The sequence below is a fragment of the Nelumbo nucifera genome, chromosome 5, assembly GCF_055504915.1.
Source record: "Nelumbo nucifera cultivar China Antique chromosome 5, China Antique-T2T, whole genome shotgun sequence".
Taxonomy (NCBI): domain Eukaryota; kingdom Viridiplantae; phylum Streptophyta; class Magnoliopsida; order Proteales; family Nelumbonaceae; genus Nelumbo; species Nelumbo nucifera.
This window is the reverse complement of record NC_142653.1, coordinates 13,748,657-13,865,556: the sequence shown is the minus strand read 5'-3', so window position 1 is coordinate 13,865,556 and position 116,900 is coordinate 13,748,657. Positions and strand designations below refer to the sequence as shown.

General features: G+C 36.6%; 5 protein-coding genes, 1 long non-coding RNA gene and 1 pseudogene across 10 annotated transcripts; 2 read left to right on the top strand and 5 right to left on the bottom strand.

Moving 5' to 3' along the window:
* The first annotated feature begins 13,448 nt into the window (after positions 1-13,448).
* Positions 13,449-18,151, top strand: LOC104605010 (uncharacterized). 4 transcript variants are annotated; one of them, XM_010269601.2, is made up of 5 exons: positions 13,449-13,637; positions 16,269-16,553; positions 16,741-16,846; positions 17,175-17,283; positions 17,906-18,151. In XM_010269601.2, exons 1-5 carry the CDS (start codon positions 13,614-13,616, stop codon positions 17,982-17,984), a joined length of 603 nt encoding a protein of 200 aa, XP_010267903.1. In that variant the 5' UTR covers positions 13,449-13,613; the 3' UTR covers positions 17,985-18,151. The 4 variants fall into 4 exon arrangements, with proteins under 4 accessions (XP_010267903.1, XP_088743221.1, XP_010267905.1 ...); XM_088887095.1 differs by having other exon boundaries at positions 13,450-13,637; positions 16,750-16,846; positions 17,175-17,259; XM_010269603.2 differs by having other exon boundaries at positions 13,450-13,637; positions 16,750-16,846.
* A 2,263-nt stretch (positions 18,152-20,414) lies between these two features.
* On the bottom strand, positions 20,415-27,051 carry LOC148791242 (uncharacterized). Its single transcript, XM_088887304.1, has 2 exons — positions 26,516-27,051; positions 20,415-26,314 (listed from the first exon to the last, which is right to left on the bottom strand). Exon 2 carries the CDS (start codon positions 24,606-24,608, stop codon positions 23,133-23,135), a length of 1,476 nt encoding a protein of 491 aa, XP_088743430.1. The 5' UTR covers positions 24,609-26,314; positions 26,516-27,051; the 3' UTR covers positions 20,415-23,132.
* Positions 27,052-30,336: 3,285 nt separating this feature from the next.
* LOC104605024 (uncharacterized) lies at positions 30,337-32,293 on the bottom strand. The gene is made up of 3 exons (XR_736510.3): positions 32,023-32,293; positions 31,606-31,927; positions 30,337-30,742 (listed from the first exon to the last, which is right to left on the bottom strand). It is a non-coding gene; the product is annotated as an uncharacterized LOC104605024 (long non-coding RNA).
* Positions 32,294-39,361: 7,068 nt separating this feature from the next.
* Positions 39,362-66,242, top strand: LOC104605035 (carbon catabolite repressor protein 4 homolog 1-like). Of its 2 annotated transcripts, none has more exons than XM_088889147.1 (11): positions 39,362-39,962; positions 43,516-44,188; positions 44,299-44,385; positions 48,851-48,934; positions 49,094-49,177; positions 49,295-49,375; positions 49,470-49,523; positions 49,611-49,699; positions 62,743-62,859; positions 63,998-64,143; positions 65,870-66,242. In XM_088889147.1, exons 1-11 carry the CDS (start codon positions 39,835-39,837, stop codon positions 66,046-66,048), a joined length of 1,722 nt encoding a protein of 573 aa, XP_088745273.1. In that variant the 5' UTR covers positions 39,362-39,834; the 3' UTR covers positions 66,049-66,242. The 2 variants fall into 2 exon arrangements, with proteins under 2 accessions (XP_088745273.1, XP_088745271.1); XM_088889145.1 differs by having other exon boundaries at positions 39,363-39,962; positions 43,501-44,188.
* Positions 66,243-69,086: 2,844 nt separating this feature from the next.
* Positions 69,087-69,848, bottom strand: LOC104605047 (uncharacterized). Its single transcript, XM_010269651.3, has 2 exons — positions 69,687-69,848; positions 69,087-69,530 (listed from the first exon to the last, which is right to left on the bottom strand). Exons 1-2 carry the CDS (start codon positions 69,846-69,848, stop codon positions 69,087-69,089), a joined length of 606 nt encoding a protein of 201 aa, XP_010267953.2.
* Positions 69,849-89,503: 19,655 nt separating this feature from the next.
* LOC104609479 (subtilisin-like protease SBT4.4) lies at positions 89,504-93,242 on the bottom strand (annotated as a pseudogene).
* An 8,095-nt stretch (positions 93,243-101,337) lies between these two features.
* Positions 101,338-106,968, bottom strand: LOC104605056 (ras-related protein RABH1e). The gene is made up of 7 exons (XM_010269664.3): positions 106,736-106,968; positions 106,467-106,649; positions 105,812-105,882; positions 104,049-104,137; positions 102,723-102,834; positions 102,258-102,348; positions 101,338-101,776 (listed from the first exon to the last, which is right to left on the bottom strand). The coding sequence occupies exons 2-7, from the start codon at positions 106,581-106,583 to the stop codon at positions 101,633-101,635; spliced, it is 624 nt and encodes a 207-aa protein (XP_010267966.1). The 5' UTR covers positions 106,584-106,649; positions 106,736-106,968; the 3' UTR covers positions 101,338-101,632.
* Positions 106,969-116,900: the final 9,932 nt, after the last annotated feature.

The following is a 116,900-nucleotide window of genomic DNA, read 5'->3' as shown; positions in this document are numbered from 1 at the left end:
TGGTGCATTATTCGAGTTCTTACTTCTTACAGCCCAAACGATCTAACCGATCGATTAACCGATTAAACTGTCTTATTGAGATTTTCTGTTTTGTATTCGATCTGGATTCTGGAAATGCTTTGGCTGTGAAAAAACGGGGTAACGTGTCATACGGAGGAAATTCCAAACAGCCAAAGTCATGTCCAGTCATATTAGAGAGGGAAATCCGAAATCAGCGGGATCAGAGACCTCAAATCTGTCGTATTTGATTGGCAGCGGAAATTTTGATGCAAAATTTTCCTTTCGTTTGTCAGTTTCCCTCTTGTTATCTTCCTCTCTTTCATTTCTCGTGAATCGTGAATCCGTGATTCGTGACGTCGGGCGCTCATAATTGGTGATATCGACTAACTGAGGCAAAATTGCATTCGCGATGGAACAGTGCAAGAATCTTTTACCAGGTATATAGAATTGAACCATTGGATGATGTTATTTCAACAATGGACCCGGATATACAGCCTTGTGCAAACGGAGATTGATAGGGATGTTATTTCAACAATTTCATGACATGCAGGATTTGTAAAATTTGTATAAAGGCATTCGACATACAGAGTGTTAAGGTTGCATTTGGTCATGGGCGGAGCCAAGGTGGGGGTTCTTGGCCCCCACCCCCACCCCCACAAACTTTTTTGTTAGATAGTATTTATAAAGGGTAAATTTTTTAATTAAAACTTTTTAGAAACAAGATTTATTTAAAATAAATAGAAATTTATGGATAATAATATATTTAATTTAATAAATAATAAATAAATAAATATAATTTTTAGTTTTGAAGTCACTTTAATATAAATAAATCAATTTTGTTGTTAAATAAAGAATACACTTTCAATTTCCTAGTGGGGCTTTGGGCTTTATATGGAGATCAAGCTTGGGCTCAAAATCTAGGCTCGATGGTCCAATCATGTTCAAGCTTGGACTTGAATATGTTCCATTTATATAAAGGCAAAGCCTAGTGTGGCCTATGAATAGGTTTAATCCCAACCCCAGGGTAGAGACAAGGGGTCCCCAAGGAGCTATGGCCCAACAAATCCCCACTCTTCATCTGTATTTCCCTCGTCCTTCACTCCCCACCCTAATGGCCATTCATATTTACTCCCCTACCCCCACAATCCACTTAGATTTTGGCACCCCTCATAAAAAAAATTCCTTGCTTTGCTACTGTCTAACCCAAACCTAACCTATTGATAGCACTAAATTACCCCCCAATCCACTTAGATTTTAACCCCCCCCTTAAAATATTCCTAGCTCCACCCTTGCCCAATGTAGACATAACCAATTGATAGCCCTAAATTAGTAGGCTCAGGGAGAAAGAGAAATAATTTGTTAGTAAAATAAATTATTAATTAATTGAATAATTTAGTAAATTAAATAAATAGAAATCTATGGATAATAATTTACTAAATAAATAAACAATTATTTAATATAATAAAATAAATAAGAAAATATTTATTTATTATTAGGACATGATTGGTCCATGTTATCTAAAACCAAACCCAACGATAACCCTAAATATTGGGTGCGTGTTGAATTAAATAAATAAAAATTTATGGACAATAATATATTTAATTTAACAAAATAAAATAATAAATAAATAAAATTTTCAGTTCTAAAGTCAATTTAATATAAATAAATCAATTTTGTTGTTAAATAAAGAGTACAAATCTTTTTTCTCAATTTCTTGGTCAGGCTTCGGACTTTACATGGGGGTCGGACTCGGGCTCAAGATCTAGGCCCGATAGTCTGGTCATGCTTAGGCTTAAGGCTGAATATGTTCTGTTGATATAAAGGCAAAGCCTAGTGTAGCCTGTGAATATGTTAATCTCAACCCTAGGAGGAGAGCTAGGGGGACCCCAGGGAGCCATGGCCCAGCAAATCCCCACTCTTCATGTATATTTTCCCCCTCTCCCACTCCCCACCCCAATGGTCCCCCCCCCCCCCCCCGCCATCCATATTTATTCCCCCTACCCCAAATCCACTTAGATTTTGGCCCCCTCATAAAAAATTTCCTAGCTCCCCCCATATTTGGCATTCTTTATTTTAAGGACTTTTTTTTTTGCAATAAAAAATTAAGTGTTCATAAAATTATTTTAACAACAAAAAGGAGATAATAAGTCCCTAAAATAAGGAATGCCAAATGCAGCCTAAGCTTTGTGTGGTAAGTGGGCTGAGAGTTGCAGGTCTTGAACTCTTGCATCTTCACCCAAGAGTAGGGGTGATCATGGGCCGGGTCGGGCCCAGGCCAGGCTTTGCACTTATGATAAGGGCTATAGCTTAGGCTCGGGCCCAGCCCGCCTGAAACATAAGCCTTAGCTAAGTCTTTACGGGCCCGGGCTGGGCCTGATTCTGGGCCAATGTCACTCATATATAAAACATTATATATATATTAAATGACATAACATGCATATAAACTTATTTTATACATTATATAATATAAAATATTACATATAATATAAGTTATGCATGTCGTGTTATAATAGTTATATATAAAATATATAATAACATGTATACATATGTATACATTATACACAATATGTATAATTTTAAATATATGCGAGTTGGGCCAGGCCTAGGTCGGGCTTGAAATATTAAACCCAAGCTCGGCCGAAAAATTTACGGGCCTGATGTGCTCCCAGGCCCGGTCCAGGCCTGAACACAAAACTCAGGCCAAAGCCCAAAATTTCCAGGCTGAGCTTGTGTGGACTGAAATGATCACCCCTACCCGAGAGTAAGCATGAATAAAATGATGGGCCTTGGAAATCAACCTACACATACAATGGAACGACTATTTTGTCATTTGTTTTGTACAAATTGAAGGCAACTACTTTGTTATTTGTTCACTTATGTTCAATGCGTTTCTTATCCCTCCTTGGCGTGTACATATGCTTGTTTTTTTATTGTAGAAGTCTTCTCGCTCACCTTTCATCTCACATGGTTATTCACATTAGACGGGACCATCTCTCAGTTTGAATTGTTTATCTTATATTAGGATTCAAACTTGGTCATCCCCACCCCCTTTTCTATTGTTTGTATTGACTTGTGAGATGCCAGATGAAGAATGAAAGATGTTCTGTAGGTTGTGTTTGGTTGCAGTGCAATTTTATTTGCACTAGTATAAATGTATGGGAGTACAAATGAAAAAAAAAAAGCAAATTCTTGTTTAATTTTGTTTTGGGTTTTACTTTATTCTGCTTAAGGTCTTAATTTACATTATTTGTACTTCAATCAAACAAAATAAGTTAAAATTTAGGGAAAATTCCACTTTACCCTGAATTTTGGGGGTAGTGTCAAGTTAGTACCCGAACTTTTAGATGTGTCATTATAGTACTTAAACTTTCAAAAAGTATCAAGTTGGTCCCTGACATTAACCGACCATCAGTTATATGTTGAAAATGTCAAAACTATCCTTCAAAAGAAGACACTATTCATTATCTTCCATCTTGAGACTGAACTGGTTCTCTTCAAAGAAAAACAGAAAGAAAAAACATGAAATATGATAGAGGAAAACAATAACTAAAAACAAAGAATTAACTAGACAAAAATATGTTTCAGACCTAAAGGTAGAAGACAATGACTTCATTAGTCTAGAATCTCAAACACCTCAATCAGTTCAATCTCAAGGTAGAAAACAATGAACAGTGTCTTCTTTTAAAAGGTAGTTTTGACATTTCCAACAGATAACTGGCGGAGGATTAATGGTAGGGACAAACTTGACACTTTTTCAAAGTTTAGGTACTGACTGAAGTGACACGTTTGAAAGATCAGGTACTAACTTGACACCACCCCCAAAGTTCAAGGTACTAAAGTGAAATTTTTACTAAAATTTAAAATGAAAAAAGATCAGAATTTATACTCAAATCATTTGTACTATCATAACTTTGCATCAATGCAAACTTATTTGCATTGCAACCAAACACAGCCTGATTTTTCCTCAAAAATAAGGTGGGTTTTCATCAAAATTCAAAATTCGGCGGGGATTGTGATTGGTCAAAGCCTTTCAGCATGTTTTAAAAAATATTGAAATGGCATCATTTTAGTAGTTAGTAATTAACTAATCCATATCACCCGATCTTTATTTTGTTAAGATTTAGATTTGATGATAAACTTATGAATTATGATTAACAATAATGTTAAGTAGCATTGAGAGAGAGAGATTAAAGCAGACCAAACGCAAACAGATCTCTCAATCATGGTTATAAAAAGAAAAGTGTGTTAAATAAATCAAGAAGTGATCAACCATTCTAAAAATATGTGATTAATTAATAATTCGAGAGGTTTCCTCACGTGCACTACCACGTTGTATGGCTGCAATGTATGTAGAAAGGTCTAGAACCCCTGAAAGGATTTAGACGTTCAATACAAACCATTGCTCCATTAATGGTTGTTGAAACTGCTATAATTGTTGGTAGCCGAAGTAAATAAATAAGGACAATGATATCTAAAGTATCTATCTTAATATTAAACTAGAGAATGACCCCTACTAAAGTATGGGATAATAATTAAATGCGTATATAATTTAGTTTGAAGTTACTATTTAGTAATAAAAATTAATTTAAAAAAAAAAACTAATATGGGTCATGCATCTTTGTAATTGGCAATCTATTTCTAAAAATTAAATTAGGTTCCTTCTTAAAAGTTAAATCAAGTTTATAATTAATAAAGTATTTTCTTTTAGAAAAAAAAATTGTTTAAAAACAAACGAGGGTTTATGGTGATTTTTTAATGGGTCCCACCATTTGTATTTAATAGATTATAGATAAACATGTGTTAAGCTAATAAATAATTGTCTATTGAGAATGTTTAGGAGTGAAACTACTCACTTTTTGAATCTTATTTCTTGAATTAAATAAATGTCACGTGTCTGAATGGTGGTAGTGGGTTGTGGGCTTAAGCAGCAAATTCTCAAAAAATGTCACATGTCTAACTTTCAAGAAAAATGAGAAGGCCACATGTCTGAATGGTGGGGGGTTGTACCTTGGTAGTGGGTTGTGAGTTTTAGTAGGAATTTCTTAGAAAATGTCATGAGTCTAGCTTTCTAGAAAATGAGAAGGCCACGTGTCTAACTTTAATTATCAAATTCATTAATTAAATAGATAGATTTTTTTGTCATTATTTATAGTATCAACGGCATGGCACCCAACTGCCAGATTTCAGATTTTACTATTAAATCTACGGGTAAAGGTAGATGTGAATCTTATTACAAGGAAGAATGGTAAATCTGCCTCTTGTTTATCCAAGTTAAGTTGAAGTTTAGACTAAAAGGGTATAAATAATTTAGGTGGAAGTGGAGCCAACTAATAGGTTGTGACCCCAAAGATTTTTTGGCTAAGAGAATCCAATGTTAAGAAAAAAAAAAAACTAGAGTCTAAGCTAAGGTGGTGTTTGATAAATTTGAAGTTGATACCTAATAAGTAAAAACATCATGAGAATAGTTTTGCATATTCCAAATTATCAAAAATAACTTTTATGCTTTTATAAAACTAAGGTGCTGTTTGGATAGACTTTTACTTTTGTACTTTTAAAAATATCAAAGTATAAAGTACATAAAATACTTCTACCTTGATATTTTTGCTTTGAAAACTATTTGGGTAAAAAAATTGAAAAGTATACTTTCCAAAACAGAAATATCATTTTCTGTTTGGAAAAAGCATGCTCATTTATACTTCCAGTTACAATTTCCAATGGTTTCGGGGTTTGAGATTGGTGATGGCAGTCTGACTCTAGCTGCAGTGAGCAGAGGTAGGGTCAAAAGTTTTATCAAAGGGTGGTTGCATGTGACCACTCGCTTGCACGAAAAGGAAAGCACAATTTCACCAAAAGCACAAAGTATAAAAAGCTGCCTTCGTGCTTTTGGGGTTTTTCATACTTCCAAAAGTATGAAAGTACTTTATAAAAGTCTATCCAAACATGGCCAATTTGCATTAGGGAGTGCTTTGTCAATGGTCTTGTTGTGCTTTTCATATTGGAGAAGCCAAAAGTTGGTCAAGCAATTGTTTAGTGAAAAAGCTTTAAAAGTTCCTTTTACATAAAAAAAAGCATGTTAAAAATGCAAGAAAAAACTCCATTTAGCTTTTAACACTTTCAACAAAGCAAAAATTTTATGCTATCAAAAAGGGGACTAGATCTAATAGGTACAACATAATAAGCATGTTAAATGATCAATTGATAAATATTCATAAAATTGTCAAAAGTGGATATTAATCTTTTTCTAGGGCAGACTGGGGGTATTTTAAGGGTTAAGTGTCAAAAAAGTTTCTAAGTGCTCCTTTAATGTACTTACAACATTGTACCTACTTGATTCAAACTGATCAAAAAGGCATGATGTTGGAAGGGCTTTGATCAATCAACCCCTCCCCCCTCATGTGAATTTTGATGAACATCAATTGATTGGTTACCACATTTTATGATACCGGTAAATTGATTGGTTACAAGTTTATCTAGTATCAAAAAGTCTCTTTTAGGAGCCCATTAAGGCTTAAAAGCACTTCCAAACATGGCCTAAGTGTAATAAAACCATCAGGTATTCTAAACATTGGAACATATTAAAAATGTCTATATTGTATTGAATTATATCATTGCATTGAATAGATATTATATGTTCATATATATATATATATATATATGTGTGTGTGTGTGTGTGTGTGTGTGTATGTATATCAAAATATATTTAATATTATTATCTATACTACTATAAAATGAATATTTAAATGTGTCTTAGTTTTTGATATATAATTTTAACTATATCTTTACCCTTGCATATGTGGGCCTTTATGCAATAGGGGACTGGCGAGGATATTTTTATTGTTTTAATTTTTTAAATGTTTCGTTATTTTTTGGAACAAATTTTGATTATATATGAGCTTTTAGACTTTTTAATGAAAAAAATTATCTTTGAATTTCATTATTTCAATATTATTTGTTAATTGCTCTATTTTCAATTGTTATATTTATTTTTATTATGTATATACCATTGGATTAGTCACATCTTGTCATTGCAATAAAAATTATCCCACCTTAATTTCTAAGATGAATTTTATTAAAAAGTATTGGGACTTTGAATGCCGTCTTATCAGAAAATTAGATATCCACACTTTTCAAAAAGATGATAATATTCAAAAAGTGTGCAAATTGATATTTGTTGACTCTTAGGTATATTTGTATCTTCTTATGTTTACATTAGTACAATTAATATTATTCAATAAATTTATCATTTTTTATTTTTGCTGGGGGATGATATTGAAGTCAAAATGTATGGTGCAGAAATTGAATTATTTTGGAATGAGTTAAATGAGAGTGTAGTATATTGCATTTCAGGGTTGATGATTAATTATGTTGATTCTATTTATACATTGGCATGTACTGATATAAAATTGCAATTCACTAAAAATACAAAAATTATATGTACCGTTGATAATTGCATAGAAATCCCCCTATACAAGTACACTTTTGTCACATTTGATCATATTCCAGAATATGCAAGAAAAATGGTTTTTACAGTTATGTTTCAGTTTATTCCTTTCTTAAATATATTAAGAAATGTCTTTTTTCTAACATTTGTATCTAATATAGATGTCATTGGAGCAATCATTTATATTGGTGATACTTCCCCGATGTATCCAAATTAAAAAAAAAAGGAAATTCTTTTATTGGATCAACAGTACGTTTATTTAATATGCTTTTGTATAGTGTTTAAGATTTGTTTATTTAAACATTTTTTATTTGTGATGAAATGTATCGTTAATGGCAGGTTGATTCCAATGAGATTTACTTTATGGGACGAATTTGCAGATATTGTTCATTTTCGTGCTAAAGAAATAAAAGAAGAATTTACAATTGTCGTTGGAAGTTGTGTGAAAGTTACCCATTATAAAGGTAATGTTAAATTTATTTTCATTATTTAATATAAATTCTCTTCTTATATGTTAAACATTACAACAAGATACACGATTTCTACCGTGAAGAATACAAGGTTGTCTTTCAACTCCTTCACTATAGAGGAGGAATTACTTCGGTCATAGTACATAATGATTGATAATTATTATTTTAAATAAACAAATAAGTATTTTTCTCAATGAGTAAAAGTTAATGTATACAAGATTTTTACTTCAGAGGTTCGATGACAATGAAGAGGTGGTCAAGATGGTTCAACATTACTATAAACTGTGGAGAATTTAACATGCATTTTTATGTTTATTTACAATGTATTATTAAACCATATTATTTTGGTATAATATCTACATTGTTCTTCTCTTATAGATTATATATCATATAATTTAAACATTATAAACCATTGTACATTATAAGTGGTGTTTTAATATAATGCTAACTATAGAGTAGATTTTAGTAAATCCATGAAACTATAAGGGTATTTTAATAAATGACCCCTTTTATTATTTGAGCCTAGATCTCCTACCCACGAGAACCCTGCCCACATTTATTGCAGCCACACATGGAGAACATCTCATCCTCTGCATAGTATTATGCAAGGGGAGATGTTCCCAATTCACGGGTGGTGGTGTATTGTGGGTAGGCATGGGCATGGTTCTTGTGGGTAGGAGATCCAGAGTGCTATTGTTTATCTTTCGCTTAATAAATCCCATGCATCGCACGGGTCCCCGCTAGTCTTTTATATGATACAATATTATTGCATGGGACCGGAGGATGTATGGGAGTTTTGTGATGATCAGAGACAGAGTTGTCGAAGCACAACGCTGTTCAATTGTCTACTAAATCATTGTTGAATTTCTTTGAACATGAACATCTATCTATTCCCCCTTTAAAAATAAATTTCAAAACTCAAAGTTAGTTCAGTGTGATACCAAAGTTATCTCAGTCCCAACAACATGCAATTGCAGAGATGGGCGTACTCTTGACACTTGAGGTGGGTAACTGGCAAGAAAACCATCGTGGGGTTGGAGAAGCATCCAAAAAGGCAAGAAAATCCTTCAAAAATGTTTGTTTTGGAAGATTAATAGAGGAGTTGGAATAAATCCTTGGGTTGACCCTTGGGTTCCTGGCCTAGAGGGCTTTAAACCAACGAGTTCGAGGCCTGGTCCCGATAGTCCTGCAAAAGTGGCAAATCTAATTCTTCAACAAAAGAGAAGATGGGATGTCAGGAAAATCAATAGTTTATTCACCCCTTTTGAGGCACAAAAGATCCTAGAAATAGATCTGGTTAACCTTGTATGGAAGGATAAATTAATTTGGGTTCTAAATAATAAAGGCAGATTTATGATGAAATTAGCCTACTTACTAGCTAAAGAGCATTTGATGATGAGCAAAGGCTCCAACATAACTGATATAGAGGTTTGGAATATAATTTGGCATCTGCCCATGGAACCAAAAATTAAACACTTCATCTGGAGGTGTTTTCATAACGGCATTGTTGTATCTGATAACTTCTTTAAGAGAAAAATCATTAATTCTCCTTCCCGTCATAGATGCAACAGAGACCCTGAGACCACCTCCCATCCTCTCTTGCTCTGTGACAGAGATAGGTGCATCTGGTTGGGGGCTGGAGTGGGAATCAAACCTCATAGTCTATCAAATAACACCCCCTTCCATAGCTGGTTCGGCTGTACAGTCAAAGACCTAAGGAAGTCAAATCGAGAAATAGTTATAAACCTCATCATTTGTCTTTGGCACATGTGGAAAGATAGGAATGTTCTCCTTTTTTATAATGAATCCCCTAACATCTGGTCTATGGTCTCTTCTATTTGTAGATCAATAGCGGAGACATCTCAGCACTGGCAAAAGAGATCAACAAGCTGTTCACAGACTAGAACAAATGAAGTCTCTCAAGTTTCTTGGCATCCTCCGATCCAGGGATATCTAAAATTCATTGTTGATTGTGGTTTTTTATTTAGTGGAAAAGCCTCTTTTGATTTTTTGTCAAGGGATTCTTTTGGTTTTTATTGGTGTGTGAGAGGTAGCCCTTTGTTAGATTCTTCTATTTTGATAGCGGAAGCAAAGATACTGCTAGAAGTTGTTCGTTTTGCAATGAGATAGAACTTAAGTTCAATTGTGTTTGAATCTGATAGCTTGCAATTGATAAACAGTTTAAGAAATTTCAGTGTCTCTTGCAATAAGGATATCCTCTTCATCTATAAAGAGATCCTTACCTTTGGAGAAGGAAAAAACTTTAATTTTAGTTGGGCTCCCAAGATTGTGAATGAGATTGGCCTCTTTTGTGCTGAAGGATCTTTTCACCATCAAAATCCCCCCTGCAGGAGTGTTTGACTCAGTTCCCCCCTCCTCTAATCTTTAATTTAGCATTTGTTTTCTTTCTCTTCTTTCATGCTTTTGGTTTTTTTTTTTTTCCTTTTGTATTGTCTCTCCTTTAATGAATGACTGTTTTCTACCCAAAAAAAGAGGTGGCTAACTGGCTACGCTCCTTTGTATTAAAATTGACCAGAAACTGAACACCAATAATGATCTAACTCAAGGAATTAATCATTTTGGACGTAAACTCAGGTCTCTGTGGCGGTGTTAGATCGTTCCGGAAACAAAGCAAAGCAGTGGCCACTGGGTCTCACAACCCCTGAGACACCCGTGACTCGCTTACTTTTAAAGTTTTAATGACCCCTACTTCACTTTCAACCTTCACATGCACTTGTTTAGACAAGGCGACAAAGCTACGTACAAAAATCATGAATTTATGATCCCAACAAGCATTCACTTCAATACCCATTTTGCCCTTGCTCTTTTATTCCACAAAACTCTTTTCATTTTAATCTCTTCACTCTAAATTAATCCCCCATCTCTCTCTCTCTCTGTGTGGAGCCAATCACCAAAGTTCTCCGGACGGACAGCCAGTCGGCCACCATGTGACTGAGGACTGAATGACTTAGAGCCCAGTTGGGTTTGCAGGGACGATGGGGAGACAAACCATTGCTTACTTCTTTCTCTGTCAAAAATTCATTAAGCACATATGTCCCTTTTAGTACGTACGTTATGTCCACCGCTTACAGCTGCAAGTGAATCATCCATGAATTAATAGTTTAGAAGACTGAGAAAATCATATAGGTGTATCATGGTTTACAGTTAGTTATTTAGGTAAAAATAACACCACAACTATTTATGGAAAATGCAGGTTACGGTAAGAAGCCATGAAGGTTCCTCCTTTTCTAAAGCGTCTGTACATATATTGATATATAAAAGAACCGTTGTTTGTATTAAAATCCCATAATATACTCTTTGGCAACATCGTTTCCCTTCAAAACAATATACTCTTTGGCAAAATAATATACTCAAAGGCCGTGGGGTGATATCCTGGGAGCATGGCCAAATTTTGCAACATTTGTCTTGTTTTTTTCATTTTATTGCAATCCAATAATGAATTATATTATTAGCTTTCAAGCATAGAGCATGGCCAATTTGAGACATATTTTTCTTATTCTCTTTTTTTTTCTGCATAAATATAGGCTACAGTGTCATGTATGTCCCCTCTAAAACTATAAGGAGTATAATTTGAGCACAAATAAAAGTAAAAAAAAAAATGCAAATGGAATAATATCATGCCTATCGAGCCCCAAAAGAATGTTTATTCTGAGGGACAATGGATATGGCACTTTGGTGAAACGTGGCACTGTTTTTCTGAAAAATGGCATTGATGTCAAACATCCCATAATTGGGACAAAGCTTAGATGATCATGATGATGAGACGAGGAAAATAGGTTTATTCATTGAAAAATGATACAAGGATGACAGAAATTGATTAAGATGGATCGACCGATCTTAATTATAATTAGACTTTAAAAATGGGAAGATGAAGACTTCGGTGGTGTTTAATAAATCTGAAATAAGAAAACAGAAAAGTTAAGAAAATATTAAAAGTGTTTGAAATTTGAAAAGAGACATAGGTGCTTTTCGACTTTTTAGAGACACTGAATAGAGAAGGTTGTTTGTTTTGGATCAAACCTTTAGAATCTGAAATTTCCTAATTTTATTATTTTACCCCTAAAATAGACTATTTGGTAATTTTGAGTTCAATTTGTACTATTTCATACAAAATAATATTAAAAATATGAATGAATTATAAAAAATAAAAAAAAAAATAATTTATTAAAATAAGAATAAAATTGGAAATACATATAAATTTATAAATTATTAAAAGTTAAAATAATAATGAAAATAGTAATAAAGTCCATGAAGCAATAAAAAATAATAATTAGCAAATTAATATCTTAAAAGTATTAAAATATTTAATCATTAATAAAAGTTAAAATAATTAATACAAATAAAAATTATAAAAAAAATAAAGAATAATAATAATTTATTAAAATAAGAATAAATTTGGAAAGTATGTATAGGAAGACAGGGGAGAGGGTGTTAATCGCCACTACTGAGAGTTGCATCGGCGGTGGCAAGAAGACTAGGGAGAGAGACTACAAGCGGCTCATCACGGAAGAAGTACATATTGATTTCCCTCTTTCCTTTGCGTGGGATATGAACTCGACCGTAGAGGTCAAAGTTTAAGCTGCCATTGAAGGGATATTGCCATAACCAGTTTGTGGTGCCTTCGCCATCACGTTGCCGAGAGTAGCATCAACATTCCTAAACTTTCCAACCTTCACAGGTCTGTGGATCTGTGAAGCAAAGGATGTAGAGAATGTCAAGGAAGAAGAAGAAGAAGAGGAAGAGAGGGGGAAAGAGAGAGAGAAGGGTGGAGGGAGAAGCTTGTATTGCTGGTTTGTCGTCAAGTGGAGAAGAAGAAATGAGAGAGAGAAGGCCAGAGGGAGAATGAGGGGCATTATGAGTATGGACATTTTTGTCTTTCAACATGGTTTAAAACGCATTTGAGCACATTAAGTCATTGACCCACCTCTTACAAATTAAGATCTGAAAATGCATTTCAAATCCCTTTTTGAGATTCAACACAGACATAGGTAGCATCTAAAAAATCAACATTTTAAGACTTCAAAAGTCTGAAAAGTATTATCAAACACCAACTTAGGCATGATCTTAAAACTGTCACGTTGATTTTATTTCGACCCCCACATTGTTATTTAAAAAAAAAAAATCATTGAATTAATCATCAAGTCACTTGATCTGAATAACGATTTTTGGGCCATTTTTTATTTTATTTTTTATATATTTAAAAAAATAAAATATCGGGGCTGTTTTTTTTATAAGATTGGGGGAAGGAGTACAAATACAAATATGTAATATTTTATATTATTTTATATATTTGAAGTGTCATATGTACTCCTTCCGGACCGAGCATTATGGAATCCGGACAATAATTTTCCTTTTATTTCAGGAGAAAAAATGACGAGGTGGTCCGGCCATAAATGAAATTGTTGGGGGTAAATTAGTCATATTGGACTCAAAGTTGTCCTGGTCGCCGATGTCATGATCAGGAGTTTTTCTGGCTGGCGTCAGTGAAAAAGCTCCTTCCAGCGTAACGTTCGAATCCACAGGGTTGGTTTTACTCTCTGAGTTCCTGAGAACTTCTTAAACAAGAACATCTACTCCTGATTCGCCGTGGATATATACATAAGCTAGGGTGTTCTTGGATCTCACATGTCTGAAGACTAGCTAGCAAGTCTTCTCCACTGAACCTCTGTGTTTTCTTCGAAATGGCGGTTTGTCCGTGCGAGGAGGTAAATGCCTTCTGCCCTTCTCTTCTTCTCGTTTTCTCTTCTTTCTTCTAAAGCTTTCAGTTTTTTTTCACTCGATGTACACAGACCGAGCGTTTCTTGAGCTAAAAATCCTGGTTTCCGTGCTTCTTCCTGATTGATGTTTGGCTCATTTTTTGTGGTACTCTGGTTGGGTTTTTTAACCTGTAATTACTTCGTTTATTCTGCAGTCACTAGTTACATCAGCTCTGCTGGTGTTATTCCAGTTTTCTGGTTCAATTTAGCGTTTGTTTGAGTTCAACTTTGTAAATTTGTTAGAGGCTGCAATGCAGCTCTGTAGTTTTTACTACTGAGTTTTGTTCAGGATTATTTGCTACCTTAGATAATCAAAGGAACCTTTTTTTTTAATATTTCTTCAGGAAAAAAGGGAAATGTTCCCTCAAAATTTATGGTCTTCGATGGATTCATTTTAGTTCGTGAGTTTTTTTTTTTTTTTTTTTGGTGGTTTACCGTATTCTAATGTTAAAATCTTGCTAACAGCATGAGCCCTTTCAGGTAAAATTTGGTTATTTTTTCATGAACATCAGAATTTTCTCTCATTCACGCAGAACATGCAAATTCCAATTATTTTATTCCTCCTCCACTGAAATCATTGTCTGATAGTGTTTGTACCTCGGTTTTCCTTAATTTACTGGAATATTCCTCTTCCACCTCGGCTTTCTGCACTGAAATTGTTGTTTCAATTTAATATTCTCATTATTATGTTCTGACTTTTTTTATTTTTTCCTTCAAATACTAATTGCAGTTAATTTCACATTAAAGCAAGTTCTACGTTATTTGGCCTCTATGTATTTCAATATGTTCAATTAATACTGTATCATCTTCCAACGTTATCATATAACTTGGTTCTCCTAATTCATTGTATTCAATACCTAAAGAAGCTGTATTTGGAACCAATGTACATGTCTGACTGCCTGTGCCCAAGATACAAATCTCACCATCCTTGCGTTTTTCCTCCTTGAGAAATTTTCTTATGAAGCATCTCCTATGATCTCTCCACCCAATCTTTTGTTGGAATATTATAGATCTTTTCACTTACATGAAGTGCTACAAGAGGCCCAGTGCATGAGGCTCCAGCGAATGCAGGGTCTGGGGAGGGACAGACGTACGCAGCTTTACCCCCTGCACATACAGGGAGGCTGTTCCAAAAATATATAAAATGCTACAAGACTTTCTATAATTTCCGATAGTCCTAGTTAGAAGTTAATTACCCAAATCAACTTCATCCCAACAGAGGTTGGTTTCCTTAAAAATCTTAAAATGGTTTCCAACACTTCCTTTTCTGGGCTTTATGACTGATTGCTATCACATTGTATTTATATGGTAATCAATAGGGTACTTATATATAGTCTGGTGCCCATCTAATATATTAGATCATGTTTTCAATGGTTTTTAATCAGAGCTTGGCTTTGCATGAGTAAATATTACATGTAAACCAGTGGGAGGCGAAACTATTCTTATATGCTTTAGGTGGCAATTGCAGTCTTCCTTTTAGCGGTTTATGTGTTCAGTTCAGTTACTAAAGCCAAGTCCTGATCAGTTAACCAGGAGTACCCTTTAGGTGATTGCACCTCATTGAAGTTGATACCTTTAGTTTCATAAGCATGTTAAAAGGATGTTTTCATTCTTCTCGGTTTTCAGATATTTTTCCATTTCTTGTCAACAAGCCCCCTTGAGACTAGAATGCCCATTCCATAGTTAATATGTAAGTTCGGTGGTCATAGTTTTGAGGCTTAAATGTAGTTAGTTTCACATCCTTGTCATCATTAATTCCATCCTTTGGAAATGAGGTGTTGATTGTAAGAGTACCTGGAACTGACCGTTTGGTAGACCATAAGTGTGGTTTCTTCATGATGTGCATCAAGTTGTATGTATGATTGCACCTCATTGAAGTTGATACCTTTAGTTTCATAAGCATGTTAAAAGGATGTTTTCATTCTTCTCGGTTTTCAGATATTTTTCCATTTCTTGTCAACAAGCCCCCTTGAGACTAGAATGCCCATTCCATAGTTAATATGTAAGTTCGGTGGTCATAGTTTTGAGGCTTAAATGTAGTTAGTTTCACATCCTTGTCATCATTAATTCCATCCTTTGGAAATGAGGTGTTTATTGTAAGAGTACCTGGAACTGACCGTTTGGTAGACCATAAGTGTGGTTTCTTCATGATGTGCATCAAGTTGTATGTATGATTTATTCAATATTTCAATCTACAATACTCTGAAGGTGTAGTTAGGATTGTTTGTCTCCGCTTGTTAAACATGCCACATATCTGCAAATGTAACTTATATTCTGGTCTTTTTTACATTGAAAGTTTCTGGTTTCAGAAATTTACTTGCTACTGCATAATGGACTGAAAATCTGAAACCCCATATCCCTGTATCATTAGAGCAGCTGCTGAACAATTTTCATGGTGGCATAGAACTATTCTGGATAACAGTAATCTTAGCACATTCATTTTGATTTCTCGTTTTGGTCTTACCATCTGGTCCCTGGCAATTTAGCTGTTTTCCTTGACTGGAGATAGGCATTTTAAAGTAACAATGGTATTCAGATCAAATTCATCTTGAAGCTTTTCTATGATTACCTCTTTTGCAGGGTCAAGATGTCTACAGCATCTCAGTGGTTTCTGACAAAGGAAATGCCAATCCACAGTGCCCATTGGATTTATTAAGTTTTACAGAAGTCCCCTTTCTGGAAGAAGGTCAGACCCTCTTGGTTAGGCAGTGGGATTGCAAGAATTGTATCAGTCTGCAGACAGAAAGTACAGATAGATGTTCTCTATTCAGTGTGGATATAGATATTGAGAAAGACAACTTGGAAATAACAAAAACAGAGGATAACTTTGTAGGGTGCTCTGTGAAATCTAAGAATGTGTTAACTGTATGACCTCTTGTCCTTTCTGTGTTATGCCATCTAGATTTCCATGCTTCTAATAGAAGATCTAAGGTGCCATTGGGCAGACAAGGAAGGCTATCAGGAAAATTTTTTCCTTGAGTAGCATTCTAACTAATGCGCACCTTGAGTGTCCTCTACAATGCTATCAACTTATCATCTAACAGCTGGTCAGTATTTGCAGAGGTTGTTTGAGAGAAAGATTGGTATAGCAATTGGAGGAAAGATTATTCAACTTTTAATGAACAATAACCTAATGTCTCTGAGGTTCACTTCTAAAGGTAGGTAAACATATTCAAGTGCTATTTGCTTAGTCTCTTTCTAATGTAGTTGATTTCCTTTATGCCTCTATGCCCAGCCTCTTAATCAAAAGTGCTCCTTCCCTAAAACTAAACCCCAGAGTTAAACATCGGGAATCAACATTTGTTTCTTCAATTAGAGCAACATTTGATCTTGAGATCTCATATGGTATATTAGAATTTTCTTTTAAGAGGAATTGTCTGCATTCTTTTTGCTATTACAAGGCCTTTACTAGCCACAATTTGTAACACCCAACTTATTACATGATTGTTTATAACTTCTTCATTGTTCCCTCGTACTCATTGGCAGACAAGCCAACAACTGAGAGGACTCAGGACACATCCAATAATAGGTGGCGGCGATATAAGCGTGCAGCCTCCTTTGACTCAAGAAAGTTAGTTCTTCTCTTCTCAATATTGTAAGCTTTGAACCCCTCTTTCTGAACAACTTAAATACACATGTTGAGTTCCACTCTTGTTTGTCTAAAGACTAAAAGTATATTAGGCAATAAGCTTACATAAAGTTCTAATGTTGGTTTTTTTATGTTGCATGATGTTAAGATTGATTATCAAGCACATCATTCTATTACGATTTTTATTCTCAATGAAATCCTGTCCTACTATTTATGTTATTGATACATTGTAGAGCAGTTTTAAGGCTCTCCAGTCCATCTTAAATTAGTCAAATTGTCCACTTGACTGCTAACTAGGAACAATCATGGACTATGATAAATCTAAGTGATTGTAGAAGTGTTTTCTAATAGGAGTGATTGTAGAAGTTTTTGTAGTTCCCATCTTCTTTTTATATATTTGATAGACAAATTGTAGCACATAAGCCAACTTTATTTGAATACGATATTCTCTTTTGGTGGTATTCTCTGTATAATGTTTTACCATTATTCATACACCAAAATTAAAACAGAAGAATGTAGATTTTTCTATTCATTAGCTGCTAATATCATTTTACAAATACATTGTTTTATATTTTATCATATCTGCAAATTAACTCCTAAAGCTTCATTTGTATATAATCTCTTTCAGGTCAAGCATGGGTACAATGATGTTGATATATTTGACACTTAGAGTGAAGCAGGTCAATGATGGCATTGTTCATGTCTAGTGCAAGCATCCAGAGGGGGGGTGTGAGAGAGAGAGAGAGTCCTATTCTGTGGATTTTTCCCCGGTATTGCCGTTCCTTTTTCTTTTGCTTTACTTGTTGATGACCCTTGTTATGTACATAAATTACCACTAAATATAAAATGGAGCTTACTTAAAAAGTCTTTGCTAGTTGAGTCTTTTCTCATGGCTTAAAGGGTCGTTTATGGTTTGAAGTCTGAAATTCTGAAGGTTAAAAGATAGAAAATGAATGGCAAGACCTCTAAACATGCATGGCTTGAATTTGTATTGGAATGTCACAGCTTCAAACGATGAAGATTATATTTTGGGGTAATTTGAGTTCAGTCCACCTCAGAATTCATATTGCGATCGTACAGTTCGGGTCAGTGTCAAGAGGGGAAGATTCCCAATTCACGGAGGGGATGCTGTTTATAGGGGGTGGGGAATTAATGAAGGCCTTAGATTTTCCTCAAAATGTTTCTCCTCACGCTTTCACTTAGTTAATTACTTCGTGTAGGGTCTGCAGGTGACTCAGTGGAGAAGAATTAATAAATGCCTTAGATTTTCCTCAAAATGTTCTCTTCACGGTTTCACTCAGTTAATTACTTCGTGTAGGGTCTGCAGGTGACTCAGTGGAGAAGAAAATGTAGAGATAGTGAGAGTAGTGAGAGTAGTGGAAGCCAAGGTGAGGGAGAGAATGAGAGAGGATCACAGCGGAGGCTTGAGAAAGTGATGAGACTAAGAAAGAAATGAGGTCGAGAAGATTAGGATGGAGAGAGAGAGAGAGAGAGAGAGAGAGAAGGCGAGATTGCAAAGAGGGAAGACAGCATAGAGAAGGGAGAAAGACTGTTCACCCCACCTTCTTATCAAGAGACAGAGGCCAACAGATTCTACTCTTAGGGTAGAGATCCATCTAAAGCAACTAAAGTCCAGGAGAAAGCAATGATCAAAATTTCAATATGATACGCCCTATGCCCTATCAGGCATATCGTATCATATCTTTTGGGGAACCCTTTTTTAATAATATATATATATATAATCAATTTTTGAAAATAAAACTAAAAGAATATAAAAAACGCATGGTTTTTAATATATCCATACTTTGAACCATGGTGTTGCCTTCTCCTCCCCTCTGGCGAGAAGAGGCTCGGGAATGTCCTCGAGCTATAGCGAAAGCTTCACCGCTCCAGAGGCTAACTTAAGAAAACATTCAAATTATTTCATTCATGTCCTGTGATGAGGAGGTTCATTACATTTATAGGCGAGTTGGTTGTAACCACTCGGCCACGTGGCTCGAACATTCCTTCACTCGCACCTTCTATATTGATTCTAACAAGATGAAAATTACTGAAGAGGAAGAGGCTGGCTAGCGGTTATGATGTGCGAGACCTATAAAGCGTGTCTTGCATGGATCATTTGTTGGGTTCAACGTCATGCATGGGCTGGCGGTTATGATGTGCGAGACCTATAAAGCGTATCTTGCATGGATCATTTGTTGGGTTCAACGTCATGCATGGGCTGTATGCGGTTTTCCTCCGCCTCTGGGTGCTCGATGAAGATGGGCTGGGCCGTGGGCTCCTCTGGTATCTGTATCACATGGGAGAAAGAACATTGCCAAGATGAAAACTGGCATGAACTCTCCAACGCTAGAGACTGCGTCATTGGTGTTGTTGGGTTAGCTCGGCTATTTTGTTTTGAGAAGAGATAACGGCCAAGGTTCAAAGTATGATGCTCTCAATATGAAAATCACTTTTTTATTTAATAATTTGACACGTTATTTATCACATCAATTATTCATTCAAACAAGTAAAACCTCATAACTCCCACTATCGAGTATTGGTGACCCTAAAAAACAATAGTGACTATGCAATAATATATTGTAATATTTTTGGCTAAAAACTCATGTCACTTAAATTAAGGGGGTGTTCTATAGTGTGGTCAAGAAATTGTGTGGTATGTCTTAAACCATACTACACCTATGGTGTGGTTGAGATCACACCAATCCCCCTCCCAGTCAGACACGTGGCAACTTCAATTTTCTGGAAAAAAGCATCTAAGAAGTGGGCTGTTCAAATTTTTAAAGAGAAAACCAACCCCTAGACATGTGGCATTGTATAACAGGTACCCTACTTTCATTAACAGTTCTTTACAAATACGTGAGAAGTGGATAGTTTCCATTCTCAATCTATTCCTAAAAAAATGGAGAAAATAAAAAAGTGGTTATTCATACCCACTTCTGCCTACATTCTTCATCTAACCTAACTATCATTTTCCCTCTCAAGTGCATCAAACGGCAATTTTTCATCTCTCAATCTTCATCATCTACAGATTCATCAAAAAAAAAATCTTCATCATCTACAGTGCTGCAACCTTTCTGGATCAGGTTAGTTTAGTTCGTAATTGTGAAATCCAAGCTTGAAGAAAATTCCAGAAGATAGAGAAAATATTTCTCTGTATTACTTCAACTGAACTGTACAAAGTGCATGACTGCTATTTATACAAGAAATGAACCTATACAAAGCTGCCACGTAATGATTCCAGCTCAGCTAACCTAACTTGTATAACAGACTAACAGCTAACTAATAGCAGTAACAAACTTGATAATTGTTCAAGAATAAATAATATATATTCTGCACATCCCCCCTCAAGTTGGAGCTTGAGTTTGATGTAAATCAACCAAGCCCAACTTGGAAACAATAGAATGAAACTGAGGACCAGCAAGACTCTTAGTAAAAACATCTGCAAGCTGCAATTTGGTAGAAATGTGCTTAGGAAAAACAAAACCAGCCTTATACTTATCACGAACAAGATGACAATCAATCTCTAGGTGCTTTGTACGTTCGTGGAAGACTAGGTTGGCAGTAATATGTAAAGCTGCCATGTTATCGCACCAAAGAGGGATTGGCAAAGGAGGGCTGACTTGAAAATCCTGCAAAATATAACTAATCCACTGGAGCACACAAACAATAGAAGCAAGGCTTCTATATTCTACCTCAACTGAAGACCTGCTGACGGTGGATTTTTTCTTAATCTTCCAAGAAATGAGAGAAGACCCCAAATATATGCAGTAACCAGTGAGTGACTTGCGGGACTCCTTACATGCAACCTAGTCTGCATCACAAAAGGCTTCAAGGGACAGATTATTATTAGATGAGAAAAACAAACCTCTGGAAAGTGTACCCTTGAGATACTTGAGAACATGAAGTGCTGCTTGCCAATGATCTTGAGTAGGAGAGTGCACATATTGACTAAGCTGTTGGACAGCATAAGATATGTCTGGCCTGGTGAGATTGAGATACAACAATCTACCAACTAACATGCGATATTTCTCTGGTTCATCCAAGTAACTACCAGTACAAGAAAATTTTTGCCCCTTTGGCAATGGTGTAACAACAGGTTTAGCTCCAATAAGGCCTGCATCTTGCAAAATATCTAACACATATTTTTTTTGATTGACATAAGTTCCATCAGAACCCCTTGCAATTTCAAGGCCTAAAAAATATTTAGCATACCCCATGTCTTTAATAGTAAATGTGTCATGAAGAAACTGTTTGACCTTCTTAATCTCAGACTCAAGAGTCCCAATAACAAGAACATCATCTACATACACTAATAAGGTTAAAATTGAAGTAGAAGTCTTCTTGGTGAAGAGACAATGATCATGTGCACTCTGGACAAACCCATAAGCTTGAAGTTTAGCACAAAACTCAACATTCCATTGGCGAGAAACCTGCTTTAAACCATACAAAGACCTTTTTAACAAGCAAACTTCATTTAGCTTAGCTTTAGTATAGCCTGGAGGTGGTAGCATAAAAACTTCTTCATCAAGATAGTCATGTAAAAATGTATTATTTATATCTAATTGATGCAAAGCCCAATTCCTAGAAGTAGCTATAGCCAGGAAGATCCTCACTGTAACAAGTTTTTCTACTGGAGAAAAACTATCCGAGTAAACTACCCCTTCAATCTGATGATACATCTTTGCTACCAACCTTGCTTTGTACCTATCAACAGTAACATCTGGGAGATATTTCACTTTATAAACCCATTTGCATCTGATTGCCTTTCTTTCTGGTGGTAGGCTAACCAATTCCCATGTATGATTAGATTCTAGAGCCTGCAACTCCTTATTCATAGCATCAATCCATTTTTCATTTTTGCTTGCTTGATAATATGAACTAGGTTCAAGAATAGAGGACACATTGACAAGAAATGACATGTATGCATTAGTGAATATAAGTGATTTAGTGTAAGGAAAGGTTGGTGGTGTGTGGGCAGAAAAGTTAGGTGTATAGGCTGTAACAGAAGTTGTAATAGCAGTAGATAAATTTGTAAGAACTAACACATTAGATACATAATCACTCATCCATGCTGGTTTGAATCTTTGTCTAGTACTGTGTCTTATGGTAGGAATAGGAACATTTGAAGAAACATAAACAGGAGAATGATGCAATTCAGGTGAGGAATGAACTGGTGTCAAAGACTATTGAGACTGTAAATCAATGTCAACAGAAGAAGGTTCAAAAGAATAAGGAATATCTTGAACAATGTTCCGATTCAAAGTAGCTGGTGTCAAAGAATTTTGTGGGAAATTAACTGGATCATGGAAAGGAATAGGCAAAGACACTTCACTGCTGTCATCAGTAATATTTGCAAAAGGAAAAAAGTCTCATGAAAAATCACATCACTTGATGTATAAAACTGATGAGAATCTAAATCATAAACTCTATAAGCCTTTTGACCTGTCACAAATCCCACAAACACACACCTATATGCCCTTGTTTCAAATTTATCCTTATGTGGTCTAGTATTAGTAGCATAGAATAAGCACCCAAAGCACTTTAACAAGCTATAATATGGTTTTTGATTATGAAGAAGCTCATAAGGGGTTTTCTAACCTAAGATACTGGTAGACAGCCTATTGATGATGTATACAGCCATCAAAAGTGAATGACCCCAAAATTTTGTAGGCATATGTGACTGAAACATGAGAGCTCTACTTATCTGTAATAGATATTTATGCTTCCTTTCAACAATACCGTTTTGTTGAGGAGTATAAACACAACTCTTTTGATGTAAAATTCTTAACTGAGACAAAAAAATTTGGCACTCTTGACTAGTAAATTCAGATCCATTATCTGTCCTAATACATTTAACTTGTTTCTGAAATTGAGTTTGTATCATTTGAAAGAAAGTCTTTAAAGTCTGTAAGATTTGATGCTTGTGAGCAAGCAGAAAAGCCCCAAGTTGCCCTGCTATAATCATCTACCACAGTAAGCATGTAATGTGCCCCAGTGATAGATGCTTGCTGATAAGGTCCCCACAAATCAATGTGTAAAAGATCAAAAACAGAATTTGACCTAGTAGTGCTAAGTGGAAAAGGTAACATGTGTTGTTTTGATTTGTGACAAACATCACATGGTGAGAGCAGTGTTGTATCAATGCCATTTAAGAAAGAAAGATGCTGAAGAGACTGAAAAGAAGCATGACCAAGTCTGTTATGCCACAAAATTTTTGAATCTTTATTGATATTAACAGAAACATTACAAGGAAGATTGGTTGGATTATAAGCAAAATCAGATGAAGATTTATTCAAGTCAATCTGATTATTACAGGAAACAAGTAATGATGAATCATGAAATGAAGATTTGTCTAAAATGTACAAGTTCCCAACCACTTTACCAACTGCTAATACTGCTTCAGTCTGAAGGTCCTGCAATATACATTTGTCAGGATAAAACTCAAATTTAAGTTGTGCAGTTTTTGAAAGTTTATTTACTGAAAGTATGTTATATTTGAAACTAGGAACACAAAGGGCATCAGTCAAAGTTAATTTGGGTGTAAGGGATACATCACCTATATGGTGCACAAGTTTAACAGAACCATCTGGTAAGAAAACTGGAGTAATTTGAGTTACTGGTTTTGGTTTATGAATTAATTTGCTATCAATACACATGTGATTTGATGCACCGGTGTCCACTATCCATGTTCCACAGTCCAAATTATCAAATGAATGCAAAGCAAAATGAAAAGCACAAGTAGGATTGTTACCTGCAAAGTCACCAATGTGTGTGAAATTTACATGATTGCTGCCAATCATAGCCTTCCCCTTCATCATCTTTGATAACTCCTGCTGAATCATTTCTACCAAAGATAAATTCTGATATGTTACCTTGCTAACAGCTTGGTCCATGTTTGCATCCAAAGGATTATCAGCCATATTAGCCATATTTCTTCCTCCTGTCATTTTGTTCCTTTGTTCCTTAAGTTCTTTATACCACTCAGGATATCCATGCAACTTGAAGCAGGTATCCTTAGTGTGGCCTCCCATGTTACAATGATCACAGTGCAACTTTTCATACTTCTCATTCTTCTTATCATTATGATTCTTATTAGAATTAGATCTCTTATTATTTCCCCTTCCAGCCTTAGATCCTTTTCCCATAGGTGCTCTCACAAACATTGCTGAGTTCTCCGCATTCTCAGTCATGATAACTTGTACCTCTCTCTGTTTCTCCACTCGTAAAATCATAGAGTATGCCTTGTTAACTGAAGGCAAAGGTTCCATCACCAAGATCTGGTTTCTAACATTATCAAATCCATCATTGAGGCCCATTAAAAACTGCATTAACCTGTTAGAACAAGCTAGATCTGAAACAGTCTTTGCAACTCCACAAGTGCAGTTTCTACATGTGCATTGTGGTGTTGGCAACAAGCAAGCCAATTCATCCCACAACTTCTTCAGCTTCGTGTAATACTTTGCTACTGATTGATTTCCCCATTTGACTCTCCAAACCTCTCCTCTAATTCAATCCAAAGTTCCCTAGCAGTTGAAGCATAAAGAAAGGCTTCTACTATTTCTTTGGAAATAGAGTTCAGGATCCATGATCTAACCATACAGTCCACACGAATCCATTGTTCAAAATCAGGAGACTCTTCATCAGGCATAGCACACTTTCCATTGATAAATGGGAGAAGTAGGGAAACGCACGATGCAGAATTCTGAATTCCAGCCCCCCCCCCCTACAACTAGCCCTATCCCCCCTATAAACCACACCCTGCCTGTGAATTTGGCATCAATTCACGGTCAGGATGCATTCCCCCTGTACTTTGGGCCTAGTAAATTCTGAGCTGGGCTGATTTGTACTACTCCCTTGATAAATCCAAGCTTCACCTTAGTTCCTAGAACTATCTTAATCGATCTACTCCAAGACAAATAGTTATTACCTGTCAAAGGAGTCGTAACAAGTTGCATCCCTGGCTGATCTGAATTCTGCAGTAGCATTGGATCTCCATTGGTGATGCTCCCTGTTTCTTTGTGCACCGTCGCATTTCCAGCTTGAGGTGCAACTAAGATCGCAGGTTCTTCAATCTCCTCCATATTCTAGTAAGTCTAGGATCGATTTCAACAAGCAAGTCTTCAACGTGTTATCAAAACGAAAAGAAAAGCAAATCTGGATCGATTTGCTCTGATACCATGTGAAATCCAAGCTTGAAGAAAATTCCAGAAGATAGAGAAAATATTTCTGTATTACTTCAACTGAACTGTACAAAGTGCATGACTACTATTTATACAAGAAATGAACCTATACAAAGCTGCCACATAATGATTCCAGCTCAGCTAACCTACTAAGAAACTAACTTGTATAACAGACTAACAGCTAACTAATAGCAGTAACAAACTTGATAACTGCTCAAGAATAAATAATATATATTCTGCACAGTAATACATGCTCTGTTTTTTATAGATTACTGTTCTTTTTCAATTTTCTCTTCAATTCCCTGTTCAATCCGGATAAACATGCTATGCTTGCAAATTCGCAAAAGTAGAGAAAATACACTAAGGTATACTAGAATGGTATACTTTAGTACATGTTAACAAGTTTCTGTAGTACATGTAGGCATTGAAGGCCAGAATTACCTGCAATTTCTTTCCAATATCTCTTCACGACTATACTATGTGAGTTCCAAGAAGCTGTCCGATGCAAATATTTGCGATTTTGAGCGGTTAGAATTGGGCAAATAGGTTTGGTATGAATTAGGAATTCACTTACTGGAAGATGGGTTACGTTCAGTATTTCGACTACGTACAATTTACCAAACTTAGGGATCAGAGAATTGCAATCTTACGATGGGGTTATCAGGCAATCTCGAATCAGTAACTATGAAGTTCTTCGAAATACGTTCCAGCGTAGCGGCTAGATCAATACCCTTTCTCATTTCCTTCTTCCTTTCTTTGTCATTAACAGCAAGCTGTCTGGCCTTTGATCATCATCACTTTCGTTGTCATCCATTGCAACTTTTGCCTCCTAATCATCTTCCACATTTGATTGACTTTTATGTAGGAACCCGGATATACAAGAAAGAAGGCAGGTCATAGTTAAGTAGGAGCTCTATATATTAACAACAAGAACAGAAGAAGAAATTTGGAGAACTCCTAAAGTGAGTACAAAAAAATTTATAACTACACCATTAGTTTGTCCATTGACAAGAAGACCAATGCATCAAAAAATGACAATATGTAAATTCCCATACCCCATGAAAGAACGTCGCAAGTCGGTTATTGTCAGTTTCTTTTCAAGTAACTCACTAATTCGCTCCATCGACCTTCTCAATTTGCTATTGGAATTTTGTCTAAGAGAAGACATATTCTCAGAGTATCTATCTCCTTGGTGGCCCTGCTAGCTTTACCCGTTCCACTTAGGCGGGTAGTTGGATTCTAGGAAAACTCATTTATCTTCGAGTAGAGAGACAGACAGACAGACGAAAGTAGAGAGAACCCACTAAGGTATATCAGAATGGCAACGAAACTAGAGATAGAGATAGACGCACTCACAGTTGATACTCGATTGGAATTACATAGGAATTACAGTGAGAGAGAAAGAGCAATTGCCCGGCAGGAATTTCAGAAGTTCCCGGCAAGGGAGAAATGGAAGTCTTCACTTTCTTTTGCAGAAGCTCTGGCGCCGAATGAAACGCATAATAGCTTTCTGGTGACCTTGAAGCTTCAGATGCATCAACCTATGAGTTGCAGACTCTCTCGAGCGAAGTCCTGTTCAATACGGCGAAGAGTCAACGAATAGGATGGTCAAAGCTGCTGCTTGCAAAGACCTAGGGAGAGAAAATTTTATCTCATAAGTGTGCCCCTATTAAAAATTAATCAAAAATGATACCTCCACCCATTCCCTGCTTTTTCATTTCATGCCGATGACGATGACCAGAGATTCGATCCCATTTCAAGTTCATGTATATGTATTTTTTTCTTTATTTTATCAATTTATCTTTTTATGCTTTTTAAATAATAAGCTAATAATTGATTTTGCATTAAAATTATGTAAATTATCAGAATTCAGTGTAATTAATTTTGCTCCAAAAAATTACTGAAATGTTTCAACAATATTGTAAGTTCTATAGAATTAATTATTGTTAGTTATTTAAAATAACTGATAATTCCCTAAAATTTGTAATTAATTACACTAATCACTAATTATTACTTATTAGCTATTTTAAAACACTCTCTTATATGCATTAAAATTATTTCAGTAAAATAAATTAATTATTATTAGTTAGTTAAAATAACTACTAATTTCCTGATTGTTGTAATTAATTACCATGATTAATAATTACTAGATATTTAAAAACCCTTTCCTATTTGTAGTTCAGTTTTTAATTACCCTTAATAAGTTGTTATCATTATTTCCTGAAAAACTCGGTATTTGATTTCAGTTAAAAACACTGAATCTTATGTACTGTCTGAAAAAAAAAATGAAAATCTGTAACAGATAATTTCCTGGGATTTGTAACTGATAATTACAATAATTAATAATTATTAGCTATATACAAAACATTTCAGCTGTAATTAATTTCAGTTAACCATATTGAAAATTATTTCAATAATTTTTTTAAAATTAATATATTTTTTTAGATAATTAAGTTTCCAGATTATCGATAACTACTGTTACTTAAATTATTAATAAATTGTTGTAATAATTATTAATATGTTATTATCATTATAAAATATATATATATATAACTAAATTCCCCGTACTAAGTACGGGGTCATTCACTAGTTTCAAATGTGAAACAAATGCCAAATGCCAAATCGAGAAAAATCAGAGTTCGTCTCATGTAAGTGATTTGAGAGGAACTTTGGTTGAACAGAAATAAATGCCAAATGCCAACATGATTTGAGTTGCCCCAAATGCTAGTCATATGACAAGTCCCATATGCCGTGAAAAATTCCGTCGAAAATGAAAGGAGGATTTAATCGAAATGAACAGAGAATAACGTCAGACCTAAGGTGCTCTGTTTGCTCAAATTTAGATCAGTGATCAGTCTCCAACTTTGAAGAGATTATGTTGCTTTCTTATTGTTAAGTTTAATTTTCAATCTGAAATGGACCATACTTTGAGATGAAATGACTGAGATCATCTCATCGATCATTCGATACTATATATTATAACAGGGAGGTGATGAAAGCAAAAACAAAAACTGGGACGTGAGACGATTGAGATCATCTTCTCCCAATATTTTTTAACAACTTCTCAGTAAAACGAAAACGGGGAAGGTAGTCTGCTCTTGAACACGAACTGAGGAGTTAACCAAAAAAATGTAAAATTGGTTGGATGCTATCCTTTTCACTACGGCGCTATCCATTTTCTGAAAATCAACAAACGAAAGGTTGGTGATCGTATTTTGGAGTAATTTATTTTCTGAATCTATAAGATGAAGCTTTTCATACTGTACCACGATTGCATCAATGCTCCCAACTTAGAATTGTGGTGATCTTCATTCGTCTGTTAAGTTGTTTGTTGGGAGTGGGAGGGTCTGAAAAATGAACGTGATCGATTATATGGAATTTAAAAAATTAAAAAAAAAAATTATCTAAAGGGATTTTGGAGAAAAATGGAAGAGGCAATATCTATTATGCTGAAAAGGTATGATATATTGATACCTGTAAAAGGGAAAGAGTAATGAAAAATTGAAATACCAACAGAACCTTAACGCCCTCCCCATCCACGACCAATAAGCTGAGAAACAGCCCAGACCAAAGCTTTGCTACTAGTATTTGCATAAAATAGGCTGGCACTCACTCATGTGACAACAGGATATCAATATTTTACTCGATATATGTTAAGTGTTAATTAATAATTAGGAGCGATCGTAGGTTGGGCCTGATTTTGGGTGTATGTATTTTAAGTATAAATTTTAAGGAAAACTTTCTATCAGTACTCTGTATTTTGGTTCGTGAGATAATTTGGTCCCAAAAATTTTAAAATGTGATAATTTAGTATTTAAATTTTTGGAATATAACAATCTAGTACCTATCGTTAATGGACTGTCAGTTTGATATATCATGTGACCTCATATGTAATTTAAGACTTGAAAATGTCAAAATTACCCTTGAAAATAAAATATATTGTTCATCATTTTCTTCCTCAAGAAGATGAAACAGAATCAAAGTTCTCTCTCACAAACACCACAAACACGATCTTTTCTAATAAGCCCACTCATTGGATGGTTGGAATTGCTCCAGATCATTCTTGTTTTTTTTTATATTCTAATGAGAAATGTGTCAACTAAATCCCCGGTACATATGCAACATGCCCAAGGTTCCAACTCTTAGCCAGGCCTAACTCTTTTTTTTTGTCTTCACATCCTATCCAATTTCAATGTTTCGCTCGAATCCCCATCAGTAGGGGTGGCCACGAGCAATTAAAGCTTGGCTCATGAAAAGCTTGACTTGGCTCGGTTTCAACTGAGCTTTGAGCCAAAATCGAGCCCAATTTATAGGATCGTTTATTAATCGAGCCGAGCTCGACCCTAATAAAGCTCGGCTCATGAGGCTCGCGAGCCGAGCTCAAATACATACATACATACATACATACATACATACATACATACATACATACATACATACATACATACATACATACATACAAGGTTCAAAGTATCGACACGTATCGGCCCATATTGACCGATACGTATCGTTCTGGGACCCCTCCGATATGCCCATACCGACGTATCGAGTGTATTGATATTTTGAACCTTGCATACATATAACAATAATAATATTATTATTATTTTTTATATATATAATTTTTTTATTTTTATAAAACAATTTTCTCAAGTCGAGCTTAAGCCGAACCGAGCTCGAACTTACAAGTTTTTGACTTGAGCCGAGCTCGAGCTCGAGCTCGAGCTTGAGCCTCATACTGCCTTGGCAAGCTGAGCTTGAATAACACTATTCGGCTCGGATCGGCTTGAATCCACCCCTACCCATCGAATGAAGCTTCAACTGATTTGGTAAAGGAGCTCAAAAGATTAGCATGGAGATCAACCACCCTCCTGAATGTTGTTGTTAAGCTTCTGGATTAGAACCACAAGCAATTTTCTTGTACAGAATGCAAGCAAAAATTGTGCAGTTTTGAATAAAGAAAAATAATTCTCAAAAGAAAGTAAGCTGAGGGATTTTGGCCAAGGACACTGTCCGGATAAGCTGTTATTGTTCAACCTCGTACACGATTAGATACAAGGAAACAAAGAAAAGATAAGAAGAGATTAGATGCAAAGGACTAATGAGAATGAAGCATGAATTCAACAAAGACAGAGATTAATAGCTCTCTGTGTTTATTCAAAAAGCTCACGGGTATGGCAAATTGTTGAGTTGACCCAAAGACATGGGAATGTTGCCGGAGAACAGTGGGAAGGTTTTCGAGCTCCATCGGAATTTCTCCAAAAATGTTATTGTTTTGCAATAACCTGCAAATTTCAACCCAAATAAGAAAATAAAAAAGCAGAAGAAAAGCGCAAATGGATGTGTGAAAATTTCAGTTTGCTATTTGGTTGATTACCTCTTAGAGGAAAAAATTAAAATGGATGAAAATTTTGATGATTGATTCTAATTTTAGCGGATGGTTGATAAAGAAAATTAAATAACCCTTAAAGGGTATTTGTGTCTTTTTACATGTCACTTAACAGTTGATTAACGACAGGTATTAGATTGTCGCGTTTCAAATATTCGGGTAATGGATTATCGTATTTTAAAGTTCGGGAGCTAAATTGTCACTCAAGCAAGAATACATGGTACTTGATAAGGAATTTTCCCAAATTTTAAATATATAATATTTAAAATATATTATATATGCCATATTATATTTACATATCAAATATCATATAAATTTATATTATATATTTATAATATCTTTGGCTGGACCAGGCCGGGCTGAAAAAGATCAACCCATGGTGTCAATGCCACGGCATACTGGACAAAAATACATCAGATCCAGATTTGACTGTGGTATTTTATTACTGGCGTTGAGTATTATTATTGGTTCTTACAGCCCGCTGAACAGCTATTGTGTTCAGCTGATCCTTTCTCTATGATAGACATGATTAAACTCGGCCAATCCCTCCTCCACACGAGCAAACCTGATTGAACTCGGCGAGTTTACCATGTGCTGGAGGCGAGACTCATTTTCATTTTCATTCTAAAATTAAGTTTTATACATGAAGAATAACACAACCAGACAGAATATACAAAATAGTGGAAAACCGATCAGATAGATCGTCAGATCGAAGATTGAGAAAAAAAATACTGTCGATGTTTATATTGAGCCACTTACAAATTGAATTCTAGTTTACTGGCAGTCCACTGTTCAGTGTCCCTCTTCCGTAGAAAAGCTCCTAATAGGAAGGGTAGATGAAACCAAGCTGTGAGAGCAATACGAAATCGAGTTCGTTGGTCCAGACAAAAAAAAGGAGAAAGGTTGCATTTCATTCCGATCCGAATGCGAACGTCAAACAGAAACTCCAGAGCGATAACAGCACCAGGATACAAAAAAATGCCTCGACCGAGCTGAAAATCCTGATCTGCCTGTTCATCTCTCGCTCTCTGGCCAATTCTATCTTCAGATTTGTAATGGTTCTCAGCAACCGGTCTCTTTTCTGAGAGAAATAAAACGAATACTCGATAAGTAGATGCAGAGCAAAATCGAATACAGAAATGGAAACGCGAATCTCATTGAAGATCTGGCGCTTACATCTTCCTCCTCGCCGTCGTCTCTTGTGCTCGCATTGCGGTAAGCCTGGAGAGACTTCAGCGATGAAATAAGGAAATTTGCTCTCATACAGCGGATCGCAATCTGAGATTTCAAAGCTTCACCTTTCGTCCCCGTGTCTTCTCCCTCCATTCTTGCCTTGCCCCCTCTTTCCCTCGCGACGTCCTGGCTTAAAAAGGAGGGAACCTGCGCTTTGTTTTTGAAATTGGAATAGGAGTCGGGAGTATACCGCCCACCCTCACCCTGTGTCCCTGAGGGTATGTCAGATAATCAGATCGGTCGTCTTGTCTGCCAACACAAAGCTTCAAGGATCTCACGACTGGGCCTTGGATAGCCCATAAGGCCATAATATGCCTGGCCTGGGTCCAATGTGCGGGACCGGACCTGGGCTTGCACAACGCTCCATATACCTGAACCAGATGCAGAATATAGCCGATGCCCATGATCATTACTAACAAGCAACAACCCTTGCAAAAATGGACTCATTGTCATGATTTGAAGTACAACAAACTATGACTGCAAATGGATCGGATCAGATTCGGTAAAGGGCATATCGATCTGAACAAAAAGAAAAAGAAAAAGAAAATCCGTTTGATCCGAATTCGATAAGAATTCATTAGATTTTTCAAGAATATGATTCAAATTCAAATTCGAATATCTTATCGAAATTCCGATTCAATTAGAATTGTAATAAAAATAATATATTATATTATTTATTTAGTTAATATAATAATATTTAGGGAAAGTTACCAATTAGTATCCTGTACTTTGGGCCTAGTGCCATTTTGGTCACCATACCTTAAAATGTGATAATTTAGTACCCGAACTTTCAAAATGTGCCAATTCAGTACCTGTTGTTAATTAGCTCGTTAATCAGCTGTTAAGTGGCATTTGAAAATATATAAATGCCCTTTGAGTGTTATCTAATTCTCTATATCAACCATCCAAATATTGATAAAAAAATGAATAATCCCAAATCCTTGCATCTTCTACTCAAGAAAGTTGGAGTGATGTCTCAATGGACATTTTAGTGACCCCAACTTTCTTAAATAGAAGAGGCAAGTACTTGGGATTGCTCAATTTTTTATCAATGTCTGTATGGTTGATAAAGAAAATTAGATGACACTTGAAGGGCATTTGTGTCTTTTCAAATGCCACTTAACGGCTGGTTAACAACAGGTAGTGGATTGGCATGTGTTTGAAAGTTTGGGTACTGAATTGTTACAATTTAAAGTTTAAGGACCAAAATGGCACTAGCCCCAAAGTATAGGGTACCAATTGAGAATTTTCCCTAATATTTATAATATATAACATAATTATGCAAATAATATATAATGTTTCATATTTCATAAGTAACAAATCAGATCAGGTATATTTGAATTCAATCCATTAACTAAATAGATCACCTTTTCCAATCATATCTAATTTGTTAGAATCAAGGGATCTATGTGAATGCAGCTCTTATGGGATTGGATTCAAATTCCAATTGGATCTGGTCTGACTTATTTGCAGTCCTACAACAACAACAGACTAGCCCTACCTTCCTGATAAGTGATATTGTTGGGGCTGCAACACAAGAAGGCAACACATCCAAACACCAATTGGTCAAAAGTCAAAACTTGGTTCCCTTATTGAAATCAATTAAAACTTCCCTGGTTTCTTAGACTCGATTTGGAAGGAGTACAAATACAAATATATAGAGTGCAAAACCTTATATTTTGTACTATTTTGTATGTATTTGTACTAGTACAAATACAAATATATAGAGTGCAAAACCCTATATTTCATACTATTTTGTATGTATTTGCACTATACATATTTGTATTTGTACTCCTTCCAAATTGAGCTTTAGAAACAAGCTTTTCAATTTTCATCTCTTATTGTTTGGGCTCACAACCACCACCTAAGGATAAAACTACTATTTGAAATGAAATAGCAATCAAGGAAACTATAGAAATATATAATTAATGCAAAAATATATAGGTGGTCCTATACATAAATCATGTGCATATTATATTTTAATTATAGAATACAAATATTTTATTATTTTAGTTGTGTACACTTATAAAAAATCAACTTAATCTTAAACTCTTAAATAGTGTCATGGTTCAAAGTATCGATACGATGCACTCGATACAGTGTATCGTATCATATCGTATCTTTTGAAAAATATACAGTTTGAAATGCCTATTTCCAGGTGTTTCAGACCCCCAATTTTGTTAATAACAAAAAATATCTTATAAGCCTCCCAAAATACTAAACTTAAAAAAAAAACTAAAAAAAAAGGTATGTATCGGCTGTTTCTAAGTATTAATACGATACAATCGAAAATCGTATTATATCAATACTTTGAACCTTAAATAATGTGTAAATAATATTTGGTATTTATGTAAATAGAAAGTGTGTTGATATTTATTGTAAATTAAAATATTATTTAGTAATTAGTAAAAAATATAATATTGGTTTAAAAAATATATCGTATCGATTTGAATTTATAAGATGCATACAATATGGTCATAAATTTCATATTTAAAACGACCACAATTAATGGGCCGTAAAAAAACGAGTTAAGGCACAATTAATGAGAAGTTAGCTTTTTTTGAGTTGTGCTACACAAGGCAAGGGGCGCGCCCCCATACATCATAAAAGCAAATGTTTGCAAGATCCCATGGCAACCCCATCATTGAAGAGTGAAGACCATGAACCCAAACACAAGGACTCGTATCGGCCTTCCACGTAGACCGAGTTTGGACAATATTTTTTGTGGTGAATCCTGAAATCACAGGCTTTCAAATCAAATAATTCACCAATATGGTTTCTAGCAACACAAACGATGGTGCAAAATCCATAGATTTCGAAACCCTTGGACATATCTTTTGTTACTTTGCCATCAATAGTTGGGGCCCCGGGGATTTTAAGGATTTTTGACATGAGAGGGGTATATGCAATATTCCCAGAATATTCTTTGAAAATCATAGCCATAGATTTCGAAAACTTTAGGCACTAGCCTAAGGCCCTAGTGGAATCTTCGAAATGTTTCTAAGATCTTCTTCAGTTTTTACTTTTTAATAAGTTATTTATTTAGGTAAAGTACTTATCTAGGTAAGTGTTTTATAGGAAAGACTTACCCGGGTAAATGCATTTAAGATTTAACTATTTAAATAAGACTGGTCGTTTTAGCCATAAAAATTCATCATTAAAAATGGCATTTTTGTCCCATTCAATTGTTATTGACTTTCACTGAGTGGGAAAGTTATTTTCCTGATCCCACATAAATTTGAAAAAAGGACATGGGTTTCTTGGTCAATGGGAGCCAAAATCCCATTGACCAACCCCCCCCCCCCCCACCTCTCAAAATAGAAAAAAAAATGCCCCCTAATTATAAAATAGCCACCAATAGTTGTATTTGCAAAAGTTAAGCAACATTAGCAAAGTGTATGATAGTAATTGTAGGACCATTTCTAGCAATTTTATAATCAATATAGTCTCCTCCCCCACCTAAGGCTTTCCCATTCAGCATGTCTTTTTGCGCAGGTTGTCAGCTTTTAAGAAGCTTGGTAGCTCGTTTTTTAGTCTTTCTCCATTTGGTTGGGGGAAGATCTTTCTGTTGAAAGACCACACCCCGAAAAAATATGCATGAAATTTGATTCGAACTTATTTCAAAAAGTTAGACATTGAGCTTCTCGCCTTTTTTTTTTCGCCTATTCAAGTCTTGTTTTCATACGGAAAGACACACCTCCAACCAAACTAGGAATGGTAGCAGGGTGGGGTACCCTTCCCCATCCCGCCCATGTGGCTAAAATCCCTTAACCCATTATCGGTATCGGGGCAAGGATTCAACCCCTATCCTCGGCCCTATCAGGTATGGGGAATCCCTATCATATCCCCGCCCACAACTTTTTTGTATGTTATTTTCTATTCTTCTATATAATGTAAATTATATAATTCATCTAAAAAGGTTGATAGTTTCAATTATAGTGTATCAGGTTTTGATATGCTACTATTCTTTTTAATATTATTAAAATTCAGGTTCAGGTTCTGTATGTTTTCTAGTTCATATAGAAAACATAAATGAGTTGGAATCTTAATGGGTTAAGAAAAGATGAGTCCATTATTTGAATCAATGCTATGATGTGGACAATATGGACCGAGAGGAACCTAACGATTTTTTAAAATAAACTTGAAATTGGAGATGCACTGAATTTTGTTCATAGTTTTAAACAATTATGAAGAGAACCATTCTGATATCAAACAATTAAGAATAAATAATAGAATGCAACAACCAAAAATTATCATTAGTTGTCCCCATTAGAAAAGTTAATAAAATTAGTAAATCCCTTTCCACCACCCACTTTACCCCCATCTCTCACTCCCACACCTGTTATTGCTCCGAACTGTTGCCTAGTTATCAACAGAAACAAAGTTTGTGACGCACAACAATATAGTGACAAAGTTTGTGGCGCTATTGTCATATCATGGTACTGAAAAAAAAAAGAAAAATCTCAGATTAGTATCTTGTACGTTTAGTCTAGTGCCACTTTGGTTCCCCAAACTTTTAAAACGTGCCAATCTATACCTAACACTAACCAGCTCATTAACCAACCATTAAGTATCATTTGAAAAGACACAAATATCCTTCGAGTGTCATCTAATTCTATTTATCAACCATCCAAACATTGACAATAAATGAGCAGTCTCGAATTCTTGCATCTTCTATTCAATAAAGTTGGGGTCACAAGAATGCCCACTGAGACGTAGCCCCGACTTTATTGATTAGAAGAGGCAAGGATTTGAGACTGTTCATTTTTATCAACATGTGGGTGGATGATAAAGAAAATTAGATGACATTCAAAAGGCATTTGTGTATTTTCAAATGTCACTTAACGACTGGTTAACGGATTGGTCAACAACAGGTACTAGATTGAAACATTTTGAAAGTTCAAGTACTGAATTGTCACGTTTCAAAGTTCGGGGACCATAGTAGCACTAGGCTCAAAGTACAGGGTACTAATTGGGAATCCCCCCCCCCAAAAAAAAAAAAAACAATATCACTCATTAATTCACCTCTTCGACTTCGAACAACTAAGAATAAGATGGAGCTGGTCCATCACCCACCGGTGATGCACTCTTGGTGCTACTATGGAAACCATAATGTGAACAGAGGAGAGTCTTGACATTTAGATAGTTGACACTGCTGCCACTATGGAAACCATAATCACTATCGAAAAGGAAGAAAAAAGGGATGAAGGGCAGGGAGGCTGAGAGGGGTTTCGCCACTTTTTGTTTTTGGGTTTTGGCTCTTGGAGTTTAGAATTGGGGGGAATTGTCGAAGTCTCAAGTATGGAAACCAAAAGAAACTCACAAAAGTCCAAAAGCTAAGCACTTATTAGGCTATTATATATAAGGGATAATAGTGCAATTTACCATTGGGTTTGGGGATTTATATGTAGACCCCATCCCCATCCCGTCTCCAATTCAGGATAAAAAGAAAATCCCTAAACCTAACCCGTCCCTATTTAAGGTTGGGGGAAATCTGCCTTGTTCAAGGTGGATGGGATCAAGGCCTTGGTTTTGTGGGGAAAATTGCCATCCCTAAACCAAACGATATTTGGGCTGCCAAGATCGTTATATAAAAATTCACTACATCATTTGACTATTAGTTATTCTCTGGACGATCATTCAAAAAAGACTTGCTAAAAGACACCTAAATCATCGCTTTTTGGGTGAAGCTAGTTTCATTAACTTACTTGGCTCGGTCAACAATTTAATCAAAACTAAAACCTATAGAAAAAAAAAGCAAAGTTGAAACCCTCCCAAATGGTCTATTTTTCTATTTTTTAACATACAAGGACAATTTTGTCATGATCATTGATTTGATCATGTTCATATAATTTATTTTGTAAAATGGCCATACAATTATTGACATTAATAATTTTTGGCGAATGAGCCTTAAAAAACATAAAAAAGCATTGGACAATTTTTGTGATACTAGAAAGTAACATATCTTATCCTTTTACCCCTATAAAAAGGTAAGTTGTTAAACCTCCCTATTTGGCAATTGCAATGACATCCCTTAACTTGTTGATATAGTTTCATATAGATACCCTTTAGAATCTTCTTACAAGATGCATAAAAAATGTCCAAAATACCCATGCAGTTATTATTGAGGGTTTGGGATAACGACTGGTATGAAGAGAAAAATTGAAAAAATAAACATTTTGGTCATGCCTAGGGTCTACTTGCAACTATGTATTTATGTCAAAAAGTTTAGGGGAGATGGTTGCAATGATTAAACTTAAGGGATGTTTCAGCAATAGTAAGAACTTTAGGGAAAGTCCAACAATTTATCCAAAAGAAAGGAAAGGCAATATATCCATTCGAATTCGAATTCCAACATCTAGGGGTCTTCATGGTTTGGTGTGGTTTGAAAAAGAACTTAGACCAAATCTTATAAATTATGTTCTAAGAAATTCCTATACCAAATCAAACTGTTTTGGTATGGAAAGCAAATGATACCAAACCATTTTATTATGGTTTGGTGCAGTTTCTAATAAGTCTTGGGGACTTTGGGCCATTCCATGTATTTATTAGTTTTAACCCTAAAAGTTAAAAGTTAAAACTTTTATTTTATTATAAAACTAAAGAGTTTATTATATAGTTATAATTTTATATATTTGATTTAAATATTATATATAATATATATTTATACATTATATAATTATATGATTATATATTATTTATTCATAAATTTATATGTATTATATAAATATATAATATATCCATATCTATTTATCTCTCTATATATCTATGGTTTACGTTTGCTTATAAAATCCGAAAACCGTCGATCACAATTTTTAAAAACGTCAAATCGAATCAAACCATTTTTACGTATAGACCAAACCAAATCACAAATTCGGTTTTGGCTCGGTTCGATCAATCAATGACCCCTACCAACATCCCACATGTTCGGTCGGATTTAGGATCGAATTCGGCTGAGACATTACCAAATGGAATCAATTATTAGACTTTGATGGAGGAAGATCCGATCCCATTACAGCCCCACCCCCACAGCCGTAATTAGGATATAAGTAAGAATCCAGTGAATGCACTATGGCTCATTTAGACAAATCACGTTCCCGTCCTTTGGGATCTTCGAGAAGTATAAAAGTTATCGGACGGCTAAGTTGATTCTTGGCTCCAGGTGGGACCACTGGATGCTGTATGATGCGGGACCCAATGGGATCATCACGTGCCAATCATCTGTGAGAGCGACCCAATGGTGTAAAGGTTTTTAGTCCCGCGCAAAAGTTACACAGATTTTGCTACTCAGTGCCTCATTTAGACAAGAAATTTTCCTATTTTAAACTGTCTTGACTCTTGACATCTCCCCAAGTCCCAAGTTCCAAGTTCCCAAGTTCCAACCCAGCATGAGCATTGAACTAAAAAAGCACATCAAACCGGGAGTGCCAAGAATCTTGAGAAAATTGAAGAAACCCCACTCTTGTTCTTGGCCCTTGGAAATCGACGAGACGCAGCAATAAGGAGCAGACGAAGAAGAGCTGCAAAACCCTAGAAAGGTCTCTCGAAATCGATTTGTTTGTTCTATCTCTTGTCATTCATCTGTTCTTGTTTCGATTCTTTTTGGTTCTCCGTTTTCTCTTTAGTTTTCGTCCGTCCTGCTTCTTGGTTGGTTCTTCCATTTCTTTTTACTCCTTCTCTGGAGGATTTGATGAATATGGTTCTTTCATCGTGCAAATTTGTTTCGTTCAAGTGGACTTCGAAGAATCTGAAAATATGCAATGTGAACTGAGAGTTAGTCTTCCTTCTAGTACCCCCGTCGTTGGTGTCGAGATCAAACCTCAAGTATTCCCGAGCCGTTCTGGTTCTGCTAAACTCCCGGACCACTCAGTGATCTTCAACTGGTTAGTCTCTTTCATGTTCTTTCCACTGTTTGATAGTTTCTCACTTTATTTCCAACATTTTTTCTTTCCCAAGAAGAGTTAAAGTTCATTTAGGGTATTAATTTGGTTCTCCATTCCTTCATCTTAGTTGTTTTTTTTTTTGTTTTTCATTGTGTGTTGAAATGTAATGCTTTATATGTTTAAAATGATCATGCGACAATCGTAGTAGTCAAGATTCAAGAAACAAGAATCACTTAATGAGATGAAGAAGGTAAAAAAAGAACCAAATGGACTGGAGACAGATCCAGTCGTTGGCATCCTTTGCACAAATTGGTCACTCTCAGACTCAAGCCCTCGTTCCCACGTTTGTCGTCCCGAGACTTTACTATTACACCAAGCAGTGACCCCCAAATTGGAAACTTTGATAGACTTGCTTAATTGGCCGAGAAATAGGCTTAACATGACTTAAGGGTTGCCCATCTTATCTGAACTTTGAATTTTTAGAAGTTTAGGGTTTGAACCATTTAGTTGGCACCGCTGCCACGGTAAACAAAGGAATTTATTACACTTTTTTTTTTTTTTTTTTTTCAGTTACCAGTATGGCAGTAGCTGAACATATTATCTCATCATCATTGGGTATGATGGTAATGATTTAAGACTGGATACTTCAATAAGTCTGAATTGGGTGATCAAGCGAATCTGCAATTCCAAGTTCTGGTGAACTGCAGCTGCACAATAACTGTTGGATCCCCCGATATAAGGAGCACGGAGTGAATGGGCTACGGGAGTGGCTCGACCTAGCACTTCACTATGTGTCTCGGTCCCCTTGCATAATTTGTTTTTGCTTGCTTGTTTGTCTTCTTCTACTTTGGAAATGCAATGTGGCCCTTAATACAGTGGAGTGACAAACAGGGTTAAAATTGAGGTTTGCATTTTTTATGTAGTTGTAGTGTTTTTTCATTAATTTTCTTTTAAAAGAATTTCCTTTTGCTTTGAATTAGCACATACATCCAACAGAGGCGTGAGATGCAGCTCCATCCAGAAACAGAATTACAACTGAGCCCAAAATAGTTCAGACTTATGCACCCCCCCCCCCCCCCCCCATTTTGCAAATTGGCTGATTGCCTTTCCCATTGGACAGATATTGTCATGTATCTAACCAGCCATTTGAATCTTTTCACATATTCCTTGTGTTTCCGTATTACTGTTTCTGGTTCTTTCAACCACCCTATTATCAGTTTAGAGTCACCTACAATTAACAGTCTGTCAAAATTTAATTCTCTAGTCCAACCTTTATTGTCAACCTGGATGCTTGAGTTTTTATGCTACTGGGAAGATTAGCAGTATGTACTCAGGGTTAAATATGCAATAGGATGTCTTAGTTTCTTAGGAATTAGAACTTCTAGCTCAAGCCCAAGTTAGAATGGGTATCCATCACTAGGCTGGCATAACCGATAATCTACAAGGATAATAGCCTCATGGCAATGGTCCCCAACTGTTGTTCATCAAGTTAAATTTAGTTTTGATATCTGCAGCATGGGAAGCCCTGGACTTTCAGGAAAGGATGGATTATTAGGGATTGTCATGGCTTCAACTTGGCCATATATTCAAAACCTATTTATTAGAAACTCCACTAGGGCAGAGGTGCTTGCAATACTGCAAGGACTATGTTTGGGAAGGTTGGTTGTAGAAACATATTGTCCAAACTGTATAAGGTGATTTTGGGCCGGCTGGGTAAGGAGATTCATTGGGAGCAGAAGTCATGGCTGTAATGGAAGGCATACAAAGGGTGAAAACAATGAGCATCAGCAAGCTAAGTGTCGAGGGGGACTCAAGACTGGTGATCAACTGGTTACAGGATGAGGGAATGAAAATGTGGATTTATAATAATGATGGGAAGAAATTCAGGTGGCTAACTAGAGATATGGAAGTAAGGATAGGGTGGGTCAAGCGGAGTGTTAATGTATAGCTGATGCACTAGCTAAGCAAGGGGTGAAGAGAGGATTGTTGTTTTGGGTACAAATGCAAGGGAATTGGGGCTTTTTGAGGGAGAGATAAAGGTGGTTCTAGAGTGGTTGTCCTGGTTAAAGGGCAACACTTACGGTTTGTGGCAATATTGGAATATTATGAAGGAAATAAGAGTGCTAGCAAGGGAAATTGGAGCAAGGTTCAGGTGGATCCATAGATTTGCAAATTGCTTGGTAGACACCTTGACTAAAGGAGTCAATAGGGTAAAGTTGTATTAGGGATCTCTTGTTGACAATGTAATGTAAATAGTAAAAGAAAAAAGCAAGGCAGGTTAAGCATTACCTTAAAGAAAATTGTAACAAGATTTAGCTTTTATATGAGGTTGCCTAGTGGTTGTCAATGAAATGAACTTTTTCTACTTTCACCTTTGAGAAACTTTCTCACTTGCATGCAGTGATTTAAAAGGCGTGCCTAGGCGCACAGGCGAGGCACATTTTAGGGTATGTGCCTTGCCTAGGTCCTAGGAGCACAGCCCTTTCAAAAGGCACACGCTTGGTGCGCCTAGGCGTGCGCCTTGTGCCTCAGCCCAAGCGTGCGCCTTTTGAAAATTTGACGTTTTTTTTTGCTTTTTTTGAACATAGCGTCTGGGCTATTTGCTAATGTTGTTCATTCATTCATCCTAATAAAATATTTTCTTAAAAAGCAATTAAAATTATAAATCCATTATTTTTTGTGTGAGAACTAAGAATTTAACACCTAACATGGACTTGTTTGGGCTTGTCTTGAGGGGCATTGCACAAAGGCGGCTCGTATAATCAGGAATGTAATATGTTTTACATTTGAAATAATGCAATTGAGTGAAAAAAGAGATTAGAGGTTTTACATGCTTGAAAATGTTTTATATGTTTGATTTTATTTTTAAATTCTCATTTGAATATGCTTTACATCTTATGTTTATTATGTATTTTAATTTTAGATAATAGGTTTTTTAAAACATTTATTTTAAAATTTAAGTTTATATTTTTTATTAATATTATGTTTAATATTTTTTGAATTTTCTGGCAATTTTTTTTATTTTTAGCATTTTTTTTTGTATTTTTGCGCCTTGCTTCAAAAAGGCGCCCACCTCGCCTTGCACCTCAGGCGCAAATTGACCTCTGCGCCTTTTTTGTGCCTTGCGCTTTTAAAACACTGCTTGCATGGTATTGCTTCTTTTGACTATATAGAAAATACGTTTTTACTGTTTAATACAATCTATGGGTTTCTTTTCCTAATATACTAACAGCTAGCTTACCTGGCTGGATACTTAAACTATGGTTTCTTTATCATCTTTTGCGTGTGTGTGTAATACAAATGGCTTCTTTATTCATGTAGTGCACTTAAACCTTCCATGTAAATTCTCATATCTATAAGCTGTCTTCTCATATCTGGGAAAAATGGTGGATTAGCTTTTTATTATTCTGTTAGCTTAATCCATTTGTTCTGGAAATAATATTGTGTAGGAAAACATGCTGCTTATTGATCAGTTGGGTATAGATCATCTTATCTTCATTGTATCTTTTGCGCAATTTTATAAATGACATCTAAGCAGGTATCGCTATCACAGTGATGGGGAGTTTCCTTGTTGCATGCACCCTTCTGAGTCAGCAGCTTTCCAGTGCATGTGTTGCATAATGTCAAATGCACCAGTTAAAGAGAGTTACTACTGCTCTAAGAAGTGTTTCCTTGATTCATGGAAGAACCACCATGCATGCCATTTTCAGGAGGCTTTCACTACAAGTAAGACTTCCAATAAAGATGGTCAGGCTTCTATGGGTAAAAGTAGCCGCTCCTTGTCACCTTGGTCAGGCTTTGATGATGTGGTGGACCAAGATGGTCAGACATGGATTAATGTGGGTTCTTCAAAGGGATATGTACCCTCAATGGCTGATCATGGCTACATTCTGAGGCTGGAATGTGCAGCTGTAGATAAAAGAGGAAATCCTTTGTCTCCAGTAAATATCATTTTGACCGATCCTGTAATTGTTGCTCCTATTCCACGTCCTCGCTTCATGATTGAAATTAGATCTCCGGAGGAATTTAAATATTTAAGTTTGGAACCCAAGTCTTCTATTGCTGGAACTTTTAGTGTGCTATCCTACAATATACTTTCCGATTTTTATGTCAATACGGAACTGCATGGTTATTGCCCTAGATGGGCTCTTACTTGGGAATACCGCCGAGAAAATCTGCTACGTGAGATTGTTGGATATGAAGCAGATATTCTTTGTCTTCAGGAGGTAATTTCTCCCCCACTATCTGCCTGTCTAACAAATCCCGCATAGGGACCTTTTGGTGCATTACACCCTGGTCTTTCTTAACTAATATATCTTCGATGTGAGCTGAACAGGTGCAAAGTGATCATTTTATGAATTTCTTTGAACCTGAGCTGAAAAAACGTGGGTACTCGGTTATTTACAAGAAAAAGAAGGATCAGGTAAATTTTAGACAAATATAGCTGTGTGTGGTTGGTGTTTTTGCTTTAGGATGTCTTCTTTGTTTTTGTTCCTGATCAAGTATTTGTGCAATCTGTTTTTTTTGATCAATGAGATAATATTTTATTAGAGTTAGAACAAAAAATTACAACAGGGTGAGAGTGTTCTTTTCCAATCTGTTAGAAGAGGTTTTCTTGCCTGCTTATTCAAAGGTCTATTTGTGGCCCTCTCCAAGATGTTCCCTCATGCATGATATATTAAGAATTTAAAAAGGTATGGGATTTAATGGGGTATACTAACCTGATTTATAGCCAGTTGGTAAAAATTAAATAAATGGGAAGTAAACGTTGTGTTTGTTTATCTATAAGCCAAAACAATTGGTTTCACAAAGTGCCAATTGTTTATTAAATTTGATTCTTATCTTCCATAAAGGGGCCGTTGCATGGTTGAATGGTAAAATCTGGGCTGACAAGCATTAGACCATGGTTTCAAGTCTGAGAGTGATCAATTTGTGCAAAAAAAGTCCAAAGGATTAGATCCTTATCCAGTCTACTGTCCCAAGACCCCAGATAGCTTTTACCAACATTGGGTAATCAGTAATGGCTTTTATGTTCTTATTTTGGATAATTCTGCACAGAGAATTCTTACTTGGTGTATCTGTTAATGGGCTTATGGGTCTCCACTAACTTGAAGTTATTTTAGAAATTCCCTTCATTTGTTGTACGGCTCTCTAGGCCTCTCAAATCTATGCTTTATGTATAATGATGGGAAGCTCTTTCTTTTAGTAAAATGCTTGTTATTAGCTTGGGCTTCCATGTAAGAAACAGTCTCAATGACTTGAACAACCCATTTGGCAGAGATGGGCCATTGGCAGAGATGGGCCATTTCTTCATCCAAACCCCTACTTCTATTTTTTTTTCCCTTTTGAAGAGCGCTAGTGTTCCATGTGTACAGTTGTTGATTATGCTCTCTCACCAATATAATCTTTTATATATACTATATCTAATTTTCTTTTTTAGTGGTTAAATACATTTTTTTTTTTGATAAATGAGTGAAATTTTATTAGACCAGCAAATAAGAGTTACATGCAACCCGTGGAAAGGCACGAGATGCGACCTTTCCTTCAAAGATAATTACAGAATTGTAAGTACAAAAGAATTTACACTGAAGCCCAAAATAAAGTATCCCAGAAAACCCCTTGTTTTGCAAGTGAATCAGCCAATGAGTTTGCTGATCAGCCTACCCACTGAACTCTGATTGTCATATTCCTTGTTAACCATTTAACCTTTTTGAGAAGATCTCTAAAACCCCAAATCATAGTGTCTGGATCCTTCAGCCAACCCACTATCACCTGGGATTCCCCTTCAATAATTAGATGCTCTATGCCTAGCTGATTTGCAAGCTGGATTCCTTGTACAACAGCAAGTAATTTGGCCCTTAAAGAGTCTCCCACACCCGCAAGACCTGAGTACAAAGATATCACGTTACCATCTTTGTTTCTCAGCACTCCTCCTATGCCTGAAGGTCCTGGATTTCCTCAGCTACTTCCATCAAAGTTCAGCTTGATAAACTCCTCACCTGGTGGCATCCATTCAACCCCATGTTTGTCCTTCCTGGTAGAAGTATTAGCCACTGCTAACCAGCTTCTCCATAGGTCATCAAAAGAGTATGCATCAAAGATCTTTAGAGTTTTCAGCCACTGAATTGCCCTTGTCAAAATACATTCTTTAACTTCCAAGAAGCTCCTTTATTTTTTCACAAAAGATTCTGGTGTTCCTTTCTTCCCAAACTGTCCACAACAAAGCTGCTCTTATGCACTTCCACATAATTCTCCCTCTCTTTGTGTGCCATTCAAAAATACGGACTAAACAACAAACTAGTATCAGATGGTAGGTTCCACCTACACTTAAACAACGTAAGAATCCAATTCCATAAAGCTGTAGCAAAGGAACAAGAGATCAGTAAGTGGTGACAGTCCTCATTTTGAGATTTACAAAGAACACACCAATTAGGAGATAAGCACCAATTTGGTCTTCTCTTTTGTAGGTTTTCAAAGGTGTTAATCTTGCCATAATAAACTTCCCAACAAAAAACAACAATCTTTGGGGGAATGGGCCTAGTCCAAAATTCTTTAACTGGGAAATTCTGAGGTGCAAAAGTGGAATAAAGGGACTTGAAGAAAGAGGAGCAAATGAACAAACCTTTCGAGTTAGGGGTCCAAATTCTTGTGTCAGGTTTGAGGGGATCTAAACAAATAGACTCAAGTGAAGACAATAAACCTGAAACACAAGCACTTTCATCATCACGTAACCCTCTACGGAAACCAAAATCCCAGTTTAGGGCCATAGAAGAATCTGAGTAGGAAATAAAACTGGAAACCTACTCTTCCTTATAAAGGGAAAGAGAGTAAAGAGAGGGAAAAAGGTCTTTAGGAGGTTGGTTGCCCACCTAAATGTCTTCCCAAAAAAGAACATTTTGTCCAGAATTAACATCATACCTGACCAGATTGAGAAAATGGGGTAGAATTCCATGAATGGCCTTCTAGGGTGTTGCAAGAGTCGCCCGTCGAGATACCCCGACATCCCAACTGTTCTACAAACAGCCATGAATATTATTCACCACCTTGTGCCACAACCTCTCTCTCTCTAACGGCCATCTCCAAAGCCACTTCCCTAGTAAGGCTTCATTCTTAAGAACTAGATTTCCCAATCCTAATCCCCCTTCTTCCTTACTCCTGTTGACTATCTCCCACCTAATCAAGTGATCCTTCTTCTCTTCCCCTAGCTCCCACAAGAAATCCCTCATCACCTTTTCTAGCTTCTTGGCTTCCCTTGAGGGTATCTTGAATACAAAAAGAAAATAAACCGGAAGACTAGCAAGTGTCGCCCTAATCAAGGTCACTCTACCCCCTATCGAAATGTAACATTTTTTCCAAGCAGCCAGCCTCTTTTCAAACTTTTCCACAATTGGATACCATAACTGATTTTCTTTTGGGTTAGCTCTTAACGGAAGGCCCAAGTAGGTTAAAAACCAATCAGACATGGAACACTCTAGAGAACCTGCTATAGCCTCTACCTCCCAATTTTCCAAATTGATTCCCACCACACAACTTTTGTCTAAGTTAATCGATAGGTTTGAAGCAGACTCAAAGAATTTAATAAGATCTTTTAGGTTTCTCACTCTCCATAAGTCTCCCCCTTCACAAAAGGTGATGATATCATCAACAAACTGAAGATGAGTCACCGTGACATTATTTCTGCCTATCCTCCAACCTCTTATTAGCCCTTCCCTATCTGTTTTAGAAATCATTCTACTGAGCACATCTACCACAAGTGTGAACAAAAAGGGGGAAAGAGGATCTCCTTGCCTGAGCCCTCTACATGCTGGGAAGAAGTCATTGACCCCTCCATTAACTAGAACTGAAAATTGGCAAGATGTTATGCATCCGCTCACCCACCTACACCATCTATCCCCAAATCCACATTTCCTTAGAACTTCTAATAGAAAATCCTAATCCATTGAGTCATAGGCCTTCTCAATGTCCAGCTTACAAATAAAACCTTGATTGCCGGATCTCCTCATTTCCTCCACACATTCATTTGCTATAAGGATCTGATCTATAATTTGCCTATCTTGGACAAAAGCACCTTGGGTTTGAGTAATGAGAGATGGAAGGACCTTTTTAATCCTTAAAGAAAGCACTTTTGCCACACATTCTTTGTTTTTTGTATGCTAGTTTTTAAACATCAGCAGCTAAGCTTTTCTTCACAATGAAATTTTGTATATTTTTGTGGTTAGTTGTCATGGTGTGCCCATCTGCTACAAAGTCTGCACATGCACACATCTGTATTTCTAGAATATCCTTATGTTGGATGCTGGTCTATGTGGCTTCTTAAAATCATGTTTCATGGATTTACTGAAATCTACCCTATAGTTTTCATTTTACTTTATACACCCCCTATAGTTTGCAATCGTTTACTTGATTGACCTTCCATTAGATGACAGTGGAGAATGACATTTTTGACCCTAATGTTCATTTGAATAAATTCAATCAAAAGAAAACAAAAATAAAAATAACATTTTCTCCCCTATTAGCACACTGGCAACCACTCTATTTGGTCAATTTTATTTTTCTGTAGGATGAAGTTCTAGGTGTGATTTTATAATTAACAATCATGGGTTTTCCGCTCAGTTTGGTTGATCATGTTGCTATTTTCAGATGGCAAACAAACTACAAACACTTCTTAGTGAAAGGTCAATTAAGTAAATATGTTGCAAAATATAGGGCATTAGGGTGTATTTTAGCAAAATAAAAAATATAGAGTTGATTTATGTAAATCCATGAAACTATAGGGGGTGTTTTAGTAAATGATCCTATTATTAACCTGAATAAAAACAGTTAAAGAACCTGACAAGATTACTTACCTTGTCATTTCTTTTTACATGGTTCAATTGCACTTCTTACAGCTTTATACTCGTAATGGATCTATAACTGATGGATGTGCAACATTTTTCCGCCGTGATCGATTTAAAGAGATTAAAAGATATGAGGTAACATAGTAACATTTATTTCACCTTGATTATGATGTAAATAGCATGCATTGCTTGATGGTTTCTGGCATTATGATGTAAATAAACCAATATTTATTTCACCAAGATTCTGATGTAAACAGTTTTCACAGTTTGATGGATAAATTGTTTTTTTGGTAGCTTGAATATGGTGCATATGCACACTCAGTGATAAAAGAACTTAATCCGAGTATGAGAACTGAAGATCATTTTCGATTTGCAAAGGTATTTCTTTCTTCTGTCTATTAATTTTCTTCTTGGTAATTCAAATTTCAGTGTTGTCATTGTGTGCTTCAAAATGTTTGGTGATTTTTGTAACCCGTATGGTATTTGCTTTTGTAGGATAATGTTGCTCTTGTTGTAATATTTGAACTGAAGGGAAATGACACTGTTTCTGATGCCCTGCATTCTAGAATTTGTGTGGTACATGTGGTTTCAGACAGTCAGACTTCCACTGCAATTTCTGAGTTGCAAATGTTCTATTAGACAGCTGACATGGTTATACTTGTATCATCAGGCAAATACTCATATACATGCCAATGCTAAGCTCACAGATGTCAAACTGTGGCAGGTATTGGTTATTGTTTTTCAATTTCTTAATTTATCTTTTAATTTCTTTAATGTGTAAATTAACTGTGCTGTATCTCTGGTTCCCTAGGTTGCAACTCTTATCCAAGGATTAGAGAAAATAGCCAAAATAGATATACCTGTACTGATTTGTGGGGATTTGAACTCTCTTCCTGGAAGGTTAGTCTTTTGCTGCTAGTTGTGAATATGAAAAAGTAACCTTAAAATTTATCTGCTTGCTTTGGTGGTTCTTTAGAGCTTCTTATAGTGCTAATGAAATGAACTGCTCAAAGCCTCAAACAAATGGAATTTCAAACTATCATTAATCATGCTTTTTGAAGCAGAATGTTGGGTAATAAGAAACAAATGTGCATAAAGTTATTGTATGCAGAGTAAAAATAGTACTCAAAACATTTGTTTCCCAGAGCAAGCAACTCACTCAGATTGATTTTGGGGTTGGCTAACTCTTTAGCTGATACCTTGGCTAAGGGTCAGTGTAAGGAGGTCTGATTTGTATTATGATTCATCCATGGTCCATACCAAGCTATTTTTTTAGCTGGTGCTTATTTTCCTTTTCTTCTACATCCCTCTTTTTACTGTATATGCTTGCCTTTTTTCTTTGGGTTTTAGGATCTTTTGTATTGGTCGTTGGGCTACATTTCTTCTCCTTTCATTTTCTAATTGTGCCGATTGTAGCTGTGAGCAGAAATTAATAGTATAAAACAGAAAAGAGAGGAAAGATAGAGCAGCACAGTTTTAGAGAGGAAAACCTAGCTGCCGGTTGGAGAGAAATGGTTAGTCTCCCAATGGGCCAACACATATTTACATTCACCATTCACCCTTGATTAGAAGAGGCAAATTACAATAATAGCCCCCATTAGTAAATTGTACATGAACTTCCAGATTTTCCTCATAAAAGTTGTAACATAAAAGAAAATTATTACATAAATAACTTAACTAACCCTGTCTCACATAATTTAAATAGGAGAAAAAAGATCTATGGGAGAGGGATAAGCATGACAAAGAGAGAATACTAAGAAAATACTGCAGCTGACCATTCCATTAAACCTCCCCCTCTAGCTGGAGAGTATATATTATATAGCCCCAGTTTGCTCCATATACACATCCTCATGTATTCACCATGTAAGAATCCATTCTTTACATCCAACTAATAAAGTGGCCAGTGAAAAGAAGCAGGAAACAGCACAATTCTAATTGATGAGATCTTTTTTTTTTTTAATGATGAGTTATAGAAATTTTATTAATTCAGAAACTGATTTAGAATTGTAATTTCTTACAACATCCCATGGAGAGGCGCGATCTAATTCTAATTGATGAGATCTTAGCGACTGGAGAAAAAGTATCAATAAAATCAACTCTGTAAGTTTAAGTAAAGACCTTTTTAACAAGTTGAGCCTTAAATCTCTCGATAGAGCCATTAGGTAAATACATAATAGTGTACACCAACCGACATCTGACAAGTTTCTTACCAAGGAGAAAATATACTAATGCCCAAGTATCATTAAGATGTAGGGCCGGTATTTCCTCTTCCAGAGCTGTCCTCTAACCAGAGTCGGACCGGGCCTCCTATACAGACTTGGGGATAGAAATGACAGACAAGCTATGATAAAAAATTGGACAAAAGGAGATAAAGAGGAGTAAGAAACAAAATTACTAATAGGATGCCTAGAAGAATGCTTACCCCCTTTCTCAAGGTGATGGGGAAGGTAAAGGTTTAAAGAAGCTCCAGAACTATCAAACATCTCAGTAGTTGATGGTGGATCTTGAGTTGGAGTTTGTCAAGTGTAGATTTGAGTGATGGGTGGCTTAAGAGGTAAAATAGACAGGAAGAGGGATATTAGAAGCACTAGGAGAAGGAGAAAAATAAGAAGTGTACTCAACGGAAGTCATATCAGTAGAGATGTAATGACTTTGTGTAATAGGGTTATACATTTATACCCTTTTGAGTCTTAGAATAACAAAGAAAGACACATTTCACAGTTGGGGATCAAATTTGTTGATTTTAGAATCAAATTGATGAACAAAGCAAACACAACCAAATGTGTGAGGAGTAAGAGAAAAAAAGATGACCATTTGGAAACAGAACAAGAAGTCAAGAACATTGTAAGGATCATTATCATCAAGAATAGAAGAGGGCATCCTATTGATTAGGAAGCATGCGGTAAAAACAAAATATCTCTAATATGTTTTTGGAACTGGAATTTGAAGGAGGGGAGCCTTGGTAAATTCCAAGAGGTGTCAGTTTTTCCATTCTGCTACACTGTTCTGTTGTAGGATATAAGAACAAGAAGTATGGCATTGTATACCATGATAAGAAAGAAAATCACAAACAGAAGACAAGTGTTTATCAGATTGCAAACCACAAATAGTAACAATGATTATCTTTGCAGTCTTGGGAGGTGCCCAAAGAGCAAAGTATATGAACATTAGAAGGCTTGCAATTGAAGGGGATTCAGAGGTGGTGGTAGGGTGGCTGCAAGAAGACAATGCTGGTTTATGGAACTACAACAATGAAAGGAGAAAATTCAGATGGCTGGTTAAGGACATAGAAATAGTAGTCGATCAAGACTACCAGTCTTGAATTCGAAAGCAAAAAGAAAGATTTCAGAAGAAAAGAAGAAGAAGAGAGGGAGAAAAGAAGAAGCACACGAAGGGTTTTAGAAAAGAGAGAGAGGGTCAATCATAGTGATCTGCCGACCCACTCTTAATATTTATATTTGTTGACTAATTGTAAAAGCGCTGAATTGCCCTTATTGCTTATATGGCAAATAAACTAATAAAAAAGCTGAAATAACAAGCTGTAACAACAAACTGAAATAACTACCAACTAACATTGACACAACTAACAAAAAAACACATGCTATGCTGCCATACGAACACAGTGGGGACCACAGCAGTGGGGTCCACATCAGTGTTCTCTACACTCCCCCTCAAGTTGGGAATAGATATTTGTCATTCCCAACTTGCATATGCCTCTAATTTCTTCCTTGGAACAACCTTGGTGAGAAGATTTGCGAGCTGCATGCTGGAGGTGATATACGGGAGATGCACTTCTTGAGACGAAACCCTTTCTCTGACAAAATGTCGATCGACTTCGATATGCTTAGTTCTGTCATGCTGTACCGGATTATGAGCTATATTAATAGCAACCTGATTATCACAATACAACATTAATGGCTTCTCATAAGAAATACCCAACTCCTTAAATAATGACTTCAGCCATAGGATTTCAGCCACACCATTAGCCATAGATCTATATTCAGCTTCAGCACTAGAACAAGAAACAACACTTTGTTTCTTACTCCTCCAGGAGACAAGGTTACCTCCTACAAAGGCACAATCTCCAGAGGTAGACCTTCTGTCATCAACACTCCCAGCCCTAGCATCTGTATAGACTTCTATCTTCATGTGATCATTATTCTTGAATAATATACCTCTACCTGGACATCTCTTCAAGTATGCTAATATTCTCTCAACTGCAAGGAGGTGAGTAGTTCTAGGAGAGTGCATATATTGACTGACAACGTTGACTGCATAACTGATGTCCGGTCGTGTGAGACAAAGATATAGGAGTTTTTCAACCAATCATTGGAACATAGCTTTGTCTTCAAGAGGTTCTCCACCCTCTGCATTGATCTTGTGATTCTGTTCAATAGGTGTATCTGCAGGCTTAACACCCAACTTTCCAGTTTCTGCTAATAGATCTAGAACATACTTCCTTTGAGAAATAAAAATCCCATGTTTAGATCTAGCAACCTCAATACCCAAGAAGTATCGTAGCTCTCCCAGATCTTTCACCTCAAACTCCTTATGAAGGAGTTGTTTAAGAGACTCAATCTCACTGTTATCATTCCCTGTCACTATAGTATCATCCACATATACAACAAACAAAGTCAAGGAAGAGTTCACTCTTTTAATGAACAATGTATGGTCTATCTGGGCCTGTACATAGCCGAATTTTTCAATTGCTTGTCTGAATCTATCAAACCAAGCTCTAGGGGACTTCTTTAGTCCATACAAGGCTTTATTCAACCGGCAAAGCTTCTTACCTGTCTCTGCATCATAAAATCCAGGAGGTAACTGCATGTAGACTTCTTCCTGTAAGTCTTCATTGAGGAAGGCATTTTTAACATCCATCTGAAACAAGGGCCAAGAATAATTGGCTGCAAGGGATAACAGAACTCGAATAGTGGTCATCTTTGCTACTGGAGCAAATGTCTCCAAGTAGTCTATACCATAAGTCTGAGTAAATCCCTTCGCAACTAATCGGGCCTTATACTTTTCAATGGAACCATCAGCATTATGTTTCACAGTAAATACCCATCTACATCCAATCGGTTTCTTTCCTTTAGGCTGGTCAACTAGCTCCCAAGTATTATTCCTTAGAAGGGCATCCATTTCAACCTTCATTGCATCTTTCCACTCAGGAACTAACAAGGCTTCCTGCATTGTTCTGGGAATAGGAATATCAGCAATGGATGTGAGAAAGGACCTGTAAGAGGGGGACAGGTGATCATAGGACAGAAACTGGGAAATGCAGTGATCTGTGAATGTGGTGCAACACCGTTTGCCTTTACGGACTGCAATGGGGAGGTCAAGGTCATCTAATGAAGGTAAAGTAGCAACAGTGGAAGGTATCTCAAGGGGACTTGGATCTGATAAAGGGACTGTGGTACCTGGATCTGGGTACGTAGAAGGAACTGGGGCCGGCCTGGACTGCTGATGACCGAAATCAACTTGCCTCCACCACCTGTGATAGACTCTCAAATCCTGACACCTCTGACAACCCTCCCCATTACATCCCTCATCACTCAATGGAACAGGTAAAGGAACTTTTGATGAGTTTACCCCACTCTCATTAACCCCACTCAATGGAACTTCTGATGAGTTAACCTCACTCTCACTAACCTCCCCCTGAGGAGAAACCCTAGGGTAATAGGGTACCTCCTCAAAGAAAGTAACATCCATCGAGACAAATCTCCTCTCAGAAGTAGGTTCATAGTAGCAATAACCCTTTTGAGTTTGCGCATAACCGAGAAAAATGCATTTGGAGGCCTTAGGATCAAATTTGGAACGATGAGGTCTAAGAATCTGAACAAAGCAAGTGCAACCAAAGGTTTTAAGGGGAATAATAAATAATTCTTTATCGGGGTATAGAAGGGTAAAGGGAGGTTTCATGTCAAGAACCCGTGAAGGAACTCGATTGTCCACCCCAGGAAGGCAACCTTTGAAGGAAAGGCCACCTGCCAAATTTTGTAAGTTGGAAAAGAGCTATGTCCTGCATGGCTGCACCTGCACCCATCATTTTAAACTGAACTGAATAAATCAGAATTCTACATTATGTCATGTTAGCAACTTTAGAAGCAGAAGCACTGGCTTCTAGGATTGCAAGACCATTTAATTTGGGTGAACATTCGATTTATTTGGTTAAAAACTGAACTGAATAAATCAGAATTTTAAAAACCGAAATTTAAAAAATGAAAACTGAAATATTCATAAAAAAAAAGAAAACCGAAACCAGATTATAGGAAAAGCGGAATAACCTTGGAATTTTCAGTTCGGTTTGCGGTTATGTGTTGGTGAAAGCCAAATTTATTAATACATATTTTGAAACTGAATTTCATTATAATATATTATGCATTATATATTAATATATAAATATAAATATATTATATAACAGAATTCTGTTAATTTGGGTTTTTTTGGTTAACCAATTATTTTTTTAAATGGAGTATGGGAGGCTTCGTGGAGAAAGTGGAGGGAGGTTTCGTGGAGAAAGTAAAATGGAGGTCAGCTCTGAGGATAGAGGCCAAAGAGTTTCTCTTCAAAGAGATATGGATCAAAGGAAGAATGGGCTTGAAAGTAAGAGAACAGAAGAGAGCCACGATCCTTGTGGAAGGCTCAGAAATGATTGAGTGGGTGAAAGAGTTTGTCTCTGATGCAGCTGCTAAAGGGAAGCAGAAATATCAGAAAGAAAATTTCTCAGGATCGGGTAGGAGGTATGTGCTGGAGAACAAGAGGAATGCAAAAGGTGCATTTATTTCTTTAACTGAATATTTCTCTAAAGGAAGGAAACAAATGATTTGTCTTCCTCAAGGGAAGAATGATCAAGGGTGGAGAAGGATTGCTGGGACACTAATAAATTTTCTAAATAGAAGGAGAATGGAGAATAAAGAGAATATGAAAGTTGATGAAAGGGGACAACGACCAGAAACCAGAAGCCAGTTTTTGTGTAAAAAAGAGGATACAAACAAAAAGTTGTGGCCATGGCAAATAGTAGGAGGGACCCTTCATTGGTAGCAGAGGGGACAAAAGGAAAATGGGATAGAATGCTAGTGGTTGAAGCTGGAGGGGTGGTGACAGACTGGTGGAAAGTTGCAGAAATGTTAAAGAGCAAGATGGAGCTAAGAAGCACCTTTATTGTGACCCCGTTCGACCCTGCTAAGGCAGTGTTGGACCCTCTTGAAAACCAGGTAAATGTTAGAGCCCTAAGTATCCAAGATGATCTGGAAACCTTGTTGGTTTTTAAATGGTCGTTTTCATCAAATTCAAAAGTGTTCTTAGTGGAAGATAATGTAATTGTTCGAGTGCTTGGGTTGCCATTCCATCTCTGGAATCAAAAAACAGCAAACTCCATTGCTTTGTTGTGTGGAGCTCGCCTTGATGGTGTTTTTTGGGGAGACCTGTGAAGTGCAGCTATTCTACTAGGTGGTGTAAAACCAGAAGATATACCGAGGAAGGTGAATGTAGCTGTGGAGGGTTTGTTCTTCCTAGTGTGGTTACTGTCCTCCATTGGAGCTACCCTGTGGAGAGAAGCAAGGCAGGAGGAAGACAAAGTGGAGGAGCTGCAGCTACGTGGCAGTCTGAAAGTGGCTGTAAAAGAGAAACAAGGAGTTTTCACAAGAATGGAAGCACAACCTTTAGGCAGGCCAAAAGACTCAAATCAGGAAACCATTAGAAGTGTTAGACGTGTTACACAAGGCAACGGTGGGAAAACCGAAGTTTCTTTTGCTCAGGCAGTTGCTTGTGGACCTAAGCAATTTGCTCTAGTGGAGAGGAATGGTCCGAGTGCAATACGGGAGGAGGGAGGTGATTCATCGGGTTGGGCAGAGGTATTGGTAGCCTCAGGAATATGCACGGGGGTCCAACCAGCAGACCCATCTCTAAATTGTAATTCTGGGTCTAGTAGGCCCAAAAAGTTAAGTGGGCTATGCTTAAAAGACCCAAGAGTGAGGGGGGCGCGTGACAACTTAAAGGAGCACGTGACAAGGTTGGCTCCTTAGGTAGACAATAAAATCCGTATACCATCGTCTTTCTGAAGCCCTTTCTCTCGTTCGAACAATTCAGCGAAGGTCTCCAGCTCGTTAGACCCTCGAAGAAGATGCCGCATAAGGAACATGAATGCCGTAACCCCAGGAGTGTGAAGAGTAGTGAGGTTTTTGACTCTTACTTGGAAAGATTGGCAGGCAATGAAGAACTTTTTGATTCCGATTCAGATTTGGAAGAAACCATTAGCTTGGGAAGTATCGACCTCCAAAAACCAAGAGATATACTAGAAGAGGGTAGCCTAAACACTGAACTGTTATTCCTAGAGACAGATTCACAAGATTCTGGTAATATCAAAACGCAAAGAAGAGTGAGCCTTAGCAGCGGCGAACAGATCTTTCCCAAACTGGGTATGCTATACAAAAGACAGGTGGAGTTGGGAACACTTAAAGAGGTAAGGCAGAGTGCATCCCGACCAATAAACGAGTCCATTCCATATGTGTAGCCTAGTCAAGACATCAGGCCAGAGAGACAGGAATCAGACTTGGAGCCTTACCTTAGGATTCACGCAGAGGGAAAGAGAAGTGAAGTTTCTATGATTGTAGAGGGTGAGGAAGTATTGGTTGTACCTAGTTTGCTTCCACAACTGAGTCCGGAAAAGGGGAAGGGCCTAGTCTTGACTCCAAGAATTGATACCTAGTAGCCGGTCCACATGCAACCATCTATGCTACTTCCAGGTAAGCCTATCCATTTGGTTTTAGATACTAACTTGGGTTCTTTGCCTGTAATAGATGTCCTGGAATCCCAACCAGACCAACCAACTGGTAGCAGGGAAGTGGTGATTGATAATGATGGAGTCCGATCAGAGAAGGGAGTTGGGTTGTTAGAAAGGAAACAAGAGGAGTTAGAATGGATTTGGGAGCAGATTTGTGCCCTACTATTTAAACAGGAGGAGGAAATGATAGAGGTGGCTCCAAAAAACCCTGAATCAGAGGCAAGAACCAATAGATTGGGGCAGGAATTAGGAAATAAAGGGCAGAATAGGAAGTCAGTGGGAAATAAGGGTAGGAAAAGGAAGAAAAAGTCTGAAGTAGAGAGACTAATAATGGACATTGAAGGGGATATCGAGTTCAGTGGCAGAGGGGAAAGAAAGAAGGGTTCTAAATGAAGGAACACTATATTGGAAGGCTAAATTCTTGAAAGGTAATGAAGATAATAAGCTGGAATGTAAGGGGTTTGGGTAGTGCCAGAAAAAGGAGATCGATTAAGGAGCTACTTAGGAGAGAAAGACCTGATGTTGTGATGTTGCAGGAGACAAAATTAGCTGAACTGGTCAGGGAGATCCGTTGTGGGGAGCCTCGGGGGAATAGTAACTTTGTGGAGGGAGGACTTCGTAGAACCAGTAGAGGAGCTAATAGGAAACTTCACTGTATCCCTAAAATTCAGAATGGTGGAAGATGGATTTATTTGGGTGCTAACAAATGTGTATGGTCCAAATAATCACAGAGAGAGGAATGAGTTATGAGAGGAGCTTCATGGAATTCAAGGTTTGTGGGAAGGTTCTTGGTGTTTGGGGGGGGGGGGTTAATGCAATAAGATTCACAAATGAGTCAAATAATCCTAGGTAGGCCATTACAACTAGTATGAGGAAGTTCAATGACTTCATAAATTCCTGTGAATTACGAGAGCTTCCTTTACTACAGGCTACCTACACTTGGTCCAACTTCCAAGAAAACCCAACCTGCTCAAAGCTTGATAGATTCCTATTTAATGAGGATTGGGAGAGCCACTGGAGAGGTTTGGTGGCTAAGGCCCTACCTAGGATAACCTCTGATCACTACCCTATAGAAGTAGGACAAGAACCTCTTGGTAATGGACCTAGACCATTCGGGTTTGAAAATATGTGGCTGACACACCCAGACTTCTTGCCTAAGGCTAAGGAATGGTGGAGTGAAGTGAAATGGCATGGGGTTAGATTCCACAAAAAATTAAAAACGTTGAGAGCCAAAATAAAAGAATGGAATAAGGATCAATTTGGAAGAGTGGAGGAGGTAAAAGCTAGATTATTGGTTCAGATTGAGGAGTTAGATGCAAAAGAATCCCAATGGATGATGGATGAGCAAGGCAAAGAATTGAGGAGGAAATTGAAAAAGGAATTAGAGGAGACTTTGTTGAGGGAGGAGATCTCTTGGAGACAAAAATCCAGACATAAGTGGATCAAGGAAGGGGATGGGAATACCAAATTCTTTCATGCTTTGGCTAATGGGAGGAGGAAAAATTTGATACTAAAGCTTGAGGTTGATGGTGTGGAGATAACCTCTCAAGAGGAGATTGCCAGTAGGATTGTGGATCACTTCAAATCCATCTTTCGAAGACCCTTAGAGAATCGGTTAATAGTAGGGGAGGAGAATTGGTCAACATTGAACCAAACAGATAAGGGATGGCTGGAAAGAATGATTGAGGAAGAGGAAATTAAACAAGCTATTTTTTCTATGGATAGGGCTAAGGCACCGGGTCCTGACGGATTTACAATGGTGTTTTATCAGGACTGTTGGGACATAGTCAAAGAAGACTTAATTGGAGTATTTAGAGAATTTGAGGATAAACATTTTGTGAGTCTTGGAATCAATGCCACCTTTATAGCCTTAATTCCCAAAAAGAATGATGCCAGACACCCCAAAGATTTTCGGCCAATTAGCCTGGTGGCAAGCATCTATAAGATTCTAGCAAAAGTGCTCTCTAGGAGGATCAAAGCAGTTCTCCCCTCTCTTGTTAGCCAAGCACAAGGAGCCTTTATACAGGATAGACAAATTACAGTTCAGATCCTTATTGCAAACGAGAGTGTGGAAGAGATAAGGAGATCGGGCAGGAAAGGATTTGTTTGCAAATTGGACTTGGAGAAAGCCTATGACTTAGTGGATTGGAGTTTCCTGTTGGAGATGTCAAGAAGACATGGATTTGGGGCTAAATGGTGTAATTGGATAAGAGGATTCTTAAACTCTTGTTGTTATTCAATGTTGGTGAATGGGGTGGTTAAGGACTTTTTTCCAGCCAATAGAGGCTTAAGACAAGGGGATCCACTCTCCCCTTTCCTCTTTACACTTGTTGCTGATGTCTTTAGTAGGATGATCTCCAAAGCAGATGAGGAGGGCCAAATAAAGGGATAGAGAATAGGGAGCAGAGGCATTCCAGTAACTCACCTTCAGTTTGTTGATGATATAGTTACTTTTTGTGAAGGGAATGAGTTGAGCAAAGTGGAGAACCTTAAGATTTTATTAAGTACTTTTGAGAGGGTCTCCAACTTGAAGGTAAATTTTGATAAAAGTTGTGTGGCTGGAGTAAACTTGGAGAATAGGGAGATTGAATCCATTGCAGAATGCTTAGGTTGCAATATTTCTTCTTGGCCTTTGACATACTTAGGGCTACCCTTAGGAGCCAACCCTAAAGAAAGTAGTTTCTGGGCCCCTATTGTGGAGAAATTTGATAAGTGCTTGGTGGCTTGGAAAAAGAATTACATTTCAATAGGGGATAGGCTGACTTTAATTAAGTTTACACTTGCCAACATTCCAACCTACTTCCTTTCCTTGTTCAGGATTCCTCCAAGGGAGGCTAAGAAACTGGAGAAGAGAATGAGGGACTTTCTATGGGAACCAGGAGAGGTGAAAAAGGATCACTTGATCAGATGGGAGATAGTTAACAAACCAAAGGAAGAAGGGGGTTTAGGGATAGGGAACATAGTGCTGAAGAATGAAGAATGTAGCCCTTCTAGGGAAGTGGCTATGAGATGGCCCCGAGAGAGAGAGAGAGAGAGAGAGAGAGAGAGAGAGATTATGGCATGAGGTGGTGGCAAGCATTCATGGTTGTGTAGGAAATGGTTGGGATTCCGTGATATCTCGTCGAGTTACCCTTACTACACCTTGGAAGGCTGTACATGGTATTCTCCCTCGCTTCCTCAGATTCATCAGGTATGATGCTTGTTCTGGTAATGCTATTCTGTTCTGGGAGGATATTTGGGTGGGTACTCAACCCCTCAAAGATTGTTTCCCCTCGCTCTATTCCCTTTCCCTTCACAAACATGGGCCAATTGCAACTTTTCTCCCAAGCCCGTTAAACCCCTTATCTTTAAACTGGGACTTTGGATTTTGTAGAGGGTTAAGGGATGGTGAGTCGTGTTGTGTTATTGAGCGAATTCACTTACTAGAATCCGTTTGCTTGGACCCCACTTCTTCTGATCAAAGGTTTTGGACTCCTCTTCCAAAAAGTACTTTTACTTGCTCTTCTTTTGTAAAATCCCTCAGTTCTAACCACATTTCCCAAGGATTCCCTATCAAAGAAGTCTGGGCACGACCTATTCCCCCAAAAATTGTTGTATTTTGTTGGGAAATCTTCTATGGGAAAATTAATACTTTGGAAAACTTACAGAAAAAGAGACCCCCTCTGTCTTTCCCCAAATTGGTGTTCCTTGTGTAAGGCCGAGAATGAGGACTGTTTCCATTTGCTGATCTCCTATTCCTTTGCTACAGCTATATGGAGGTGGAGCCTTTGTTTATTTGGAGGTAGGTGGTCTATGCCTTTTGGTTTAAGCTTGTTATTCAACCCATCTGTCTTTGTTTGGCACACTAGAAGAGGTAAGGTCATGTGGAAATGTGTCAGGGCAGCCACTCTGTGGATTCTTTGGGAGGAAAGGAATGCAAGAATTTTCTTAGAGAAGGAAAGAGGGTTAGATGAAATGAAGGATTGTATCCTAACAAGAGCAATCCATTGGCTGAAAACTGTGGATATCTTTGATGACTTCTCCTTTGATGACTTGTGGAGGAATTGGCTAGTAATAGCTAACACTTCAACAAAGAAGGATAGAATTCTGTCAGAATGGGTTCCACCATTGGAAGGTGTCATCAAGCTGAACTTTGATGGAAGCAGCCAAGGCAACCCCGGGCCTTCAGGTATAGGGGGTATCCTGAGAAATAAGGACAGCAACATAATTTCCCTATTCTTAGGACTGGTGGGAGTGGGGGATTCCACAAGGGCAGAAATCCTTGCTGCAGTACAAGGAATTCAGATCGCCAACCAGCTTGGGGTGGAGCATCTCCTAGTTGAAGGGGACTCTCAGGTGGTAGCAAGGTGGCTCCTAAACTTGGGTACCACCATTTGGGGCTACAAAGATCTCATAAAAAAAGTAAAGTGGTTAACCAGCAATATGAGAGTTGAGGTAAAATGGGTTAGTAGGTCTACTAATTCTTTGGCTGATGCTTTAGCCAAACAGGGGGTTTCTAGGGAAGATCTTTTTTGTGCTTCTTTGTAAGTTGTTATTAATTTGGAAATCTGTACTTAACTAGCCCGGAGAGGTTGCAACTCGTGCCTTTCCTTGGGGACTTTGTACTATTGTCTATTGCTGATTAATAAAATTATTTCAATTATAAAAAAAAATATATATATTTTTTTAAACTGAATTAACCAGAAACTAGAAAAATTGAAGCCAAAATTTTTTGGTTTGGTTTTTTCAGTTTTAACAGAATAGTGCTCACCTCTACTGTTTAGGTGTGTTCCTAAAGCTGACAATTATCTAACCAACACGCTTTCTGAGGAAGAAGTTTGCACTCTGCATGTTCTTATTTTCTCCCCTTTCATTCAATCTTTTAGAGAGCATGGGTTTTTATAGCCATTGATAATATTCTTTGGTCTTTGTCACTAATAAGGATTATTATTCTATTTTGATACAAATCTACAATCCATTTCTAGGTTCTTTCTGAAGTGAGTTTGACAGCCTATTTTATATTCTTGCTTATGTATGGAGCTATCCCGAAAGTCAAGTATATGCTTTACCATTTTCTTAGCCTGTAAAGCATAAAACAAAGCTTTATATTTTGTAATTACTATGTCCTAGTCTTCCTTCTGGAAGTAATATTTTATGAAGTTTTTGTCTTTGTGCATTGCAGTGCTCCTCATAATCTTCTACTTTTGGGCAAAGTTGATCCTAATCATCCAGATTTGGAATCTCGTACTATTGGCATATTACAACCATCTATACTTCAACACAGAATGTCTTTGGTAAGGTCAATGTTTTCCTTCATTGGAAATTTCTAATGTACTATGTGTGTGTGTGTTGTGCTTAATGGAAGATTCACTGAAATTATCATGTCGTATGGAAAATTATGTCCAACTTTCTAATAATTGAAGTCTAATGCCATTTATCCTTTTTTTTTATGTGAAATAGACATCTTAGCAGTTAGCACTTTCATTATCTCATAATGAAAATTTCTAAGTGCTTATTTGAATAAGCACTTATTTACATTTGGCACCCAACTTTTTCAAGTGCTTATTTTTTAAAATAAGCACTTATTTTATAAAATAAGAACTTATTTTATATTGGGTGTTTGGTAGTCTTTTTCTCTAATAAGCACTTAAATAACCATTTGTGAGCATTTTGTCCTTCATTTTCTTTCAAAATTTCAAAACATACCCTTTGAAAGTACTTTTATTAAATTACTTTTTTAAAAACACTTTTATGAAAGTACTTTTATGAAGGCACTTTTGTCATAAAAGTGCTTTTGTAAAAGTGCTTTCATAAAATTGCTTTCGTAAAAGTACTTTCATAAAAGTGCTTTCGTAAAAGTACTTTCTTAAAAGTGCTTTTGTAAATGTACTTTTATAAAAGTGCTTTTGTAGAGGTGCTTTTATAATAGTGCTTTTGTAAAGTGCTTTCATAAAAGTACTTTTATAAAATTCAACTAGGGACAATTATTTTAAAATTTGGTAGAAAAATGTTGAACAAGTGTTTATTGTATAACCACTTAAAAAAAGCTGGAAATTTGGGCTTAAAAAATAAGCCCTTATTTTTAAAATAAGCACTTATTTCAGGCTTATTTCCCTAATACCAATAAGTGCTTAATGGCCCAAATAAGCACTTATTTTGAATAAGCACTTGTTTTTAACCACTCCCAAACATGGCCTAAATTTGATAGCATTTCTCTGGAACTATAAGCTGTAGTGATGACACAAAGGGCCTTTAACGTTACAATTTATCCCTTGTGAATTTTATTTTACAGATAATGTGAGATATAGCTTAAATGTCATTGTAGTAGTTTGTAGGGTTCAAACATCCTTGGATTGCACATGCTATAAGTTTCCACTGTTCTGCAATTTTCTTTCCTCGTAAATCTCTAATGCTGAGTGGTTTCTGTTCCAGGTAAGTGCATATGCTGCTTTATGTCTTACAAGCAGTGGTGGACCAGACTTTAAACAACAAAGGGAGTGTATAAGCCCAGAAACCAATGAACCTATGTTTACCAACTTCACAGATAATTTCTCGGGGACTCTAGATTACATTTTATACACAGGTAAGAAACAATTATTATGATTTTGTTTTCTCATTTTGAGCCTTTCCCCTTAAGACTTATCCTTATTGGAACTTGGCCAACTTTTTGCACTTGATCCTTCGCATCCTCTTAATATTCATCATTCATTTTTTCTTTGAAAAGGGCTTTTAGAGAAAAGATATGAACTACACCCCTGTTTTCCTGTAAGGGCTACACACAATTCTTTGAAAAAGAGTATCCCTTATCCACAGCCAGGGGGTTGTAAAACGAAGTCTTCACAGATCTCCATGTCCTTCCTGTGTATATTCTTCAATTCTTTATGACACAACCATCTTACATCCATAAGTTAAAAAAGCTCGGTTATAACTTTTTTTTTTAGGGGGGGGGGTCTCACTGTATTCAGCATAAATTATATTGTATTTGTATCCATCATCATGGTGGCACCGAGATTTTTGTCTCTTTCATCATTGTTTTTCAGTTTCCTTGTTTGGTTATTTAGCAGTAACTTTTATGCATCATTTCTCCGTATGTATCGCTGATTTGATTAGCTTGTGATGCCTGCTATTAGTATTCTTCCTAAAACAATTGACAATATGTTTGCCATAATGTATAATGTATACCCAAAAGAGCTATACTTCCTGCATGTTTTAAGAACATAACTGCTTTTGAGCAATTGAGAGAAAGGATAAAAAGGGGAAATGGAGGGATGCCTTAGCTCCCAGGTTTTGGGGATAGGTTAATCTTCTTTATTAAATGCATAAGGATTGTTTCAAGTTTAAATTTAATCTAGTGAGTTGATCCTTGACCATTTTTTTTTTTCTGGATAATCTCTTTAAGTTGTCCCACTTCCCAGAGAAATATGTGATATATTGTTTTCAGTATCATCCAACTGGATTTGATTAGATGTAGTTTGTCAAATTATTGGTCATTCATTACATCAGATGTACTAGATGTAGGTGATGTTGCCAGGAGTCCTTGATCATATAGTCATTTGTGCATGAGTGCTCAATCTTGTATTCCTGTTTGCATTAGGAGTTGGTGCTACATGGGCAAAAAACACAATATACGGATGGGTATAGGTGCCAATAAGACTGGAAAAATTCTCTTGACCATGGAGATACAGGGAATAAATTCCTCCATAATTCCAGGGTTTTATTCCTTGTGGCAAATGCTATGATCTGCATCATTGTTCACGGCAACATGGTTGTAATAACTTGTCCCCGCCGAGAGTAGACAAGATGGTCAGAACGTCCCTTTGTCACCATGAGTGTCAAACTTCTTTCACTTCAAGAGCCACACGCAAAAGGGAAGGATTCCGTTTCCATGTGGTATCCTGTCTTGGATTTGGTAGCCAATAGTGTGGTAGACTTTGGTTTGGGAGTTTAATTTTGTAAATGATGGATCATATAATTTTTGTCTTTCGTTTTACTTTTTCTGAAATACAGTATACATTTCTGTTTAGCATCCTGCCTTTTAACTGCATAACTATTGAAATACTGAGCTACATTTATACGTGGGCTATAATGTTAGAAGTATTCCATTTCAACGATTTTTCTGTCTTATCATCCTTGGGAAATTTAATGTCTTTTCATGTTTCCCAAACTTTACAAGCCAAATAAAATCATGGTTTTACTTATTCTATATGCTTGAACTCTTACCTGAGAACTTCATTTTTGCATGTTGGATATTCCCTATGATTGATCCCTTTTCTGTAATTTTGCTGATATACTTGGGCATTCGGAAACAGCGGACAGGTTGATGGTTGAAGGTCTGTTGGAACTTCTCGATCAGGAATCTTTAAAGAAGCATACTGCTCTTCCATCACCAGAGTGGTCATCGGACCATATAGCACTCATGGCAAAGTTCCGTGTGAAGCCCCTCCTTGGGTTGAGAAAAGACGCTGAACTTCCTCATCTCCTGTGGTAAAAAGAGCCAAAGCTAACATGTAAGTGATTAGAGTTGGGTGTAAAGGGCGGTTAATTTTTAGGCGAAGATGGGTCAGTTTTCAGATGATCAAGTTCTTTGCCACCATTATAGGCTTAGATGGTATGCTGTGTGGAAGGTCTGGAACGACTCACATTTTATAGTGTTACAATAAGGAAATTATTCTATTATTTTCACTTTCATAGTTTCATATTTATCAGGGTTGACATTTTATCTTTACAATAAACTAATTGTTTTTCTTAACAAAAAGAGGCAATTAGCTTCTACAACTTCACACGCATAACGATTCACATGACTTGATCACTAGAGGGACCCGAAACTAATACAAATTCTTATACTCTTTTGAAGTTCAACTTTTGGTTGGGTTGATGCTACCGTCTAGATTGCAACACTTATTATGAGGTGGTGTTCTGGTAAATAGAAGAGTCAAAGTTTCAAAAATGAGTTCCAAAGATACTTGAGGATGGATTTGATAATTGGGTCTCGTCTTGCATTAAAACGGGTTAATTTAATGAACCTGCAATGCCTCTGCGCGTGCGCTTTCAATAAAGATTTAGATCTTTACAGGCTGGGCCTTACAGTACGAGGAATGGATGACATATGGTAAAAGTTCAAATGGCATTTGGTGTCGTGGTTTTAGGGGCATGGAACTAGTTGAGTCTATAAGCAAAGCAAATCAGTAGAGCGAGGCGTCAATCTTGTTGGTCTATAGGATGGTTGGGAATCTGAGTTCATTTCATTCTTTCATTTTGGACAGGATGTTCATAGAATTATTTTCTTTGATTTCTCTGTTCCTCACTGGCATTGCCCTAGCTAGTAGCTGCTAATACGTGTTGGTTGTTGCTTCATTTTATTTTTGATGATAAGATCCGTTACTTCATTTCTTTAGTTATATGGGGGGTTCTTAGGTGAAGCAGGGCATAATGTAACACTCCAATCCTGATTATCAAACGCTAATATGGTGATTGGTGCATGGTAAATGGTCATCTGGGACCTTTTTACCTCCAAAAGGTGGAGAGAGGAACAGGTGTTGGGGGGTCCCAAACATCTTGCCTGACGGAACTTCTAGGTCATTTATTGAATTTCTTTAATCTTATTTAAAACTTATTTAATCAACTCAACTAACAACCTGGTGTAGCGTCTTAAAGTCGACTTGTGTACGGAATAAGTTAAAAAAAACCAGGAACTTTCCATCTGGAAATGAACTTCTGGGTTCTGGCCCCCATCTCTTGTCCTCTAAATTTCTGCCCTAACGACCTTTCTACTTGTTGATAGTGTAAGGGTATCTTTTTATTTATACAATTGAAGTAGTGATTGTTTTTTTTTTTTGGTAAGAAGGTTTAAAGTATTGTTAAGTATTAACTTATATGTATTGGTTTTTTAGCAAAATGTTGGCAGTGTTTGGGCGGTATACATAAACCTGTTTTCTAGAATTCCTAAGGCTGCATTTTTTAAGAGTGCAAATCTGATCGGTTTTACATGGATAAATTTTGTTTTGTGTTTGGTTGTGATAGGTATAAAGATGAATTTCAATATTGGAATCTACCTTTTGGAGAATCAAACTTTGCTCATATTTTAATTGCAAAAACGTTAGAAAAAACAAAATTACTTTCAGTTTCAGTACTAAGACATTCCTATCAAATAGCTGCAAAAATAAATTGGAATACAAATTCATTTTGATTCTGCATTTGCAATCTTTAATTACCAAAACGCAGCCCAAATGAAATACATGAAATTTCAAATCAAAACCTTATTTGTTCAAGCTAGGTAGGTATATTTGAAAAATCGAATATATGACAGGTTTGAGTACTTTGTTATAATGCGCATGCAGATGCAGGACATGTCCCTTACTTTAGAAAACCAAGTGATTGAAGTATTGGGGCAGTTTGAGAATATTTGAAGTGGATGAAATGAATAATCGCTAATTGCTTTGTCTTTCAATGGATAATATAATCATATGGTGAAGGAAGGTATAAATTCAACCCAACAAGACATTCAAACCAGTTCCAAACTCAAAACCTACTTGACTGAGCCAAACCCAACAGGATATTCAAACCAGTTCCAAACTCAACCCAACACTCATTCAGTAACTAACAAACGACTATACGGTACAATAGTTTAAAGAGCAACGAGATGCTGATTTTGGCACGTCCCTTTTTTTTCGAAAATGGCAATACGTCCCACTGAGACCGAGAGAAGACACTTAAAAGGTTAAAGGTGTCTTTTGCCTACATTGACTTAGGTCTGTGCGATGTGCCCTTTTGTAAAAAAGGGGATGTGCCCAAATCACTCTCCCATGACACACGAAAAATGAAAAAAAGATTTTGTAATATTGAGTATCGTTCTCGGCCGGATGTTAATATAAAGTACTTGATCGTACAAGACCACAAGTGACGTCGGAGGGGAAGGGTGGCTGTGTGTTAATAACTTACAGAGGCTGAGACGAGGTCACGTTCCGATAATCAACACCGAAAAGGTTTCACGTTAACCTAAAAAGATACATGTATAAACAAAGGTCTCACTAGAATTTAGTAATCTTTTTACCTTACATGCACGTCAGGTTCACGTAAAGTTGTAACACATGCCTAATAAGTAATAAAAACTTGAGTTTTTCAGATTCCAAATTAAAACCAAACCTGCTAATTAATATGAGACTAAGTACACAGTTTTATCCATTTAAATATTGAACATTGGCTACTTCTTCATCGCACCATCGATCACCTTCCCTTGCCCGGACCGGCCCCTTCTTTCACATTAGATCAATCCTTACACAAAACCCATTTCTGCTTGTAAATTTACATCATCGATCAGAACTTATGCTCTCCATCTCTTTCTCTCCTACTTTCTAATTTCTACTTTTATTGCCTGGTTTTGTTTTTTTGGTTCTGTTTTTTCTTACAGGAGGAAGGTGAGTTTTGGGGGGAGATTAGGAAAAGACAAAGACTTTGGGTGTAAGGTAGTATATATATAAGTTGGGCTCGACCGATCAGCTGGCTGAAAGTAGAATAATTAGGGCTTAATTAATCCTTGCAACACAACAGCCTAATCCTTGGCTTAAATAGGTTTGGAGTCTGGTCTGGTGGGTGCATGAATTTGCAGTTGGGGCACGCAGGAGACGACTTGCATAGCATGACCAACATATGACACCGCTTGCACACCGCCGCGACCATCTCCTGTTCATCATCCGCTTCCAAGGACATCCACGATGGAGTTCTTGTCACACCACTGCTGCAATTCTTAGACTGGTGCGGCTGATCGTCCGAATTGTGCGAGAGGCCATTCGTCTCAGCTGCAGGCTTGATCCAATTGTCGTCATCTCCTTGACTCCTGACCGGCTCGCATGTGAGATTTAGCTCCAGGTCTAAGCTTATGTGTCTGGGACTACTCGACCTCTCTGGGCTTTGTCTTGGGTCTTTACAGGTTCTCATCTGGGTCCTGGTGTTATAGAAGTGTATCTCCCCAGACTGCAACACAACGAAGCATTAGTTTGTTATGTGTAGATAGTCTACTGCTCACGTCTATATGTAATAGGATGAGGATCTGCTGTAATTGGAAGCGGAGATAATATATTATATATATATATATATATATATATGTTGATATTTGAGATAAAGATATACCTTGATATCGAGGCATCGTTGCCACTCCACAGGTAAGGGCCTTTCGAGTTGGAGTTCAATATCAACTACGGCCTTTGATAACTTTGGTCGCTTCTCCAAGTCTTGTTGATCTTCTGTTTTTTCCCATCTCCTCTTCTTTGATGAATTCTCCAACTCTGGCATAGTATTCCTTTGATTTACAGAGATGAAATTTTGAAAGGAAACCATGGGTTCAGCTCTCTCTCTCTCTCTCTCTGATCTCTCCCCGGGCCTCTCTATGTATGGCTAGCTCCGCTGTTTGATCAAATGCCGAATCCTAAGCTGGTTTATATAGAGTGAACTTGATCCACATTTGCAAGCCAAAGACTGAAAGCGAGAATCTAATGGAGCAGCTTTAAAAGGACATTAAAAGGTCCCACCTCTCCTCTCCTCTCCTCTCCTCTCCTCTCCATGTGTGTGTGTGTGTGCGCATTGGATTGAGCTTGGCTCTCTATGGTAAACGTAGCTAGCTCAGGAGTGGCTCTTAATTAAAGCCAGGACAGCCTCTATTCTCTCTTATTTAAAACGAGGCCTCAAGTTAGTTTTGATGGAAGAAGACTACCCAACCAGCTTGAGTGCTTACGTGCCATGCAGTCATGAGCGCTTGAATACATAACGTCGTTGAGCAGTTTAAGGCTTTAAGCCAAAGCCAAGCCGATCGAGCTTAAAGAGTTATGACAGGCGGTGAGAGAGAGAGAGAACAATCATGCTCTTCACATACATAAGGAGGGAGGGAGGGATGGAAAGATCATTTAATGGAGGAGACTGTATACGGTTGAAGAAGGCTTCAATGCCTATCGCTCTTCAATAAATCCAGCTTCCGCATTTGGATCGCGCAAAGAACTAACTTTAAAGGCTCTCAACACCCTTAAATCAAGAGCTATTAAAACTATCCCAACCTCTTGAGCCATGAATTAAATATCTCTCTCTCTCTCTCTCTAAAATTTTGAATCCTCTTTAAATAAAGGCTACATTACCAGAATACCCATATTTAATTACTTTACCATTTAATTTTTCTCTTCCTCGTCTTCTTGAGTACTTGACCACCCTAGCCATCCAATTTCATTTACTCTTTCATTCATTTTTTTTTTCTTCTTTTTCTTTTTATCTTTTTTTTTTCTTTGGAAGAGCCCTAGCTCCTAAATTTACTTATATTGTTATTACATATTTGATTATTTTTATTCACGTGTATTTTTTGAGAACTTGCTTAAATAATAACTTGTGTATATATCCAAAACATAACATAATTACCCTTTTACCCTTTATAGAATAAATTAATCATCTTGGTTTTTCTTCTCAATATTAGTTCATCCAATATCCATTTCCGACTTTTACCTCTTGGGATGCGCTTTAAATGTTGAAGGTTTCATGGTACAAGGCTCGGGAATACCAATTAGCCAACTGGAATGAGATTTTATTTATCAGATTTCCTTCTCCTTTGTCCTTTCACTGAGAAATGTAGAATTTACTTTTTTATTTATTTTTTCTTCTTGAAAAATATTGTGACAATGTACAACTCAGGACCCAATAACTTGTTGAGTTAGATCAGTTGATCGCATTTATTGGTGTTAGGTTTGTGATGAGATTGGCTGAACTTGAGGCACGAAAATTAATTAACTTTGTGGTGGACGGATTTGGGTATGGAATAATAATGTCCATGAGGCCCATTAGGCAGAAATGAAGCTGATGAAGCTCCTAAACAAATCAGGATTCCTTAATTAGTCGATCTTTCATTTTTCAAAATTAAACCCCCAGAAAGGAAAATTGGTAAACCCAGTAAATCACTCAAAATTTGTCAACAGGAGGGCCAATGAATGCTCAAGTAAAGACCAGCCATACGCCACCCACCAAACACTATGACAAGGGAGAGGGCAACGCTGGTGACAAGTCTAGTGTCTCATAAACACCATTCATTAATTACTAATTTAATACTACTTCAATTCTTCAAAGTACAATTACTACTTCACTACTACTTCAAATAGAAAAGAGGTTCAATTCATTCTGTTAATGAATTCTTTCCAAAACATGGGTATTTGTGTAAATCACCCTGTAAAAAAATAAAAAAAAAGAAAATTAGGGAGACAAAGGGGGATCATATTCACATCATCCTGAGAGAAAAAAAAGAAAAAAAAAAGAGGCAAACCCCATTAAAGGCTTCAGTAGGAGCTGGTCATTTGGCTTAGGGATGAACTCCACCTGCCTTCATTAACTCAACTTGAATTCTATTAAATGCAGAATTCAAGGATGAGCAATGGCACACCTCGCTTTCTACAATATATCTTTCTTCATCACTCCCACCACCGGTTTCTGTTAAATGCTCCCAACCCACCTCCCCTCCTACTTCATTAAGCTTTCGTTTTCCAATTGTGGGAAACTCCTTCAAACTATTCCTACTCATGAGAATAAATGTCAGAAGCTACTCTTGTTTCCAAAATATATTAATGGGACTGCCCCTTAAAATTTTCATCCATGTAGTTATTGTTGTAGATATGTAGTGTGTCTTTATTAAAGGAGGCCTCTATATCCATCAGGAAATGGAATGAGACCAGAGACCAGCTCATTGTAATATATTACAGTGGCCCCCACTAGATGATCTCCTAAGCCCCCCCCCCCCCCCCCCCCCGATCCATCTAATCAGTCATTTCGGGTGGCTACGATCCTCCGGATGGTTATCAAATTGGCATAAGATTGTGGGCCCTTTTCCTTTTGCATTCCAGCCACCTAACATTTACTGTTTGGGGTCTATCAGAGAGGGACCCTCTTTTGAGAATAAATATGTGTGCATGGTACGTGGCCTTGAAATTATTAACCGTAGATGGTGTTAAGAAATAATCTCGTCGTACCTCTAAGGAAAAAAAAAATCTGGCCTACCCACAAAATACAGACTTAATGGCTTAATGAATAATGGCATGGACACTGCAACGTCATAACTGTGTGCTTATTGGTTGAGTTGGTGCACCAGTAAACTGAACTTCTTAAAATCTAACATTGAGTCACTCAATTTGAGTTGATGTTATTAAATCTTAAGGCTGTGTTTGGTTTGATAAAGAATAAGAGAGAAACAGAAAATTTAGAGAAATTTTTTAAGAAATTTCATGAAATTTGTTTAGAATTTTTCCTCAACTTTTTGTTTGGCTCTTGTTTTCTTCTCAACCAAAACGTAGTCTTCCGTTTGGCTTTCAGAGAAGCATGCTTCAAACTTGTTAATAATTGATATTATAAACAAATATAAAGAGTTCACTTTTGCTACAACACTGCCTAGTGCAGGGCTAAAACAAAAAAATCATGGCTTTGGATCGACTGCAGTGGCTCCACCAAGAAGTCAAGGTGGGGCCAAATCAAAGGCTTTGATTTAGTTGTTTCAGTGCAGGTTTACAACATAATCGTAGCAAATTTGGATTGATAAATAAATTGCTTTGGCAACCAGTCTATCTGCAAACGCTGAAACTGGCCTCGATCTGTTATCAGGTGGTTAACTTTGGTTACTGAATCTGGTATATATGGGGATCTAATTAACCAGAATCGATCCAATGGTCATCTGGGTTTTACTGCTCCTTGTGACCCGGCCCTTGCACACGGTTTTCAGTCAGAAGACTGGACAGAAATTTTCTTTCCCAGTTTAAAATATCAAATAAAAATTGAAGTTTTTAGATTAAATGGGTATTTGAGATGGTATTAAATCCTGTTTAAACAAATGGTCTAGTGTTCAATTCTTTTTCGTTGCCCCATTATAATTAATTAAATTTCAGTACAAGGTATGGATAAAATTTATTTTTGTATTTGCCCATGTTTCAAGCTAGTTGATAGTTTATTGCGTGATAAAATGAATATTTTAAGATAGATGGATGGAAAGACTAAAAATTATAATTAAAAATAAATGCATTAAATAAGCCTTAGAAGTAGCTCCAACCAATTACAAGATGAGGGAATGTTGATTGGGATGGTTTGGTGATGATGTGATTAATGCACTAATGTGAAGTAAGTTGGTGCACATAGAACACTCTAAAAGAGCAGGGGAAAGACCAAAGAAATTAAAATGTAATATGAAGTTTGAAGTGGTAAAAAATGATGTAAAAATTCATAATTTTACAGAAAAACATAGCTCTTGATAAAGTGCAAAGGCAATATGGGATTTGAGAAGAGAGAAGGCTAACAACTCCGGTGGTGGTTATAATATCATACAGAAACCACCTAATATTGCTTTTGTAATTTCATTATTACAAAAGATGTTTTAGTATGAAAGAATTTGCATTATTTACTAATTTAATTACAGCTTTTGTAATCTCAATATTACAAAAGATGTTTTAGTATCAAAGAATTTGCACTATTTACTAATTTAATTACAATTAAGAATAAAATTTAAAACATGTTTTGGAAATCATACTTAATAGTAGTTTCAAATGTAGTGTGCTTTTTAATCTATGCAAACAATTTTCATGGTCTCATTTGGTTCTGTAATGGTCTGGACTGGGCTAGTCTAGGCTTTGGTTCTAAATCAATATGGTGTCATGGTCTCATTTGGTTCGTGGGAATAAGGGTCTGGAGTCGAACGGGAATGGCTCATTCTAATTCTAACTGTTTGGTTGGGTGGAATCGAAATCTTATTTTTATTTCTGGTGGAATAGAATTACTCCATTTGAAGGAATGACCATTTCCTCTCTTTCGATCTCCCTGTTGGGAATGAGATCCCATTCCATCTGATTCCAATTCCGATTTTAATTCTTATCTGAACCAAACAGACTATTCTGATTCCTATTCCAATTCTAAATCTGGCTACAAATAAAACAGATCTTATATGTAATTTATATCAATTATATATTATGAGCTGAGCCGGACTGGGCCTAAGCACAAAACCTGGGCACGAACAATACAAACCAATTTGTAGGTCACGTTGGGGATAGTATTGTAGGATCTCAGTTTGGGCTCGGCATCATTAGCAAAAAGAAAAAAAGGGGGGATTTGGGATTAGCATGAAACTTAAGAATCGACTATTAAATGGAATGAACTTTGACTTCAACGAGGGGTAGGCGCATGGCCCAATTTGGTCCCAGTTATGCATATCGGCATTTATTTTTCAACTATTTTAATTTCTAGACTGTTATTGAAATTATTAGGGCATTGGATTCGTGGTTGGGTTGTATCATGGCCATTAAAATCATAATTTGACTTTCTTGCACACAATATTATTTGTTCACCTATACACTTCCCTTATTTCTCTAATCACTAATGCCACTTAAAAGATTGTAAACCTTTGTTGGTGGATGCATTTGATCCGCCGGCCTAGATGTTCGGATGGATAGATTAAAAGGAAGTAATAAGTGACTTAAATACAAATAATTTAATAGTGGATATAGTTTTAAATAAAACGGATTGATGTAACCCACTCAGATAGTTTGGATAAAGCATTTCATCTATTGCAATTGTAGTTGTGACTCCTAATTGATGTGATGTCTTGAATTTATTTCAAAAGCTGATGTGTTTACATTTCATTGGGGTTAAATGAGACTACAGTTGCAGCAGATTTTTTTTTTTCTTGTTATATTGGTAAAAATTGTGGATGTCTCTTCTTTTTAGAGCTGTTATATATTGAAGATGAGGGATTTGACTTGCTCCTCATAGAATGCTACTTGCATCCGTACATTTGTGCAGAAGATGTTCTTGATGTGTATCTGTACGGTGCTGTGGATAGTATTTTAGTTCAGATCTCTTGTATTCACTGATGTTATTGAGGAGTTGTTCAGTTCCATTGGGTTTATTTAATATATAAATGCTTTGTACAATATTTATCTTGAAAAACGAAAAAAAGATTGGAAATGATTTTTTTTAACAGTTAGGCACCATTAGGAGTTATATAAGATGAATAGTGAAAAAAATCATCCTTTTAGGAGAAACACTAAAGGGAAGATTTCCCCATTAAATGATTTTCACATAAATTGAGATAAATATTTATTTAATAAAGAATTTATCCAAACAATATTTTTATTGAAAAAACACTTATGTGCATGGTTTTCAAAACTGGACCAGATCGGACAGTTGGACTGGAAAAACCGGGAATCGATCACCTGACTGGTTCCGTTTTTCCCCAAACCCATTTTTTTCCTCAAAATCGTTGATTTTGGTCAATAAACCGTTGAACCGGCCAGTTAACTGTTCAAACAGTTTTGACCGTTTTTCAAAATTTTTAATTTTTTGTCAGAATGGGCCGACTGTTTGAGTCAAGCAGTCGGACCGTTCGGACTAGTAACCAGACCCTGACTAATTCGATTTTAAAAACCATGCTTATGTGACACTGAACTGATGTCATTTTTCAGATAAAAGGCAACAGAACTTAAAATTTGTTTGAATATATTTTAAGCTTTGCTGATGCTGAAAAAAAAAGCATCTCATAATGTTAAAAAAATAAAATCATCTGAGTTGGAACTCCGGTTGAATTGACTCAATACTCATTTTGTTCAATCGATTATGATATAAAAATAACCGGAAGGAAGCAATGGTTGATACCCCTATACCGATTCCGAACCTCATAAAACTGTTATTTTGAGTTGGAAGTCAGCTGAATCAAGTCGTCGAGATTCAAAATTGTAATGAATTAATCAACTTGAAATCCGGACTGAATTTATTTGAGTCTACAATTTAATTAGACTAAGGGGGCTTCTTTTTCTGGATCTTAAGAGGAGGGAAAGTTGGCCAATGGGATTTTGATTCCTATTGATCGACAAATTCATGTTTTTTATTTCAGATTTATGTGAGAATTAAGGAAAATTTATTTTTCCGGGTAAGTGATACCCATCTCTTAGGTGGATAAATAACTTTTTCACCTAGTGAGAAAATCACTAACACTTGAATGGGACAAAAATATCCCTTTTAATAATGAATTATTATGGCTAAAATGATCATTGTATTATTTAACTGAAAAAATAAAATAACATGGTTAAATGGATTTACCCGAGTAAGTCTTTCCTAAGAAATACTTATTCAAAATAAATGCATTCACCCAAATAAGTAACTTACCGAAAAAATGAATATGACCTAAATGATATTAAAATTTACATGAAAAAGAGTTGGGAGGATGCCTGGGTAGGTGGGTGGGTAAGTGGGTAAGTTTCTTTTTCAATTGTGACTAATTTTCAGTACTCTATTAAATAAGTAGGCATATATGCAAGCTCTTTTTACAAAATAAATGACCAAGTTTGGTCATTTGACAAAATCCATTATACTTTTAAAATAATGATAAAAACAGTGAGCGAAAAATATTTTTAACTTTTTAGAACAAAATTGCCCTCAACTAAAAGAATTGTCCGAACACTATGTAAAACAAAAAAAATATTCCCAATACATGTTTCTAAACATTCGAAACACAAAACAAAATTATGGCTTACCTTCGGCCATTGTCTTTGTTGCTTGGCAAGATACTTTTTCTCTCACTTTTCTCTCTATTTTAGATGGTGTAAGTGAGCAGAAGAGAGTAGTGAGAGGACCAAAGTAATGGGCTTATATAGCCGTCTACCATCAAAACAGCTTTAGAAAGAAGAAACCGAAACTTAATTTCGCATTACTGCCATCATTTCGCACCACAATTATGTAACGTTTTCATGTTACATGTTGCACCACAATAACGTTATTAATTGGTGCAAATGTAACGTAAAAACGTTACACACTATTCAACTTCTTCTACCTTTTGAGTTTCGACATTGATGAAATCGACTATCCATCTGATCGTCTCTCGATAGAGGTGGGGGAACAGCGGGGCACCACTCTCCTCTCCTATTTCTCTTTCACTCTCTCCTCCTCACCGATTCTCTCTCTCTATTAATCATTCTATCTCTCCACCCAATAGCCGAAGACATGGGTCATCTTCTGCATTTGACATAGCAGAGGCAGAGGACGATTTTCCTCCATTGATCCTTTCCCCGATCAGATCTCTCTCCTGATCTTCTTCCCCATCTCTCTTCTCCTTTCCCGCTGCTGGCCCGCTATTTGCGTCTTCTTCCACAAGAGCAGCTGAACAGGAGAGTTGCCATCCACAAGAATAGGGGAGTTGCAGTGGCAATTCTCCCCCTCGTTTTCATCAACTCCAGTGCGCAGCCAGTGTTTTTCTTTGGTGGAAATTGAATCCGCAAGCTTGCCTTGCGCAAACCCTCTTGGATATAACCCTGGTTACCACCACCATTCAAGAACACGATCAGAGACTGAAGCTTGTTTGAAATCTCCCACCTCTGTTCATCGACCTTTTTCGGGCTGAAACAACCAACCAAACTTCATCGCTATTCCCTCCGTGGTTAATTAATTCTTTTAGGTTATGTTTGGTTTGAAGGAAAATGCAGGGAAAGGAAGGAAAAAGTAGGAAACCTTTACAAACATTGTATAGGTTTCTCCGTCTTTCCCTTCATTTCCCTACCTTCAAACCAAACATAGCCTTATATTATTCTTTGCTGGTTTGGGATTTGGGGGAGAAAGAGAGCCAACTGAGCTGGTTCGGCCAAACCAGCTCCTATAAGTTCTCAGCATCAACCCAATCAGACAATAGATTTCTCCCGCTTTCCTTAATGATGCATAAAGTTAATGTGCTATCCTTCCTTCTTGTTTTGAAATCCATTTTCTCCTCAAATAATTACTCTAGACAGTGTCTAGAGGTAGAAGATGAATAGTATCAATAGAGAGATCGAATGAAGGGAGATGATGAACAGTGGCATTGGAAAGAGGTGAAATTAAGAAAGGACAAATTGGTCAAAAAAGGTTTGTCTTGTTCACTATTTTTTACAAATTTTTTAAAAACATATATGATTTTGTCAATTCATCAAACTTTATTATTATTTTTTTTGTAAAAAGTCCTATATGCAAAGCAAGTATGTAGAGGTGTAAATGGATCACATTCTAATTGAATCATGCAATATTTGATTAAAAAATTTGATATCTGATGGATATTGAATATCAATGCTAAAATTTGAATTTGATTAAATATTTGAATATTGGATTCGATTTGAATTTAATCGATTTATCGAATCCAATCAGGTCAGAGGCTCAAAAAAATAAAATAAAAATAATAATGCCAAAAAAAAATAAAAACTTGAAATAATAAAATTATATTTAGCGTTCATAAATGAGGGACCTAGCAAAAAGTCGACCCAACCCAAAAAAAAAGCGAGTTAGGGTCTAGTGATCCGAGATAGAAGGTGGCCTAACTATTTTGTGTCACACATGTCGGGTCACAAATCACTAACAAGTCACCAACATTTCAAACTGGTGTTTGACCTGAACGGTTGAACCATTCAAACCATTTGAACTAGACAATTAAACCCATACTTGTTTGTAGAAAAAATTGTTGACTTAGTCAAAGATCAGTTGATTTGGGCAAATTTTTTTTTTTTTTTTGAAGCCAGAGGCAATAAATTTATTTCAAAACAACAGGTTTACATTTCATCCGGAAATATAGACCTGATGAAATCTAGAGGAATTGATTAGGTCATAGCATGATTGTATCTGACAGCATGATTAGTTAGTCAGTGGGCTAAGTGATTACAAGATTGGGATGTATGAATAAAACTGGTTGACACAAAGGCAGAAACAAAACGCCTATATTCTAGAATAGTAGAATGTAATCTCTAGGGAGGATCTGCATCCAAAGAGAGAATGTCGATGATTTATTTTGCATCACTTTCAATGATGAGAGCCACAAGGTCCATTACAATGGCACACCTCAGACCATCCAAAATTGCTAAGGCAATTAAACAACTGACCTATGTAACCAGAGTATCAACCCTAAAAATTTAAGAATCGAATATTAAATGCAATGAACTTTGGCTTCATCGAGGTGTAGGAGCATGACCCAATTTGGTCCCAGTAATGCATATCGGCATTTATTTTTCAACTATTTTAATTTCTACTGTTATTGAAATTATTAGGGCATTGGATTCGTGGTTGGATTGTATCATGGCCATTAAAATCATAATTTGACTTTCTTGCACACAATATTATTTGTTCACCTATACACTTCTCTTATTTCTCTAATCACTAATGTCACGTAAAAGATTGTAAACCTTTGTTGGTGGATGCATTTGATCCGGCCTAGGTGTTCGGATGAATAGATTAAAAGGACATGAGTAGAAGTAATAATAAATTAAATGATTTAATAGTAGATATAATTTTAAATAAAATGGATTGATGTAACCCATTCAGATAGTTTGGATAAGGCGTTTCATCTATGGTTTTAAATAAACTACAGTTGCAGTAGATATCTTTTTTCATGTTATATTGGTAAAAATTGTGGATGTTTCTTCTTTTTAGAGCTGTTTGTATATTGAGGATTAGGGATTAGAGTTGCTCTCACGGAATGCTATTTGCATCCGTGCATTCCATGCATCTCAAAAATCTTCTTATAAATGAAAACATACAAGTATGAGAAATGTTCTTGATGTGCATCTGCAAGGTACTGTGAATAGTATTCTATGGGGAGTTCAAATCTGCTGGCCACGCTCACGCACATCAGAAACATATTGTATACTTTATTTCACTGATGTTATTAAGGAGTTGTTCATTTCTATTGGGTTTATTTAATATATAAATGCTTTGTACAATATTTGTTTTGAAAAAAGAAAAAAGGGTTTTAAATTACTTTTTGACAATTAGACGTTACATAAATTGAATAGTGAAAAATTCATCTTATTTGAAACTCATAAAACTTTTACTTTGAGTTGGAAGTCAGCTGAATCAAGTCATCCAGATTTAAAATCAATTTTGTAATGGATTAATCAACTTGAAACACTAACCTAATTTCTTTGAGTCTACAATTTAATTAGACTAAATGATATTGAAGTTTACATGAGAAGAGGTTGGAAGGATGCCTGGGTGGGTAAGTTTCTTTTTCAATTGTGACTTATATATTAAGTAGGCATATATATGCAAAGGACTTTTCACAAAATAAATGAGCAGGTTTGATCATTTGACAAAATCAATTATACAATGATAAAAACAGTGAGATGGAAAGATTTTTAATTTTCTAGAACAAAATTGCCCTCAACGAATTGTCCGAACACTATTCAACTTCGCTACCCTTTCGACACCGATGAAATCGACTATCCGTCTCTCAATAGAGGTGGTGGAACAGCGGGACAACACTCTCCTCTCCTATCTCTCTTTCACTCTCTCCTCCTCACCGATTCTCTCTCTACTAATCATTTAATCTCTCCACTCAATAGCCGAAGACATGGATCATCTTCTCCATTCGACATACAAGAGTCTGAGGTCAATTTTCCTCCACCGATCCCTACCCCGATCAGATCTCTCTTTCTCTCTCTCTCTCTCTCTTTCGATCTTCTTCTCCTTTTCCACTGCTGGGCCGTGTTTGCGTCTTCTTCCACAAGAACAGGGGAGTTGCAGCGGCAACTCTCCCCGTTTTCATCAACTCCAGTGCGCGACCAGTGTTTTTCTTTGGTCAAAATTGAATCCGCAAGTTCGCCTTCCGCAAACCCTCTTGATATAACTCCGGTTACCACTATCATTCAAGAGCACGATCAGAGACCCACCTCTGTTCTTCGACCTTTTTCGGGCTCAAACAACCAAGCAAACTTCATCGCTATTCCCTCTTTGGTTAATTAATTCTTTTATATTATGCTTTGCTGGTTTGGGATCCAGGGGAGAAAGAGAGCCAATTGAGCTGGCTCGGTGCTATCCTTCTTGTTTTGAAATTGATTTTCTCCATTACTCTCAATAGTGTCAGAAGATGAATAGTGTAAATAGAGAGATCTAATGGAGGTGAAGTTAAGAAAGGAAAATTTGTTTCAAAAAAGTTAATTTTTTCGTTCTGTTCACTGTTTTTACAATTTTTTTGAAAACATATTCGATTTTGCCAATTCATCAAACTTTATTATTTTTCTTTGTAAAGAGTCCTAAATGCAACGCAAGTATGTAGAGGTGTAAATGGATCACATTTTAATTGAATCATGCAATATCCTAATTCGAACCTGATTAAAAAATTTGATATCTAATGGATATTGAATATCCATATTCAAATTTGAATTTGATTAAATATTCAAATATTTGATTCTATTTGAATTTAAGCGATTTATTATTTAAGGTAATTAATACATATATAAAATGAATATTTTATTTATATAAAATATATAATTTAATTATTATATAAATTATATATGATATTTAAATATTTTATATATTATATATAAGAATTAAATAATCAATCGAATTCGAATATTTATCGAATCCAATGAATTCAGAGGCTCAATAAAAATAATAATGCCAAAAAAACTTGAGATAATAAAACTATATTTAGCTTTCATAAATGAGGGACCTAGTAAAAAGTCGACCCAACCCAAAAAAAAAGCAGGTTAGGGTCTAGTGATCCGAACTAGAAGGTGGCCTAACTATTTTGTGTCACACGTGTCGGGTCCTAAATCACTATCAAGTCACCAACATTTCAAATTGGTGTTTGACCTGAATGGTTGAACCATTTAAACCATTTGAATTAGACAATTAAACCCATACTTGTTTGTAGAAAAATTGTTGAGTTGGTGAAAGACCAACTGATCTGAGCAATTGAACAACTGACCTATCTAACATGAGGGTCAACCCTAAATATTTAGGATTAGGGTCGAACATTTTCCAACCCAACCCAAAATTACTTGAAAATGCTTTGATTCAACTCGAACTTGACCTAATTGCCAGGTCTACGAAGGGTTTTTCTTTTTTATCAAAATCAATGTGTATTCTGTAGGCCAAACTAATGTTTTATTGTTGAGAAAATTTTGATAAAATAACTATTTTAGTCGCCAACTGAGAGATGAGAGATGGCTCAATTTATGTTAGTTGATTCACTAGTATAGACGAGAATTTGATTCCCATAACCATTGACTATGGGAAAAGGGGGCTATTGGTGTGATGAGTATCACCAAATACTAAAAAAAAAAGGAAAAGTATGAACAAGCTCCCTATAAACATTCAAAATGTTAAATACCCAGACTCTATACATTAATGTCTGCTCATGAATTGGCATTAATTCTGAGTTAGCATCTATGTCAATTGTACTTTGAGTTTAAGAATTCTAACCCTGTACTGAACCGTCATTCTCCCAAAAAAAACTATTTCAATATTGGGATTAGTTCCGTCTATCATTAATAAATCTCTTGTAGTTTGCAGGTCAGAGGGGTATGAGTTATTGGGTAAGTCCAGGTGACCGTAAAATTATTTGACGAAAACCCTAGAGGAGTTGTAAGAAATTTACAAAGAGTAGAGTATAACTATTTCAGTCCTAGAGTCAGCTTGAGGTGGTAGGGGGCAGTACAGCAGATCATTGGGTATATATCTGGACATGTACCACTTGGAAATCTACCTTTCTTCATTCTTCTTCTTCTTTAATACATGGGAGACATCTTTTTCAAAGTGGATGAATGGTATGAACTTTTCAACTAACTTAAATAATGTGTTATAGCTACAAGCCTACAAATAAATTATACTATTTTAAATATTTAATGATTAAAAAATAATTGCATTAAAATAACCGGATAATTTTGAATGCCAAGATGAAGATATTGTGTAATAAAGGCTATTGTTTGTGTACTAGGTTTAAACACTCGGTGGTCTGTTTAAGAAAACTGTTATTCAATGGTGGTTCCAGTTATATGGAGTCTTGGGAGTTGGGAGGGGTAGATGATACTATACCTGGCATTAGTGTTCATAGGGTGGTCCAAGAGGCCAAAAAGTTTAAGGGTCCATTTGGTTCATAATTGGAATTGAAATCAGAATCAGATCAGAATCAAAATTATCTATTCCTATAATCTGTTTGGTTCAGGCAGGAATGAAAATGGAAATTTGAATCAGCAGGATTGGAATTTCATTCCCAAAGGAAGGGCAGGGAATGTCCATTCCCTCAAATGAAAGAATGCCATTCCAACAATAATAGAAACGAGATTCTGATTCCAAATCCCTATTCCTACAAACCAAACGGGACCTGAGTTGTTTAATGTCTAGTGGATACATCCACCCTCTTGGCTTGCTCTTTTTGTAATCTTGGATCTTTATTTATGGTTTAATGGCTACTTTCAATTACAGAAAAAAAAAAGAGAACCTGCGTTCTCAGCTTGCCACTTGCTAGTGTGCAATTATATGTTGAATCAAGCAATTAATGGCCCTTGTTTAGGGGGTTGCTTGTTCAATGAATGCTCAGTTTGAAAAGAGTACAAATATGTACAGTATAAATACATATAAAATATAAGGTTTTGCACTCTACATATTTGCATTTGTACTCCTTCCAAACTCAGCCTAAATACTAATTCACTACTCCATTCATTTCATTGAGCTTCATATTATCACATTAGTGTGGAGCACAATTTGCATAGGATAAGAGCAAAATTTGTATCTAATTTATTCTCTGTTCTTCTTTTAAATCACATCATCTATTCTTCTAGGTGGTGAAGAATGGATTTGTCTTTCATAAATGTAGGCAAAGGGCCAAACTCCACAATCCAGATTGTGTGTGTATGCACCTTTCTCTATTTTCTGGTATATTTCTTTGTTTTGATTCTCTGTATAATTGAGGTTGAAGTTCACAGGCTACCGACAAGTCAGTTCGTTCTTAATTATTTGAGAAAATTACTGAGGCCTCCTCTGTATTTTTTATTTTATTTTATTTTTGATGATGTTGAAATTATGACTATATCATAAGTTCAACCCTAACTTATCCTTTATTATATAGGGAGAATTTGTAGGTTTAAAGTACATTTGGGGTAGGTGCCAACTTGGAATTAATGCTAATTTATGGGCGGATATAAATGCATAGTGTTAAATCTGCATTAGGCGTATCCATACTTCCCGGTATTATTTATTCAGTGAAATGAACAATGAAACCCATTTAAATAAAATGAATACTTTTTTGATAATTCGATAAATCTTTATCCCAATAATTTTTTTATTGGCAAAAACAGGATTTCATGAACTTTGAAGCATTACTTCAGCTTTTCTGTCAAAACAATCAATAAATGGTGTTAACATCAGGGAAATAGGTCTTTTGAGAAATTAAAATAGAGGAAAGGTTTTAAGTATTTGCCAGAGAGGTACTTTAAGTAATTTTTCGTTATTTACATGGGCGATCACATGATGCATACCTCCTGCGAAAGTGAATTTCATAGCGTTGCATAGCGCCTTGAATTGATAGTGATGCCAAGATCTAGACAATTAAATACGTCGAGACATGCAAATAGATCGTTTATTTGCCTATCAAAACATGCCTCCTGTTCTTTTTATTTTTATTTTTTGGGTGGGTGGGAGAGTTTGGTAGATGTCTAAGTCTAAACAATCAACTTAGGTTGCAATTTGGACTGGGTTGCCCCGAACCCAATAAATTCATGAATCTATCTTTGGCCCCTTCGACATTCCGAATCCGACTATATAGTACATGTCATATATAAATATATACTATATGATATATCATATATTCACTTGTTTGGATGCATGATAGTGTATAGCCCCCACCACATACTATTATGTATTTTATTTAGGATAATCAATTCACTTGATCCTAAACAGAAAGACTAAAAGCTTAATAACATATTTTATTTTTTTGAATATTTTATTCTTCATTTTCTCGATGTTGTTGTTGCCCATACCTTGCAGTCCATAAAACATCTATCATAAATCATAACTCATAATAAACTATAGTCATTTCAAATAACATTTATTTTTCCAAATTTAATTTTGTACTAAAAGAATTAATAAAAATATCAATAAATAAATACTAATAAAGCATATGATTAATATATGTAGTGAAAATTGAATTAAAATCTGAGGCTGAAAAGTTCTATGCAATTTTAAGGGATGGGAAAAAGGTTGGATTGGGCCCAACCCAAAGTTGAATTCAAGTTGGATTGGGTTAGGGTTGAAGGAATTTAGTTAGGGTTAAATTTGGCCTCAACCCGACCTAACCCGACCCAATTTGCAGCCTTGAATCAACCATTTAGGTGGGCTACAACTACAAATACAGAACAGAAGAAAGGACGTGAATTCCACACATACTCAAGCCCATTGTCACCTCATGGTTTCATATTCTTTAAATTCCAGTCTGTGGGCATGTGTGGGGACAGATCATGGTAGGTATGTATTAGATATGTTTGGATTTCTATTCACACCTACCCATAACATATTATAATTGATACATTGAGAACTTTTTTATTTGCATGTTACCATTTATGGGGAGATGTTCCCCATGTGCAGTTGTAGTGTCTTGTGTGTATGTGTGGGTAAGAGATCTAGGTTTCTTTTAAGGCCTCATTCGTTTACCAGTAAGAGGGAAAGTTGGTCAATGAGTATTTTTTTCCTATTGATTAACTTTACAATGTTCCTTTTGCATTTAGTAATAGGCCTATGAGGCTACAATAAAATCAGTTTTACTTCCCCGGCTATAATTTGTCCATCTCCTAGGTGGGTAACTTTCCTATTTAAAAAAAAAAATTATAAAACATATTAGGACAACTTTATCCATTTTAATATTAATTTTTTTTATGAATAAAAATGTCATTATGTTACTTGAGAATCCTGAAAATCAAAAGAATATGGATAAATGAATTTATCCCAGGTAAATATTAGTTTATCCAGATAAATTATAAAATTATAAACGAACAAGGCCTAAGATAAATCCCAATTTATTAGTACTTCTCACACCAACCTCACAACATCTACCGCCCGAACATTAAAAACATATCCTATTTATGAGGAGCAAATCTGAATTCCTCCAAGAGGGTGCCCTTAGTCGGAAGAACAAATCAGTGACCTCAATGAAGCACACCACCTTCTGCAATTAATTCAACACTGGACGTGAATTAGGTGAAGATTGAAGAGGCTTACCGTCTCCCTCTTTGTTTTACACTTTTACCCCCCAACATGGCCAATGAAAAGGGTTTGGTTCCTCCTACATGGAGTCATCAGTCATGGAGATGGGTAAAACGAATAACAGGGTTGGTATCTCTTATATCACTCATTTGGGAGAACTCGGTGATGGAGGCCCATCTCATCATATGGGCGACAACTCATGGGAAGAATTCAAGATAAGCCAAAGAACTCAAAGAATCCAAGATAATTCAGGAATTCAAGATACATCAAGAATTCAAAGAATCCAAGACTCATCAAGAATTCAAAGAATCCAAGACTCATCAAGAATTCATGAATTCTAGATAATCCAAGATTCATGCATGGATAAGATCAAGGGAGATCGGACGGGGGAGATCAAGTCAAGAAGAGTTCGATCCTATCTGCAAGTTTGAGATGTTTAGATCAAATCTAATTTCTTTTCCTAGTTCTTTTATAATTTCTCAATGTATTATAAATACTGCTATTTCCCAGAATTATGAATCAATTTCATACTTCAGATTTCAGAATTTCTTCAAGTTCTCTTCTTCCTATTTTCACCACATTTTTTCTTTCCTAGAGAAATCGGTGTTATTTGCTAGGTGCTAACGAACGCCCGGTGCTTGCATAGCCAGTTCCGGTTCTCATTGCTTCCACACTACGTCACTCGAACACTATGAGGCTTCCGCTGGACTTGGTTGTCTGCTGAATTATTAGCCCATTGAGGCCCAAAAGTTGCTCGATCGAGGGTTACCACCATCATCACACCAACTGGAATCAGCGGAACCCAAGCAATTGTTAGTGAAGGAATGTAAGGGGTTTAGAGATCAGTTCATTCAATCTACTGAGCCCGGCTAAGAAGTGTTTTCTTTCTACAAAAGTACTTCCCATTATTGAAAGTCATTTTCACAAAGGTCCTAGACTTACAAACAGGAATGTCAAACAGTATTCCCATCCTTAGACCTTTAATCGGTTGGGTTATGAGTGAACTTAGAATGATGGCTGAGCAGCTAGTACTTCTAGTAATTTAAGTTCAGTTTGGAAGAAGTACAAATACAAATATATTGAGTGGAAAACCCTGTATTTTATATTATTTTGTATGTATTTACATTACATAACTGAGCCTTACTAATTTCTGTTTTGTTTGCATAAGGCAGTCAAAACTCAAAACCCACACTCCAGTGCAATTTTTTCTTTTTTTGGTTGAAAGGCTCAAACCTAGGCTATTACTTATTGGCATTTTGTGAATCGCTTAAAGTGAGAGCTTTAGGCTTCCTATGGCATTCTTTATTTTAAGGACTAATCTCTTTTTTTGCAGTAAAATGCCCTACCATGCCAAATGCAGCCTTAATCCCTTATTGACTCAAACTGTAAATCTGTAATGTTAATTATTATTAATGGAGTTTGCTGGATGACCCATACAGAAGCATAGAGTCCTGTAACCTGATTCATATCGATCTTTCACAGATGTATTAATTTCCCCAAACTTTCTAAATTAAGAAAATTTTCATTACATACTGAAACCTTCATCTGAACAAGAGATGAGAACAGAAACAATAGATCCATATCCAACGGTGTTTTTTTTTTTTTATTACTATTACGTGAAGAAAGACGCATTGTATTACAGTTACCTTAGGTATGGTAATAACTGGCACCTAGTCTCCACTGTGATGGTATGCCTGTCCGTCCGTCATCTGTACGTTCCGAGTGTAATTCACTTCTAATCTGAGCATCAATTAATGAATTATGCTTTTTATGGCTTAAAAAAATGGGAGAATGACTCAGAATTTTTTAGCACTATCGTAGAATTGATGCCAAATAGGATGTGATTTATAAGGGTTATATAATTCAGAATTTTGCATTAGATTGCAGTGTACTGATTAATTAATAAAATGGGATGTTGAAAATAAACCAGCTCTGTCCCATAAATTTAGCCTTTGTCAGCTACCCTTATCGCTGATAAAGGCTAAATTATACAAAGTTCCAATCATGGTTTTTGAATCATCGTTGATCTGAACGGTCGGATCATTTGACTCTAGAACCATTCAGGCAATTGGTTCTGTTTTATCCCAAACCTGGTCCTTAGCCAAAATCATTGAATCGGTCATTGACTTGGGTGGTCGAACTGTCAATCCGTTCAATGGTTTTTGGCTATTTGTTAATTTTTTTAATTTTTATTGTCATAATGAACTATCCATTTGAATCGGATAGTCGAACCATCAACCCAGAAACTGGTGGCTAAAACGGTTTCATTTCTGGGTCATTTTTTAAAACTATGGTTTCAATGCTACTATGTTAATGGGTTTGGCTAAACCTAAACCTGATTAAGTATGATTCTCAAGAGTCAAGACTGGTTTACCACCTAACCTAGGGGCCGTTTGGCAAGTATTTTTTGAAAGATCTTTTGGAAGCTCTGACATCAAAAGACGATGTGAGCTTTTGTATCAGCATGAAGACCATTTGGTTAAGGTGTGTCTGTTCGCATGTCTTTCTGCACGAAGACAAATTGAAAAAGAAAAAAGGCAAATAACTCCATTTGGAATTTCCTGAAATTTCAAGGTTACGATTTTCGATGACTATATCTTTTCCCACCAAACGAATGCGGACTGCCGATCTTTTAAAAAATTGACAACCTACACAAAAAGACATGCCAAATGGGCCCTAATTATCCGCGGACATCCCTAGTTTTACACAGCTCCTGCTCTTATTTAAATTGTATTGGGGTGAGATTATATATTTGAACAATTTGCTTCAGAAGCCTGGCCAGACTATCATTTAAGGCTTTAAGAAGGTCAAAGGAGTAACCAACTAACCATGAGTGACCATTGAATCAGACCTAATTAACCAAACGGCACCAGAAAGAAAGAATGATAACCACTTATCACATTAATCTTAAATACCATCTAGCTTTATTAAGATACCCCATAAGGACAGACAGAGAGATTTAAACCTTAAAAGTAATGAATTTCAGCTTCACTACACAGATGATATTTGCAATAAACAGTGGGGTGACGATGATCAAATGTATATACGACAATTGGACTTCTCACACTATGAATTCCGTCAGACCAAACCAATTATCTAAGCGCTGTAGAGTTTAATGATAGCGCACTTCCACTGACAGTCACAACAAAAGACTTCTTTTCGTTCAATGCCTTAAACGACAGAACACTGGGTTTAACGCTGATTTTCATAGTAGAATCTGAAGTTACTTTTGCCTTGTATGTGGAGTTTGGGAAGCCAACGTTGGTAACAGTCCGCGTAAAGTTACTGTTGAATGCCTTGAATCCATCAATATAAAGTCCCATTGAAGGGTGATTGAGATCCTTAGCTGAGCCTTTACCATTCGCCTGCTTTGGGCAACTGCTGCTGTTGTCACCTGATATAAGCCTAACCCTCCTCGAGTCATAGCCTATATATTGCAGAGCATTTGTATGTAGTCACCTTTTTGGGCATCATAAACCAACCCAGGGTTTCTTGCTTTCACTGGATCTATATGGCCAGCACCATAAGCAAATTCAGCGCCTTCATTCTGAGAAGCACTCATGGGCCGAGCTATACACATACAAATAAGGAAATTTTATTTGTGTGTATGTGTTAGATTAATTAATCCAGTTTCACATGATAAGTGAAGCTCAAGATGAAGTTAATTTTGAAGACTTATTAAAAGCTATTTATGTTTGCTTATCAAACTACTCTAACTTAGAGAGAAAATGGCTACCAGTAGTCATAAGAGAAGATTTAATGGCAGCCGGCGACTAGTCAGAGTGGAAACTTTTGACATAAGCAGCTGAACCAGTAACGTGTGGGCAAGACATGGAGGTCCCAGACAATATGCTATACTTCACTGATCTTTTATCTGCATCACTGTCAGATACTGAAGCAATAGGCGAAAATGCTGCCAACATAGGAGCACTTGAATCACGAATTTCTTCGCTTCTCAAAATGTTTGCCTGAGGATCTCTGAGGATATATAACATAAAAAAGTTATGTATATATACAATCCCAAAGATGAAAGCTAATACAATGGTTTTAGTTTTGATTAAATTCCATTAACTCTATTCAATTTTGTGAAGTTAGATGGATTTTGTTCTGAAAGGGTTTCCAATGAAATTTCTTACATTAAAAATAACAAAATAAAAGATAAAATACATCAGCGCATCTATTTAAACACATTAATTAGGAAATTCTAATAGATAAGAGATTTTTACAGTAGATATTATAGTAAGTAATTTGTTTCAAATTTCAGCAAAAAAAAAAAAAAAAAAACAGAACAGGTCAATGGAGGGTTTACCTTGTGGAATTCATGTAAAGCTTGAGCCTCTCCCCATTCTCAGGGGTTAACAGTACTGCAGGAAGAGGATAAATTAAACAAAAATCATTTAATTCGTTATCTATCATGATTGTCCCAAGAGCACCCACTCGCATAGGTTCCTCTCCTATTGAGATCTGATCACATACCACAATCTTCCCCTTTACCAAATCACCATCTAAACAATCAGAAGCGCAAATCCTGAAATGAAGCAAAAAAAAAAAAAAAAACTTAGTGCCAAATACTTTCTCTCTCTCTCTCTCTCTGAAAGAACTTGAAATTAATTCTATCAATTAATCTACGGATGAAACATACTGAACACTATCAGGATCACATTTCATTGAAGCACTTCTGCCATATACAAGATCAACTTTTCTTTTTCTTGCACCAAATGAATTAGCAGATTTACCCTCTACCCATTAAAGAAGATAGACCAAATGTAAGTTTGGAATTTTGAAATAACTGAAGATTAATAGTAACAAAAAAAAGCGGTTGATATGCTAACCACAAGTTTTGTACCATCCCCTAAAACAACTTTGTCAATAATTTGACGGTCTATACTACTGGCTTGCTACAGAAAACATCCATGGTGCAACACTTGAAACTGAGGCTGCAAACGGACCACTATTCCCAGCAGAATTCGAGGTTAAGATGCCTTTCGCCATGGCATGAAATGAACCAATAGCAATGGAGTCCATAGAGAAATCAAATGCTTGATCTCCCCCTACTGAAATTGAGATTATATCTACGCCATCAGCAATGGCATCATCAAAGGCAGAGAGGATATCTTCTTCACGACAACCTCCACCGTTGCAGACCTTGTAAACAGCAATTCTAGCTGATGGAACTCCCCCCCTTGCATTTCCTCGAGCCAATCCATAAAAGCTCACATTCACCACTCTGTTCCCTGCTGCTATTGAAGCAGTGTGTGCGCCATGTCCTTCCTTGTCCCTTGCAGTTCCATTACTCAAACTGTAAACTCGAGCACCAATGAGCTTACTGCAATAGTTACAATCCAGATATTGTTGAGAGACAGTCTCATAGTTAATTAGAGCATTACATAACTTACAACTTTGAATGCAAGACACGATCAACATATGTTTTCATCATCTCGAGATATATTATAAATGGACAGAGAATTCAATTAACCCCCATACTAATAATACAACAAATATCATCATGCATCATTACAAGAAAGAAGATGGAGACACGGAGTGAAGAAAATTACTTGTTGCAGGTGAAATTGCTGCCACCATTACAAGTACCCTTCCATTTCTTGGGAGGAGGGCCGAATCCTTCATCACTGAAACTTTCAGACTCGGGCCAGATTCCACCGTCGAGGACACCAACTATCACATCACTCTCAGCATTGGGTTGTCTTTTGGTCTTCGCAGTTAAACCCATGAAATTCCAGGATCTGGTTGTATGAAGCTGGAGGGTTCTACTTGGAAACACCGATAACACGCCATCCATACCTACATATACAACAATGAGAAATAAGACATAATTTAGATCGATGAGATATCGATTATATATATAGATATATATTTTGCAATTATTACTAACTCTCAAGTTTTTGTTTCTCGCGCTTATTTAGCTTGGCTGCAAACCCATTAAAACTTCTCTTATAGCTGCGTACAAGGGACCCAGTCGCCAAGCTTCAAAGAACAAAGAAATAGTACTCCATTGATCAGAATCACCAGCAACGTTAACGTAACACAACAATTACCAGAGCCACATGCATAAATTAATTTGATGAATAATAATAATAATAATACAGCTGCCACTGGATGTATTATTTAAATATAATACAGACTTTCTTCCCTCAACAACTTGTCGTAGAATGCTAAGATGCTGAGATGAAGTTAATTATCCATCATCCTGATCAGTATTAAGGGCGCCCATGTACACAATGTGAACCTGCAGCCAGCATTGTCATCATCATCATCAGCATCATCACCATATATAATACAGCTGCCAAAGTATTATATACATATATTGAATGGTTAGACCAAGATCTATAGCTGCTATAGCCATCTGTGATATGCCCTTACACACGAAAGCGGGTTTGAAGTATGGACACCCACCTATACCTTGTGTTAAAACTTAATTAATTATAATGGAAACTATGAGTATCAAACACAGACCACTCGGTCAAAGTGGCTCAAATACCATCTCAAAGAACCATTCAACCTAAAAACTTAAAGTGTTAAGTGAGGTCCTTTAATAGGTTTTATTCTCTAACACATGTCAAGTCAAGCATGAACCAAGAGAAATCCATCTATTATTGGATGGTCTGGTACTCTGGACAATGTCGTCGGCCGTTCATCGCCAGGCAAAGAAGCTAAATGGCCCATCAACAAAGCCAGACGATCCATATTAGTTGCTGTTGCTATTCATACAGACTCAAGTATAGCATCCGATTAACAAAAGAATATCTAAACTCAAGCACGTAGCTAAAAAACGAAGATGACTTTCCTTTCTATCTTCCTCAGCTGTAGCACCACATGGAATGCTAATGATGGCCATGAAAACTACTAAAATGTGAGACAACAAAAGAGACCTCAAGGTAGCCATTCTTGGATGATGCTGATCGATCACTGAAGATGATCAAGAGGCCTAATTTTATATGGCTGGGGAGATGCCAAATCGAGAAACTACTCAATAATATTTACTATTCTATCTAAGCATTAAGCACTTATAGAAATACAACTAATCTATCACTACTCAATAATACATTTACGAGAAGGTAATTTGGATTTTGATTTCATTCCACACTCCACGGAAATGAACCAAAAAATGTTGAAATATCAATAATTAAACCCGAAAGATGATCCAGTCGGCACGGTTCAGTTTAGACCATGGTTTTTAAAACCGACCCAGAGACCAAACAGGTCAAGGGTCCGATTATCGGGTTGAAAATTAAAAAAATAAAAAATAGAATAAAAACCAGTCAAAACCATTCAAATGGTTAATCGCCTGCGTCAGTGATTTATTGATCAAAATCAAACAGTTTTTAGAAAATATCCGGTTTTTGGGACCCAGTTTTCTGGTCCGACCGTCTGATCCGATCCAATTTTGAAAACCATGGTTTAGACTTTAAAATGATGCATTCGTTAATGGGTTAGCATTTTAATTAATTAAGCAAAAGTATTCAAAAGGGGGGCTTATTGCGGGTTTAGACATGTGAGATATATTACTTGGAAATATGTTTCAGACTATAACGCTACCTGACTTATTGCGGATCCCGTTAATCATTCTCTCATTTTCTTTCAGGTTTCAAATCTCAAGTCTCTTGTTTAAAATCTCTTCTCTCCAATTTCTCAATCCTAACTAATTGGGTTAAATATCTCTTCCTCTCCTTTTCTTACAATAATCAACATTCACGCCCTTTTAAGGTTGTATTTGGTTTGAAAGAAATGATAGGAAAAGATAAGGGAACCTGATTTACTTCTTCAATTTATTATAAAAAACATTTTTTAATTATTACAAATCCATTAAAGGAATATTACTGGAATGTTTAGCAATTAAATAAATACATTATTTTAATGGCTTATAATTATATAATTAATAATATATATATATACATATATATATATATATAACTACTAAATTAGTATTATATATATACATATATATAACTACTAATTAATAATATATTTATTAAGTTTTTTGGTAATTTATTTAGGTTAATTAATATATTGATAATAATTCTTGTTATACATTATTTCCCAACCAAGGAATGGCATTCACTTAATATTCTCATGTATTTACTATTATGTTTGTGGACTATTCTACCATTATTATTTACCTCCCAGATTTATTTCTTACCTATCGAAAAAAAAAACAGAAATTATAATTCCCATGCATGTACCGGGATCAATAAGCAAGTAGTTTAATATATCTAAAATTATGCATTTTAAATAGTAATTAGCAATATAACTCAATATCTATAACTATTAAAACTTTAGGGTAAATTGTTGAAACCTCCCTTGAAGTTTGGTAATTGTAATCACCTCTCTTGAACTTTTTGGCATAGTTGCAAGTAGATGCCCTGGTAAAATCTTCTAAAAAAGACATGAAAATGTCCAAAATACCCATTCAGTTACTTTAAAAAAAAAAGTTTATTTTTTAAAATTTTCTTCATATGAATCACTACCCCAAGCCCTTCCAATCTCTTTTCTAAGATTGATTTATTTTTCAAACTTGTCCTTCATGTCAATCACTCAAAGGTAAAGCTGCAGCTTTAGATTCTCTTTGCTTTTATTGTTCATAAATTTTGTATTGTTTTTTTTTTCTATAGAAACCAGCCTCAAAGTAATGCATGGGTATTTTAGACACTTTTATGCCTTTTTTAGAAGATTCTATCATAAGGGGTATTACTTTGACTGTATTGAAAAGTTCAGGGGAGGTGATCACAATTATTAAACTTTAAGGGAGATTTCAGCAACAGTCAAAAACTTTAGGAAAGTTTCAGCAATTTACCCAAAATTTTAATGAATTTTTAGGATAAATTACATACAGCCACCCTGTACTTTAGGGTATTGTCATGTACGTGTTCACCCAAACTTTGTTTTTGCAACAAAGAATCGCTTGAATTTTTGGATTTAGCACCTTGCCCCTGCTGTTGGCATTCTGTCAATTAGCTTCATAGAATATTTTGTTAAATATTTCTAAAACCCAAACGACCCTTATGCTATTTAATGAGATTATTTTGCCCTTTTAATTTAGTTTTTTTTTTTAAATCCTATATATCACATGCTTTTCTCTCAACTTACTATAAACAAAGTTGATCTTTAGACTGCCTTGAGAATGATCGGTTCATCAACGCCTTCAGAACAATTTGTGTTTTTCCTCTTTTTTTTTTATCGGTTGAAACAATTTGTTCTTTAGAATGGTTGCTTTTACCGTGTTGGGCCGATCTGTGGGCTCGGCACGAGCCCGCTGGGTCGTGCCATACCATAACAGCCCGTGGTCTTAAAATCCCAGGCCTAGTACGGCATGTGGACTCGATTTACACCCCTAAAGACCAGAAAAAAACTTTTTTATATTTACCATCAAAATTCTTGCTGCTGCCAGTGGACCATGTTTATGGACATCGGTGTATGAGAGTGGCTGATGGGATGATTTTCTGGATTAGGACTGGGACTGGGAGAACTGAAGAAGTGGAGGAAATGGGAGGGATTGAGGGAATTCGAATGAAATCCCTCTATGAGCGGTTCAAACAAAGGAATCAACAATAGCCGGTTCAATCAACCAGATTATTAATAATAGAGAAAACTTCCGTTAATTCGTGATTAACACGTATTCACCTCTCGTGCATCCACGGTGTACAGAATGCGACCTCGGAGTGAGAGAGGCTGTAGGTCATAGGCATTTTTAATGATTGATGTGAGACGTTATCATTGGTCACATCCTATTACACAGCCATTAATTGCATTCTAGCTAATCTGATATTGATACTACTTGTTTTATATATTTATTTATGGTAAAATTAAAATTTTATTTTCATATTTACGAGGAAATGCTGGCTTTAGAACTTGTTTACAGCCGATTGTTAGCGGAGGAATTGCCATTGAAGTCTCTTTTTGTTTTTTTAATGAAGTTTATAAAGAAAATAAAGGACATTTTTTCAAGTTTTCCTCAGCTTTGGTGCCACTGAGTTTTTATAATCATTGCCCTTACCATAAAATTCTATTTTTTCTACATTTTTATAATTTCCCTACTGCTAATTGGTTGATAAGGCCTCATGTTAATCGTAGTAGACATTTGGGATCAAATTCCACTTGTACCAGGGTTAAGGGGATGGGCTACCATCGTTGTATAGCCCCATGTGTGTATGGAGTTATTGCATGTAGGACTAGCATTTTTTTTTTTTTAATTTGTACTCAAATTGAAATTTGTGTATGAAGAATATGATGGAAAGTTAATAAGGGAGCTCTGACATGATGAGAGCCATTGGATTTGTTTCATATGGGCATTGGTGTTAAAAGGATATCAATCTCACGTTAGAAACAAATCCAATGGTAATTATATCTATTAGGCGATGCAAATAGAAGTAAATTTGCATTCAAGTGGGCTTTTGATAATAAAAAAGACATGCTTTATTGAAATTTGTTTTTGCATCCATTACAGCTAAAAGTCTATTTGGTAAGAAGGTAAATTTGTCAATGTAAAACTAACCCACCTTTACAATTTATATGGACCGTTTTACACTCTACATATTTGCATTTACACTTATTTGCTGCATTGTTTCCAAACACAGCCTAAACATATTATAACTCTATGCCTATTGGAGTTTTCCATATTAAATTTTGAATTTATATTTCCATTATTGTATTCTTCAATTTGCTTCTTTTTCAATCTTTGGATTTTTTGTTGCAAAGAATCTTAAGATCATTCATTGATAATATTCAAGAAAGTCAGCACATCCATGTGTTGGTCAAGAATAGTATATAATATATTACATCTTGATCCTATTTACAAGCTATTGTAGCTAAGGCTGTGTTTGGTTGCAATGCAAATAAATTTGCACTGGTGTAAAATCATGACAGTGTAAATGATTTAAGTGTAAATTCAAAATTCTGACCTACTTTTATTTCAAATTTTAATATCTTTTTGTTTGATTGCACTATAAATGAAGTAAATTAAGGCATGAAGCAGAATAAAGTAAAATTCAAAACAAAATTAACCAAGAATTTGCATTTTTTTACATTTGCATTCTCAGCCATTTATACTAGTGCAAAAATTTGCACTGCAACCTAATACAGCCTAAGGCTCAGTTAGGAAGGAGTACAAATGCAAATTTATAGAGTGCATAACCTTATATTTTGTATTATTTTGCATGTATTTGTACTGTACATTTGCATTTGTACTCTTTGGAAGGAGTACAAATACAAATATGTAGTGCAAAAATTTACATTTAATTTATATTATTTAGTATGTATTTTTAAATGATGAATTGCCATTTTAAATGATCTATTTATGTGACATACTATTTACATATCAAAAAAATTTAGAAGATAATGAATGTATTCGGATCCTGCCAGCCATGTTCTATACGTATCATATTTAATGATTTGCTTATTCATTTTCCTATATTAGATAAATTAAGGGATTTTCCCTTGTTAATAAGACCTGAATATGATGCCAAAACCTTGCCTTCATGGTTATGGGAAAACCCTTGGCATGATTATTGATCTCCTTTGATTTTCAAAGTTCCAGTTAGAGTTTAGTTTGTACTGTACAACCATGTTTTCCACCACTCATGAACTAAAACACCCAAATCTTACCCATCCAAAAAAAAAAAAAAAAACCTATCAAGGCAAATAGGGAAATGGGATTAAGGAATTGTATCCATAATAAAAAATAGAACTCAGAAGTTGTTTCTTTTTCTAATTGTTTGAACAGGGTAGTTGACAACTTGAACTAGTTCCTAATGCTCTAGCGTCATTCTCATAAGATTCTCAATTTCCTGCTAAAAAACACTCTTCCATGTCAAGTGATGGGTTTGATCTTGAAATTAGTCATATTGTACAAGTTTATTGTTTGATAAGCTAACCTTTTGCTAATATTGTTCATTAGTTTATTTAATAAAATATCTTTTTAAAAGGCAATTAAAATTATAAATTCATTTTTTTTATATAGGGATTAAGAATTTAAAACCCTACTATGGACTTGTTTGAACTTGCTTTGGCGGGCTTAGTATAAAGGTGGCTCGTAGAATAAGTAATACAAGATATTTTAAATCATATTAGCTATTTGATATAATGCAACTGAGAAAAAAGAGATTATAAGTTTTACGTGTTTGAAAATGTTTTATATATTTGATTTTATTTTTAAAATTTCATTTGAATATGCTTTACATTTTTTTCTTTTTTTTTTGTACTTTTGTACTTTGCTTCGAAAAGGCGCATGCCTTACCTTGCACCTTGAGCCTTGGCACAAATTGCCCCTTGAGCTTTTTTTTTTTTTTTGTGCCTTGCACTTTTAAAAGCAAAGTTTGTTTCATTAAGAAAACTAAGAAAGTTGCCAAGTAGATTTCATTCTTCATTAGCATTTCTGTTTATCTATGTGTAACATAAAAATACATTTCTATTTACCAGAAAAATAAATACATTTCTATACATCCATGCCTGTGCCTGTGGAGTATTGTGTATCTAGAATGAAAGAATTGACATGTATTATTTGTCATAAAGTTGTGTTCTTCATGCATGGGCCTTACAGGATTCATCTTTATTCAGGCCATTCATTTATAGTCATATGAAGTCATGTGACTATCTCATTCACCTGCATAAGGAGATTGACTTAGTTTGGTGGCTGATAATTAAATGTATTAACACAAAAGAATTATATTGGGTCTGATGTATATGCAAGGGGCTGATTTTCAGGAGTAGCCTTCTAGGAAGACAGGGATATTAATTGCCTATTGGTTAGTGCTAATTTTTTATTGATTTTTTTCCTTTGATGCACAATTATTTCATTCATCGTTCTCAAAAGAAAAGCTATCTCTTTAAATTTTAGAAGAAAATTAGGCTATATTGGCGATAATGTTTTTATAGTACCTATTGCCCAAGAATTGGTTTGTTTATTTTTCTTTGGAGAATGTGGTCTCATAAGTTTGAATTCATGGTGCAGAGGCAATTAACAGTAATTAACATCACCCCCCTTGTCTTAGAAATACCAAAACCATTTTGGCTAAGGTGCCTCATACTCGTATTAAAATACAAGAAAACTAGCTTGAACAAATAACTTGGCCGTCAGGGGGTATTCCAGTATTGTTGCAGTTTGAGCATGTTTACCAATGAGTTTTGGTAGCTTTCACTCCTTTCTTATATGTCTTTCACCCTTCATCTATAACCATAATAAGGTGGTAGCTATTCTGTTTCAGGGGATTTTGTGGGATATGCTAACCTATGTGGTGAGGAGTTTTAGGGGATATGCTAACCCTTCATCTATAACCAACGAGTTTTTATATGCTTTATATGATATTGGAGTGTTGTGGGATATGCTAACCTGTGTGGTGAGGAGTTTTAGTGGATTTTGTGAATCTGTCACATAGAGATTTTTATTTTATTTATTTTATTTTTTTTTAAATCATGATGTTTATATGCTTTACATAATATTGGAGTGCCATGAGATGTGTTAACCCACATAACAAGGATGTTTATTATTGTTATTCCCTTAGTTGAAAAGTATTGCAAGTGTTGAGGTTTGAGGCCTTCTATGGTTTTTCCACCAACAAACTTATCTTGAACTCATGAAGAGCATGTAGCCTGCAATCTCTAATGTCATCTTGCTCTGTTTTGATTAATTGTTGTGTATGATTTGTATATTATATATTTTAATTTGGAGATCACGTCTTCATCTTAGTCCTGGCATGGTGTTACGTCAAGAAGATTAATTATTAACAGGTTTGAGACATAGCCACAGATCAAGCCCCGACACCGCTTGAATATCTAACTTGATCTCTATCACTTGTATAGTAGGCCCAAGCCAGGTCAATTGTACGCAGATTCAATCCTTTAGACTATGTTTGGCATGAAGGAAAAGGTAGGGAAAGGAAAGGAAAGGTATCAAAATCTATACAAGGTTTGTAAAGGTTTTCTGACCTTTCCTTTCCTTTCCCTACTTTTTCCTTCAAACCAAACATAGCCTTTGCAATGGTCATATGAACCTAAGGCTCAGTTTGGCAGGAGTATAAATACAATTATGTAGAGTGCAAAACCCTGTATTTTATATTATTTTATATGTATTTGCACTGTACATATTTGTATTTGTGTTCTTTCCAAACTGAGCCTTACTAATTTCTGTTTTGTTTGCTTAAGGCAGTCAAAACCCACACTCCAATGCAATTTTTCTTGGTTGAAGGCTCAAGGCTAGGCTATTGCTTCTTGGTGTTTTGTGGATCGCTTAAAGTGAGAGCTTTAGGCTGCATTTGGCATTCCTTATTTTAAGGACTCATCTCCTTTTTGCAGTTAAAATGCCCCTATCAAAACTGAGTTTTTAACTGCAAAAAGGAGATAAGTAGTCCTTAAAATAAGGAATGCCAAATGCAGCCTTAATCCCTTATTGACTCAAAGTGTGAGACTGTAAATCTGTAATGTTAATTATTATTAATGAATATTGCTGGATCTGGGTAAACAGGACCCATACAGCAGCATGGAGTCCTGTAACCTGTTCGGGTATTCAGAGGCTCAGGACCCAACAAATAAAAGGCTCACACCATGACAGATCCAAGAATTGGCTTCAAACATAACTGTGCTTCTGTTTCATACATGGATAGTGAAAATTCTATTGGAACTCTTTGCTTTAAAATCAATAGATGGACTAGATGGTTGAGAATCATCTGATATATTGCAGTTTTATGGACATAACTTCAGTTTTAAATTTTGAAAAAAAAAATCTATTTCAGTATATTGCATGATAAGAAAACTTATTTTTCTACCAAAAAATTTAAATTGAAAACTGAAAGAACAAATAAAAAGGCCGCTCTATTCATACAACTTCAAAAATTTATGTATCACTGATATATGTGCATGTGTTAATAACTGAACTAACTTCAATTGCGGCACCAATGATAATTTCAGCTATTGTAAAGAACATCAACAACCTTTTCTTAAATTGACCAACCACTTTTCCAGAGCATCCAATCTGCTAGAATCTCATTTAACTCTGAGATCAGCCAATCTCAAAATTTACTCTTCCTTCCAGCTTCCCAATATGGTCTTCTGTGAAAGCTACATTTGTCATTCCATGTTATGCAACTCTAGCATGAACAGCCTCCTCCCTGCTGCTCTGATTGGGATGAATTCACAGTAGGCTTGAGGTTCACATCAACCATATCTTCCTGTTTTGTTGAGGAGAGGGTTTCCATCCCTGGCAAGGCAGCCGCAATTTTACGGAATAGTGGCTGCAATATTTATTTACATTAAGACAGAAAAAGGTTGTTTTTACATATCTATATGACACTAGAGAGAAAAAAAGAAGGTAATGAAAAAATGAGATTGCTAATAGGTGCCCGTCCATGTCTGTGCTGAACACATGGAAAGATGGGACCCAAGGCTGTGTGTGTCCAATGACAAGGAAAACTTGGTGGCCCAGAAGTTGACTCTTACAAGTGATTGCAATTGTTTCTCTGGACTCTAAATTATTGGTCTGATGGTCCAAAAGAGTGCATGATGAATTATATGATTGCAATAAATGAGCAGGTCAATTTTGGCCTAGAAGAGACCTCTCAGAAGAATGTAGCAAAAGAATCAGAAATTGGCTACATGTATGAAACACGCAGTATTCTCTTTCCCCATTTTGCATCCTAATGCAAGTAATCTTCAGAAGTAAAGGAGAAATGAAAAATTATAGGTAACAGCAAAAAGACAAAAGAAAGTGCTCACCTTAATATTGAACCCTGCTTTAGCGCTGGTTTCTATGAACATAACACCAAAGTCACGGGACTTGGCATCTCCCTCCTCTATTGAAACTTGCCTATTTGATTGCTAGGACATCGTCAGTATGATGTGCCAAAAGTTAATAACATTAATTAAAATTTTCCTTGGTTACATGGACATTGCAAGGACATTGGTTGGGCAAGGTGTACACAACATGGAATTTATACTAAAATTTATGTATCTGGCATGTACACAGTATCCATTTTTTGAAGATTCCATGCAAGATAGAGAAATTTAAACTTTGACACCATTACAGGACTAGATCAAATAATGCATTTAAGTTCAGATATGCTTAGGAAGTAAGAGAATGATATACCAAACTGGATTTGCATATGCCCAAGAAAGCAGCCAATCAGAAATGGAAATTATTCATAAATGTTAATATATTAAACTCTTAAGTTCAGTACCTACCTTTTGTCAACAAGATCAGTTTTGTTCCCAACAAGGACAATGATGACATCACTGCCTCGTTCTGTCCGTACTTCTTCAATCCACTTGGAAGTATTCAGAAATGATTGTCGATCTGTATTAAGTTAGAAACAAAAATTGAGAATGGAAATCTGCATGGTTCAAGTGAATTATATAAATCGATATCTGGTGGTTATTTTGAACAATTGAAAGTTTGAATTGATTTCATAAATTTCAAGTTCTTGGTTCTGCAAACAAATTCAAAAGACAGTAATTTTTAATTGACTTGAATAAATGTGAATATAATATATATATATATAGGGAAAATCTGTGATGCAAAAAAGATATGGTATGGGAAGAGTTTTGACCAATCAAAACCCACCCATGAATTTTGATAAATAACACCTGATTGGCCATGATCAAATATATTTTTAACCTGGATGCATCAAATCATCAATGTTGTATTTAATATTGGAAGAATTTCAAGACCTGTGTCAATTATCAGTATAACTATTTTAACACTTTTGAAGTTTGAAAAAGGAAACAGGTTTTCATAAATAAAAATGCATTTTAGTATGGTTATGAGTATCCTGTTGACATGTGTAAGATCTGCCAAAAGATGCTGGAGTTTGTATACAATGTGGAATTTTGTATTCTTTGATCTTTTCAATATCCCAGCCATGTAGTTAATGCATGAGTGTGCTTTTATGGTTCTCTCCACCCTAGGATCAAATCCTGTCTTCAGCCTCTAACGACTAACCACGGGCCAACTTGTGCACTAAAAACACACCTCTAATTTTAAGGTCAGAATTCACCTGCCCCCAAGCAATTCCATCTAAGGAAAAATAATGACAAACCAATCTGCATTTTTTCTCCTTTTTTCTTAAAACGGAAAGAAATTAGATGGAATAATTAACTTCTCTGATTATCTTCTGCATATCCAGCATCAACATTCTTATACATTGTGAAAGATTACAGGGGGAAACACCCATCGGACTTGTGACAAAGGTAGACTGAAAGATAAGTTTGGAAAATTTTGTTGTTTGACAAGTACCCACAGGTATGACAAATGAGCTATAGATGTTATGCTAAAATCCCTTCCTATCTGATATCAGGCTAATCTGAAGCCTGAGATGAACTTTATGTAAACTTTTCAAAGATGCTCAGGGGTCTATAAATTAAATAAAGGATCACCAAGCATTAGAAAAAGCACTGTGAGAGAGAAATTCACTTATGAGGCTGATAGATAAGATATTACTCAACCAGTGATCAACATCAAGTCCAAGTCAAATATCAGAATAAAATTATGGTGCAAATGCTACTACTTACTAGCTACATCATAGACAACTACTGCAACAGAAGAATCCCTGATGTAGCTTGGTATGAGACTCCTAAACCTCTCCTGTCCTGCGGTATCCCTGAAAATTCATGATGTCAAGCTTTAGAGGATTATACTGATGTTAATTTTATTTTGAAGGATAAACATCATATGGATATTAATAATTGGACTATAAACAGAAAAATCTCCTATTATGTGCAAACAAAAATCCATATGAATGTGCATAATAAATGATGAGAAGAAAATTTGATTCAGGTCAGATGGTATTAAATTAAATATCAACCTTGAGAGTACCAGTTGATAATAAATCCATATGAATGTGCATAATTAAGAAACATCACACATTTGATTATTCATGCCAAACTAGATTAAGTTCATTAGATATTAGGAAATGGAAAAATGCACCATAAGATTAAAGATAAGCAGATAAATATTCCTTCAATGCTTCTTAATTAAATGTACTACATCTTTCATGTATAAGAAATACTTCCTGATTAGGCTTAGTTTATTAAGCATCTTTAAATCACCTTGTTTGATGCCTTGTATCTGTTAGACATCAAGACACCTATCTCTGAATTTCCACTTATTGTCTCCTGATTACCTGGTTTTCCTTTTCCGAAATATACTCATGGCTGAAAACCAAAAATCAAACAAAAAAAAAAATTCTACTCTTTGATGTTTAAATTAAAAAACAGTTAAGTTACCAGTGAAGTCATGTAGGATATGAAACTAACAATTACATAATGTCTGTTTCTTATTGCAGCAGCTATATTATTGTTTACTTTGTCTCCTAACTGTCTAATGGTAATTATATCATTTTATCCATGTCCTTGTGTATTTTATTTTGTATTCCACTATTTTGTCAATAATATTTGAGATTAGCCCCATGATTGGAGCTTTTTCCCCAACTCTTTGTTGTTGAATTGTCTCCACTCTCCACTGTAAACCTTTAGAATATATTCTGCCAAAATATTGAGAATATCTGGGGTTTTCTACCATCTTGAAACCCTCCAATTTCATAAAAATCTAAATAAAACTAATTAGACTACACCATTTCTTCCTCAGCATGATGGTCAGGGAAAAATATTTTCATTTCAGAATTACAACCATAAATTTAATTTTGGCAATGGTGGTTCCTGGCAACTAATAAACTGCTTTCATTTGGAAAACAGATATATGCTCTTCTAGCTCGAATAACATTAGGGTATAAACTGATTCTGCAGGTTATGATATTATATATTCATTCATGAAATTTAAAAAAGCAGAAAATACAATGTAAATCTCCAAAACTTGGATGGAGGCAGAGGCATCCATAAACCATTATATACAGAATAAGACAGGAATTCAGTGATCTACATTTCATATTTTCTTTCATCCTACAACTAATAGCCATCTTTACCAAAATGAGAAGCAAATTGCTGAACAAGAACCATTGGAGGAAAGTAAGAAGTAAAAAAGATTAAAAAAAAAGAAAAAAGAAAAAAGAAAAAAAGATCTTCCATAGGGACCAAGGAACACTCCTCTATTAGCTAGATATCTTGTATTTTTCCTTCTATGTTTCACATGCATCTCACTTCGTGCTTTCAATTTTTTGCAAAGAAAAGATAGCTGTTTATCGCTCATGCACCCAAGACATGATAATTGATATAACCGAGGAAAAAGCTCTTGAGCAATTATTCACATACCACACAGGCGAGCACTAAAATAAATCAACTTAGCGATAAATGCTAAGCAGAAGAGGAAAATGTCCTACCAAAGCTGCAAACGAACTGTTCTATCTTCAAGGTACATCGTCTTTGACAGAAAGTCGATACCAATTGTAGCCTGTAAGTAACACAGAAAAGAAAACACTTGAAAACTAGTTTAAATATACATCTTTAAGGAATAAAATGGCATGATTTTAAGTCTTTCATTAAATATAAACTCCACTTATATTTAATCTACAATTCAAATGATCCCAGAAGACGAATGCCTTAGAGACTTAGAGTTCGTTTTTTTTCCTTGAAAGAGAGCCCATTATTATCAACGGTTTCTCATCATAACATATAAACCAGAAGCAACAATTTTCTATCTATCCACATGTAAGATTTTGATCTATCTACATGCAAAGGCTGCAAGTACACAAAATAAAGGATCAGCAAAATTAAAACATAGCTAGCGAAAACACATATTGAAATATTAAAAAAAAGAATATCCAAGATTGAAAGTATGCTATGAATTCCAATTCTTCCAAATTAGCAAGACCTTAGTCTTGAACAAACAGCAACCAAAATTATCACTAACAACCAATGCAAATTTAATGAAAGAAAAAACAAAACAAATCGGTACAGCAAGACACTGAAACTAATTGGAAATACGACAGATAATCAGAACTAGCGAAAATCTATAACGGAGAAAATTCGTAATACCTGGTATGTAGTGTCAAATTTGTCGTACATGAAACGGGTGATTATACTAGTTTTCCCAACGGACTGATCTCCTAAGAAAACGAGCTTGTATTTGGCGAGAGGAGAGACAATCGCCATGGTTTCTCCTTTTCGATCTTTCTCTCACTCTCTACCTCTCTGAGGCGAATAGATCTGAATCTGAATCTGAATCAGCTAAAAGAGAAAAAAATCAAAGACGATGGGTTTTACAGGAAGAGTATAGAGGGAGGGAGGGAAAGAAAACAACTAACCGCCAACCACGACGACTACGGCTAGTCCAAGCTTCAAATATGTTTGACCGATTTATTATATGCCCCTCTTGTTTGCAGAAATGGCATTGGCATACACCTTTGTCAGGCTCAGGCTCTCAAGTCTCAACAGCTCAGCTGAACATCAACGGTATGGTGAGATGGAGATCCCAATTCCCACCTGAGATCGTCACTCAAATCGAGTCCGGATCTCCTCCCACTGCACATGGTGAGATGGAGATCCCAACTCGATCAAATCATCAAACCCGCTTATAAAAAATTAAAAACAAATAAACGGCATCGTACCATTTTCTGGGTGCCCAGCTATGATTCACCAAAGCTAATCCTAGGAATAAAATGAGATCCAACGGTCCCAATCTCACGATTTTAGCGTTATATTGTTCCTTTGCTAGAACATTATATTGTTTTTTGGCAGAAAAGGTTGAGCTTCATTAAACATATGAAGAGTGTGTACATAGATATAGATTGCTGACAAGCCTGACATCTTTAACCCATTGGTAAACTATTACAGGCATTGTAAGCTGGGCAGCAGTATTAGCACACGTAATATGCTTTATACATTTACTATTAAATTCGGGTCGGGGTGATGTTCGAGTTAGGGTTAGAATTAGGGTTGAAATCCATGAATTCGGCTTTATTTCAGGTTGGTTTAGGGTTGACCCTTTGGGCAATCCAACCCAATCCGAACTCGACTCTACAGTATATATATAGCCCCCACTATATATTATCATGTCTTTCTTTTAAAATAATCACTTCACTTAATCCTAAATGAAAACATTAAAACCTTAATAACAAATGTTATGTTTTTTAAATATTTTATTCTTCATCTCTTTTCTAATGTTTGGAGCCTATAAAAGATCTATCATAAGTCATAACTCATATAAACTATAGTCATTTCAAACACTTACTTTTTCGATTTTGTACTAAAAAAACCAATAAAAACATCAACAAACAAATACTAATTGACGAGGGTGGATTTGGCCCTCCATGAAATTATGATACCTGGCACCTCATGCCAACTAAGTGCAGCTTCTTGACAACTAGACAGCTCGAGCCAGCTACAAGCAGCTCGTCACCTACAGGCAGCTCACCACTTGCAGGCAGCTCGCCACTTACAGGCAGCTCGCCATAGGCAGCTCGGCATAGGCAGCTCGCCACAGGCAGCTCAACATAGGCAACTCGCTACAGGTAGCTTGCCATAGGCAGCTCGCCACAGGCAGCCTGGCATCTTACGAACAACTCGAGTAGAAGAACCTCGGCACATTACCGGCAGCTCGGTGAAAAGTAGCTCGGTGCAAGGTAGCTCGTTGCAGAGCAGCTCGGTGTATTGTAGGAAGATTTCCTACCTGACAACCATACCTGCCAAATCTGGAGACCTGCGCCCACGTCTCTCGCCAGGCCGCATCGTGCCTGCCAACCCTAAGAGGTGTCCTTTGTCTGGCAGGGCAATACTCTGCAACGGTTACCTACGCCCACCAGCTCAGCCCTGGCAAGTAACGACTATGGTAGAGAATCAGAGGCGGTTACGCTAGATCTGTCAGGACACCGCTATATAAGAGCTCCGACCCCCTAGAGGGGAAGGGGGATGAAAAAGGGAGGTAATCCCTGCTTTCTAGCTTTCTCATTTCTCTAATATCATCTTCAAGCTCTCTACTATCAGAGTGCTAACTTAAGCATCAGAGTGGCCTCGCCGGGTAAACACCCCCGGGTCCTCTGATTCAGTTCTCGCAGGTTCCTCGGCTCCTGCCGTCTACAAAGAGGAGCAGATTATCTCATGTAGAGGGCAGTCGGGTTGCACTCCACCAGGGAGCTCGCCACCAAGGCAGCGCACCCAACAGCTCATCATGGTAGCTCACCACTAGGGAGCTCGCTACCAACTAGCTCACCACCAGGCAGTTCGCCACCAGGGAGCTCGCTACCAAGTAGCTCACCACCAAGCAGTTCACCACTAGGGAGCTCCACCATCCTCTGAGTCACAAGTCACCCGGGAGCAAGTCAAATGACGAAGTACTTAGCCAAAAAATTGACACATCACAAAAAAATACGTGACCGGAAACGGTTACATCAATTGGCGCCGTCTATGGGAACACGCGACAAAAAGCTAAGTTCTCATCCTACAAAAACTAAGTTCTCATCCTACAAAGGCTAAATTCTCATCCTACAAAGGCTAAGTTCTCATCCTACAAAAAGCTAAGTCCTCTCCTCCCAAAAAGCTAAGTCCTCACTTTTTAGAAACCGAAACTCTCGCTTTATAGTTTCCATTTTGTATGAACTCAAAGACTATGCAGGGAGCTAACAGATTAAGCAATTCTACCAACTTTACTTTCAATTCAGATAAAACCTCGCCAGTCCTCTTCGTGAGGTCCCCCTACAAAGATGAGCTCTTTGCGGCTTCTACGGGAGTTGTAGCCAACAGACTACATGGGTGCCCTTGCCGGTCGAGCCTTCCAAGGCTCCCGCGGGAGCTGGTGACCTAAAGTTAGTAATGTTGCCCTCGAAGATCGAGTTCCTAGTAGCTTCTTGTAGGAGTGGGTGACTGGCATTACGAGGCTGATGCAACGCAATCATAGCTCTAAGGCACCCACCTGGTCAGCTCGGCACCTCATAGGTAGCTCAGCACCCGATCAGCCCGACACCTCACAGACAGCTTGGCACCCGGTCAGCCCGACACCTCACAGGTAGCTCGACACCTCACAGGTAGCTCAACACCCGATCAGCTCGACACCTCACAGACAACTTGGCACCCGGTTAGCCCGACACCTCACAGGTAGCTCGACACCCGATCAACCCAACACCTCATAGGCAGCTCGGCACCCGGTCGTTCGACACCTCGCAGGTAGATCGGCACCTGGTCAGCTCGACACCTCACAGGTAGCTCGACACCCGGTCAGCTCGACACCTCACAGGTAGCTCGGCACCTGGTCAGCTCGACACCTCACAGGTAGCTCAGCACCTCACAGGCAGCTCAACACCTCACAAGTAGAGACCTTGGCACCACATAAGACCCAGTTGCCTCTTCGGCATGGGCAAAGTCAAGGAGAGTGGACTACAAGTCGCTCCCAAAGCCTACGGGCCACGTTACTGCTTAAGACCCAATCGCCTCTTCGGCATGGGCAAAGTCAAGGAGAATGGACTACAAGTCGCTCCCAAAGCCTACGGGCCACATTACTACCGAAAGACCTAGTCGCCTCTACGGCATGGACAACATTACTACTGAAAAACCCAGTCGCCTCTATGGCATGGGCAACACAACTACTTAAGACCCAATCGCCTCTTCGGCATGGGCAAGGTCAAGAAGAGTGGACTATGAGTCGCTCCCAAGCCTACGGGCCACATTACTGCTTAAGACCCAAGCGCTTCTTCAGCATGGGCAAAATCAGCAAAAATGGACTATAAGTTGCCCCCAGAGCCTAAGGGCTACAGTACTAAACTGACGGAGACCTCCTCACCTTATAGGCAGCTCCCAGAGCCTAAGAAATTGGATCAGCGCTTACTAGCTCGTCGACTTACGGGCCAAAAGGAGAAATCTACTCCCTTCACTGAGTTACTCTCAGCTCGGGAGTGGGGGACAAATGATGATGGCAGATTTGGCCCTCCAGTGAAATTATGACACCTGACACCTCATGTCAACTAAGTGCAGCCTCTTGACAACTAGACAGCTCGAGCTAGCTACAGGTAGCTCGTCACCTATAGGCAGCTCGCCACTTGCAGGCAGCTTGACACTTACAGGTAGCTTGCCACAAGTAGCTCGGCATAGGCAGCTCGCCATTTACAGGCAGCCTGGCATATTACGAACAACTCGGGTAGAAACACCTCGGCACATTACTGGCAGCTCGGTGAAAAGCAGCTCGGAGAAAAGTAGCTCGGTGCAAGGTAGCTCGTTGCAGAGCAGCTCGGCGTATCGCAGGAAGATTTCCTACCTGACAACCGTACCTGCCAAATCTGGAGACCTGCGCCCACGTCTCTCGCCAGGAAGCATCGTGCCTGCCAACCCTGAGAGGTGTCCCTTGTCTGGCAGGGCCGTACTCTGCAACGATTACCTGCGCCCACCAGCTTAGCCCTGGCAAGTAACGGTTGCGACAGAGAATCAGAGGCGGTTACGCCAGATCTGTCAGGACACTACTATATAAGAGCTCTGACCCCCCAGAGGGGAAGGGGGATGAAAAAAGGGAGGTAACCCCTGCTCTCTAGCTCTCTCATTTCTCTAATATCATCTTCAAGCTCTCTACTATCAGAATGCTAACTTAAGCATCAGAGTGGCCTCGCCGGATAAACACCCCCAGGTCCTCTGATTTAGTTCTCGCAGGTTCCTCAGCTCCTGCCGTCTACAAAGAGGAGCAGATTATCTCATGCAGAGGGCAGTCGGGTTGCACTACACTAGGGAGCTCGCCACCAAGGCAGCGCACCCAACAGATCATCAAGGTAGCTCACCACCAGGGAGCTTGCTACCAAGTAGCTCACCACTAGGCAGTTCGCCACCAAGGAGCTCCACCATCCTCTGAGTCACAGGTCACCCGGGAGCAAGTCAAATGACGAAGTACTTAGCCAAAAAATTGACACATCACAAAAAAATTGTATGTGACCGAAAACGATTACATCACTAATAAAACATAGAATTAATATATATAGTGAAAAGTGAGATAAGATTTGAGATTGAATAGTTTTATGAGATTTTAAGGGATGGAAAGAAGGTTGAATTGGGCCGGTTGGATTGGGTTGGGTTGGGTTGGGGTTGAAGGAATTTAGTTAGGGTTAGGGTTAGGGTTGGGTAGATTGGGTTGAAGGTCGGGTTGGGTTAGGGTTAGGGTTGGCCTCAACCCGACCTAACCCGGCCCGACTTGCAGCCCTACTTTCATTAGTTTCATAATGGTATTTATAATACTTGCTTAGTCGCAAAAAAAAAAAGGAATAGACTTGATGTTCAAATGCTCTGCTCTTATTAAGCCATCGATGAGGGCCCATCATTCAGCCTGATCAGTTGTGGTGGCATGAATTCTTCGAGAGATGAGATGGATTCTCCACAAAGCACATCCCATATGTGCCCCACAAATAGGGTGGATTCGATTTGAGCCAATCTGAGCTGCATATTTGGTTATTTGAGCTTGACTCACCAAAAGAATGTTAGGTTCAAGTTTGAGCTTGAACTCGATTCAAGCTAGAGACTTAAGCTCGAATTTGGCTTGGTTCGAGTTGGACTGTGAACCAAACCTCTTATAAGAAATAAAAATTATTTTATATTTTATGTAAAAGTAAGAATTATAAAAAAAATTATGTATGAGGCTCGATTAGGGTCATGGGCCAAGTTTTATTGGGCTTGAGCTTGACTCGATTAATAAATGAGCCTGTATATTAGACTTGAGCTCGACTCAAAGCTCAATTTAAACCGAGACAAATTGAACATTTCACGATCTTAGCTCAAATAACTTGTGAAAAGCTCGATTCAATTTCCACCCATACCTACAAGGCCACAACCCATCCTCTCTATAAACTAGAAACATCTCCCCATGATAAAAGCATGGGAGATGTTCCCAATACACAGCGGAATGGGTTGTGGGGTAGGTTTTGATGTTTGCTGGTATGAGAGTATATGAAAGACTTGGCTCCTTTTATAAGTTGTGTTGGGTCAAGCAAGGGTTGATGGTGAAGTTTTGCATTACACTTACACATATCCATTAGTATGAACAGAATGAAAAACTTAGCAATATAACAGTTATTATCTTTACTTCTCTTTTTTTAATAAATCGAGAGGTGGGCTACACAATACCGGGGGTAGTACGCCCCCAAATGTTAGAACTAAGAGATAATTCTTACAAAGCTGGGTAAATAGGAAGAAGAGATCATCCTTGAGAGAGCAACTTTTGCCTGTCCGCTACGTAGTTACCTTCTCTGCAGGTGTGACAATAAACGACATCACCATCAATTATCTCGAACAATTGTATGTGGTTGTTACCCCATAGGGAATTTCTTTAGTGTTTATCTAAATCTTCAATAACATCTTTTGAATGATCTCATATATATATATATATATATATATATAGGGGTCATGCTACTGGCAGCTTTAGTGAAAATCAAAGGCAATTTGTTTCTAACTCATTCTCTCTCTCAAAAAATTAAAAGTGTTGTATTTACTATTGAATACTAGGGTACCCAAATAGAGATTGGTCCTCGTTTCCAATGACATTTTTAGAATTCTTGCTATAAAGTGTAAGGTGAATATTCTTTGAGAAAAGTTGTGTAGATTTGGAGAAGTTTGGAGCTTGGCCAAAGGCTTTGGCAAAATTGTTCAATATTTCTTTAATTGTGAGGCAAGCCTGGATATTAGCCTTAGCAAAGATAATACAGTCATATGCAAATTGTAATATCGAGATGGTAGGCCCACATCTAAAAGTTTTACACCCAATAGGACTCTTAGGAGTGGAGGACTCCTTCAGAAGATTCAATGTGAGAGCTTCAACACAAAGAACAAATATATGTGGGGATAAGGGATCTCCTTGTCTAATCCCCTAGAAGGTATGATTTCTCTAGAAGGAATGTCATTAACCAGTATTTGATTTTTTATCTTTGCTTCTCTCCCACATGCTAAGGAATCTGGATTTTCTCCTCATTGAGTGCTCCTCACAATGTGCTATGAGGTTGGTGTGAGGAGCAAATCTGATTTTCACAGCAAATCACCAATAGTCCCTTTTCTCTTGGAATCTAGGTTTACTACTCACACCAACTTCACAACACTTGCATCCACACATTGGGCACATCTCTCGATCCCAAGAGAAAGGGTCCTAATGTGCGGCTATAAGTGTTGTGAGGATAGCATGAGGAACAATTCCAGATTCTTTCTCCTACTCTTTGAGTTCATATCTGCACCCCACCTAGCATGCCCCAAAAAACGCCCCACATCATATCTGAGAGTGCTTTGGGAACATCTCTCGTACTTGTCATTGAGATATGTTCCCAATACACGGTTGGGATGTGTTGTGGGGTGTAGATGTGAATTCTTATTCTTTAGCTAAGATGGTTACTCTAGGCTCCCTCTAAAACATGAGGCTGTGGACGATAAATTGGGGTGGACCATTTTCAAAGGTATGGATCATCCACGAGAAAATACTGTGGATGATAAATTATGGTGTACTCCGTCTTTGTCCACGCTATTTTGTGGACGGGGATCGTCCACATATAACAGAACACCATATCTTACTGCAGATAGAACCAAAACGATCTCATCCACGTTATATACATGCTACTGAATGCCACCTAAATTAAAAGTTATATCTCCATCAACTGAAAGGTGATTTGATTGGTATGTTAACTGGTCCGCTCTAGAATAAATGCAAATTCGATTCCCGCAATCATCGACTTTGGGGGAAGGGTTATCAATGGTGTGTATCACCAAATACCAAAAAAAAGTTATATCCTCCATTCATTAAAACAAAAGAAAATTTTCTTTTAGCATGCCAAAAGAGTTAAACTATTATTTCATCCAATCATTCTAAAATAGTTTAACTTTATTCACACGAGGAATTATTTGGCACATAAGTGAAGTTTACATGTTGGTGCATGGAGAAATGATGAGACGGTAGCTCCTCATAAAAGGCATTCCTTATCATCCTTGAATGTAATGTGTATGTCTGTCTCCCTCTGAGCTTTTGATCCAAATGAAGTTGTATCCATAATCTATTCACTTTGTTGGTAAAGCAGCTTGCTCTCATGCCTTCATCTTTATTAGGAGAGTCACTGGTATTTGAAAATCCGATTTTGAATTCAAGATTCGACATAATCGAATTGAATTCGGATAATTTGAATATTTAATTGATCGAATTTGGATATCCTATTCATACTAAATAGTTAATCGGTTTCAAATTTGGATATGACCTGATTTGATTCGATAAATATTCGAATTTGATTGATTATTTAATTTTTATATATAATATATAAAATATTTAAATATTTTATATAATAAATAAGTTATATAAATATTTTATATATTTATAAATTACCTAAAATAATTAATTAGTCGAATTCAAATAAAATCAAATATTTGAATATTTAATTAAATTCAAATTTAAATATTAATTTTTAATATCCATCGAATATCAAATTGAATTTCATAATCGGGTTCAAATTCAATATTACATGATCCAATTCAAATTCGATCCGTTTACACCCTTAATCTTTATCCCCCGTCATCACGCCCATAAACCATTCAAATGCTTGTTTTTCACTCTGATTACATATGAACGCTTTGCGTAAACCACCAAAGTTCTTAACTGGGTTTTACCTCTAAAGTGGAAATTCTATAAATAAAGGTTATATACACTCACCATAGATCAGTTTACGATGTGGTACCAAAAGAAAAAGATGAGCTTAGAGTGGCCGGAAGGATGTGACCTAAGTCTACAGTTCAATGCACAGGCACACTGGAACAGGAAGGGGAGAGAAAGAGAGAGCACTGTTTATATTAGTAAGTATGGTGCCTCTAGCCAGGATTAATTTCCTTGGTTCTTGTGACAGATCTTTGAAAGCAACCCCAGGTTTTGCGTGTAGACATACTTAGCTGTTCTTGAAACTCTTGATTTTCCAATAGTTGGTTGTTTTAGAGCTACGCGACTGTCTCAGCTGGATAATGCTGAAATTCTACAGCCAAGAAATGCTACTGTACTCAAAGGGTGTTTACGAAATCACAAGGGTGGGTTGGGTTATTTTTATTGATGCCTTAGGACTAATTTGTGGATTCCATGGAAATATCTAACGATGAATGAAAATATACAAATAAGGAGATGTTTGCAATGTGAGGTGAGTGTGAACATGATTATGTGAGGAGGAAATCCAAAGTCCAATTTGAGAGGATTGGAGTTTTAGTTGAATTGTTTGTTTTGGGATAAGTAGACTGTCCACCTCATAAATCTGAAATTACAGCCCCCTCTTAGTCTACTAGTAGTAATTCCTATAAATCGCATCCTGCCTGTAGATTTGGCATCGTGAGACTAGGATTTATTGGGGTGGACTGAACAATAAAAACCCCATTTTTTTAATCTCTTTTGAAAGACTATACTACGGGTAGTAGCCCATCCCCCAACCCAGGTGCAGGGATTTAATCCCAAGTATCTGCTATGAGCCTACGACCAGAGGGAGATAAATTTTGTTTGGTGAAAAAATTCAGGGACCTAAATCATCTGTCAGTCAGTCATCTGAAGGGCTATTTACTTCAACTTCTTTGAATGGCTTATCTGAAGGGCTATTTAGTCAGTCATCTGAAAAGATTCAGCTCAGCCCTCCCAAACACTCCATAATTTCACCAAAGTGCAAGGTATGGATTCTGGAAGTACAAGTGTGTGACCTAAGTTATTTGACCAGTCATAAGTGAATATGCCCGTATTTCATACAATGGGGCCCACATCACATGTAGGTCATATATGTATAGAACACTGACATATTCACTCATGATTGGCTGTATAGACATGTAGTAGGGCTCACGTGTACATATCATTGGTGTATTCACTCTTAATTGGTTATGTAGGCTGGTTCACACAGTTTTCACAGATCCCATCTCCTCTCAAGGATTCCCTTTCCTGGGTTGGTGGCCTATTCCCTTATTGGGCCATGAGAAATTAAACTAATAATGAGAGAAGAAAGGAAAATCCACTTGTAGCCGCATATTAGGAATATATCTTGTACTTGTATGTTATCATTCATGGTAGATATTCCAGCCTTTCAGAAAAATACTAATTTGTTGGATCTCTTACCCACAGGACACCTTCGCCACACATAGAGAACATCTTCTTATGGGTAGATAAGACATCCTCCACCAAAGTCATGGAGAATTACAAAATGCAGTAGCTTCAATTAAGGGTGTCAATGGACCGGTTTTAGATTGGACCCCATCCCAACCAAAATCAATTTGAAGGGATTGGACAGACCAATAAGATATATTGAATTGGATCAGTCCAAACTTAATGGTCGAAAGTATTTATTGGATTAAATTGGACTTGGTCTATCCATAATGAATTTATATTGGATTGGGTTGGATTGAAACAATATCTGGTCCATTGATAAAAGATAAGAATATAGGTGTCGAACTGTCAATGGACTAGGTTTGAGTTAGAATTAGTTTAAATTAAAACAAATTTGAACAGATTAGATGATTGAAACATTG

Bases quoted from the DNA above. Each gene is read 5' to 3' on its own strand.
- LOC104605010 (XM_010269601.2), top strand. From the start codon at position 13,614: ATGGCGGTTTGTCCGTGCGAGGAG. The intron at 13,638-16,268 runs GTAAATGCCTTC...CCTCTTTTGCAG, and splicing joins CGGTTTGTCCGTGCGAGGAG to GGTCAAGATGTCTACAGCAT. The intron at 16,847-17,174 runs GTAGGTAAACAT...ACTCATTGGCAG, and splicing joins TCTGAGGTTCACTTCTAAAG to ACAAGCCAACAACTGAGAGG.
- LOC148791242 (XM_088887304.1), bottom strand. From the start codon at position 24,608: ATGCAGTTTTTAATGGGCCTCAATGATGGATTTGATAATGTTAGAAAC.
- LOC104605035 (XM_088889145.1), top strand. From the start codon at position 39,835: ATGCAATGTGAACTGAGAGTTAGTCTTCCTTCTAGTACCCCCGTCGTT. The intron at 44,386-48,850 runs GTAAATTTTAGA...CACTTCTTACAG, and splicing joins ACAAGAAAAAGAAGGATCAG to CTTTATACTCGTAATGGATC. The intron at 49,700-62,742 runs GTTAGTCTTTTG...TGTGCATTGCAG, and splicing joins TTGAACTCTCTTCCTGGAAG to TGCTCCTCATAATCTTCTAC.
- LOC104605047 (XM_010269651.3), bottom strand. From the start codon at position 69,848: ATGCCAGAGTTGGAGAATTCATCAAAGAAGAGGAGATGGGAAAAAACA. The intron at 69,531-69,686 runs GTATATCTTTAT...GTTGTGTTGCAG, and splicing joins AACGATGCCTCGATATCAAG to TCTGGGGAGATACACTTCTA.
- LOC104605056 (XM_010269664.3), bottom strand. From the start codon at position 106,583: ATGGCGATTGTCTCTCCTCTCGCCAAATACAAGCTCGTTTTCTTAGGA. The intron at 104,138-105,811 runs GTAGGACATTTT...ATGAATTTTCAG, and splicing joins ACAGTTCGTTTGCAGCTTTG to GGATACCGCAGGACAGGAGA. The intron at 102,349-102,722 runs GTAGGTACTGAA...GCAATCAAATAG, and splicing joins ACTGATCTTGTTGACAAAAG to GCAAGTTTCAATAGAGGAGG.